The following is a 143,896-nucleotide window of genomic DNA, read 5'->3' on the forward strand; positions in this document are numbered from 1 at the left end:
TTGCATCCATATTTAATCAGAGTGTCATAACAATGATCAATCTCAGCCTCCTCCTGAAAACTGCAGCATTACAGATGCCAGTCTTCAGCCAACCTCATTCGCTCCACAGGATATCATGAAATCTCTGAAGACACAGGTACTGCAAAACTACTGCTTTTGCCTTGATAATGTTTTAACGATAGTCATGAAGATTTGTGCTGCAGAGTTAGCTGCATATCTCAACAAATTGTTTGAGTACAGCTTGCACAATGACATCCATCCAGCAATATGAAAGTCTCCAAGGTATGTTCTGTCAGCAAAAAGGCTGGAAAATCTAATCCAACCAATATTGCCCCATCAGCCTAATCTTGATCTTCAACAAAATCATGGAAGGAGTCGTTGACAGTGCTATTATGCAACTCTTGTTCAGCGTTATTGTGCTTACTGATGCTTAGTTTGGGTTCCACCAGGTTCCATTCAGCTCATCTCATTCCAGCTTTAGTCCAAACATGGAAAAAAAAACCTGAACTTCAGAGGTGAGGTGAGAGTGGACTGCCCTTGATGCCAAGACTTCATTTGACCAAGTGTAGAATCAGGAACCCAAAGAAATCTGGAATTAATGGCAATCAGGGAAAACTCTATGCTGAAGTCATACCTAGGTCAAAAGAAAATGGTTTTGCTTGTTGTAGGTCAATCATCTCAGACATACAGGAGTTCTTCAGGATAGTATGCTATATGCAACTATCATCAATTGCTTCATCAATGACCTTTCTATCATCAGAGGTGAGATTTGGAAAGGTAATTGATGATTGTACAATGTTCAACACCACTCACTACTCCTCAGATATTATTGTTGCGAATGACTATATGTAGAAAGATGTGGACAACACCCAAGTGTGGGCTAAGATTTAGGAAATAATATTTGCATTGCATAAGTACCATCTCCAATAAGAAGGAATTTAACTATCATTCTTGATATTCACTTACATTACCATTGTTGAATCTTCAGTGATCTAAATCCTGTGGTTACCATTGATCAACAACTGAATTGGACCAGCCATAGAATTAATGTGATTGCAAGATCAGATTATAGGCTAGGCTTCCGTTGGTATGTAACTCACCTCCTGACTCCCCAATGACTGTTCACCACTTACATTGTACAAATCAGGAATGCAATGGAATACTCCCTACTTGTCTGGATGGATGTAGTTCCAAGAACACTCAAGAAGATCAACAGCATCCAGGACAAAGTGATCTTCTTGACGGATACCTCATCCACCATCTTAAACCTTCATTCAATTCACAATAGCTGAACGAAAGCATCAGTGTGTATTATCTACAAAATGCACTACAGTAACTTACCCATACACCATGCAAACCCCTGATCTCCACCACTTAAAATGACAAGGTAACAAATACGTGGAATCTCCACCATCTGCAAGTTCTCTACAAACCACATACCATCTTGACAAACTGTATCACCGTTGCTTCAATTGCTGGTCAAAATCCAAGAACTCTTTTCCTAACAGCACTGTGGATGTACATATAACTGAAGGCAACAACAATTCAAGGAGGTAATTCACCAACACCTCTTCAATGACAAGAAGAGAAGGAGAATAAATCAGGCCTAGCTAGCGATGTCCATATCCCACAAATGTTTAAACATTGCAAGATGCACTTGCGTTGGCTTGGTCTTACCTGGCTATTGCTTCAATGCCACTTTCAGAATGTCATTAGAAGCTTCTAGTAGCTTAAGATGCATGTGGACTGAAAACAATGCAAGTGCAATCTAATACAAGTGACACATGAATGTGAGGCGATGACATATGAATGTGAGGAGATAGATACCATGCAATATGTAGCAGGTCTCAGTAAGAAATGGAATCAGCACAGGCTTGATGGGCCGAAGGGCATCTTCCTGCACTGTACTGCATTGTATCATAATAGTAACTAACTATAGACTACAATATCTACAGAAGCATAGTAGAACAGGTCTATCCAAAGCCTTTTTCCAGCAATTTTCAGTGCCAAGTGACAAATGTCTTGTTAATCTATTCAACAGGTTATTGGTTGAGGGCTTTTCAGTTGTAGCTTACTTTTCAGCTATAGCTTTACAGCCAACTTAATATCACCTTTCTGGTGTCACACTGGTTTTGTTTGCTGCAAATCTGCAAACATCGCACACCATTTCTTTCATGTTCAGCTGATGGGGTCTTATATCTTCCTAAAGCAGGAGGCTCAGTTGACATGACAATCAAATTACAAAAGAAATTGTTCCATCTCCTCTGTCCCTTACCCTTACCTTTCCAAGTATGTACCTCCGCCCCCTCACCCAATGCTGATACTAATTATCTGCTTCGATATGATCAAGGTTACAGCAAATACCTCAAGTTGCATGCTGTCAACACTGACTCAGTCAAAATAATATGGATTAACTTTTAAAATTTTGATAGTCATAAGAGTAGTTCAAATTAGTGTATATTTGTTGTATGACAAAGCACAAAAGATACATACATTTGACAGAGATATTTTCCTGCTCCAATAATAGTGCAGTACACTGAGGTAGTAACAACAGCAGACATATGGATGGCATACTTACATGTTCCATCCTTTCCAGGCACTGAATAGAAAACATTTGAAATGTTTCCAGATGGATAACAAATGCAGTTACTGCAGTTAAAAAAAACAGAATAGTTTGCATTGAGAGAAGGAAAATCAGTGATTAGCCAGGGAACAGAACAAAGAAAAAAATGATTTGTGTGATCACAGGATTATAGGCTCCTTACTATCTACTTCTGCGAATGGTGGTTCAGGATTGTGAATAGGGAACACAGATCAATGTCACACACAAAGAAAAACAGTTCTTCTAATTGTGTACTCCTGAAAAGCAAACATAGAACAGAGAACAGTACAGCACAGTACAGGCCTTTTGGCCCATGATATTGTGCCAAACATTTACCTTTATCTAAGGTCAAACTAACCTACACACCCCTTAATTTACTGCCATCCATGTGCTTGTCCAGCAGTCGCTTAAATGTCCCTAATGACTCTGACACGACTACCACTGCTGGCAGTGCATTCTATGCACCAATCACTCTCTGCATAAAGAACCTACCCCTGACATCTCCCCTACACATTCCTCCAATCACCTAAAATTATGACTCCTCATGACAGCCATTTCTGCCCTAGGGAAAAGTATCTGGCTATCTACTCTATCTATGCCTCTCATTATCTTGTATACCTCTATCAAGTCACCACTCTTCCTTCTTCTCTCCAGTGTGAAAAGCCCGAGCTCAATCAACCTCTCTTCATAAGACAAGCCCTCCAAACCAGGCAGCATTCTGGTAAGTCTCCTCTGCACCCTCTCTAAAGCATCTACATCCTTCCTATAATGAGGCAACCAGAACTGGACACAATATTCCAAGTGTGGTCTAACCAGGGTTTTATAGAGCTGCAGCAAAATCTTACAGCTCTTAAACTCAATCCCCAAGTTAATGAAAGCCAAAACACCATACACCTTATTAACAACCCTATCAATTTGGGTGGCAACTTTCAGCGATCTATGTGCATGGACCCCAAAATTCTGCTGTTCCTGCACACTGTCAGGAATCCTGTCTTTAACCCTATATTCAGCATTCAAATTCGATCTTCCAAAATGAAGATATAACATTTATCCAGGTTGAACTCCAACTACCACTTCTCAGCCTAGCTCTGCAACCTGTCAATGTCAGGCTTTAGCCTGCAACAGCCCTCAACACTATCTACAACAGCACCGACATTTGTGTCATTGGCAAACTTACAAACCCACCCTTCCACTTCTTCATCCAAGTCATTTATAAAATCTACAAAGAGCAGAGGCCTAATAACAGATCCCAGTGGAACACCACTGGCCACAAAACTCCAGGTGGAATACTTTCCATCCACTACCACTCACTGTTTTCTTGCGGCCAACCAATTCTGTATCCAGACAGTCAAATTTCTCTGTATCCCAAACATTCTAACTTTCTGAATGAGTCTACCGTGCCTTACTGATATCCATATATACCATATCCACTGCTCAATCTTCATCAACTTGTCTTGTCACATCCTCAAAGAACTTAATAAGGCTTGTGAGGCATGACCTGCCCTTCACAAAGTCATGCTGACTATGTTTTTCCAAATAGTCCTATCTCTCAGAATCCTTTCCAGTACCTTGCTTACCACAGACGTAAGACTGACTGGACTGTAATTCCCAAGAATTTCCTTATTCCCTTTTTTGAACAAAGGAACAATATTCACCTCCCTCCAATCAGCCAGTACCACTACCGTGGAGAGTGAGGATGCAAAGATCATTGTCAAAGGCGCAGCAACCTCATTCCTCAATTCTGTAGTAACCTAGCATATATCTGGCCCGGCCTTTCAGACCAGAGATTTTTTTTTGAACTTCACTCCATGTCAAAATAATGCACAAAGAAAAAGATCCTTATGGGGCAATGCAGTTTTGAAGCATACTATTGTTGGGTGTGTATCATATTGATGCATTACATAGCATGGAGGATCAAGTCTGGATCCTGAGTCAACAATTGCTCACCTGGGAAAGTCACAAGAACAGATTACAAAAAGGGCATCATATCATAGAACTCCTACAGCCACTCCACCCTAGTAACCCCACATTTCCAATCTACCTAGCCTGCACATCCTGGAGCACTACAGGAAATTTAGCATGGCCAATCCACCTAACCTGCACATCATTGGAAACCCACACAGACATGAGAAGAATGTGCAATCCACACAGGCAGCCGTCCGAGGGCAGAATTGAACCCAGGTCCCTGGCAATGTGAGGTAGTAGTGCTAGACACTGAGCCACCCTATCACCCAGACATAGCACCAGATTTAATGAGATTTTCATGCCCCTTTGTGCAGAAAGATAATAGCTTCATCTACCAATTTGTGAAGTGGAATGAGCACATTTGGTTTCTGTAGCAATGCACTCAGTAATAATTCACATGAATATGTTGCACTCAGGGAAATGCACACATTTAACATGCAAGAATGCTTAATAAGCTGGTATTATATTTCTCTGTGCATCAATTCTGTTTGCAGGCATAAGGAGAGAAAAATAATTGGCAATCAGAATCAGTCATGTTTATGCATTAGGAAAGAAGTTCCCAAGATAAATTTTCTTTGTTATTACAAAACTATTATTCAGAAACTTAAAAAGTTACATGGTAGTTGGAGCAACTTAGTTGAAAAGTCAAAAATGAAGATTGTCATAGATAGAAAAGGAAAATGTACTGAATATACTTTTGGATGCCACCTTGGGGATATGGTGATGTGGTGGCAATATCACTGAATTAGTAATGAGAGGCTCAAGATAATGATCTGGGGACATGAATTAAAATCCCACCTGGTCAACTGGTGGAATTTGAATTCAGTTGATACATCTGGTATATAAAGCTAGTCTCAGTAATGGTGACCAAGACAATTGTCATTAACTGTTGTAAGAACCCATCTAATTATATAACCTTTATGGAAAAAAATCTGCCTTCCCTATCTGGTCTGGGATACATGTCATTCCAAATCCATAAAAATGTGACTGCCTCTTAAGTTGCAGAAAGAGCCCCAAAAGGCTGTCAGTTTTAGTGCATTTTGGGATGGGCAACACATGCTAGCCTTGCTAGCAAGACTCATTTCTTGTGAAAGAATAAATCAACATTGTGTTCACCAGAACAACTTACTTCCACCAATCCTCCTCATTAATTTTAAACTAAGTTACTAATCTAAGTTATTACATAGAGGTGAAGCATGAGACCAACAACTCCAGAGAACCCTGGATGTCAAGAGATGTACAGAATTGGATTAAAAAAAAAGTTTATGGTAGATTCCCAGGGAGTAGAGAAAATGCAGCAGTTGCTTCCAAAACAAATTAGGAATGTAAAGAGGGAACATGAAAAAATACTGGTGGGTCACATTAAGGGAAATTCAAAGGCATTTTATAAGTATAATCATGGGTAAAATAATAGAGTAGGGCCCATCAGGAACAAAAGTGGCAATCTGTATATGCAACTAGAAGGCATAGCTGAGGTTTTAAAATAAGTGGTTTGCATTTGTCTTCACTATAGAAAAGGACAATGTAGGTAAAGAAATCAAGAGAGGAACTGTGAGTATACTTGAATGAATTATGAGAAGGTATTGGAACATGCTTGAAAGAGGATAACTGTCCAGGCTGCTATTGGAGGCAAAGGAGGAGATTTCAGGGGTTCTGACATTAATTTTCAAATCTTCTTCGGCCACAGGAAGGGTGCCAGAGGACATGAAGACAGCAAATAATGTGGTACCATTATTCAAGGATGGTGGGAGGGATAAAACATGTAACTGCATGCCAGTTGGTCTAATATCTGTGATAGGGAAATTATGGGTTAGAATTCTGAGGGACAGATGTAATCTCCATTTGGAAAGACAAGGATTAATCAAGGACTGTCAACCTGGCTTTATAAGAGAGAGGTCACCTCTGACAAATTTGATCAAATTTTTCAAGAAGGTGACTAGATTTACAGATTAATGTAATTCAGTTGATGTATTCTACCTGGACACTAGTAAAGCTTTTGACAAGGTCTTATATGATAGACTTTCAAGAAGTTAAGAGTTCATGGAATGCAGAACAACTTTTAAAAATTGGATTAAAATTGGCTTTGTGGCATTAGGAAAGGGTGATGGTTGAAGGCTGTTTTTGTGACTGGAAGCCTATGTACAGTGATGTTTCACAGGGTTCATTATTGAGTACCTGACTGTTGTTGTGTACATTAATGCTAGACTTCAATGTAAGAGGTACGATCAGTACGTTTGAGGATAACATAAATAGGTGGTGATAAATGGCAAGGTCGAAAGCCTTAGAGTACAGAATGGGCTTGTCAGATAGACAGAACAATGGTTAGTAAAATGGGGGACCCACACAGCAAGGGACCCGAAGAAATACAAAGAATCCGGGTGGTAATCTGAGGATCCAACATTCCAGCATGAAACTGAGGTGCCTTCTCCCTGTCTACCAGGTCACGGTTTTAGTTTCATTATGGAAAAGAGAAACTCCTCCACACTGGTGGTCTGATAGGAGAAGTAATTTCTTTTAAGTTCAAAACTGAATACTGAGGCACCTTAAGAAGGAGCTACCCTTCTGCTCTCTTACTGCAAGCACTCTCTTACCTATAGCCAGAAATTCCCCATTCAGCAACAGTCTAACAGTTTGTCTTGCCTGTCAAAAGCATGTCACTAAAAAAAACAGATGTACAAAACCGAACCATGGCTCCATAAAGCATCAGTAGGATTGCGCTGCAATGTCACAGGTTTTGCTCTTTGTTTTAGCTGTTAGCTTTCTAAATGTTTCCCATTTTGTTTTTCATTGTTTCTTTCTTTCTCTCCATTTTTTTGCTCTTTTTTGAAATGTGTCATGGATTTTTCATACAGCAGAGGCATGTGGAGCTGCCAAAATTGGTATAAGGCTGAGGGATTTGAAACCAAGGTTGAATCACTGCTGGAAAAGTGTGGGCTTTTATGAGGGCAGAATCAGTGGAACCTACTGTGACTGGGATGAGTCTGTTTCAAAGAAGGTCACTGGACTCAACTAATGCTGCTTCTTTCCACAGCTGTTGCCAGATCTGCTAAGTTTCTCCAGCAATTTGTTTTTGTTTCAGATTTTCAGCATCTGCAGTTCATTGTTTTGTTTTACTGTTTACCTCACTGCTGCATTTCATGCCCATTTTAAGGAAGCTCTGCTTTTCTCTCCAATGGATTTCTGTTCCAAACGTTTTTCTTGCTCATCATCATTGCTTTCACTGCTGCTCCTAGTTTATGACAAGGATTTTGCCAAAACTTGCTTCCACAGCTACATCACATTCCTCAAAGATGGCTTCCGGCTCAGACTCAATCCACGTGGATTCCAATTGAAGTTTCATCCTTTGCATTTCAAATCCACCCTGGATCACTGGTTTTTCCATGACGTACAATATTTCTCAAACAGTAGAGTGAAGGTTTCTTTTTTATGTGCTCCTGAGATCTGTCTTTTGGTTGTTTTTTTTGAAAAATATAAAACATAGGTATTAAATTATCCCACAGCCGTGTTTTTAGAGCTGTAAGAAAGCCATTTTCTGGGTCTGTAGATTAAGGTGCAGAAGTGGACTTTGTGATGTGCTCTTTCTGTCAGATGTGGGAGATTAGGCAGAATTTCAATGTTCCTGATGAATATGTCTGCAGGAAGTGAATTTAGTTGTGAATCCTAATGGATCGTTTGGATCGATAGTTAGAGACAATGAGGAATTTACAGGAACCGGGGGTGTGATGGATGGCAGTTTTTGAGAAGATAAAAAAACTGCAGATACAGTCGGGTATGGATCACCTCCAAGAAAGATAGGCAGGTAGTGCAGGAGTCACCTGTGGCTATCCCCATCTCAGACAAGTATGCTGTTTTAGAAAACGTAGGGGATGATGGACTCTCAGGTTTCTGATACCAAAACTGGCTCTAAAGTAATGACGGGGATGTCAGGTTCCAAATGACTGATTGCAATAGGGGACTCTCTCGTCAGGGGCACAGACAGACATTTCTACAGCTGAGAATGAGACATCAGAATAGTGTGATGCTTCCCTGGTGGCAGGATCAAAGATGTCTCAGAGAGGGTGAAGAATATTCTCAAAGGGGAGAGTGACCAGCAGGAGGTCACTATACATGTTGAAACCAAGGAAGTGAAAGGCACATGGTTCTGAAGAGAGAACATAGAAAATTAGGCAGGAGATTTTGAAAAAAGGGTAAAGGTAGTAAAATTAGATTACTCCCAGTGCCAAGTGCTAGCTAGAGTAGGAATAGAAGGATAGAGCAGATGAATGCTGGCAGGGATTTATATTTTTGGATCATTGGAATCTCTTCTGGGATAGAAATAACCTGTATAAGAAAGACTTTTGCACCTGCATTGAAAGAAGATGAATAACCTAGTGGGGTAATTTGCTAATACTACTTGATATGCTTTCAACTAGTAGGGAGTGAGGGGATCCAAAGAGATACTGAGAGAAGAAATAAGTCTGTAGCAGGAAGAGGACCAAGTCAAATAGTCAAGGCAGGCAAGACCAAGTCAGAGAATGAGGTAAAGCTGATGAATTAAAATGCATTTATTTCAATGCAAGAGGCCTGACAAGTAAGGCAGATGAACTCAGGGCATGGTTGGAAACGCAAAACTAGGATATCATAGCTATTACAGAAACATGGCTCAGGGAAGGGTAGGACTGGCAGTTTAAGTTCCATGGTACAGATGCTATACAAAGGATAGAAAGGGGGGCAAGAAAGAAGGTGGAGTGATGTTTTTGATTAGGGATAACGTTATGGCTGTAGTTAGGGAGGATATTCCTAAGAGTATGTCAAACAATGTTATTTTGATGGAACTGAGAAATAAGAAAGGGATATCATTTTATTGGGATGTACTATAGCCCAACCCAGCAATGTACAGGAAATTGATAAGCAAACTTTTAAGGAGATCTCAGATATTTGTAAGAATGATAGGAGTGCAATGGTAGAGATGTTAACTTTCCAGTCATGGATTGGGAATGCCACAGTTTTAAGCATTTAGACGGAGAGGAATTATGTTAAGTGCAGATAAGAACACTTTATTCAGTTTGTGGATGAACCTACTCAAGAGTGAGCAAAACCTGACCTTCTCTTGGGAAATAAGACATTCCTGATGAAGGACTTTTTCCCAAAACGTCAATTTTCCTGGTCCTCGGATGCTGCCTGACCTGCTGTGCTTTTCCAGCAGCACACTCTTGACTCTAATCTCCAGCATCTGCAGAACTCACTTTCAGTGAAAATGAGCACTTTAGACACTGGAGATCAGAGTCAAGATTAGAGTGGTGCTGGAAAAGCACAGCAGGTCAGGCAGCATCCAAGGACCAGGAAAATTGACGTTTCGGGCAAAAGCCCACCTGAAATGTCAATTTTCATGTTCCTCAGATGCATCTGACGTGCTGTGCTTTTCCAGAACCACTCTAATCTGTACTCACTTTCACCTAAGTTTTGCCTAAGTGACTGAAGTGTCATTGAGGGAACATTTTGGATCCAGTGATCATAACACTATTAGTTTTAAAATGCTTCAGGATAGATCTCATCTAAAAATTAAAACTCTGAATTGCAGGAAGGCAAATTTTAATGCTATTAGGCAAGAACTTTCAAAAATTGATTGGGGACAACTATTCGCAGATAAAGGGACGGCTGGAAAGTGGGGAGCATTTAAAAATGAGTTAACAAGAGTCCAGAGGCAGTACGTACCTATCAGTGTGAAGGGCAAGGCTGCTGGATGACTAGAGAAATGGAGGCTCTGGTCAAGGAAAAGAAGAAGGCACACGGCAGGTATAGACAACCTGAAACGAGCAAAGCCCTCAAGGATTATAAGGGCAATAGGAGTATACTCAACAGCAAAATCAGGATGGCAAAAAAGGGGACATGAGATAGTTTTGGCAAAGAGGGTTAAGGAGAATCCAAAGAGGTTCTACAAAAACATTAAGGGCAAAAGAATAACTAGGGACAGAATAGGGCCTCTTAAAGATCACCAAGGTCATCTATGTGTAGAACCACAGGAGATGGGTCAGATACTAAATGATTATTTCACATCAGTATTTACTGTGCAGAAGGATATGGAAACTAGAGAACTTGGGGAAAATGAAGTGATATCTTGAAGAGTGCCTTATGTTACAAAGGAAGAAGTGCTGTATATGTCAAAGGTCGATAAACTCCAGGGGCCTGATCAGGTGTATCATAGAATTTTGTGGGAAGCTAGGCAAGTGATTGTTGTGCCCCTTGCTGAGACATTTGTAAAATCAATCACAATGTGTGAGGTGATGGAAGATTGGAGGGAGGGTAATGTGTGCTATTATTTAAGAAAGGTGATAAAGAAAAGCCAGCAAACTACAGACCACTGAAGTCTGTGGTGGGTAAGTTGTTGGAGGGGATTCTGAGGGATAGTATTTATACATTTGAAAAGGCAAGCACTGATTAGGGATAGTCAATATGGCTTTGTGCGTGGGAAATCATGTCTCACTATCCTGAATGAGTTTTTTGAAGAAGTGCCAGAGGTTTGATAAAGGCAGATTGTCCATATGGACATCAGTAAGGCAATGATAAGGTTCCACATGGTGGACTGATTAGCAAGGTGAGATTACATGAAACTCAGGGAGAGCTAGCCATTTGGATACAAAATTGGCTTGAAGGTAGGAGACAAAAGGTGGTGGTGGACGGTTGTTTTTTGAACTGGAGGCTTGTAACCTGCAGTGTAGTGTAAGGATTGCTGCTGGGTTGACAGCTTTCTGTCGTTTATATAAATGATTTGGATGTAAAATTAAAGGGAATGGCTAGTATGTTTACAGATGACACCAAAATTGGTGTAGTGGACATTGAAGAATGTTATCTTATTACCATAGTGAGACCTTGATCACATGGGCCAATAGGCTAAGGAGTGGCAGATGAAGTTTAATTTAGATAAATATGAGGTGTTGCATTTTGGTAAGGCAAATCAGGGAAGGACAATACACTTAATGGAAGGGTCCTGGGGAGTGTTGCCAAACAAAGACACTTTGGGGTGCAGGTTCATAGTTCCTTGAAGGTGGAGTCACAGGTAGACAGGGTAGTGAAGAATGCATTTGACACACTTGCCTTAATTGGCTAGTGCATTAAGTATTGGAGTTCGGATGTCATGTTGCAATTGTACAGGACATTGGGTGGGTCACTTTTGGAATACTGTGTTCAATTCTGGTCTCCCTGCTATAGGAAACATATTGTTAAATTTGAAAGAGTGCAGAAAAGTTTTACAAGGATGTTGCTGGGGTTGAAGGCTTGAGCTAAAGGGACAGGATGAATAGCCTGGAGCTGTTTTCCTGGAATGTTGGAGGCTGAGGGTTGATCTTATAGACGTTTATAAAATCATGAGTGGCATGGATAAGGTGAATTACCAAAGTCTCTTTCCTCGAGTAGGGCAATCCAAAACTAAAGGGCACAGAGTTAAGATGAGAGGGGAAAGATATACAAGTGGGCTAAGGGTAACTTTTTCATGCAGAAGGTGATATGCGTATGGAATGAATTCATAGAGGAAGTGGTGAAGGCTGGTACAATTCCAACATTTAAAAGGCACCTGAATGTGTAAATGAATAGGAAGGGTTTCGAGGGATATGCACCAAGTGCTGGCAAATGGGACAAGGTTAGAACATCTGGTCAGCATGGATGAGTTGGACTGAAGGGTCTGTTTCCATGCTGTATAACTCTTTGACTCTGTAAACAATTCTGTTCACATCCTGGAATTCACACTTAATGCTACACATTGCATATATATATGCTCTCATTCTCTTTCTCCATCAGCACTGCCTTGCACTATCTGAGAGATGACCAGTCCCAGATGCCTTAATTTATCAATCCCTCTCACCCATTCAAACCTACTCCCCTCGAACTGACTTCAATCCATACTCTCAGATCCAACCCTGACATTGTAATTTAGCCTGTTGACAAGGGTGGTGTTATTGTTGCCTGGCATACTGACCTCTACATTGCAGAGGCTACTGCCAAGTCTTGGACACCTCCTCCTATCTCCCCCTGGATCATGACTCTACCACCAAATGTCAGGCTATATTGTCCACAACAGTCACTAATTGCATTTTATTTGGGGACCACTCCTCTCAACACCTCCAAGCTCATTGTCCTGCAACTTAATAATGTCTACTTCTACCTTCTTCCCAGTCCGAATGGTCACTGGACTCCAAATGTTAACTTCGTTTTCTCTCCACAGACGCTGCCAGACTTGCGAAGTCTCTCCAGCAATTTTTGGTTTAGAGTTCCAGCATCTAGTTCTTTCTTTTATTATAAAAAAGAGTGGCTCCAATGGGTCAGGTGACAGTGAAGCTCCAGTGGGCAGGATGATAGTAGAATCTTAGAATCCCTACAATATGGAAGTAGGCCATTCGACCCGTCAAGTCCATACTGACTGTCCAAAGAGGATCCCACCCAGACCCAATCTTATCCCTTATGGCCAATCAACCTAATCTACATATTTTTGGATTGTGGGAGGAAACAAGAGCATCCGGAGGAAACCCACACAGGCACAGGGAGAATATGCAAATTCCACACAGACAGTTGCCTGAGAGTGGATTCTAACCCCAGGTCCCTGGCACTATGAGGCAAGCAGTGCTAATCACTGAGCTACTGTGCTTCCCAATGGGTGAGGTTTTTCTTGAGCCATTTGCAGCGATGCTTTAATGGAGCAGGGGATGTGAAGCTACACTGGGGCTAGGATAAGTGAGGCTTGATCAGGGATATTGGGAGTGGGATTACGAGACCAGGCTAGATTGAGGCATAGCACAGCTGCTGGGGCTAAGCAGGACTTGAAGCAAGCAAAGTTGACCGATCATGAGAATGAATGTGGGTATCTACCAATATTACATGTAGGACCACAGACCACAGATTACAGGAACCCCACCATTGTGAATTACACTCATAATGTTGTCCATTTGGATGTCAACATGAAGTGACTGAGATTTCTGGCTTAAATTCAAAAAGAGAAATGACTTAATATTGTCTGCAGATAATCCTCATGACATTGTGAATGAATGTTTTTCAGTGCTTTGTAAACACTGCATTTGAGGAACATGCAATCTTTCAACAGGTTTCACTTTGTGATTGAGAAGAACCTCATGTGACTGTCAACAAATGCAAAGTAGAAAATATGTGGCCTCAATCAGATCAGTTGAAAAACGATGAAAGAATGTACTGATCAGTTGGTGGCCCCTTTCTCTCTGGTCTATCAGAAGTTATTTGATTTGCATGCTGTCTTTTATTGTTGGTACCTGGAGCATTTCAGTCAACTTTCACTCCTTTCTTCCAGAAGCAGTAGCTTTGCCACAGCTACTTCTGTCATGTCCATCTCTGGTTCAGAGGACTCAACAATGTTTGACGTAGGGGGTGAATCAACATTTCCCTAAGTCTTTCTGAAGGGTCCAAGGGGCAGGATAAGTTTTGCTCCCACACTGCGCGTGAATATGCAGCTTTCAAATGGTCCACGTGCTTATTTAGCACTATTGCACCAACCCAAACTTACTAAACTTAGTGATCTTGGACTAAGCCCCACTCTCTGCAACTGGATCCTCTGTTTCCTGACCCACAAGCCACAATCAGTGAAGACTGGGGACAATATTTCATCCTCAATAACACTCAACACTGGAGCCCCTCCAGGGTGCGTACTCAGCTCTCTAGTGTACTCACTGTATACCCATGACTGCGTCGCCAAATGCCAGACTAATGCCATTTACAAGTTCATTGATGACACCGCCATAGTCAGTCAAATCTCAAATGGTGACAAAACAAACTACAGATGGGAGGTGGAAGACATGAAAAAATGGTGCACTGAGAACAACCTAGCTCTCAATGTCAGCACATCCAAGGAACTCATCGTTAATTTTGGTGGGATTTAACTCATGTGAGGCTTTTCTTGAGCCAGTTACACATTAACAGCACACAGGTAAAATGAGTGGAGAGTGTCAAACTCCTGGGAGTGGTCATCAAAAATAAGCTTTCTTGGACTCTTCGTGTGGATGCACTGGTTACAAAGGCCCAACAATGTCTCTTCTTCCTCAGGCAGCTGAGGAAATTTGGCATGATGGCAAATACCCTTGCCAATTGTTATAGGTGCGCCATCAAGAGCATTCTGTCTGGATGCATCACTACCTGGCATGGCAACTGTAGCATTCAAGATTGGAAATGGTTACAGAGAGGGGCGAACTCGGCCCAGACAATTATAAAGGCCAACCTGCCATCTATAGAATCCATCTACCAGGCCCGCTGTCAAGGAAAGGCCGCCTGCATTCTCAAAGCTCCATCCCGCCCTGGCAATGTTTTTCTACAACCTCTACCATCAGAGAGAAGGTACAGAAGCCTGAACACATGCACCAACCAGTTTCAAAACAGTTTCTACCCTACTGTTGTTAGAATACTGAAAGGACTCACAAACTCTTAACACTCGCCTGTACATGTGTTTTTGTTTTAGCCGCAATTTACCTGTTATTTACTTATCTATGCTATTCAACTATGTGATCTGTCTGTATTGCTCATAAGACAAAGCTTTTCACTATGCCTCGGTACACGTGACAATAAATTCAATTCAATTCAAATCCTGGTCTTGTGACAATCATGCCTCTCACCCATGTGGAAGCATTTCCATGATTCTTGAACCAAACTTTGTTCCTTATAAAACTGTCTCTCCCACTTGGCAGTATCTTGGGTTTGGCATTTGAGTTCTTGACGCTGTTTTATACTCTCCTCTGAATCAGGGAAGATCAGGTTTAATCTGGAGCCAGGTTTTCTATCCATTAGCAATTCTGCTGGTACTATCCCTGTAGTTGCATGTGCAGTGAACTTATAATTAACCAATAACCCATGACAACTTGTTATCTGGTGATGCTATAGGCCGTTTCTTTAGTTCAACCTTCCAAGTTTGGACTGCTTTTTCTGCCAGGTCATTGGATGATGCATGATATGTATGGCATGGATCCAAAAGGTTTTAATTCTAGCTGTGACAGCCCTGTCACTTTCCAATTAATACCAATTGTTTCAGTTCAAATTAAATCAAGATAGTGGCAGAGTAGCAGGGCTGCATGTGGGCTCTTCAGCCTACAGCTCTGCTTCCTTTTTTTTGCTTCTGCTTTCTTTTTTCTTTCATTTTTCATTTCATTGGGGCCTTTTGGCAGCATTGGCACAGCAGCAAATGTGGGCCATGCGCAGAATGACATCACCCTCCCGATGGTCAGAGGCAGCTAACATGGCTTCTACCAGCAATTGAAGGTGGCAGCAACAAGAATGTCCTCCTAGCGATTGGGGCTGGCGGCAGCAGCAAAACTCCCCCAATGCTCGGAGGTGACAGCAGTGAACTTTTCATGACAGCAGTGCCTATATGGCAACGTCTCAGAGGAGGGAGGCTAGAGCGAGACTTTTGGTGAGTTGGCAGCAGTGACCTGACTTGGTAGTGGAGCCAGGGATTCATATTCCAGTAGGCCCAGAGTGGGACTCCTAGTGTTGAGGCAGTAGCAGAGCCAGAGACTCCTGGTTGCAGGCCCAGTGTAGCTTTAGCATGGGAACCAGCATTGGCGGTAGCATCAGCGAGATGGACCCAGAGTGAAGCGATGGTGCCTAAAGAGTGGTGACCTCTACTTTAGGCAGTCCAACATTGGCGGCAAGGCGCCAGAGGAGGTATGGAGGTCAAACAAAGTGAGACTTTCTTTCAACTGTATCATTTTATTTTTAACTAGTCAAAATGGCACCGGGTTGTGGAAGCAGTTGAAGCTTTTCACCGTATTGTACTGTATTATTCACTATAAATGCATATGACAATAAATCATTCAAGTTTGGAAAGGACTGATCTTTCTGTGACCAAGTCTGATGTTGTTAGCTGAGACCAGGAGTGTGTCCAGAAAATATTGGAGCTCACTGCCAAATGTACCCTGACGTTATGGGCAGCACTGCCTTGCCCTCTTGACGCAGACCAAGAAAGTTTATAGTGTGCAAATTATCACAAATTTCCACCCACAAAAGTATTGGTGGAACTTTCTGACTCCAAATATGACCACGAATTCTTCTATTTAAGTTAAAGGCTCAAACTAACTACATGGACACCTGTTGTCTGTGGCAAGTCCTACAAGACATAATGGGCTACAAAATAAAGAACAAAAAAAAATATCCTCCCTGATGCGCTTGATGCATGTAATACTTGGTTTAAACAGAAAGTCAGTGAAGCGGTGTCACCTGCCCTAGCAGCCTTGGATGCACCCATTCTCTTAGTCACTGCTGCAAACATCAGATCAGCCTCCTTGAGAGGAAACCCATGGAAAGCAATTGGCCCAGATGGAGACTCCAACCATGCACTCAGATGCTGTGCGGACCAGCCTAAGGAGTATTTGCTGACATTTTTAAACTTGCCTTGCAACAATCTGAAGTTCCCACCTGCTTCAAAAAGATCACCATCATCCCAGTACCAAAGAAAACATATGCAATGTGCCTCAATAACTACCACCTGGTGGCTCTGACTTACATAATTATGAAGTGCTTCAAGAGGTTAGTCATGGCTCATATCAACTCTCACCTCCCGCCTGCCTCAATCTCTTGCAATTTCCCAAACAGAGCAACAGATCCATGGCAGACGTCATATCCCTAACCCTATATTCTGGATAACAAGGATACCTATATGAGGCTTCTACTTATTGACTATCACTCTGCCTTCAATATCATAATCCCAACCAAACTAATCTCCAAACTTTAAGACATAGGTCTTTGCTCTGCCCTCTGCAACTGAACCGTTGTCTTCCCAATCCACAGATCACAATTCATGAAGATAGACAACAACTCCTCATGACAATATTCAATATCAGCACCCACACAAGGATGCATACTCAGGCACCTACTGTACTCTCTGTGCACTCATGACTGCGTGGCCAAATTTCATCCAAACTCCATCCATAAGTTCACTGATGACATCACTGTTGTAGGCCAGATATCAAACAATTATGAGACAGAATACAGGAAAGAGATAGGATGTTTGGTGCCTCTCTTCCTCAAAATCAGCAAAACTAAAGAGCTGATCAACTTCAAAAACAAGGAGGAGGGAACACCCCTAACTACAACCATAGAGCTGAGGTAGAGATGATCAAGAATGTCAAGTTCCGAAGAGAGACAGTCAACAACAAACTGTCCTGCAACATCCACGTTGATGCAATGGTCAAGAAGGCACAACAATGCCTCTCCTTCCTCACGAGGCTAAGGAAATTTGACACATTTATAAGGACACTCATCATTTTTTATAGATGCACCACAGAAAGAATTCTATTGGACCCATCATAATTTGATACAGCAACTGCTCTGCCCAGGATCATGAGAATCTCAGAGTCTTAGAAATGTACAGCATTGAAACAACTTCAGGCCAACTCATCCATGCCAACCAGATATCCTAACTTAATCTAGTCCCATTTGCCAGCACTTGGCCTATATTCCTCTAAACCCTTCCTATTCATATACCCATCCAGATGCCTTTTAAATGCTGTAATTGGACCAGCGTCCACCACATTCTCTTGCAGCTCATTCCATACATGGCCAAATTCTGTGTGAAAACATTGCCCCTGAGATCCCTTTTATCTCTTTCCCCTCTCACCGTAAATCTATGCCCTCTAGTTCTGAATTCCCCACTGTGGGGAAAAGACTTTGTCTATTTATACTATCCATGCCCCTCATGGTTTTACACACCTCTATAAGGTCATCCCTCAGCCTCTGACACTCCAGGGAAAACAGCCCCAGCTTGTTCAGCCTCTCAGAGTCTGAATAGGCTGGGACTGTTTTTCCTGGAGCTCAAATCCTCCAACTCTGGAGCTCAGATCCTCCAACCTGGCAACATCCTTGTAATTTTTTTCTGAACCCTTTCAAGTTTCACAACATCTTTCTGACAAGAAGGCAATCAGAATTGTATGGATTATTCCAAAAATGGTTGAACCAATGTCCTGTACAGCTGCAACATGACCTCCCAAATCCTATAAACACTCTGGCCAATAAAGGAAACCATACCAAATGCCTTCTTCACTATCCCATCTACCTGCAATGCTACTTCCGAGGAATTATGAATTGACACTCCAAGGTCTCTTTGTTCAGCAACACTCCCCAGGATCTTACCATTAAGTGTATAAGTCCTGCTCTGATTTGCTCTTCCAAAATGCTGAATCTCACATTTATCAAACTAAACTCCATCTGCCCCTCCTCAGCCCATTGGGCCATCTGATCGAGATCCCTTACTCTGAGGTAACCTTCTTCGCTGTCGACTACACCTCCAATTTTGCAAATTTACTAACTATAACTCCTATGTTCACATCCAAATCATTTATATAAGTGATGAAAAGCGGTGGACCCAGCACCAATCCTTCTTGCACACCACTGGTCACAGGCCTCTAGTCTGAAAAGCAACTCTCCACCACCACCCTCTGTCTTCTACCTTCGAGCCAGTTTGGTATCCAAACAGTTGTTTCTCCCTGTATTCCATCAGATCTAATCAGTCTCCCATGAGGAACCTTGTCAAACATCTTACTGATGTCCATATAGATTATGTCTACCACTCTGCCCTCATCAATCCTCTTTGTTATTTCTTCAAAAAACTCATTCAAGTATGTGAGACACAATTTCCCACTCACAAAGCCATGCTGACTTTCCCTAATCAGTCCTTGCCTTTCCAAATGCATGTAAATCCTGTCCGTCAGGATAACCTCCAACAACTTCTCCACCACTGATGTTAGGTTCACCGGTCTCTGGTTCCCTGGCTTTTCTTTACCACCTTTCTTAAATACTGGCACCACGTTAGCCAACCAGCAGTCCTCCGACACCTCACCTGTGACTATTGATGATACAAATAGCTCAGCAAGGGGCCTAGCAATCACTTCCCTAACTTTGCACAGAGTTTCAGGGTACACCTGGTCAGGTCCTGGGGTTTTATTCACTTCTATGCATTTCAATGCATCCAGCACCTCCTCCTCTGTAATATGTACATTTTTCAAGATATCTCCATCTATTTCCCCAAATTCCATATTTCCATGTCCTTCTCCACAGTAAACACTAATGCAAAATACTCGTTTAGTATCTCCCCCATCTCCTGCAGCTCCACACATAGGTTGACTTGCTGATTTTGACGGGTATTATTCTCTCTCTAGTTACCCTTTTGTTCTTATTATATTTATAAAAAAACTCTTTGGATTCTACTTAACCATATTTGTCAAAGCTATCTCATGTCCACTTTTTTGCCCTTCTGATTTGTCTCTTAAGTATACTCCTTCTGCCTTTATACTCTTCGAAGGATTCACTTGATCTCTCCTGTCTATACTTGACATATGCTCCTTTCTTTTTCTTAACCAAAACCTCAATTTCTCGAGAGATCCAGCATTCCTTTCACCTTAACAGGAATATACTGTCTCTGGATTCCTGTTATCTCACTTCTGAAGCCTTACCATTTTCCATCCGGCCCTATACCTGGGAACATCTGTCCCCAATCAGCTTTTGAAAGTTCTTGCCTCATACCATCAAATTTAGCCTTCCTCCAATTTAGAACTTCAATTTTTTAGATGCAGTCTATCCTTTTCCATCACTATTTTAAAACTAATAGAATTATTGTCGCTGGTCTCATACTGCTTCCCCACTGATATCTCAGTCACTTGCCCTGCCTTATTTCCCAACAGTAGGTCAGGTTTTGCAACTTTTCTAGTAGGTACATCCACATACTGAATGATAAAGTTTTCTTGTACACACTTAACAAATTCCTCTCCATCTAAACCCTTAACACTATTCAGTCATGGTCTATGTTTAGAAAGTTAAAATCCCCTACCATAACCCCCCATTATTCTTTCAGATAACTGAAATTTCCTTACAAGTTTCTTTCTCAATTTTCTACCGACTATTAGGCAGTCTATAATACAATCCCAATAAGGTAATCATCCCTTTCTTATTTCTCATTTCCACCCAAATACTTCCCTTCATGCATTTCCAGGAATATCTTCCCTAAGTACAGCAGTAATGCTATTCCTTATCAAAAATGCCACACCCCCCTCCTCTCTTGTCCCCCCTTCTATCCTTCCTGTAGCATTTGTATCCTGGAACATTAAGTTGCCAGTCCTGTCCATTCCTGAGCCACATTTCTATAATTGAATGACATCCCAGTCCCATGTTTCTAACCATGCCATGACTTCATCTGCCTTTCCTGTTAGACCTCTTGCCTTGAAGTAAATGCAGATTAATTTATCAGTCTTACTTTGTTCTCTGCTTTGTTCCTGCCTGCCCTGTCTGACTCACTCCTTTTTCTAACGGCACCGGTCTCAGATTTAGCTCTTTCCTCACTATTTCCCTGGGACCCCCCAGTCCACCGCGCCCCCCCCCCCCCACCTTACTCATTTAAATCCTCCTGTGCAGCTCTAGAAAATCTCCCTATAAGTATATTACTCCCCTTCCAATTCAGGTGCAATCCATCCTTCTTGTACAGTTCACCTCTACCCCAGAAGAGATTCCAATGATCCAAAAACATGAACACTTCTCCCTGCACCAGCTCCTCAGCCACACATTCATCTGCTCTATCCTGCTATTCCTCCCCTCACTAGTTTGTAGCCATAAGAGTAATCCAGATGCTACTACCCTCGAGGATCTCCTTTTTAAATTCCTGCCTAACTTTCTTTATTCTCCCTTCAGAATCTCACCCTTTTCCCTTTCTATGTCATTAGCTCCAATTTGTACAATGACCTCCTGCTGGTCCCTTTCCCCTTTGCAAACATTCTGCACCCTCTCTGAGATATCTTTGATCCTGGCACCAGGGAGGCAACACACCATTCTGATTTTTCACTACTGGCCACAGAAACGTCTCTCTGTGCCTCTGACTATGGAGTCCCCTACCATAATCGATCACTTGGAACCCAAAGTGCCCCTTATTACATTACAGCCAAACTTGATACCAGAAGCTTGGTTGTTCATGCTACATTCCTCTGAAAGTCCATCATCCCCTACATTTTCCAAAACAGCATACCTGTTTGAAATGTAGATAGCCACAGAAGACTCCTGCACTACCTTCCTACCCCTCATACCTTTCCTGGAGTTAACCCATCTACCTGACTGTATCTGCAGCTTTTCTCCCTTCCTCTCACCACCATTCATCACACACCATAGCTCTTGTAAATTCCTTATTGCCTCTAACTGCTGCTCCAACCAATCCATGCGATCTGTTAGGATTTGCAACCAAAGACACTTCCTGCAGACATAATCATCAGTAACACGGAAACTCTCCCTGAACTCCCATATTGGATAAGAAGAGTACATCACTCTACTAAAAGCCATCTTTGCTCCTTAACAATCCACAGACCCAGAAAATAGCACTGTCTTTTTGCTCTAAAAACAGTACTCAAGGCTAACTTAGTACTTAAGGTTTTTATTTTTAAAATTAAATCAAGAGACAGATCTCAATAAAACACATAAACAAGAAAGAATCTGCTCTACTCTCAGTACTGTAGACTTTAAGCAAGATTACACGCTAAAAACTATGCAGTTATCTGTTTCTGTGCTGTGCGATCTCCCACACAGGTTCCTCCAAGGTCAGCTGTGAACTTCACTGTTTGTTAATGTTCCCTAGACATACTCTGATGTCCAGAGATACACCTGTGTAAGGAAGTTTTGAACACAGCCCAGTCTATCATGCAAGCCAACCTTCCCTCCATTGATTCCATTGACACTTCTTGATGCCTTGGAAAGGCATCCAACATCATTAAAGACCACTTGAATCCCAGATACAATTTCTTCTAATGTCTTCCATCAGGCAGCAGACACAAAAGCTTAAGCATACACTGCAACTGGTTCAAGAACAGCATTTTCTCTGCTGTGATTGGACTCCTGAGTTGATCTCTCAAATTTCAAATCTAATGTTGATTTTGCTTGTGCACCTGCTTTACGGCCATAACTTTGTATTCCTCACTTTGTTCAATCACCCATGATCTTTGCATGTTATGATCGGTCTGTACTGCATACAAATGTTCCACTGTGCTTAGGGAAAAGTGACAATAATAAATCAAATCAAATCAAAGTATTTTTGCTCTGCATTAGCTAAAATCCTGGATGCATAAACTATTGGGCGTTCCTCTCCAGTGGGCCACCAATAAGCTAATACCACCTCAGTGCCAAACAGGGAGGCATTGCAAGTCAATACCAGATCTTTCTTTGCATTACAATTTTCCATTACATGAGAGGATCATTGTTGTTCATTTGTTTCAATGAAAGCTAGGGCCTGTCTATGAGACCATTTCCAAGGCTGACCCTTTTTAGGAGTTGATGCAATGGTGTCAGGATGGATCCCAGGTTGTGTGTAAGCTTTCCATAATAATTTACTGGATCCAGAAATAACAAAAGCTCCTGGACAGTTGTAGGGGCCAAGATAGCTTTGATTGCCCTCACCTTTTCTTCCAATAGGTATAACCAGATCTTGTTGAACCGTAGCTCAAGTAGGTCACTTATGGGGGACCTGGAATACATTTTTCCTTTCTTAGGCAAATGCTGCCTCAAAGTTCTTTGAATATTTCTTATTAGTTTTCCCTGTTATCAAGGGAGGTGAAGGACTACTGGTATTATCACTGGACAGTTAATCCAGAGACCCATCTAATGTTCCAGGGATGTGAGTTTGAATCCACCACAGCAGATGATGGAATTTGAATTCAATAGAACTCTGGAATTAAGAGTCAACAATGAAAATGAATTAGTTGCTGTGAAAACCCATCTGGTTAACAATGCCTTTGAGGGAAGGAAACTGCCATCCTTACCTGGTCTGACCTACCTGTGATTCCAGATTGACAGCACTGTGGCTGATTCATAACTGCCCTCTGGGGAATTAGAGATGGGCAATAAATGCTGTCCTAGACAGTGATGACCTCGAACCATTAATGATGTTTTTTTTAAATCAGGGCATCATCAGGAAAATGGAAACGTGAGGTGGACCTTGCAGAATATTCTCCATTGTCCACTGGAAAATTGAGCAGGCTGACGACACCCTGAACAGCAGTCTCTTATCTTTTTTTTCCCTTTTGTTTTAGTTCCTCACACTACTGACAAACAGTAGCACTTATTTCTCCCCAGCACCCATGTTGTGTGTGTAGAAACAAGTACAGAAAACTCTACTCAAATTCCACCACAAGGAAGAAAAAACATCCGAGTAGCCAGTGACAAGCATTACCCTTCTGTTAAAGGGCAATGCCTTCTTGATCGAAAAAGTGAAGGGGAGGGTAGGCACTAAATCAAATAGAATTGGAGGGGGAAATAAAACACTCTACGCACCGTGGTGCCCACCTCTCTCTGAAAACCTGAAATTGGTGGGCACTGCATGCTCTTTCTCCAGAGACACCCAAGCCCGAAAACAGGCAGTCTCGTATATTGGTTTAAGCCCTCTCCATGGATTGCCACTTTGTCATGATGGAGAAGCTTCTGTGTCCCTGAGACCTTGTGAGCAATGCTGTCTGGAGCTATGCTCCTGGTAGGGTCATCCATGGCGGTAAGGTTGAGAGTGAAGTTATTTCAAACTCCATGGCTGTGAAGGTTGATCAATGCTGCAACAAATCCATCTGCTCCAATTGTGGTCTCTATGCCATTGGAATCAGTTGATTGATTTGTGAAGTATCGTGTGCTTCTTGGAGTGCAACATCAAGTACACGTTAAACAAATATACGCACAGACATATTCACTCTGTGAGCTACTTCTTCAAGTCTTTTTGCAATCGGGGAGGGGCAATGGGAGCAGGTAATATGATGGCTGGAAGCTCCTAGTTAAGAACCAGCATGAAAGCAGTGAATACTTGTTTGTCGCTCAATGTTTGGACAGAAGCAGGTAAGATGTTTGGTAGCAGTATTCACGTCTGAGCAGCCCTATTTAGAATCCACTCTGCTTACCCTGAACTGGGGGAAAGCTAGAAAAGTTGCCCTAGAAATAGTCTGTTTCATTCTATCCTGTCTGAAAAGCCACATCCAGACGGATCACCATTATGAGGTCGAAAAACATCGAGAATTGAGACTATGAAATTTGGTACCTGGAATATATGAACTCTGATGGATAACCCAAACTCAGACCAGCCAGAGAGGAGAACTGCCTTTGTTGTTTGGGAACTCCGAAAACTCAACTTCAACATCGTTGCTCTGAGTGAGACCAGCAGAGCTGGAGAAGGGCAATTAAAGGAAGAACAAGGTCAACACACCTTTTTTCTGGAAAGGACTTGATCCTAAACAACCGAGGATCCATGGAACATTTTTACCATCTGAAACAGCCTACTTCAGAAGCTGACATAGCAACCACTGGGAATCAATAAACGTTTCATGACTCTAAAAATGCAGCTCGTCAAGAACCAACATGCCACCATCACCAGCACCTACGCTCCAACTCTGGACACTGAAGATGAAGTAAAGGAGAATTTCTACGCCCAACTTGATGACATCCTTTCCTCTATTCCTAATAATGGCAAGATCATTCTCTTGGGAGACTTCAATGCCAGAGTAGAGAAATATCATAGGCTTTGCCATGGCGTAATAGGCAAGGAAGGTGTGGGCAAGTTAAATGTCAATGGAACATTCCACCTCACCAAATGTACTGAACACAATATGGTGTTTGCCAACACCCTATTTCACCAGAAAAACAGGCAAAAAGTCTCCTGGCAGCATTCACGCTCCAAACACTGGCACCTCATCAACTACATCATGGGACGATCTCAGAACCAATGAGATGTATTGATAACAAGGGCTATTACTGGTGTTGATGGTGAAGACAGACCATCGACTCACCTCATCCACCATGAGAGTGAAGATTCGGACCAAAGGGAAACACCAAAATCAGAACACTATCAAGAAACTGAATGTTGACATCCTCCAAGACATCAATCATGTACAGAAGTTCCAACAAAATCTTCAAGAATAACTGCCTCAACAAATCTCACTATCTGCCAAAGAATATTGGAATCAATTGAAAAACGCTATCATCCCCTCCTGCAAAGAAATAATTGGGTTCAAGATGAAAAAACATCACAACTGGTTCGATGATAACGACAAACTACTCCATCAACTTATCGATGAAAAGAGAAAAGCTTTCATCACCTTACAAAATGACCAACGATTGGTTACCGAAGGGAAACACTATCAGGAATGCAAGGCTGTAGTGCAGAAGAGCACCCAAAACCTGAAAAACCAATGGTGGAGGAAGAAAACTCAGGAAATTCAACAATTAATGGACGCCAATGACACTTGAAGCTTCTTCAACACAACTAAAGCTATTTTTGGCCCATCCACTCACGGTCAAGCTCCTCTCAAAAGCAAAGATGGTTCAACCATCCTGAAGAGCAATGCTGACATTAATTCTAGATGGAGGAAACACTTCAAAGATCTTTTAAATCAAACTGCCTCATTTGACAGGAATGTGATCAACAACATTCCAAAACAGCCCATTGACAACTCCCTAAGCAAAATACCTTGGAGAAGTCAAGGAAGCCATCAAAAGCTTGAAAAACAACACGGCCGCTGGATTCGATGGAATATCAGCCAAGTTCTACAAAATTGGAGGTAAGCTACTTCATTACCAACTGCATCAACCTGTCATCAAGATATGGATAAATGAAGATGTATCAGCAGACTTCAGAAACTCAGCAATCGTTATCATCTACAAAAGGAAAGGCAATCAATCAGACTGTGGAAACTACTGTAGAATTTCCCTGTTAGCAACAGTAAGGAAGTTCCTCATCTGCGTCATGAACAACCAGCTCAAGCCTTTAGCCGAGAAGATCCTTCCGGAGAAACAAGCTGGTTTTAGATAATCACGTGGAACAATCAACATGATCTTTACTATGCAACAACTCCAAGAAAAATGTTGTGAACAACTTCAATACTGGTGTATGGCATTCATCAACCTCACCAAAGCCTTTGACTCAGTATGAAAGGAATTCCTACGGGATGTCCTATCCACCTATGGATGCCCTGAAAAGTATGTTTGAATCCTGAGACTCCTCCATAATGACATCTTGCCACAGTTATGGTCAGCAACAGTAACTGTGAGCCTTTTCAAGTCAAATCAGGAGTAAAACAGGGATGTGTGATTGCTCCAACTTTGTTCACCATCTTTACTGCGACAATCATCTCTATCATCAAGGACAACCTATCCCCAGAATCAAAATTTTCTACAGAGGGCAGACTTTTCAATCTTGCCTGTCTTAAATCCAAAAACAAGACATCTATGAGTTCATTGACAACAGTGTCTCAAAAAACAGCTGCAATAGATTCTGACTGCCTTCAACTGTGCATAAACAAAACTTGGGCTTATCACCAGAACTCAGATCATCTATCAACCATCACCAACTGAGACAAATCAGATACAACCATCAATTCAACTTGGCAAAACAACCTTGGAAAACATGGACCACTTTCCGTATCTTGGAAGTCACCTATCCTCCAATGTCAACCTTAATGACAAGATCCAACATCATCTTAAATGCCCTAGAACAACAGTCTTTCATGATCATGACATCTGGACAGACACCAAAATGTTAGGGTACAAAGCAGTGGTGATCCCAACACTCCTGTGTGCATTAGAAACTTTTACAACATCCAAACATCTGAAAGCACTTGAAAAGCTCCATCAACGCTGTCTTCAAAACATATTGAATATCAGCTGGGAAGATGGACGCATCAATGTCAGAATGTTAAATAAAGCAAAAGTAGCAAGCATTGAAGCCTACGTCATAAAGAACCAACTAAGATGCCGTGACCATGTTGTTTGGATGCGAAACGAACATCTGCCAAAACAAATCTTCTACTTTCAGCTTAAAGAAGGCAAATGTAAAAGAGGTAGACAACAGAAGAAATTAAAAGATATTTTAAAAGCCAACATGAGGAAATATAATATCAACATCAACAATTGGAAAACCAACACCAAGAACAGGAAACTCTAGCAAACCATTATCTGTGAGGGAACAGCAACATTCAAAGCCAACAGATGTGCAGTTACTTTGGCTCCTCTGATAGTCCCTAGACTTTCCTAGAAAACTTGCAGACATTTAATTAAGACCTCACACATGCAGCCATTTTCTAAGTGAAAAACATTGAGCCAATATAGGTGAATCTCTTGCTACCAATTTCACTCTATCAAGCTTGGACTGAAGCCTTCCACTACAATCGCAGCTAACGGAACCTCTCATGAGACCAAGCTTGACAGTTAATTTGCAAAGGTTCCACGGTAAAGTACTCAGCCATGCAGAAGTCTTGCATAAATTTAAGACTGGAGTTCAGAGCCTTTTGTTTAATAAAACTTGTTCTGCAATCACTGATACAGCAGGACCAATGTCAATCGCTAATTGATCAGATAGCCTCTTAACAGGATGTTTATCTTGATTAGTTCTGATTTGGATGTTGCTAAGCAAATTAACTGTTCCAAACTGGATGAAGGTAAACTATCCAGGATATGAACTCTCCTGGACACCTCCTGGATACCAGCCTACAAGTTTAATTGACCGAGCATATTGCAGCACTGACGAAAGAACTCGAAGACCTTAGGCTCATCCGAGAGAACGAGATCTTTCTGGACAAGACCTTCAGTGATGTTATTACACCAATCATGCCAGAAGAGAGCAGAAGAGTGCAGACGATGAGGAAGGCAGAGAGGAGACAGGTGCAAGAGACGCCGGGAGAATGACCTGTCAGGAACAAGTTGAAGCTTTTGGAAACAGTAGAGTCTGATGACACTGCCAGTTCGCAAGGCGGCCATGTTTGTCAATCAAAAGTTGCCGCAGAAGCAGAGCGGAAGAGTCGGACATCGCACAGAGCCGTGGTAATAGGGGACTCCATCGTGAGAGGAACTGACCGGGGTTTTTGTGGCAGCAGACGGGATTTAAGGATGGTGTGTTGCCTTCCTGGTGCTAGAGTGAAAGACATCGCGGACAGAGTGCAGGACATCCTCAAGGACGAGGGTGAAGAGCCCGAGGTGGTGGTACACGTCAGCACAAATGATGTCGGGAAGAAGAGGAGGAACATACTACAGCGAGATTTCGGAGAACTAGGAAGAAGGCTAAAAAGCAGGACGTCCAAGGTGGTTATCTCCAGTTTGCTTCCAGTTCCTCGGGCTAGTGTGGCCAGAAACCGGGAGATAATGGACTTGAACGTGTGGTTGGGGAACTGGTGCAGGAAGCAAGGTTTCAAGTTCTTGGATCACTGGGGTATATTTTATGGTAACCATAAATTCTACAAGAGAGACGGCTTGCACCTTAATAGATCAGGGATCAGCATTCTGGCAGGCAGGTTTTCTGCTGCAACACCGCTACATTTAAACTAAGTAGCGGGGGGGAGGGGACAAGCTGGATGTTTAAAAAGGAAATTGAAGGGGTAGTTAGAACAAGAGAAGTCAAGAAAGACAACTGTATCAAGGAGGCAGAAAACTGGAAAAGGCATCATGCTGTAAAGTTGAGTGAAATAAGGGTTGAGGGGAAGGGTGAGAGCAGTAACAAATTAAAAATTCTATATATGAATGCACGAAGCATTAGACACAAGGTGGATGAGCTTGAGGCTCTTTTGGAAATTGGCAGATACGATATTGTGGGGATAACTGAGACGTGGCTTCATGGGGACAGGGCCTGGGAAATGAATATTCAAGCCTACACGTGCTATCGTAAGGACAGACTGACGGGCAGAGGGGGTGGGGTGGCCTTGTTGGTAAGGGAGGATATTCAGTCCCTTGCGCGGGGGGACCTAGAGTCAGGGGATGTAGAGTCAGTGTGGATAGAGCTTCGAAACACTAAGGGTAAAAAGACCCTCATGGGAGTCATCTACAGGCCCCCAAACAGTAGTCTGGATGTCGGATGTAAGTTGAATCAGGAGCTGAAATTGGCTTGTCGCAAAGATGTTACTACAGTTGTTATGGGGGATTTTAACATGCAGGTAGACTGGGAGAATCAGGATGGTATCGGGCCTCAAGAAAGAGACTTTGTGGAGTGCCTCAGAGATAGATTTTTAGAGCAGCTGGTGCTGGAGCCGACCAGGGATAAGGCAATTCTGGATCTAGTATTGTGTAACGAACCAGAATTGGTCAGTGACCTCGAAGTGAAGGAGCCATTGGGAAGTAGTGACCATAATACAATAAGCTTCAATCTGCAATTTGAGAGGGAGTGGGTACAATTGGAAGTGACAATATTTCAGTTGAATAAAGGGAAATATGGAGCTATGAGGGAGCAACTGGCCAAAGTTCAATGGTGCAATACCTTAACAGGGAAGACCGTGGAGGAACAATGGCGGATATTTCTGTGTATAATGCAGAAGTTGCAGGGTCAGTTCATTCCTAAAAGGAAGAAAGATCCCAGGAGGAGACATGGGCGGCCGTGGCTGACGAGGGAAGTAAAGAAACATATAAAGTTAAAAGAGAAAAAGTATAACTTAGCGAAGGTAAGTGGGAAAACTGAGGACTGGGAAGCTTTTAAAGAACAACAGAGGATTAGTAAGAAGGAAATACGCAGAGAAAAAATGAGGTACGAAGGTAAACTAGCCAAGAATATAAAGGAGGATAGTAAAAGCTTTTTTAGGTATGTCCAAGGCAAAAAAATGGTTAGGACAAAAATTGGGCCCTTGAAGACAGAAACAGGGGAATATATTACTGGGAACAAAGAAATGGCAGAGGAATTAAATGGGTACTTCAGATCTGTGTTCACTGGGGAAGACACAAGCAATCTCCCTGAGGTAACAGTGGCTGAAGGACCTGAACTTAAGGGAATTTATATTTGCCAGGATTTGGTGTTGGAGAGACTGTTAGGTCTGAAGGTTGATAAGTCTCCGGGACCTGATGGCCTGCATCCCAGGGTACTGAAGGAGGTGGCTCAGGAAATCGTGGATGCGCTGGTGATTATTTTCCAGAGTTCAATAGAATCGGGGTTGGTTCCTGAGGATTGGAGGGCGGCTAATGTTGTGCCACTTTTTAAGAAGGGAGGGCGGGAGAAAGCAGGAAATTATAGACCAGTTAGTCTGACCTCAGTGGTGGGAAAGATACTGGAGTCTATTATAAAGGATGAAATTACGGCACATCTGGATAATAGTAACAGGATAGGACAGAGTCAGCATGGATTTATGAAGGGGAAATCATGCTTGACTAATCTTCTTGAATTTTTTGAGGATGTAACTCGGAAGATGGATGAGGGAGATCCAGTGGATGTAGTGTACCTGGACTTTCAGAAAGCTTTTGATAAAGTCCCACACAAGATGTTAGTGAGTAAAATTAGGGCGCACGGTATTGGGGGCAAAGTACTAGATTGGATAGAGAATTGGTTGGCTAATAGGAAACAAAGGGTAGTGATTAACGCCTCCATTTCGGAATGGCAGGCAGTGACCAGTGGGGTACCGCAGGGATCCGTGCTGGGACCGCAGCTTTTTACAATATATGTAAATGATATAGAAGATGGTATCAGCAATAACATTAGCAAATTTGCTGATGATACAAAGCTGGGTGGTAGGGTGAAATGTGATGAGGATGTTGGGAGATTACAGGGTGACCTGGACAAGTTAGGTGAGTGGGCAGATGCATGGCAGAAGCAGTTTAATGTGGATAAATGTCTGGTTATCCACTTTGGTGGCAAGAACAGGAAGGCAGATTACTACCTCAATGGTATCAAATTAGGTAAAGTGGCTGTTCAGAGAGATCTGGGTGTTCTTGTCCACCAATCAATGAAGGCAAGCATGCAGGTACAGCAGGTCGTGAAGAAGGCTAATAGCATGCTGGCCTTCATAACAAGAGGGATTGAGTATAGAAGCAAAGAGGTGATTCTGCAGCTGTACAGGGCCCTGGTGAGACCATACCTGGAGTTCTGTGTGCAGTTCTGGTCTCCAAATTTGAGGAAAGACATTCTGGCTATTGAGGGAATGCAGCGTAGGTTCACGAGGTCAATTCCTGGAATGGCAGGATTGCCTTACACGGAAAGACTGGAGCGACTGGGCTTGTATACCCTTGAGTTTAGAAGACTGAGAGGGGATCTGATTGAAACGTATCGGATTATGAAAGGATTGGACACGCTGGCAGGAGGAAACATATTTCCGCTGATGGGGGAGTGCCGAACCAGAGGACACAACTTAAAAATACAGGGTAGACCATTTAGGACAGAGATGAGGAGAAACTACTTCACCCAGAGAGTGGTGGCTGTGTGGAACGCTCTGCCCCAGAGGGCAGTGGAGGCCCAGTCTCTGGATTCATTTAAGAAAGAATTGGATAGAGCTCTTAAAGATAGTGGAGTCAAGGGTTATGGAGATAAGGCTGGAACAGGATACTGATTGGGAATGATCAGCCATGATCATATTGAATGGTGGTGCAGGCTCGAAGGGCTGAATGGCCTACTCCTGCATCTATTGTCTATTGTCTATTAATTACTCGTCTAGCAGGTCTACTACTGTCCTGAATCCATATATTGGCAATTACAATGTCTTCCTGGGCAGGATCCTGATGAATATTGTAACTGTTTGTCTGAGACTTAGCTTTGTTTTGGAGTTTTGTTGTGGCCCGACCTTTCGTTACTCTTTTCAGGGATATTTCTAGAGTGAAGTTATACAGTTGTCTACACTCAAGTGGTGTTCCTCTAGCTCAAGCAGACTGGCTAAAGTGTCCACTTCCATTGGAATACCTTGCAAGTCCACTTGCTGCATTCTCCAACGATAAAGCCAGTTGTACCACCTGTTTGAAGTCCAGTCGAGCTTCAGCCAGTCGGCATTTTTGCACAGTCGTATTATTAATCCCTCATACTAGATGGTCTCAAGCATCTCATTAAGGGTTAAAACAAATTCACAGTCTTCTGTTAGTTATCTTAACATAGTATAAAAATCCAATACAGGTTCCAATTTGTTCTTAAATTGCCAAGTAGAAGTGATAGCATCTAAAATTTCAGGAGGCTTGAGGTCCTAATAGTCCTTAAGTATGTCAATCAATAATTGAATGATTTTAGTATCTGGTGCCTCAGGTAAGGTTAGGCCCCACATGACAGAAAAGCTGCAGATCCAAAGATTGTTAGGAGAATTATTTGTTTTTCATCAGCCACATCATTTTCCTGGAAAAATAATGCATTTTTTCCACATACTGGACCCAGTTCTCGATGGCAGGTTCGAGTTAGTCAAGATTCGCAAACAGGCATGATGTAAGAAAATGTTTACCACTCCAACTTCAAAACAACCGTGAGTGAATTTCTTCTTGATCGTGCTTTACTCTTGTCACCATTAAAATAACTCTCCAGAGGCCAGCATCCTATTACCGATCATCTTTTGGTAATAGCATTGCATCTCAATAAGTCAGCCATTCAAGGGTGCAACATCCCTGATATTTACCCTTTTATGTCATTCAAGTTTCCCTGATTGGGGTTATTAATTTGGTCCAAAATTGGTCCTGTGTCTATGAGGTCCACCAGGCTGACTTCATTACAATCACTACTTTGAGCTGAATAATTTTCAACGGGTTGCTTTTGGATCATTACATTTGTTGATTTCTGTACAGCTGCTTAATACTATGCAACTATTTATGTTTAATTTTAAAAAATGATGTTAATCCTATTCTCCTATTTTGGATCAGTGATTACCTTCACAATGGGTGTTGGTTCCCAGGATTTACTCAAAACCCTTGCTAGTGATCACTGGATCTCCTCATAGCAGTGTGCCTTGCCACATTTACTGTATATTTTCGACATGAATGATTGTCAATCAGAGCATGATGACATAACAATCTCAAAGTGTGCTGAAGGTACAGCACTTGTAACTCTCATCGGGAATAATTAAGTAAACTATAGGAACTCCACGAAGTTCATAAAATAGTGCAACAACAATTTTTTTGAACTGAAATAAAAACAAGTTGAACTAGTTATACACTAGCAAAAAAAAAGCCAATTAATGGGGTTGCTTATGTGGAATATCATGGTGTGCATTAAGAAATAGTTACTAATTGAAGTTTTAAGTGTGAAGGCTCTTGTGACACAGTAGTGAAGTTTCCACCTCTGAGCCAGAAAGCCTGGGTTTAATTCCCATTTACCCCAGAGGTGAGTGCTAATACTACTGAACAGGTTGATTAAAAACAAAACAAGTCAAAGCTGACTATTTAAATTAGAGGGAACAGAGCTAAAAATTACAAAACTCTTCGTGTAGCAGCGATTGAGTGCTGTCCTTTTTTGAAAGCTTTTCCTCATGTCTCAGAAAATGAGTCATTTTAAAAGAGATTATTGAAGTAGGCAGGAAGGATATGTGATAATAAATCTACTACATGAAGAATTTTGGCAAAATGGAAGTATATGGAAAAATCAGAATCACCACTAATCGGCCCACAACAGTTATACTGTTACATACATTCAGGGAAAAAGCTGCAATCCCTCAAATGCAAGACAAATTGGTTCCTAAATTTGTTTCTGCCCATCTCCATTATTTTTAATAGGAGTTTGAAGTATGATGGGATTACGCACCCAGAATACGATTCACTTATTATTTCAACACATTGGAATGGATATCAATAAAAAAATGATTTATCATTAAATCTCTCAGATAGGGTAATTTTCATTTTTTATTGTTATTTAGTGACTTCTATCTTTCAGTGAAAGAAACTCTAAACAACTTTGAAGGACAGCTACAAGCAGCTCTGCGATAAAAGTCTAACTGCGCAGGGAATCATTACGACCTGCACAGCAGAATCCAAGCACTCTTGCTGATTGACAATAACAAATATAGTGGTGGATTAGTGATTGGTGTACGAATGTTGTCTTCCGGAGGGAGGCCAGCATGCTCACTTTCTGTGGGTCCATCTCCACTCATTGAATTGGCACTGCAACAACCAAAGTCATTTACTGGAGGTCAAATTGCTGGAGTGCTGTGATACAAACCACAATGAACATGGGACTGCAGCCATGATTACAGCACTGAGACTTTGTGGCATTAAGCTAGCCTTCTGTGACTTCAGATTTGTGACTGGGTGGGCGGTGCTTGTGCTACAATCAAACCTGAGATATTACCCATTAGACATATTTTGGTTGTACTCAGAAATGTGCTAATGCCCTTGCCTACACTTCAATGCTGTCAAATTTGGGTTGGTTCTAAACTCTCTGCATAACCCTGTTGGTGCAAAAATCTTTCATCTACCATTCACTGGCTGCAGGCTTTCTGGCAGGTGTCCAAATACACCAAGCTCTTGGATTAGATGATTGTGAGAAGATTGGGGCTAGAAGTCCTGCATCTTGTAATTCAGAACAGACTGCAGGATGTGAGGGAAGTGTGACATGAGAAGGATTAGGTAGGTGGATACAGTAATATTTGATTATTTCAGCCTTATAACTGACCACTGCCCCAATGGGAATCTGAACTTTTTTTCCCTAATGGTCAGGACTTCCAAATCTGCTTGTGCTTTTCCGATTAGCTCCTGTTGCCTCTGGTAATGCTCCTCCTCCAGCACGATAAAAGAATGTGTCTCGTTGAGAATCCTGAAGTCTTTTTGAGTGATGTAGCTGTTGTGGTAATGCAACAGACCACACCTGCATGTCAGAATATGTGGGCTCTAAGCTGTGCACAAATCCTTATACTGGTAGTGTTTGCAAGTTGTGAGATGGGGGTGTGAGACTTATAGCAGTTATATATGTGTTTATGGGTGCAGTGTATCAAATGAATTACAAGTATGGGTACTGATGATAGAGACTACTGGTTCTCATGACCTGGCTCTTAGCACTTACTTCCATAGTAATCTGTTCCCATGGTCTTTTTGTCTGCAACAGAGTGTCTAAATGATGTAGAAATTCAAGTATTATTCCATAATTTAGTCTTGCATCTGAGGTCAGGATTTCCTGGAATGCATTATGTCCATATTGTATTTCCATACTGTATTTTGTCCATCTTCTACATCGGCATCGAGCACTTCCTGTAATCAGGGCTGCCCTGTGGTTGACCAGGAGCATTCTAAGGCATAGGCAGTAGTATTTAAACAAGTGCAGCTACCAGCCCTCTGTCTCTATTGTAATGAGTGTGGCAACCTTCTTACAATTCTGACAGAAGCTCTTCCTACTCTTATAAGTTAGGCAGCAGGCTCTCACCTACTACAATTTCATCCCCATGTTCATGTCCCTTACGTTTTCACCAGGGAGTTGGTTGAAGTAACTCCATAGGAATCCTGTAACCATGCAACCCTCTATTCACGCACGGAGAGCCCTTGACATTGCTATAGCTACTTCAGAGTCAGCTCTCAGAGTGAACAGGATGTCTGACACATCTGTTTTTCTTTTCTTCAAAGTGCACGAATCTTTATTCAATTTCCACCACCAGGAAGATAGGAAAACACCCGAGTGGCCAGTGACAAGCACTGCCCTTCAAACCAAAGGGCAATGCTGTGTGATCAAAAAGGTGAAGGGGAGGTTAGGGATTAAATCAAAATAGAGTTGGACGGGGAAATAATACACTCCACTCCCTGCAGCGCCCACCTCTCCCTGAACGACTCCAGGGTGTTGGTGGACACCGCGTGCTCCTTCTCCAAGGACACCCGGGCTCTAACGTAAACACATCTGTTTTTATCTGTCAGCCAGGGTGCCTGATTGGACTAGATTAACAGCCCCTGTCAGGGAACTCATTCTGTGATGGCCACCTGGCTGACCATGCTACAATCACTATATCCCTCCCCCTTGGAGTCCAAGGACATAGGCCAGTTTTTTTTTGTAGCTCCTCCCAGGGTGTTCTTCTAAATCTGCCTTTAATACAGGCAACGTAACATTCAGTAGCTCATCTCTTGTGCCCAGAGCATGTCAGAAGTTCATTCTCTTCATCAGGTGGCAAAGGCATTGAGGTAGCAGCATGTGCCGTTACCATCTCAGATTGCAAGGTATCTTCATCACTTGATGGACAGGGAGAACTCATGGGTTCCAGAACAGTCGAACAGGCATGTTTTGCACCCATACCATTTCTGAGTTTGCAGCTTTCATATGTCCACATGCTTGTTCAGGACCGTCACACCGATGCAAACATTATACACCACTGGACCTGACATCGCGTTGACCTTGCCTCTTTCCCATACAGTGACATTCCCATTGTTCCTATACTGAACTTGGTGCCATGAATTAAACTATCTCTCTTGCTCAGTGGAGTCTTGTATTCAGCATTTCTGATTCTGTTTCATCCTCCCCACCAAGTCCAGGAAGATTTAAGTTGGCCTGGTGTAGAATCTTCTCCCCATTAGCAACTCTGCTGGAGCTACTCCTGAAGTTGCATGAAGGTTGGTTCCATAATCAAACAGGAACCAGATCAGATTAGTATCGAGTGAAGCTGCAGGCTGTTTCTTTACACCTGCCTTCAAAGCTTGGACTGCTTTTTCTGCCAGACAATTGCATGATGGATGATATAGAGCTGTTGCGATATATCAAATACTGTTCAACTTTAGGAAATACTCAAATTCCATGCTGATAAACAATAGTCCATTATGTGTGATCAACACATCTGGGAGACCATGCATTGCAAAAGACACATGGAGATTTTCTATCATCAACCCCATGTTTGCCAAATGAATTCTATGAACATCTAGTCACTTTGATGTCCACAATGACAAAGAACATTGAGCCCATGAAGGGATCTGCATAATTGACATGGAGTCCAGGGTTTACTCGGCCTGTCCGACAAAAGTCAGGAAGTTGTTGGCAGTACTTTCTGTCCTGGTTGGCACACTGGGCATTGCCAACAGCTTCATTTTGGAAACCCCTCGATAACCCTGGTGGAATTCAACCAGTATCTGATGGCAACCTTTGCTTGGCTCAATCTCTCATGCTCCCCATAATAATATGCCTTCCTCTATTGTGATCTGGTCTCACGGGCTCCAGAAAGGTTTCAATTCTGGTTGTATCAGTCCTTTTCTTTTGCCCATCAGGACCAGCTGTTGGCTTAGCCAGGACCTGACCTTTCTGTGTCAGAAGTCTGGTATTATCAGCTGGTGGCTGGATGTGTGCCCAGAAAATTTAATTCCATGATAGACTTTTCCAGTGGTAGTTATACTGGTGATATATGACTCAATGCATTCATACTGGCTATTTAGTCTCCGGGACAGTATTCCAACTTGTAACTAAAGTCACTTTGTATTAAAGTCTACTGCTGAATTGGCCTGATGCTATGGGTGCCTTGTCCTCATTAAGTAGACCTAGCAGAGATGTGTGGTCCATTTTTATGACAAATTTATGTCTGTAAGGTATTGGTGAATCATTCTGACTCCAAATATGACTGCCAAACCTTCCTTCTCTATCTGGGCATATTTAGGCTCTGCATTAGTCAACATCTGGCTGGTGGCATGTCCCTTAAGCCTTGTCCCCTGAATTGTCTCCTTTAAACATCCTTCCCTTCCCTTCCTTGAGTTGTACTTGGCAATTTTGAGGAATTTGGCCCATTTGCTTACACCTGCAGCACAGGGCTTCTTGAGTTCAGCTTGACTCCTTGTGGCCACTTTTGCCACATCCATAGCATTCTACAGTTGGTACTATACTCTGCTGAGCTTCTGATATATGATGCACCTGGGCATCGTCACTGAACTGGGCTGCTTTGCTAATGGCTAATTCCATTGATCTTGTTATTTTGAAAGCTGTGTTGATATCCAGATCTCTCCATGTTAGTATCTTCCATTGCATGGCTTGTGTTGGAGGCCACAAACCAAACGGTGCTGTAAGGCACCTTGGAGGAACAGTCTGACATTGCAATGTCCCACTAACCTCCTTTCTTCTGTAACTGATCATAAAACCAGAAGCATTCTGCAATCTTCTGTGGCTTTGGTGCAAAATAACTGCTCAGTTCTTGGTATGTCTTCTCAGTGGGTTTCATTTGTTACTCCAGATGCTTCATAATTTTGAACGTCTTGTTCCCAATGGCATTCAAGTAATCCCAGCACCGGTATGCCTTCAGCTACTTTATTCACCTTTAAAAATGCATCAAAACATTCAGTGTACAGTGTTCAACATTCTGTCTCTTCATAATACATCTCATCCCCTCTTTTGTGGGCAGCACGGTGGCACAGTGGTTAGCACTGCTGCCTCACTGCGCCAGAGACCCGGGTTCAATTCCCGCCTCAGGCGACTGACTGTGTGGAGCTTGCACGTTCTCCCCGTGTCTGCGTGGGTTTCCTCCGGGTTCTCTGGTTTCCTCCCACAGTCCAAAGATGTGCAGGTCAGGTGAGTTGGCCATGCTAAATTGCCTGTAGTGTTAGGTAAGGGGTAAATGTAGGGGCATGGTTGGGTTGCGCTTTGGCGGGTCGGTGTGGACTTGTTGGGCCGAAGGGCCTGTTTCCACGCTGTAATGTAATCTAATCTAATCTAATCTAATATTGCCTGCCATTTTTCATTCCGGCCACTTGAATCTAGTAGCTGATCACAGCTCTAGTCCCCTCAGTGAATGCCTTCTCCACTGACTGCAAACTCACTAACTGTATTAGTGTTTCACTCTTCACTAGTGATATCCACTGCCCGAGACCCAACAACTCTGGCAAGCCCCTGGGTGAGTACTCCCCTCTTCAACTAATGGCTACAGCCCGAGATCACCCATGACAACTGCACACAGCCTGCTCCTTGGTGCATATCGTTCTTCCCTGGCAACAACATCAGCCCAAGATCCCTCGTGACAACTTCCCTCAATGTTATCTCCACAATTCCACACTGTCTCCGGACTCCCGGCAACATCCTTCCTTCCAAAAAAGAAGTATTCAATCACAGTTTGATATGAATCCTATCCTCATCATCAGTTATTGTATTTGTATTTCATTTGAAACAGAAATTGAACAATATACTGACGGAGTGTAAACTTGAACAGGGAATACTTAATTGTGTGTCCACTCAGCTCCACAGTCGGTTCTAGTCAATACCTCTATTGCCCACTTCTGGGTCACATGACCCATTCTCATAAAGGGGCAACACATCTACATACATAGTGTACCTCATTTCTAATTTCCATAATCCCCTTATATATTAATTATATTATGCAAGCACTGTAGCTGACAATATATACACAATCAAGAACATATACAAAACGAAACTAGAACATGATCGGTCTCTCAGGAGTATAGTGATTCCTTGAACACCATCTCCTCATCTCAGCTGTCTTGCTAGTTACATTTGGCGCTGCTCCTCAGTCACGAAGTGCATGTTACTATCTTAAAATGGTTTGACAAATGCAAATTTTATTGCCACTGAGGGCACATCATTATATTTTTGGATTAATATGATTCTTTTATAATGTACTTGCTCAGGCTTCCAAACTCTCATGTTATTCTGCAGGTATGCCTCTCTATGGTCTTTGTTGCCTCAGCTGTGATATGGATATGTTCTCACATGTCTGATTCCATTATTTTCCAGATACTCCTCAAATTCATGCATGACAAACAGTTGTCAATCATGTTCAGGGTTTCTGAACCTGGTAAAATTTTCATCTAGTCAGTATAGCATTGCTTCCATTGGTACTGACATCATGATCGCCACCAGGTGCCACTTGTCATCAGCATTCTTGACCAATAGTAACATCTGTCCCTTGCTGATCCTGAAAAATCAACATGATTCCGCTGCCATGGTGACTGATGCTGCTCCCATGGGAGAGGAAGCAGCAACAGACGCCCCTTCCTTACTAATGCACAGGATTCACTTAATCCAACTTCTCGTTAATGTGGGAGTCCACATGCGACCACCAAAAGTAGTTCCTGGCTATTTCGTTCACACCACGCCAGGTGTCCCAGAACCTTTCCTCTTAACAGGAGAGGGTAACAACTCTCATTCCCCACATTAAACACCCATCTGATACGGACAACTACCACCTTCTGGACAGGTGGGGTCATCATTCTGGGTGGTCTCTATAAAAGCTCCTTCCTCTCAGGATCAAGTTCACCAGTAGGCTCAAGACCAGGTCATTATGGGTCGCTTTCCCCACCTTACTTGCTGACACCAGTACCTTGTCCTTCTGGAAAAAGTACATAATTTTCAGGTTTAGGTTTGGAACATCCTTACTTCCTGGTAGTTCTAACCTCAACAAAGCATCTGTATTGCCGCGCTTCTCTGACTGTCAGTATCTGATCTCACATGAGTAGGCTAACAGAGCCAGATGCCATCTCTTATAGGTGTACTGCCGCCATTGATAATATTCCCCGCATGAGCCATAATAAAAGGGGTTTGTGGTTTGTGGTCTGCTAGCAGCACCAAGTGCCTGCCGTAAATGGGTGAACTTCTTAACACCAAACACAATGCCTTTTCATAGAATTCTTACAGTTGGGAAACAGGCCATTTAGCCCAACAAGTTCACACTGACCCTCCAAAATGCATCCCAACTAGGCCTATCCCCTTACAGCACTCCTGTTTTCCATGGCTAAACCATTCCTACGGTAGGGACACTTTCCTGGACACTATGGGTAATTTAGCATGGCCAATCCACCTAACTTGCACATCTTCAAACTGTTGGAGAAAACCAGAGTACCTGGAGGAAACCCACACAGACACAGGGAGAATATGCAAACTCCACACAGTCGCCCGAGGGTGGAAGCGAACCTGGGTCACTGATGTCGTGAGGCAGCAGTGCTAACTACTGAGTCACAGTGCCACTCCATTCTATAAAATATGTAACAGTATGGCACCAACCCCATAAGATGGCACTTCGGATCAAAATGAGTCAACACTTCCATCCTTTTTAGGGCTTGCTAAGCATCCTTTCATTCTGGAGTTCATTTCCACCCTTTGACCTTTTTCCAGCAACCAAGACAGGAGTTTTAGCACGATTCCCATATCTGACATAAACTTCCCATAATAATTTACAATTCCCAAGAACCATCTCAGTAGAGATACATTCTCTGGTCTAGGGGACTTTATGATAGTCTCCATCTTCTTGGGTACATTGCATAGACCCTTACCATCAATTACATGGCACAGGAATTCTATGGAGTCTTAAAATAAAACTCGTATTTCTCCCTTCTTATTTATAGGGTGGGTACCTGCAACCTTTTTAGGATTTCCTCTTCCTTTGCAGAAGATCCAGTAACCAAAATATCATCCAATGATACTGGACACCTGGCAATGCTTTCAAATTTTGGTCCATGGCGCTCTGAAACAGAACCAGTGCTGACATGATGCCAATAGGCAACCGCTTCTAGAGAAACAATTGCCTGTGTGTCACTATCGTGAGCAGCAGCTGGGACTTATTGGCATATTTCATCTGTAAGTAGGCTTGCGACAGGTCCATTTTTGAGAATTTCTTTCCGCCACACAGTCCACTGAACAGGTCCTAAAAACATGCAAGTGGATATTAATCCACACATTGGGCTGGGTTGACACTGGGCTTCACTGCACCATCTGGTCTTAGGACTGAGACAACTGGAATGGCCCATTCACTGGTGGTTACTAGTTCCAACAATCTCAAGTTCACCAGCCATTCCAGTTCCATCTTCCCTTTAGGCCAGATGGCATATGGCAGTGGACGTGCCTTCAGATTCCTTCTATTAGCCTCCTGCTAAAGTCGAAGTTTAATTTCTACTTTTTTCATTTTCCCCAGAATTCCCTTGAAGACATCTTTTACCTATTCAAAATCTCTTCCAAACTTGGTTTTGAGTCTGCCTGCCTATTAACCATGTCCCAATTTAACTTTAATTTCTATAACCAGGAATGTCCAAATAATGCAGGGTAGTCACCTTTACATTACATACACAGGCAGTTCGGCACACTGGTCCCTCAAGTTTTCTTTTAGCAGAGCACAGCCAGTCAGTGGTGCCACTTGCTTCATGTATGTCTGCTGTATATTCTTGGCATGTTTCAATAGCAATGCCATTAACTTTGCCCTTTACATGGATTTGAGAATAGGAAACACTGCTACACCCATGTTGATTTTCAACTTTACTGTCTTACCCTCTAATCTGTGAAGAAAGCAGAACGATCAGCTTCACCCCACACTGACAGGATAGTTAGACTTTCTGCTTCTTGTGCTGACCCAACTGACTCCCAGTCTATTCCCTGGCTGGTGGCATGTGCCTTTATGACTTGTTTCCTGAATTGTTTAATTTAAACACTCTTGTCTTCCTTAAGTTGTATGTCACAATTCTGGGGAATATAGCCCATTTCCTTAAAACTGCAGCATAGTGCTTCTCTGGTCAGACACGATTCCTTCTGGCCACTCTTGCCACATCAACAGCACTTCACAGTTAGTATTGTACTCTGCTTAGTTTCCCATATGCTGTCAATCCTGGCATCATCACTGAACAGGGGCTGCTTTGCTAGTGGGCAATTCCATTGAGGCAGTAATTTCAAAACCTGGCTTGAAATCCAAGTCTCCCTTGTTAGTAGCTTTAGTTGCATGGGTATGTATCAGAGGCCACAAACCAAATGGGCATGCAAGGCACCTTAAAGGAACCCTCCGATTTTGCAATATTCTGCCAATCTCTTAAAGGGAGTGACAAATTGGTGGAAGACCCTTCTTCTTGCTCTACCTGTTTATAAAAACAGACATAGTCTATGATCATCAAGGCTTATGCAAAATAACTCCCCAGTTCTTGGTATGTCTAGTCTGTGGGTTTCTCTGGTTGCACCAGCCCCCTCAGAATCGCGAAGGTCTTGTTCACAAAGGTACTCAAGAAAACCCAGTCCGCTTATGCCTTTAGCCAGCTTATTCACCTTTGAATACACATCAAAACACATGGTGTAACACTGTTTAACATTGTATCTGTTCATTAAATATCCCATCATTCTTTTTTCCCGCTACTTGAATCTAGTAGCCATTCTCAATTCTACTACCCATGATGAACGCCCTCAGCACTGACCACAATGTCACTTATTAACATGCCAAAACCCAAGGTCTCTTGTAACCACTCTCCACAACCGCTCCCAGATGAGTACTCCCCTCTTCAGCCAACGGTTGCGGTCGGAGACCTCTCACAATCATCATACACAGCCTGCTCCTTAGTAGGTATCATTCTTCCCTGGCATCAACATCAGTACAAGTGCCTCGTGACTGACTCCCTCGATGTTACCTCCACAATTCCACAATGTTTACAAACTCTGGGTGACATTCTCCCTCCTGACAAAAAGGACAGGTGTTTGCTCCAAGTTTGTTGCTTGGTTCCCAAGCTTGTCACTAGTTCTTGTGTTTGTGGTTCACTAAAAACAGAAATAGATAGATGGAGGGTAAATGTGAACAGGGAATACTTTACTGTGTGTCCACTCAGCTCCAGTCGGTTCTAGACTGCCTCTCTATCTCCTGCCTTCGAGTCACTTGACCCATTCCCTTACAGGGGCAACACAGACCCAACTACTATAATATCCCTAACCCTTCATTTTCACAATCCCTTTGTCTATATATGGATATATATATATGCAATAATAATCACTATAATTGCAAGCATTATAGCTAACACATACATATCGCCAGGAATATCTACAAAAAACATAGGAAAATGACTCTTCCGCACTTCACACTGACACATTTAGTGTAACAGGGGATGTTGAATCCGAGAGACCAGCTATCTCCCCATTTCAGGAACCTTTTCTAATATAGTCTCCTAAATCTTATGTTATTCCACCCGTATGCCTCTCTCTAATTAGCTCTTGTGGTTCTAGCTATTTGCCACAGGGTTATACAGAGCCGATTTCACGTGTCTGATTTCATAATTTGCCATGTACCCCTTGCAGGCATGTGCACACACAGTGGACCATTGTCACTCATGACTTGTTCAGGGTTCTTGAACCTAGCAAATATTTCTTTCAGTCGGTCTATCGTTGCTTCTGCTGATATCCCACCTCAGACCACTTAGAAAGGATGTCCTTATCCACTACTAACATCCATCCCCTACTGGTTCTGCAAAATCGGCATAATCTACCGCAACAGTGTTTGAATGGATGGAGGGGGTGACAACTAATAAGTGGGATTCATATGATCCTGTCTTCACATCAATCTGGGAGTTCATATTCGACTACCAAAAGTAGATCCTAGTTATTTCTTTCATTCATATAACACCGGGGAGCATTTGTCCCAGCACCTTTCCTCTTAAGAGTACTCTCATTCCCCACAATAAACATCAGTCTGATACAGACAATTCCCACCTATTGAACAGGTCAGGTGATAATTCTGAGCGGTTTCCATGAAACATCCTTCCTCTCAGTAGTAAGTTCACCACTGGGTTCAAGACCAGGTCACTGGGTTGCTTTCCTCAGCTAACTTGCTGACACTGGTACCTTGTCTTCCTGGGAAACCTACATAATTTTCAGGCACCACTTGGGAACATTCTTACTTCCTGGCAGTGCTAACAAAGGCAAAACATCTGCATTACCATGACTCTCTGACTGTCAGTATCTGATCTCGTATAAGTAGGCTGACAGAGCCAGAGCTCACCTCTACAAGCATGATGCCACCATTGGTGGTATTCCCATATAAGGAACTAAAATGGAGTTTTGCAGCTTGTGGTCTGTCAGCAGCACAGAAATGCCTGCCATAAAAGAAATGGGTGAACTTCTTCTCACTAAACTCAATCCCTCTCCATTCAGCAAGATGTGACAGAAAAGCATCAACCCCATAGGTTTAACTGCTTTGGCAACTTTGGATCAAAATGAGTCAACATTCTTTTTTAGGACTTGCCAGGCTTCCTTACATTCTTGAGTCCATTTCCATGCCTGTCCTTTTCCCTGCAACTGACGTATGGGTTTTAGTATGATTGCCACATCTGGCACAAACTTGCCATAGTAATTTACAAGTCCCAATCTCAGTTGAGACACACTCTCTGATCTGAGGGCCTTTATGATAGCCTCCATCTTCTTACATGATCCACTGACCAAAATATCATCCAATAACAGCTGACATCTGGCAATCCATTCAAAATTTGGTCCTTGGCCCTCTAAAATACAGCCACAACTGATGTGATGACAAAGGAAGGTTACTTATAGTGGAACAATCACTTGTCTGTCACTATCTCACAATAGTGGCTGGGTTTCCCTTGCATGCCCCATTCATAAGTAGGCTGCAACAGATCCATTTTTGACAATTTCTTTCCCCCAGCCAGGTCACTGAACAAAGATCCTAAACGTGTTGTAGTAGGTATTCATCCACCCATTGGGTTGGGTGAACTGCAACTTTAAAGTCACTGCAAATCTTCACCACACCTTTTGTTTTTAAGACCAGGACAACTGGAGTGGCCAATTCATTGGAGATGACTGCTTCCAACACTCGAAGGCTCCAGTTCCAGTTGCACCTTCACTTTAGGCCAGATGGAGTGCAGAAGTGGATATGCTTCAATGACACCACTTGTTCCGTACATCTCTGTAGTGTAAACTTGGCAAAATTCAATGGCCATGTGTTTATGTTTATCCTATACATTGAATTCAGAATTGGACACACCGTTACACCCATATCGACATCCATCTTTACTGTCTTACTCTCTAATTTGGGAAGTACCCAGAGCAATCAGCTTCACCCTATAACAACAAAGTGTTCAACCAAAACCTTACTGAATCTGGGCCTTCTGCATCTCATGCCAACCCAGCTGATTTCTAGCATACTCCCTAGGTGGCGGAATGTCCCTTATCATTTGTCCCCCAAATTGTCTCATTTCAAAACCCTTCTTTTCCTTGAGTTGCAATTGGCAATTTTGTGATATGTGGCCCATATGCTTACACCTGCAGCACAGGGCTTCTTGGGTCTGACACGTTTACTCCATCTGGCCGCTCTTGCTATATCAACAGCTCTCCACAGTTGGTACCACACTCTGTTGAGCTTCAGACATGGTACACACCCAGCATTGTCACAAGAAGGGTTGTTCTGAGGATGGGCCACTCAACCCAAAACATTAATTCTGATTTTCTCCACAGATGCTGCCAGACCTGCTGAGCTTTTCCAGCAATGTATATTTTTTGTTTCTAATTCACAACATCAGCAATTCTTCTGGATTTTTTCACCAATTTCAAAAGCTACCTTGAAATCCAGATCTCTTTGTTAGTAGCTTCCACTGGACTGTTGTGTGTCAGAGGCCACAAACTAAACAGTCCTGCAAGGCACCTTGGAGGAACCTTCCAACTTTGCAATGTTCCACTAACTTCTTTAAGGCAATGACAAATTGGGTAACTGACCCTCTTTCATGCTGCGCAGGTTCATAAAAACAGAAATACTCTGTGATTATCAGTAGCTTTGGCGCAAAATAGCTCTAGAGTTCTTGGTATGTCTTCGCCATGGCTTTCTCTAGTTGCACCAGACTCCTTAGGATCGGGAAGGTTTTGTTCCCAATGGTACTCAAGAAAACCTAGTCCAATTATGTTTTAGCCACTTTATTCCCCGAAAATCAAGCATCAAAACTTTCAGTGCAGTGTCCAACGTTCTGTCTCTTCATCCCTCCAATATTATCCACCATGTTGTATTTCTGCCATTTGAGTCTAGAAGCCATTCACAGCCCTAGTCCCCTTGCTGAACCCCCTTCACACCGAACACATCCTCACTGACAGTATTAGTGTGCAATTCTTCCCAAGCAACATCTCCAGCTCGAGACCCATCATGACCAATCTCCGCAACAACTTCGGTCAGCTCCTGCGTAAGTATCCCGATCTTCAGCCACCATCTGCAGCCCGAGATCCCTCTTGACCACCACATATGGTGTGCTGCATAGTGTGTACTGTTCTTCCCTGGCATCAACAACTGTCCAAGTGCCCTCGTGACCACCTTCCTCGATGTTAACTCCACAATTCCGTGCTGTGCTCATTCTCCAGGCAACATGCTTCCTCCCAACCGAAAAAAAATGGTGTTTGCTCACAGCTTGAGGCCTGAATCTTATCCTCATCACTAATTCTTGTGTTTGTGCTTTACTAGAAAAAGAAATAGAACATGACGCAGACAGATGGTAAACTTCAAGAAGGAATACTTAATTGTGTGCACACTCAGCTCTATATTCCATTCTAGACAGCCCCTTTATCTCCCACCTCTAGGTCATCTGTGGCACCTGAGATTCTTAGTGGGCAACACACACAACTACATATGTAACATCTCTCATCCTTTATTTCCCTAATCCCTTTTTTTTAGGCAAAGATAGATTTTTGAAAATGTAAGGGAATTAAGGGTTACAGTGAATGGGCAGTAAGTGGAGCTGAATCCACAAAAAGATTAGCCATGATCTTATTGAATGGCAGAGCAGGCTCGATGGCCTATTTCTGCTCTTATGTTCTTACATAATATATATGGTTCCAATAAATAACAAATATACATAATCAGGAATACGTACAAAATAATGGAAAAAGAAAACAACCTTTTCGTAGTTTACACTGACACCATCAGTCTCTTGGGGAAATGTTGATTCCAAGAAGACCATCTCCTCCTCTCAAGAACCTTTTCGAATGTGGTCTCCTGGGCTACCAAAATCTCCAGTCGTTCGGCAAGTATGCCTCTCTCTGATTGGCTCTGGTTACCCTGGCTTTTCGTTGCAGGGTGACAAGGAGCCCACCTCATATGTCTAATTCCATGATTTTCCAGGTATTCCTTGAACTCATGCACCACAAACAGCAGAGCACTGTCACTCAGTACTTGTTCAGGGTTCCTGAACCTGGCAACTTTTTCATCCAGTTGGTTTTCCATTGCTTCCACTGACACTGACTTCATGGTTGCCACCTCAGGCCATATGAAGTGGGCACCCATGACTACTAATAAAACCCATCCCTTTACTGGTCCTGCAAAGTTGACATGAATCCATTATCACGATGATTGAAGCCACTCCCATGGGAGATGGAGCGACAATGGAGGACCCTTCCTGACTAATGCGTAAGATTCACATGATCCTGCTTTCTTGTCAATCTGGGATCCTACATTTGACCATAAGCAGCAGCTTCTGGGTATTTCCTTCATTCGCACCACGCTGTGGTACACTTCTTCTAGCATCTTGTCTCTTAACAGGACAGGGATAATAATTTTCATTCCCCCCATTAAGTACACATCTTTATGACCCCTCCTGGACAGGTGGGGTCATAACACTGGGCAGTCTCCATGAAAGGTCCTTCTTCTCAGAATTAATTTCACCACGGGGGTCACTCTGGGTAGCTTTCCGCATCTGACTCATTAATACCTTGCCTTCCTGGGAAAAGTACTTAATTTTCAGGTTCCAGTCAAGAACATATTTCCCAGTAGTGCTAAGGCCATGTTCTTCCAACCATTTTATGCTTTCTTCTTGGCTTTTTGAGTACTCTTTTTCAGAGGATCCAGTAGCCAAAATATCAGCCAGTAACACTGGACACCTCACAATCGATTCAAAATTTGGTCCATAGCCCTCTGAAATAGAGCCAGTGCTGACATGATGCTAAAAGGAAGCCAATTGTGGCCAAACAATCACCTGTGTGTCACTGGCATCAGCAGCGGCTAGGACTCATTCACATGTCCCATTTTTAAGTAGGCCTGTGACTGATCAATTTTTGAGAATTTCTTTCTGCAGCCAGTCCACTGTGCAGGTCCTAATTCCGTGGAAGTGGGTACTGATCCACACATCAGGGTGGGATGACTGTAACCTTAAAGTCACTATAGGTCTTCACCACACCATCTGCTTTTAAGACTAGGACAATTGGATTAGCGCACTCACTGCTACTTACTGGTTCCAACACTCTCAGGTTCACCAGCCATTCCACTTCTATCCTCATTCTCAGCTGGACAGCTTATCATAGTGAATGTGCCTTCACACTCCTTGGACAAGCCTCCTGCTTCAATTAAAGTTTAATTCCAACTCCTCTCATTTCCCCCAGAATTCCCTCTGAAAATATCCTTTTACCTGTCCAAAATCTCTTGCAAACTCATTTTTGAGTCCGCCAAACTATTAACCATGTTTCGATTTAACTGTAATTTCTATTACCAGAAACATCCAAATAATGCAGGGAAGTCGCATTTCATACACAGGCTGTTTGCCACATTGGTTACCTCTGTTGTAATTTTACCAGCACACAGCCCTTCAGTGACATTTGTTCCATATATGTCTGTAGTATAATCCAGGCAAGCTTTCATGGCAGTGCCTTTAAATTTACCCTATATATTGGTTTGGAAATCAGAGCCACTGCTACACCCCAATTTCAATTTCCATCTTTAATGTCTTATCTTTTCATTTGGCAGAACCCAGAACGATCAGCTTCACTCCACATCAACAGGTTGTTAACCAAAACCCTGCTGATTCTGGGCCTTCTGCCTCTCTCATCAACCGAACTGACTCCCAATCTGCTCCTTGTCTGGTGGCACGTATCTTATGCCTTGTCCAAGAATTGTCTCCTTTAACCAGCCTTTTCTTCCTTGATTTGTACTCAACAATTTTGGGGAATATGGCACAATTGCTTACATCAGCAGCACAGCACTTCTTGAGTCCAACACGTTGACTCCTTGTGGCACCCTTGCCACATTGAAGGCATTTTATGATTGTTACTGCTCTCTGCTGAGTTTCCACTAGTCGGTGCATCTGAATACCATCACCCACATGGGCTGCTTCACTAGTGGCAAATTCCATCGAGTAGCAACTTCAACTCTGAAATCCAGTTCTCTTCTTGTTAATAACTTCCATTGGATGGCCTTGTGTCAGAGGCCACAAGCCAAATTGTCCTGCAAGGTAGTTTGGAGAAACTCTGTGATCTTGCAATGTTTCACTAACCACTTTTAGACTTGTACAAATTGGGCGATAGACTGTCCATTTTGTTATACCCATTTTGAATATTAGAAATATTCTGCAAAGATCAGTGACTTTGGTGCAAAATAACTCCCCAGTTCATGGTATGTCTTCTCCATGGATTTCTCTGGTTGTACCAGACTCCTTGAAATCTTGAAAATCCTGCTCCCGATGGTACTCAAGAAAAGTCAGTGCCATTATGCTTTCAGCTTATTCTCCTTGAAATATACATCAAAACATTCGGTGTAGTGTTCAACATTCTGTCCTTCATCAAATATCACATCCCTCCAATATTGCCCATCATTCTGTATTTCAGTCACTCAAATCAAGTAGCCGTTCGCAGTCCCAATCCCCTTGGTGATTGCCTACCATAACAACAGCAACCTCATCAACTGTATTAGTGTGCTGCTCTTTCCTAGCGATGTCCACAGTCCAAAAACTCTTGTGACCGCTGTCTGCAACAACTTCGGTAAGCTCCCGGGTGAGTACTCCCCTCATCAACCATCGGCTGCGGTCTGAGACTCCTCACAACCACAGCATTCAGCCAGATCCAAAGTGCATACTGTTCTTCCCTGGCATCAAGATCAGTCCGGGTGCCCTTGTGACCGATGCCCTCAACATTACCTCCATGATTCAACGCTCTTTTCGGACTCTGGGTGACATCTTTCTTCCCGACAAAAAAAAGGCATTCACAAAGTTTGTGGCCTGCATCTCTAGAAACAGAAATAGAACACAAGATAGACAGACAGTAAACTTGAACAAGGAGCACATAATTGTATGTCCACTCAGCTCCACTGTGTCTATCTCCTCCACCTCTGGCCTCCAGGTCACATGACATATTCACTTAAAGGGGCTACACACACCCGACTACATGTATAAAATCCCTCAGCCTTCATTTCCGAAGTCCTCATTTCATTACATATATCTTCAACACTTATGATGATGATGCAAGCATTGTAGCTAAAATATACACATCATCAGGAACATGTGCAAAAAATTAGAAAAAGAAAACAGCCCTTGCATAGTTTACACTGACACGCTCAGTCTCTCAGGGGATGGTGACTCCTAGAAGACCATCTCCCCATCTCAGGAACATTTTCTAATGTAGCCTCCTGTGCTTCCACAATCTCTGGTTGTTCCGCAGCTATGCCTCTGATTGGCTCTTGTTGCCCAGACTGTTTGTCACAGGTTGATATGGAGCTGATCTCATATGCCTAATTTCATGATTTTCCAGATACTCTTTGAACTCATGCACCACAAATGGTGGACCATTGTCACTCACAGGTTGTTCAGGGTTTCCAAACCTGACAAATCTTTCATACCATCAGTCTATCATTTCTCCCGCTGATACTGACTTTATGATTGTCACTTATGGCCACTTTGAGCAAGTATTCACAACCATCAGTAACATTCATCCCTCTACTGGTCCTGCAAAATTGACATGAAACTGCAACCACGTTGAATGATCCCACTCGCATGGTTTAAAAGATGATAACAAAGGCCCTTCCTTATTAATGCACAGGATTCACATGATCCAGCTTCGTGTAACCTGCAAATCCACATTTGATCACCAGACACAGCTTCTGGCTATTTCTTGCATGCACACCACACTGGGATGCATTTTTCCCAACATCTTTCCTCTTAACAGGACAGCAATAACAACTCTCATTTCCAACACTAAATACCCATTTGATACAGACAACTCCCAACTCCTGGATAGGTGGAGTCATAAGGCAAAAGCGAGGACTGCAGATGTTGGAAATCAGAGTCTAGATTAGAGTGGTGCTGGAAAAGCACAGCAGGTCAGGCAGCATCCGAGGAGCAGGAAAATCGATGTTTCGGGCAAATACCCTTCATCAGGAATAATTCTGGGCGATCTCTATGACAAGTCTGTCCTCTCAGGACTAAGTGCACCACTAGGCTAAAGGCTGGTCATTCTGGGTAGTTTTCTATACCTGACATGCTGACACCATAACCTTGAATTCCTGGGAAAAGTACATAATTCTCAGGTTCCAGTCTGGAACATCCTTATTTCTTAGTATTTTGAACCTAGACAAAGCATCTGCATTTCTGTGCTTCTCTGGCATAAACTTGACATCTGAATTTACAAGTCCCAAGAATGATCTCAGTTGAGATACATTCTCTGGTCTAAGGACCTTTATGACAGCCTCTATCTTCTTTGGCACCTTGTGCAGCCCCTTAACATCAATTAAATAGTTCAGAAACTCAAAGGAAGCTTCAAAACAAAAAACTCACATTTCCCTCTTTTTATCTCTAAGCTTTTCAAATGCACCTCTTTGGTTGATCCACTGATCAAAATATCATCCAATAACACCGGACACCTGGCAATCCATTCAAAATTTGGTCCATGGCCCTCTGAAATAGAGCCAGTGCTAATATGATGACAAAGGGGAGCTAACAATTGCCTGTGTGTCACTATCTAATGATAGTGGCTGGGATTCCCTTGCTTCCCTCATCTGTAAGTAGGCTGCGACAGATCCACTTTTGAGAATGTCTTTCTTCCAGCCAGTCCACTGACCATATTAGGTGCTGTAGTGGGTATTGATCCATCCATTGGACTGGGTGAACTGCAACCTTAAAGTCACAACAAATCTTCACCATGTCATCTGTTTTCAAGATCAGAATAACTGGAATAGCCCATTCACTGGTGATTACTGGTTCCAACACTCTCAGGTTTCAGTTCCAGTTGCACCTTCACATTAGGCCAGATGGAATGTAATACTGGGCATTCCATCTTCTGCGGCACATTGCATCTTCCCTTATCATTGACCACATGGCCCTGGAACTCTATGAATGTCTCTAAGAAAAAACTTGCATTTCTCCCTTTTTACTTTTAGGCCATGTTTTGCTAACCTTTTAGAGTTTCTTCTTGGCTTTTCAATTGCTCCTTTTTGTACAATCCAGTAATCAAAATGTCATCCAATAACACTGGACCCCTTGCAATCCATTAAAAGTTTGGTCCATGGCCCTCTGAAATAGAGCCGGTGCTGACATGATCCAAAAGACAGCCAGTCATAGCAAAACAGTCACCTGTGTGTCAGTCATCAGCAGTGGCTGGGACTCCTTTGTATGGTCCATCTGTAAGTAATCCTGCAACTGATCTATTTCTGAAAATTTCTTCCCCCAGCCTGTTCAGTGAAGAGTCTGAAATTCATGGAAGTGGATATTGATCTGCACATTGGGCTGGGTTGACTGTGACCTTAAAGTCACCACAAATCTTTGCTGCACCATCTGTTTTTAGGACTGGGGTGACTGGAGTGGCCCATTCACAGGTGGTTACTGATTCCAACACTCTCAGGTTCACCAGCCATTCCGGTTCCTTTTTCACTTTAGGCTGGATAATATACAGTAGTGGATGTGCCTTCAGACTACTTGGTTAAGCCTCCTGCTTCAACTGAAGTTAAATTTCTACCCCTTTCATTTCCCCCCAAGATTCTATTCAATGCATTTTCACCTGTCCAACATCTCTTGCAAACTTGTTTTTGAGTCTACCAGCCTGTTAACCATAACCCAATTAACTTTAACTTCTCTAACCAGGATTGCCCAAATAATGTACGGTGGTCACCTATACATTCTATACACAGGCAGTTCGGCACATTGGTCCCTCAGCTGTACTTTTACCAGTGCACAACCCTTCAGTGGCACCACTTGGTCTGAGTATGTCTATAGTGTAATCTTGGCAAGCTTCAATGGTACTGACTTTAACTTTATCCTATAAAGTGATTTGGGAATTGGAGGCACCATTACACCCATAATGACTTCCATCTTTACTGTCATGCCCTCTAATTTGGGAATAACATAAAGCAATCAGCTTCACCCCATTTCGACAGGATGTTTAACCAAAACCCTGCTGAATCTGGGACTTTACTTCTTGCGCTGACCCAGGTGACTCCAAGTCTACTCCCTAGCTGGCAGCATGTACCTTATGCCTTATACCCTGAATTGTCTCCTTTAAACAATCTTCCTTTGCTAGAGTTGTACTCGGCAATTTTGTAGTAAGTGGCCCATTTGCTTACACCTGCAGCACAGGGCTTCTCGAGTCCCGACACGTTGACTCTTTGCGGTCACTCTTGCCTCATCGACGGCATTCTACTGTTGGTACTACACTTTGCTGAGTTTCTGACATGCCATGCACCTGGGCTTAGTCACTCAACCGTGCTGCTTCATTGGTGGCCAATTCCATCGAGGTAGCAATTTTGAAAGCTGACTTCAAATCCAGGTCTCTCCTTGTTTGTAGGTTCTATTTGATGATTTTGTGTCAGACACCACAAACCAAATAATTTTGCGAGGCACCTTGGGGATGCCCGACAACTTCTTTAAGGGGGCTACAAATTTGGTGGTACACTCTCGTTCATGCTGGGAGAAAGTGAGGACTGCAGATGCTGGAGATCAGAGTTAAGAGTTTGGTGCTGGAGATCAGAGTTAAGAGTGTGGTGCTGGAAAACCATAGCCGGTCAGGCAGCATCTAAGGAGCAAGGGGGTTGACATTTCGGGCATAAGCCCTTCATCAGGAACGAGCTCATTCCTGACGAAGGGCTTATGTGCGAAACGTCTACTCTCCTGCTCCTCAGATGTTGCCTGACTGGCGGTGCTTTTGCAGCACCTCTCCTTCATGCTGTACCCATTTATAAAACCAGAAACATTCCATGATCATTAGTGACACTGGTTCAAAATAACTCCCCAGCTCTTGGTATGTCTTCTCCATGGGTTTCTCCAGTTGCACCACAACCCTCAGAATCATGAAGGTCTTACTCTTAATGGTACTCAAACAGTACCATTATTCCCTCAGCCACCCAATTCATCTTGAAACATGCGTTAAAACGTTCAGTGTGCAGAGTCCAACAATCTTTCTCTTTTAAATATCCCATCCCTCCAATATTTCCCACCATTTTGTTTCTCAACATCAGGAACTTTTCCTGCCACTTGTGTCTAGCAGCCATTCAGTACGCGAATCACCTAGGTGAATGCCCTCTGCACCTACCATTCCCTCACCAACTGGTTAATGTACCTCTTTTCCCTAAAATCCCTCACAGCCTGACAGTCCTCATGACACAAAACAACATCATTAAGCTCCTGGATGAGTACTGCCCTCTTTGCCTTCAGCTGTGGCCCAAGTCCCCTCATGACCACCACTCTCAGCCTGCTCCCCAGTGGATACCGTTGTTCCCTAGCATCGACTTCATCCCTGTGACGTTTCTCCTGATGTTCCCTCCACAATTTTGCACTGTTTACGAAATCTGGGCAATGTCTTTCTTTCCGATAAAGAAACAAAGTTCACACACAGTTTGTGGCCCAACTCCCATCCTTGTCACCAGTTATTGTGTTTGTTGTTATGTTGAACGAATGGGCAACAACTTGGTATAATGAAAATCATGTTGGAAAATGTGAGGTTATGCAATTTTGCTGGAAGAATAAAGGAGCTAAATATTATTTAAATGGCAAAGATGGAAGAAAGCTGCACCATAGAGCGATTTGAAGTTTCTTGAGCATAAATCACAGAAAGCTAGTATGCAAATTTAGCATATAACAGGGAAGGCAAATGGAATGTTGACTTTTATTGCAAAGGGAGTTGAGTATAAATACGGGGAGGACTTTCTAAAACTATAAGGCACTAGTTAGATCACAATTGGAATACTGTGAAGTGTTTGTTCCCTTTAAAAAAGGAAAGCTTTGTGGCACTGTAGGCAATCCAGAGAAGCGTCACTAGCTGATCCTAGGCATGAAGTTGTTTTCTTATGATGAGAGATTGAGTAAGGTTGGGCTTATATTCATTGAAGACAGAATTGAAGAATGAGGCAACTCATTGGAATATGTACAATTCTTTGGAGGATTGACAAGATAAATGCAGTGTGGTGCTTTCCACTCATGGGAGTCTACAGTCAGAATGTGCAATAACACTAAGACTCAGCTGGATCAGAGATGAGGTGGAATTTCTTCTTCCAGAGGGTATTTAATTTCTGGCGCTTTTTATTGCAGACAGCTCTAGAAACAAGATCTTTACTTACTACTAGGACTAAAATGGGTGATTTTAAAGAAGGGAATCAAGGGCTATGCGGATAAGGCATAAAAACAGAATTGGGGGTTATCTGATCAGCCATAATCTCATTGAATGTTAAGCAGATTCAGATCTTTTTGTCTTTTACTGTTATTGAAAAAAGCAGTCAGTCAAGCAAATTGGATGCTGCTGGCCTCATTCTGAGTTTTATATGTTTACACATCTTGTGATGATGTGTGGAACAGTGGTGCATGATTATTGGCGCAACATTCCCAAGTAAGTTCTGACAGAAGGAAAAATTGTTCTGTTCTGATTAGGTGGTGGCAAAACACACTGTGGACATAAAGTGTAGTTTAGCCAGCAGTAATAAGCTGTAAAATGTTGACCATTTGTGTGAGACAATTGAGGATTTGAACAGAAAACTGGCCAAACATTGGGGATTAAGTGAAGGAAAAAGATTGACTGGATTGCCATATGGAAAGCTGACAGTTAAAAAGATAAAAATTAAACTTAAATTCGTTTCTACAAAGCTGACATGGGACACTGAGAGGCCAAATGGTCTCCATCAGTGCCTGAAGTAATGGGAAAACTGCAGCAGGTAGTCAGATTGTCCAAAAATCAATACCATTCATTGTCCTATTGTCCCTCTTCCTTTTTTTTTCTACAGTACCAAAACCCAACCATTTGTGCTGTGGTGGTGTAGTGTTAGTGGTTCTAATTCAGATCCAGGGTTCAAGCCCCACCTGCTCTCGAGGTGTATCATGACATAAAATATACGAAATAAAAACTCATCAGTTCTAAACCGTCTTCTTTCAAATTTCGGAGGCAGTTTCACGTTGCGGCTATCGGCGGTCATTTTCACCCCTTCCCTTCTCACGCTCTGCACAGACGACGCTGGATCCTTCTCGCACTTTCTACCTCTGCCACCGCGCTCGATGTTATTGTTGCCGCCGTCACCAGCTGGACCCGCCCACCTGACGTCAGCGTGAGGCCCGGAAGGGGCGTGGACAAGCACGGGCTGGCCGGAAGTGGCGGCGGGAAGGTGAGGAGGAGTGAGGCAAGTGAAGGGGGGGAGGGGGAAAGCTTGCAGTTGTTGCGCAGCGTCGCTGATGTGAGGCGGAGTGAGAGAGGAGAGTCTGCATCGCTGGAATCGTTCAGTCAGGGTGGGTTGCCCCCTCCCCCACTTTCTCCGGCCCGTGGCTGCGATCGCTGACACCCCGGGGGAGGGGAAGAATCCGGGCCTCTCCGTTTCGTTGCCTCCGCCGTCCGATTGTCGGGGGGGTCCCGGGTCCGTTGTCATTTTGATCGTCACTTTGACACCGGGGCCTGGCGAGCCCGCCCCCTCTGTCCACCTCTCCAACCACCACCTTCCCCTCGGATGGTGGGCCCCCGGGGGCTCTGCGGATGGCTGATTTCCCCGGGGATGAGGGGGGGGGTGGGGAGCTGTGGTGTACTGCGGTGTACTGCTGCTGCTGCTGCTGGTGTTATTTCCTCGAGCCCTCCCATCCTTTTCGGGCCTTGTTTTGGGGGAAAAGGCTGTTGTTTCGGGCGTCCTCTATGGCGATGGTTATTGTGGAGCGGGGCGGGGAGAGAGGGAGGTGTTTCCTTTGCAATGTCCGCGCTGCCTCCCTCCCTCCCTCCCTCCCTCGTTCCCAGCCTCTGTTTGCAGCCATTGACAATTGACTGCTTCCTGACTTGTCACGCACAGCGTCGGCCTCGCAAATGGTTCAGACCGGCTGGTGGATTTGTTTGGGGTGGGGAGGAATTGAGATTTACCGATGTTGCATAGAAGAGGGATTTTCTGTTCATACTTCAATGCCACCACTTCTCTTCTCTCTCTTCCCCAACCCCCCCCCCCCCGCCGTTTTTTTTTATTTGCTCCCACTTTGCTTTGTTGTTGTCGACAGCTCTTGTTTTGACATCTTGAGCCTCACGTCCCCAGTCGAAACACACAACGTTGTTTTGATCGTCTGCGGTTTTTGAAGGATCACCACTTACAGCGGTCAGAAAAGAAATACACTGCATTTGCTATTGAGCAAATGGGCGGCACGGTGCCTCAGTGACTAGCACTGATGCCTAGCAGTGGGTTCGATTCCACTTTCGGGTGATTGTGTGCAATTTGGACATTCTGTCCGTGTCTGCGTGGGTTTGCTCCGGTTTCGAAGGGCTTATGCCCGAAACGTCGATTCTCCTGTTCCTTGGATGCTGCCAGACTTGCTGCGCTTTTCCAGCAACCTATTTTCAGCTCTTCCTCCCATAGCCCAAAGATGGGCCATGGTGAGGGAATGGTAGGTGCAGAGGGCATTCACCTAGGATTGGCCATGCTAAATTGCCCATAGTGTCCAAAGATATGTCGGGGAGGCCGAATAGCCGTGGGAAATGCAGGCTTGTGGGGACAGGTTGGGGAATGGGTCTGGGTTAGGATGCTGTTCAGAGGGGCGATGTAGACTCGATGGGCCGAATGGCCTGCTTCTGCTCTGTAGGGATTCTATGAAGATGGAAATCAGTTAATTGCAGACCCTGGCATTAATTTAGAATGAGAGTGAAAATTACTGGAAATAGTAAGTTTGACAGCTTTGATAGAGAAAAACAAAGTGGTCATTTCAGGTCAATTACGTTTTGTCAATCTATTTGCAGTTTGTGTCAATAATAAAATCTCCACCAGAATTATAAATGCCATTTTGCTTTTTATTTTCCATTTTTGCTTCCAGTAAAGGGATAAACACATTGTTTTACAGTAATTTGCAAAGCACTTTTAAAAAAAAATTTGTGTGGTACTGATCAGTTGTATTTGGAGTTTTTGACGTGTATAGTGTCATAGGGTTCAGTTGGAGTTTTGATATTTTATCTCAATGAATAGGAAGGTGAATGAATTGAATCGATGGTAGCTAGATTTGCTGATAAACTTAAGGATACTAATCAAAGTGCGATGTGAAAAACACTAATCTGCAACAGGGTCTAGATAAGCAAATGGGCAAAAATTTGGCAGGTGGCATATAATTTGGGTAAATGTGAGTTGTCCATTTGGCAGGAAGGAGAGAAATGCATCGTTATATAGCTGGACTGAGATTGCAGATACGAAGTACAAAGAGATCTGGGAGTCTTGGTATGTGAACCTCAAACTTAGTATGCGGGTACATCAAGCAATTCAGGTGGTAAATGGAATGTGAGGGCAGTGGGTTGTGAAAGTAGGCACTTTTGCTGCAATTGCACAGTACTTTAGTGAGGCAGCATCTGAGCTACTGCATACAGTTTTGAGTTTTTTTAGGAAAGGATATAAATGAGTTAACAGTTCAGCAAAGGTTCACTCAACTGATAACTGGAATGCAAGGGCTAACTTAAGGAAAGACTGGACTGAACTGGGGTTGTTTCTGTTCGAGTTGAGAAGATTGAGTGGTGCTGTAATTGAAACTTTTATAAGAAACGTATAACGGAGGGGGCTCAACAGGGTGGATGCTGAAAGAATGTTCCTTACCTGTGGGAGAGACTAGAATTAGGTGATACAGTTTATAAATAATGGATCTGCCATTGGAGGTGGAAATGAGACATTTTTATGGTCAGTCGATTGAATTTGTGGAACTCTTTCCAAAGAATGGTGCATGAGATCCTGGAATATTTTCAAGGCAAATATAGATTGACTCCCTTGTTAATCCAAAAATATCTAAGATTCATAGGGGTTGGTTATAAAATGGAGTTGAGGCCAAAATCAAATTAGCTCTGATCTTATTGAACAATAGAGCGGGCTAGAGGGACCAAACAGTTGTCTATTCCTAAGACAAATCTTTGTGTCTAAAAGGTAAAAATTGCTGACGGTGTAGAAAATAAATTTGGAATATGCTGTTCCAGAAAACAACAAAGAAGGATCCTGTTCATGTTCAAAATCTAAGTTGAAAATTGATGTCGCCCTCAATTCTGTTTGGGGGACTTTGGCTTGTTAGCTTATTGTACAGTTTCCACTATTCAATTTGGTCATAGCTGTACTTTACCTCAATTTAGTTCTATAGCCTTATTTAACAGTATCTTTTAATTTGAAATGGGGAAATTCGAATGGTCCATTGTTCACAGCCTGGAGAATTCTTGATTTTAGCTTACCATTAGGTTAGTATCGCTCTTGTTCACTGCGTATTTTTCCAAAACAGGATATAAAAATTATCAATACTTTGATTTTTGCACAGATCACGTTGCGGTTGTCAAATAAGTTCTTTGGTTTGTTTTGCAGTCGTGCTGCCACTCACCATTGTGCACCACTGAAATTCTAGTGGTAGTATCTATAAATCTTTGTCAATTTGAGGTTCAGATTTCTCTTCTTCCTCATAATTAGCATGTTTATGTGGTAAGAAAATGAGAGCTTTCATGTTTGTACATCTGTCATTTGACTGTCGAGACTCTTCTTTGAAGTAGTGTGGTCAGCAAAGTGAGGGGTAGGTTGACTTTCGTACAACTTTGTTTTTGTTTTGTGTTCTTTGGTCCCTTGTCTCTCTTCCCCAGAAGAGCTAGATGTAGTGTCTCCTGATATTGTATTTTTAGGTGATGCTTTGAATAACTTTCTCTCTCGAACATTTCTCTCTCTGTCTTAAATGCACTCCATGACTTGGCCATAAAGCCTCAGCAGCAGTGGGTTCCACAGACTCACCACCCTCTGGCTGAAGACGTACCTCCTCACCTTATTTCTGAAAGGTCATCCTGATATTCTGAGGTCATGTTCTTGGGTTCCAGTCTGTCCTACTGGTGGAAACATCTTCTCCATGTCCACTCAATCCAAATATCTCAGTATTCTGTAAGTTTCAATGAGATTCCTCCCCCCTCTCTCATTTCTAAATTCAGGGTACAGCTCCCTCATGTCAAGCCCCTCGTCCTTGGGATCATTGTTGTAAATCTCCCTTGGAGCCCCTCCAATGCCAGCATATCCCCTTTTCGATACTGGGTCTGAAATAATTCGCAATATTCTCAGTGTGGTGTGAACAGAGCTTTATACAGCTTCCACAGTGCAGTTCCACTCTTGTATTCTAGCTCTCTTGAAATGAATGCTGACATTTCATTTGCTGCATTAACTGTCAACTTAATCTGCATGTTAACCTAAAGAGAATCCTAAGTCCCTTGGTGCTTCACATTTCTATAGCCTGTCCCCATTTATAAAATAGTCTCTTTTTTTCCCCTACCAAAGTACATAATCTTACACTTTCCCACATTGTGTCCCCTCTGCCACATCTTTGCCCATTCTTCTGGCATGTCCAAATCCTTCTGCAGGTTCTCCATTCCTTAGTATAACATGTCCCTCCACTTAGTGTCATAGACATGTATGGCACGGAAACATACCTTTCGGTCCAACTTGTCCATGCCAACTAGCTATCCTAACCTAATCGAGTCCCACCTGGCCCATATCCCTCCAAACCCTTCCTATTAATATACCCATCCAGATGCCTTTTAAACATTGAAATTGTACTAGCCTCCACCACTTCCTCTGGCAGCTCATTCCATACAGGTACCACCCTCTGCATGAAAAAGTTGCCCCTTAGATCCCTTTCATATCTTTCCCCTCACACCCTAAACCTATGCCCACCCCAGGGAAAAGACTTTGTCTGTATATCCTATCCATGTCCCTCATGATTTCATAAACCTCTATAACGTCATCCCTCAGCCTCCGACGCTCCAGGGAATACAGCCCCAGCCTATTTCCCCCTCTCCCTATAGCTCAAATCCTCCAACCCTGGCAACATTCTTGTAAATCTTTTCTGAACCCTTTCAAGTTTCACAACATCTTTCTGATAGGAAAGAGACCAGAATTGCATCGAATATTCCAAGTGTGGCCTAACCTATGTCCGACATGACGTCCCAACTACTGTACTCAATACTCTGACCAATAAAGGAAAGCATACCAAACCTCTTCTTCACTATCCTATCTACCTGCGACTCTACTTTCCAGGAGCTATGAACCTGCACTCCAAGGTCTCTTTGTTCAGCAACACCCCCTAGGACCTTACCATTAAGTGTGTTCATCCTGCTAAGATTTGCTTTCCCAAAATGCAACACCTCAAATTAAACTCCATCTGCCACTTCTCAGCCCATTGGCCCATCTGATCAAGGTCCTGTTGTAATCTGAGGTAACATTCTTTGCTATCCACAACACCTCCAATTTTTGTGTCATCAGCAAACGTAATAACGATACCTCTTATCCTCACATCCAAATCATTTATATAAATGATAAAAAGTAGTGGACCCAGCACCGATTCTTGTGGCACTCCACTGGTCACAGACGTCCAGTCTGAAAAACAACCCTCCACCACTAGCCTCTGACTTCTACCTTTGAGCCAGTTCTGTATGCAAATGGCTAGTTCTCCCTGTAATCCATGAGACCTAACCTTGCTAATCAGTCTCTCATGGGGAACCTTGTCGAACAACTTACTGAAGTCCATATAGATCACATCTACCGCTCTGCCCTCATCAATCCTCTTTGTTACTTCAAGAAACTCAGTCAAGTTTGTGAGACACAATTTCCCACGCACACGCACACAGCCAAAGCTATCTCATGTCCCCTTTTTGTCCTCCTGATTTCTCTCTTAAGTACACTTCTACTGCCTTTAAACTCTTCAAAGGCTTCACTCGGTCTATCCTATCTATACCTGACATGTGTTTTCTTCTTTTTCTTAACCAAACCCTCAATTTCCTTAGTCATCCAGCATTCCCTACACCTACCAGCCTTTCCTTTCACCCTAACAAGAATATACTTTCTCTGGGCTCTCGTTATCTTATTTCTGAAGCTTCCCATCTTCCAACCGTCCCTTTACCTGCGAACATCTACCCCCAGTCAGCTTTTGAAAGATCTTGCCTAATCCGTCAAAATTGGCGTTTCTCCAATTTAGACATTCAACATTTAGATCTGGTCTATCTTTTTCCATTATTATTTTAAGACTAATAGAATTATGATCGTTGGCCCCAAAGTGCTCCCCCACTGACACCTCAGTCACCCAGGAGTAGGTCAAGTTTGCCCCTTCTGTAATGGGTACATCCACATACTGAATCAGAACATTTTCTTGCACACACTCAACAAATTCCTCTCCATCTAAACCCTTAACATTATGGCAGTCCCCGTATGTTTGGAAAGACTTATCTTTGTGTTATTTGCAAACTTTGCAACAATGCCCTCAGCTCCTTCATTCAGATTATTAATGTATAATATGAACGGTTGCTGTCCCAACACTGACCTCTGTGAACTGTTACTGGCTACCATCCTGAAAAAAAACCCTGTATATCCACTGCCTGCCTTTTGCCAGTCAGCCAATCCTCTATCCCTGCCTCTACCTTTGCCCCTACTGCCATGGGCTCTTGTTTTATTTTACAACCTCTTGTGGGCACCTTGTCAAAGGCCTTCCGGCAATCCAAATAGATCATGTCCACTGGCTGTTCTTTGTCTAACTTGCTCAGTACTTCCCCAGAAGAATTCTAACAGATTTGTCAGACATGAATCTCCTTGACAAAGTCGTCCTGATTGAGCCCTATTGTATCTTGCACTTCTAAGTACTCCATAATTTCATCCTTAATAATGGACTGTAAAATGTTGCCAACAGCCAAAGTCGGGCTAACTGACCCATAATTTCCTGTCGTATGCCTCCCTACCTTCTTAAACAGGGGTGTTACATAAGCCACTTTCCAGTTTTCTGTGACCTTCCCTAACTCCAGTGATTCTTGAAAGGTCAACAGCAATACATGAGGAATCTGCTGTGCTATTTACTCCAGAAATCTGGCTGTAGACCATCTGGTCTGGGTGATTTATCTTTCGGATCTTAAAACTTCCCCAACACCTTCTCCCTGGTGATTGTCATGACACTCACCTCTGCCGCTGACTGTCTTGAAGGTCTGGTATGCTACTGATGTCTTCCACCACAAAGACTGCAAAGTAACTGTTCAATTCCTCTGCAGGATTTGTTCCCCAAACTATTCCATTTGTGTTGATTGTATTGTCATTGGAATTGGTTTTCTGTTGACTACAAAAGTGCAGTAAACTAACGTTCAGTATAAATGTATAGAAATATTTATTTAAAAATTTACTCAAGGCAATGTTTAAACTATGATTGACAATTGCAATGTGACGTTTTGTATGGCATTAATACTAAATGTGTAGTGGACCATAGGTTTTCTGTCATGATTGAAGTGATATCACTTCTGCAAGTGGCTGACATTAAATTTTGAAATTTGCTGCAAAAAAAGAAAATGGCGGTTGCTTTAGTCAAGTCTTTTACTATCGTAGGAATTTCTACTTGCTACAGCTTATGTACATGTGCCTTGAGTTCTGATTAATCTCAGCAGTAACGTAACACTGAATAACTGCACTTACCTGTTAGCATGGATGAAATAACAGGAGAGCATGAACTTTGTGCTTGTATTACAGGTTATCTTTAAGATGCACAATTGCAATATTACATCCTTCTATCCTACTTTCGATTATCTATTTGATTGTAGGTATTGCAGAAGGACCAATGTTTGAGATTGCAGAGTTTTAGATTATGACTCAATGTAATCAATAGCTGAGATTTGGATTCGATATGGATTTGCATAGCTGAATGGTACAGACTCATAAAGCGTTGCTGACATCACTGTAGTGTTTATATTGCAGTTGGAAGGGTTAGCTACTGTTTTGAAGTGTCTGCAAGGCTTCACTTGTCCAGTCTTTGGCTCCTCCCTAATTACTGCTGTCTGTATTCCTCAAGTCATTGGTATAACATGAATCTAGCATGCACCTTGCATTTGATTAAATACAACATGGCATTGAGTGTTGCCTTGCCTTAGCACTGACTTCATATTGATGAAGATATAGCCATCTTAATTGTTTTGCTTTTGACACCTTGTTACAGAAAAGAAATGAACAGTTTTGCAGTATACTTATGATGAAACAAGATGTGACATGGGTTATGCGGCAGTGATTTGTCTTGCAAACTTGCTTAAAGTGACCAGGCTCTTGAAACTACAAGCTGCAGCAATTCTTCCTTTGTGTTGTCCTGTTGTATCAATACCGGTTGTGTTGAGCCTGCATTTCGTCTGTTCTGCCAACTTTAATTGGCAGAAGCTGAAAATGTCTTAGTGAGGAAGGGGAGTGGAAGCTCCATTATTACAGTGGACAAAAATGTGTGAATGCCTTCCATTTGTTGACTGACCCATATCAGTGTATATTGGACAGTAATATCAGGAATGCTATTTTCTTTGTATTCTTTGTTCAGAACTGTTATAAAACTTGAAAATTACACAGTTGTGTTTTTAGTATCTTTTGTACTTGATATAATTTAACCAGTCATGACCTGACAATCATGTGGACAAGTTTCAGTTGCTGTTTCATTGAAATAGTGATGTGAGTGTAGTACTAGTAACCAGCATTTGATGTGTGTTGGATTCTGAAAGACTAAGCAGTACTTGTAGGTCATTTAATGGGCAAGCATAAAAAGCAAAGTTTATGATTATACTTCGAGCCCTTCCCCACCATTATGCGAATCCTTGGTCAATGTCAAGAAGCAAACTTTGGAACATTATAAAAATTCCATTCTGGAGCGTGTATACTGGTCTAGTGTGAAAATAGGTCACTGAAAGCAGCTAGTCACACAGAGTTTAAAATGTATGATCCAATAAATATCAAGAATCAATAGGTTTATTAAACATTTTCTTGGATTTTTTTTTGTATGGATGTGGGTCATCAAATTAACTGGTTCTATTGGCTAATCGCTAAGGAGCAGTGATAGTACATAGATGTTGCAATTTTAGTTTGGATTTGTTAAAATCCCTGTGAATGCTAGCACGAGCATTGTAAATTATTAAAAGTAACATAGGAAACACATGCTTGTGAGAGAAATTTGCGTACTTAATTTCTGATGAAAAAAATTTAAAAATCATTGGATTCAACAACATGAAAAGTCTCTAAAGAGGAAAAGTTGGATAGGCTGGCTTTATTTTCCTTAGAGCAGAGGAGGCTGAGGGGTGATCTGATTTGAGGTAAATAAAATTATAGAGGCACAAGCAGGGTAGATCATGAGAATCTCTTCCCCATGGCAGATATGTCTAAGACCAAAAAGCATAAGCTTAAGGTGAGGAGCAAATGGCTTAGGGGAGATCGGCGATAAATGTTTTTTTTCACCCAGAGGGTGGTAGATGTATGGAATGTGCTGCCCCAGAGGATGGTAGAGTCCAGTACACTCGGAACATTCAAGAAGCATCTGGATGAGCACTTAAAATGCCAGGTTGGAGTAGCCTATGGATCTAGTGCAAGTAAATAGATTAGCGTAGTTTGATGTTTGATGGACGGCCAAAGATCCTGTTTCAATGTTGTATATACTGTATGATTCTAGATAGCAAAACCCGCCAGAACAAGAGTGGAAGGGTAACCAAAGAAATCATCTTTATAATTTGAAAAAAAAAGCAATATATCTTGTCCCACCTTCCAACATTTAGCTGCTATATTGCTATTATAAATGCAGTATAAATGAAATAACGCAGTATATTGGCTTCTGGCCAGATTGTTTAGAGCAGTGATCTAAACAAGCAGTGCCTACCACCCACCACTGCCAAACCTCAAAACCTCCATTGCTCCATAATACAAGTAACTGAAGTTGCTTTAGTCCTAGAATATCACAGGGTTGCACTCTCATTAGATGTAGATGACTGGTGGCAGTTTAATTTGAGAGTCACCACCCCGCAGCAAGAGGATAAGTTGAGAAGGTGGGACCTTTGCGGTAACTAGTTCCAAAAGCAGGTAATTCCTTAAATGACTTTGAGAACATTTCATGGAAAATTATGTCCTTGAACCAGCAGGACCGTGTTAGGTTTAGTGATGACAAGTCTTAATTAATGACCAATCTAATGGTAGGGGACTCCTAAATCACAGTGACCATAACGTGATTGGATGTGATAATAGACTTATGAGAGATTTAAAGGTGAGTCACAAATTACAGTTTTCTATTTTGATATTCCAGCTCTCCAATCTTAATTACAAAAGAAATCCACCTTGAACTGCAAGATCCCCATTCTTTAGAAGACCACACTGATTTCTCAATAACTTAATTTAGCTAGACAATTTAGTAGTTATAACACTGGAGTAATAACTCGGAGTATGAGTATAAGGCAGATTGTGAAATTGAATTCGGTCAATGAACTGTCACTGAATTCTTAAAATGTACCTGGGAATACTTCAGGACAGGAAACCAGTATCCCATTAATCCATTTTATTATTTTCTCTACCTGTTAATAACATTTTCCTAAGAATGTATTTGAGTACCTAAGTCACTCTGGATCTTGTCTGTTTCAAGTGTTACATCTTTTCAAAAGTGTCCTATCTATTTTCAGGTCCAAAGTGGGTGACTTATCTGCTGACATTGAAATCCATTTGCCATGGTTTGCTCATTTCTCTAACCTATTCGCATATGTTTATAATGTTACACTGTCATCTACATTGCTTAAAATTCTGTCTAATGTTGTCAATGGCAAAGTTGGGTATGTGGTTATTTCATCACAGTTATTAATAAATGCTGTAAATAGAGGTCCCAGCATGTTTTGGGTCACATCCTGCCATTGAGACTACCTGCCAATTGTGTGTACGTGCCATCAATAGTTTGCCTTCAAATCCATGGATTTAAATTTTGACTAACAGACTTTATCAAATGCCTTCTGGGAGTTCATGTAACTCATAATGTAGACTGTTAATACTTCAGTTACCTCTACAAGATGACGTATCAGGTTCATCAGGTATGAAATACCCTTTGCGCATGTTAGTTTTGTGATTAGCTGAATTATTTCATTGCATTCGTTCACTGTCACCTGAATTATTGACCAATGATTTCTCAAAAACAAATGTTAAACTAGCATGTTTATGATTTCTTTCTTCCACCCTGTCATCTCTCTCAAATAGTAAAGTGTTATGCACAATTTTCCTATTTAAGGAATGTTTCTAAAATCAAAACCTTAGAATATAGTAGATGGAGTGTTTGCAGTCTTTAAATTTACTTTAAAACCCTGTGATAGAAACAATCTGATTCTGGGAATTTGACATTCTTCAGTGATGTTTTATTTTGTTAGTTTTACTGAGGGCTGTCTTTGATTTTATTGTAATTGTTCCCTTCGATCTTCTTGCATACTGACTGCATTGTCTACCAAAATATTGATGCTGCATAGCTTTTTAGCATGTTATTAATTCTCATTAATAATATTACTGATGATAATTTCAGGTCTGAGGTTGTTCCTGAATATCCACTTCCAAACATAGTAGTTAAATTGGGGTGTTTCAATATTGTTTACACATTTCTTTTAATGCTCCCTTTTTGTAGCTCTTATGATCTGTTTTGTTACCCTTTGCTGTGGTTAATGGTTTTCCCATTAGTCAGTTTTCAAACTTTTACATTTGTATTTGTTTTGTTCAGGTACTAGCTCTCCCTTTGTTGTCTGGCTGACCCTTTTGGCAAATAGAGCTGTTCTGCTGTTTTTGAAGGCAAGGGAGAAAATTATTTACCTCATCTCAAATCTGTTTCATGTGTACTGACATGGACAGTATTGTAACAGTGTCTTCCTGAGATAAGGCCATAACACAAGAAATAGGCGCAGGTATTGGCCATTCAGCCCAACTTAAGCTAGTTCAGTCATTCAATAAGATCATGGCTGATCTGTCCCAGACCTCAACTTTTTTTTTGTGCCAGCTCAGGATGTCCCTCAACTTCCTGATGGTTCAAACGTTATCTACGTTCTCTTTACTTCAGTAATCTAACCTCTGCAACCAGTTTGGGTAGAGAATTCCATTCCATTCCATTCCATTCTCTCCGGAGAAGAAATTCCTTGCATCTCAGTTTTAACTGCGTATCTCCTTATTCTGTAACTATGTCACCTTTTTTGAGATTTCCCAGTAGTGGAAATCACTCTTCTTTCCCTCTCTCTCTCTCTCTCTCTCTCTCTCTCTCTCTCCACCCCCCCCCCCCCCCCCCAAATCAACATTGTGAAGCATCTCAGAATCTAGCATGTTTTGTGGAGATCATCCTCATTCTTGTAAATTCTAACATATCAACACCTAACCCATTTTACCATTCTTGATCTTTCAATCCATTCATTACAGGAATCAGCCAAGAATCTCTTCAACTGACTCCAATGCTAGTACATATTTTAATATAGGGGAACCAAAACTGTACAGCATTCTAGATACAGCCTCTCAGACACTCTATATAGTGAGAAGAAGAATTTTCTATTTTAGAATTCTAACTCTGCAAGTAAAGGCCAGAATTCCATTTGCCTTCCTGATTTCTTATGGCAATTTACTCAATGCACATACTGCATCTGCATGCTAACTTGATCTCTCATGAACATGAGTTTAGAATAAAAGAAGTATTTTGGCAAGATTTGTAGCTCAGGTTGAGGTTGTGGATGTAAGTTTGCTTGCTGAGCTGGAAGGTTGGTTTTCAGATGTTTCGTCACCATACTAGGCAACATCATCAGTCGAGAATGTGGTGCTGGAAAAGCACAGCAGGTCAGGCAGCATCTGAGGAGCAGGAAAATCAACATTTTGAGCATTAGCCTTGATGAAGGGCTCATGCCTGAAATGTTGATTCTCCACCTTAGATGCAGCCTGACCTGTTGTGCTTTTCCAGCACCACACTGTCAACTCTGATCTCTAGCATCTGCAGTCCTCACTTTCTCCTAGGTAACATTTACTGTGGAAAAGGGTATGGAAGATATAGACTGTAGGGAAATAGATGGTGACATCTTGCAAAATGTCCAAGTTACAGAGGAAGAAGTGCTGGATGTCTTGAAACAGGTAAAAGTGGATAAATCCCCTGGACGTGATCAGGTGTACCCAAGAACTCTGTGGGAAGCTAGAGAAGTGACTGATGGGCCTCTTGCTAAGATATTTGTATCATCGATAGTCACAGGAGAGGTGCCGGAAGACTGGAGGTTGGCAAACGTGGTGCCACTGTTTTAAGAAGGGCGGTAAAGACAAGCCAGGGAACTATAGACCAGTGAGCCTGACCTCAGTGGTGGGCAAGTTGTTGGAGGGAATCCTGAGGGACAGGTTGTACATGTATTTGGAAAGACAAGGACTGATTAGAGATAGTCAACATGGCTTTGTGTGTGGGAAATCATGTCTCACAAACTTGATTTGAGTTTTTTGAAGAAGTGTAATAAAGAAGATTGATGAGGGCAGAGCAGTAGATGTAATCTATATAGACTTCAGTAAGGCGTTTCACAAGGTTCCCCATGGGAGACTGATTAGCAAGGTTAGATCTCATGGAATACAGGGAGAACTAGCCATTTGGATACAGAACTGGCTCAAAGGTAGAAGACAAGGTGGTGGTGTTTTTTCAGACTGGAGGCCTGTGACCAGTGGAGTGCCACAAGGATCGGTGCTGGGTCCTCTACTTTTTGTCATTTACATAAATAATTTGGATGAGAGCATAAGAGGTACAGTTAGTAAGTTTGCAGATGACACCAAAATTGGAAGTGTAGTGGACAGCGAAGAGGGTTACCTCAGATTATAACAGGATCTGGATCAGATGGGCCAATGGGCTGAGAAGTGGCAGATGGAGTTTAATTCAGATAAATGCGAGGTGCTGCATTTTGGGAAAGCAAATCTTAGGAGGACTTATACACTTTATAGTAAGGTCCTAGGGAGTGTTGCTGAACAAAGTGACCTTGGAGTGCAGGTTCATAGCTCCTTGCAAGTGGAGTCGCAGGTAGATAGGATAGTGAAAAAGGCATTTGGTATGCTTTCCTTTATTGGTCAGAGTATTGATACAGGAGTTGAGCGGTCATGTTGCGGCTGTACAGGACATTGGTTAGGCCACTGTTGGAATATTGCGTGCAATTCTGGTTTCCTTCCTATCAGAAAGATGTTGTGAAACTTGAAAGGGTTCAGAAAAGATTTACAAGGATGTTGTCAGGGTTGGAGGATTTGAGCTATAGGGAGAGGCTGAACAGGCTGGGGCTGTCTTCCCTGGAGAGTTGGAGGCTGAGTGGTGACCTTATAGAGGTTTACAAAATTATGAGGGGCATGGATAGGATAAATAGACAAAGTTTCTTTCCCTGGGGTGGGGGAGTCCAGAACTAGAGGGCATAGGTTTAGGGTGAGAGGGGAAAGATATGAAAAAGACCTAAGGGACAACTTTTTCATGCAGCAGGTGGTACGTGTATGGAATGAGCTGCCAGAGAAAGTGGTGGAGGCTGGTACAATTGCAACATTTAAGAGGTATTTGGATGGGTATATGAATAGGAAGGGTTTGGAGGGATATAGCCGGGTTCTGGCAGGTGGGACTAGATTGAGTTGGGATATCTGGTCAGCATGGACTGGTTGGACCGAAGGGTCTGTTTCCATGCTGTACATCTCTATGACTCTGAGTCTATAGCATCATCAGGGATTTCCAGTGAAGAACTCGTGTTATGACCTGCTTTCTTTTGTGTTTAGGTTTCCTTGGGTTGGTGATGTCCTTTCCTTTTCTTTTTCTCAGAGGATGTTATATGGGGTCCAAGTCGATGTGTTTGTTGATAGAATTCTGGTTGGAATGCCATGCTTCTAGGTATTCTTGTGCATGAATCTATTTGGCATGTCCTAGGATGGATGTGTGTCCCAGTTGAAGTGGTGATCTTCCTCATCTGTATGTAAGGATACCCGTGATAGTGTGTCATGTCTCTTTGTGGCTAGTTGATGTTCATGTATTCTGGTGGCTAGTTTTCTGCCTGTTTGTCCAATGTTGTGTTTGGTACTTTAGTGTCATTACCCAACCTGCAGGATGCTTGAAAATCATTTTAAACCAAACAGACGACATTGAGAAAGCTTGCAAATACTGACACTTACCAACAGGTGGCGATAGACCCGACCCCACAACGAGAGAACTGAATCAGAGCCCTACTCAAAAAAAACGTCAGAAATCTGGAGAATTAAACCAGACTCACTTCGAAAAAAATGAAACTAGACAGATCCAACACCTGTTTTATGTATTACCTGAAATTCAGAAACCAGGAACTCCCCTCAGACCCATAGTCTCACCATCTGGAACAGTAACATATAGATTAGCCAGGGAACTACACCAAAGATTAAAACACTTAGTAGAAGACTCACGCCCACTCTATTCACTCCACCCAAGAAGTCCTAAACACCATCAAAGACACCAAGGTAGAAGTTGATGAAATAATGGTCTCCTTTGACATAACAGCCCTGTTCACGTGAATGAACATCAATCTGGCCAAAGAAATACTGACTATACTATTAGAAGAACCAAAGGCGCACACACCAACCACCACCAACTTCATCCGCAAAGACAACATCATCAAGCTAGTGAACCGATGCCATACTACCCACTTCACTTTCAATAACAAAACCTGCAGACGAGCCAATGGAACCCAGGGATCTCCGATATCAGGGTTCTTACAGAGGTAGTAATGCAGATATTCAAACAAACCGCTCTGCCAACCATCCAACCCAAACTTTGGGTCTACTACATGGATGACCCCTTTGTCATCACTAAACGAAATAAATTAGAGGAAACCTTCAAGACCATCAATAATATCCTTACTGGCATAAAATTCACAAAAGAGGAGGTAAACAACAACAAACTTGCCATTCCTAGGTGTCACAGAGCGCACAACCAATGGGAAACTTCAAACCAGCGTGTACAGCAAAATAACACATATGGACCAAATACTGAACTACTGAAGCAATCATCTCAATACCAACAAACTCAGCTGCACTAGAACATTATTTCAATGAGCCACCACACGCTGCAGCACAGGGGAATTACGAAGAGTAGAGGAAAAGCACCTATATAGCGTATTCAAAAAGAACAGGTTGCCAATGAACACAGTCTACCGCCGCCTTAACAACAAACCGAAACAAGCAGGCCAAACGCATCCAGAAATCCTAGCCACTCTCTCCTTTTTCACACAGAGGGTAATGTGTGTATGGAATGAGCTGCTAGAGGAAGTGATGGAGGCTGGTACAATTACAGCATTTAAAAGGCATTTGGATGGGTATATGAATAGGAAGGGTTCATAGGGATATGGACCAGGTGCTGGCAAATGTGACTAGATTAGGTTAGAATATCAAGTTGGCATGGACAAGTTGGACTGAAGGGTCTGTTTCGTGCTGTACATCTCTATGACTCCAAGACTGAAATGGTCTGAATCTTGACACCAGGTGGGTGACTGTGTCTTTGCTGCAGAGAGCAATATCTATTTCCCCTATCTATATTATCCCCAATTACTGCTATATTTCTCTTTTCTCATTTGAATGGCACTTTGTACCATAGTGTTGTCGTCACTTACCTCTATTTTCCTCCATTCTATGCCTATGTGGTGCATGACTGCCTTCTGAAACATGGTGGCACAAAGATTGGTGTGAGAAATTTACTACCAGTACAGGGAAAAATAGAGTTCTTACATTGCGATAGGCTTTGTTTGAAACATGCTAAGTTTAGGGTCTTGGAAAAACACACAACTCGGGTTGGGGAGCAGGCTGAAAGGTGTACTCTTGCTATGAAAGCGCCTTGAGGGCTCTCACGTGCTGCAAATGTGGCTGCTATGAAGTGTCCACCAGTGCGCTCATTCTAGAGCTGCAATATTTAGCTAACCTTGCTATCTCTATTCTGTTAGTTAATTTGGATGTAAAACATGTTAAAAGTGAATTTCTTAGTTGTATTCTTCAGCCACTGGTTTAAACCATTGGCCAATAGAAGAAACATAGAAGAAATACCCACCTTTTTCTTCCTGTGACATTGCACTTTGGTTTTGACACAAAGAAACCAGTAGACAGAGCTCCCTGACACTGATTGCTGTCTCCTGCAGCTGTCCTCTTATGCAAGCAGCTCTTCTCTTTATGAAGGTATAGTCCTGCATTCTCTCATGCTGTTTGAGAACCTGCTGATTTCACTTTCTTTCCTGCTCGTTACGAGCCTGCTATCTCACACTCTCCTGCACTGTTTCAGTGGCACGAAGCTCTCTTGCTTTAGGTCCTTCTCTCTTCCAATCTTTTTGTCACACAGAAGAAGTCACACAGGGATGCCTGAGCATCCCTACTGTAAATGATGGCAGTATCTAGTATGTAAATGTAAAAGACAAAGCTTGAAGCATTCACAATTATGTTTAGCCAGAACTGCCAAGTGAATACTGCAATCCATTTTTAGGCCTAGGTTTCCCACTGTTACAAAAGCCAGCCTTTGGCAGATTTAGTTCCCTTTATGTGAAATTTTTTAAAAATGCATTCAATGCACTGCAAGAACTGAGGGTTCCATGCATGTTCCATCTGCAGTGCTGAAGAAATGTGCATGAAACATAGCCTTGCTTGAAACTAGTTAATTCCGCTACAGCTATAGCACTGATACCTAGCTGGCAGTGAGAAGTTAAATAAAAATAAAATGCTGTAAATGTTCCAGATGAGTAACATCGATGAAGAGAAACAAATTGAACATTTCAGATGTAACTGCTTTGAAGTAGAAGCAAGGGAAATGAGAGAGGATGGAATCAAATCAAGGAAAGGCCTGTCATAGGGTGGAATACATTCGGCTTGCCTGGATGAGTGCAGCTCTAACAACATACAAATAGCTCAGTACCAGCCTAGACAAGGTAAAAACAATGACTGCAGATGCTGGAAACCAGATTTTGGATTAGTGGTGCTGGAAGAGCACAGCAGTTCAGGCAGCATCCAACGAGTAGCGAAATCAGCGTTTCATCAGGAATAAAGGCAGTGAGCCTGAAGCGTGGAGAGATAAACTAGAGGAGGGTGGGGGTGGGGAGAGAGTAGCACAGAGTACAATGGGTGAGTGGGGGAGGAGGTGAAGGTGATAGGTCAAGGAGGAGAGGGTGGAGTGGATAGGTGGAAAAGGAGATAGGCATGTCGGACAAGTCCGGACAAGTCAAGGAGACAGTGCTGAGCTGGAAGTTTGAAACTAGGATGAGGTGGGGGAAGGGGAAATGAGGAAGCTGTTGAAGTCCACATTGATGCCCTGGGGTTGAAGTGTTCTGAGGCGGAAGATGAGGCGTTCTTCCTCCAGGTGTCTGGTGGTGAGGGAGCGGCGGTGAAGGAGGCCCAGGACCTCCATGTCCTCGGCAGGGTGGGAGGGGGAGTTGAAATGTTGGGCCACGGGACAGTTTGATTGATTGGTGCGGGTGTCTCGGAGATGTTCCCTAAAGCGCTCTGCTAGGAGGCGCCCAATTTCCCCAATGTAGAGGAGACCACATCGGGAGCAACGGATACAATAAATGATATTAGTGGATGTGCAGGTAAAACTTTGGATCAATCAACCAATCAACCAAACCGCCCTGTGGCCCAACATTTCAACTCCCCCTCCCACTCTGCCGAGGACATGGAGGTCCTGGGCCTCCTTCACCGCCACTCCCTCACCACCAGACGCCTGGAGGAAGAACGCCTCATCTTCCGCCTCGGAACACTTCAACCCCAGGGCATCAATGTGGACTTCAACAGCTTCCTCATTTCCCCTTCCCCCACCTCATCCTAGTTTCAAACTTCCAGTTCAGCACTGTCTCCTTGACTTGTCCGGATTTGTCCGACCTGCCTATCTCCTTTTCCACCTATCCACTCCACCTTCTCCTCCTTGACCTATCACCTTCACCTCCTCCCCCACTCACCCATTGTACTCTGTGCTACTCTCTCCCCACCCCCACCCTCCTCTAGTTTATCTCTCCACGCTTCAGGCTCACTGCCTTTATTCCTGATGAAGGGCTTTTGCCCGAAACGTCAATTTCGCTGCTCGTTGGATGCTGCCTGAACTGCTGTGCTCTTCCAGCACCACTAATCCAGAACCAGCCTAGACAAATCAACCCCTTTGGCTCCATATCCACCACCTTATTTGCTTACTCCGAGATTAGTACGACATGATTGCAGTATGTGACATACAAGGCAGCCTAGAAAGATGAGAGCATTAACTTCATGAAAACACTACCATCTACAAGTTACCTTCTAAGTTTCTCTCAGTGCTGATTTGGAATTTCTTGTTGGAACAACTACTGCTGTTCCTACATTGTAAGCAGGTAAAAATCCTAAAATATCTTGCCTCATGTTGTAGGTGTCTACACACCTCAAAAGATGTGGTAGTTCAAGAAGGCAGCTCCTTGAGCACATTCTTGAGAACAATTAAGTACAGGCATTAAATTCTATGAATGCTTTCATTACCAGCATCCCCTGAATTAATAAAAGAATAGTCTTTTCGACAGAACTTTTAAATTAATGCTTATTTAGATGTTATTCAGTTTATATTTCGGAAAGTTTGATTTAGGATTAAAATGCAAAATATTTGAGCTTAGATTTGACTGTCTCAGGCTAATCACTAAATCTGATTGAAATGTTTATATCATGGGAGGGAGCTGTCGGTTGAATTGATCAAATGATGAGCAGGCATTGAATAATTTAAAAGCAATCTAATTTTCCTTCCTTTGAGTAGATAATACGTGGATATGCTTGGATTGTGAGTTAGTTTCTATTTACATATTAGATCCTGGGGAAACTGGACTATCCTTGGAACTTGGTATTCCTTGCATTGCTATTATAAAAGCGGACTGTGCACTACCTTGTATTTAAAATGCCGATTTCACTAAAGCTTGCATTAACTTTATAAATTCAGTTGCAGTTAACCCTCAGGCTTACCACTAAACTGAAGTAGTCAATCTTTTGATCATACATAGGAAGTTGAGAGATGACTTTGAAGTTTGTAAAAATGATGATCGGTGTAGGTAGAGTTAATGGTAGTAGCTTTTTCCCTAGGATGGGGGATTTCAAGACTAGGGAGCACAGTTTTAAGGTGAGAGGAGAGAGATTTTAAAAAGGATAGTTTTTACACAGGGTGGTTTGCATGTGGATTTAACTTCCTGAGGAAGTGGTGAATCTGAATACAACTGCAACATTTTTTTAAAAATTGGATAAGTATGTGAATGGGAAAGTGATATGGGCCAGGAACAGGCAGGTGGGACGAGTTTATTTTGCGATTATGTTCGGCACGAGTGGCTGGACAGAAGGGTCGGCTTCTGTACTATATGACTCTGATTCATTGATTGCTCCGTGACTGCATCTGAGTGATTTCTCTAATATGATTGGAAATAGCCTGTCAGGACTAGTCAGTCCGTTCGGACATTTATCTCCTAAGAACATGGTTTGGAGTTATGCTGCAGTACAACAATGGGAGTAAATGGCACTTTATAAAAATTCATTGTTATGTATGTCATGGATTAAGTCATGACTTTTGTTTACTTCGTTTACAGGGTTACAGTGTAGTTGACATTTATTGCCCATCCCAGAGGGTAGTTAAGAGTGAACCCCATTGCAGTGGGTCTAGGGTCACATGTAGTGAAAAAGCACAGCATGTCAGGCAGCATCCGAGGAGCAGGAAAAGGGCTTTTGCCCGAAATGTCAATTTTCCTGCTCCTCAGATGCTGCCTGACATTCTGTGCTTTTCCAGCACCACTCTAATTTAGACTGTGGTTTCTAGCATGTGCAGCCCTTGTTTTTACCTAGGGTCACATGTAGTCCAGACCAAATAAGCAAGGCACTTTCCTTCATTGAAGGGCATTAGTGAATCGGGTGGTTTTTTCAAAAATTGAGGATGGATTCATGATCATCGTTAGACTCTTAATTCCAGATTTTTATTGAATTCAAATTCCACCACCTTCCAACAATGGTAATATTGATGAATGTCAAGACTAGATGGTTAGATTGTTGTTGAGCTAGCAATTGCCTGGCACTTGTATAAATGTTATTTGTCACTTTGTGACCCATGCTTGAAAGTTGTCCAGTACTTGCATGTGAGCTTGTCTGCTTCAATATCTTAGGAGTTGCAAATAAATGGAACATGTGCACAGATCAGTTCTAACTTTATCTTTGAATGCCTTTGAAGCAGCTAAAGATTGTTGGGCCTAGAACTAAATGTTGAACAGCTGCAGTAATGATTATCCTCCAATAACCACAATTACCTTTTTGTGGTAGGCATGAGACCATCCAATGGAGAGTTTTAAAATAAGTAGTGCTGAACAAACTGAGCAGGTCTTGTACCATCAGTAGAGAGAGAAACAAGAATTTGTTTTAAGTTCATTCTGATTCATTCAGAACTTATGGAAAACTTTTTTATACTGTAGACAGAGTGGGAGGAGGAGGAATAAGTAGAACAGATTAAAAGATGCTCAGAGCCAAAGACAAAGAGGCCGCTACTGATGGTGATCGGAGGATGTAAAATGGTGAAAAGGTGTGAAAATGAGAAAACGGAGAGTTCAGAGTTTGTTCTGGTTAATTTGATTTGAGTTTTGCATCGGCTCCTTGCTGGAATACACAATCACATGCTGTCTTGATGTCAAGAGTGGTCTCCTTCATTTAGGAAATTCAATGTCTTTATCCATGTTTCAATCTAAGCAATTATATGATGCCAGTTTGGAATTTACTGAGTAAATTCCCTTCACAAATGGCAACATTTTTTCAATGAGTCATTATGTAAGCACATTATGCTTTTGTACTGTACAACACAGAGGTCTAGAAGGACCCAGATGCAATCCATTTTTTAGAACTTTTGAATTTACTTGCAAAAGGACTTTAATTGATCTCCAACTATAGGCTAGTGAAGGGGGAACATAAGTCGTTGTCTGTGTTCCTGATGTTCCAGAAATTTTGAGAGAATGCATCTCTGAGATTGTCAGGTAACAATCAGATCATATTTTGCTGAAGGTGTGCTAACTCGAAGAATGGTTTACACAGGAAATATTAGAAGCATCCAGAAGTTGAGTCAGTTTCTAAGGGTGAATCAGTGGAGGAAAAAATTGGTTTTATGTTTAGAACCAGCGTTAAGTCAGTAGTTGGAACATGCAGTTAAATACTGAAGCTGGAGTCCCACCAAACTGGACTTTGCACACTGATAGAACGTCTTGATGCTACTGATGATAATCTACTTCAAGTGCCTATATTTCCTTATAAATCTTAATTTCTCTACTGATTAAAAATCTATCTCAATCTTGAATATACCTGATGATCCAGCCTACATAGCCCTTTGTGGTAAAGAATTCCACAAATTCACTCCCCTCAAAACAAATTCTTCCTTTCCTCCTCGTCTCTATCTTAAATGGATGACCCCTTATTCTGAAATTATGCCCTCTGGTCCTAGACTCTCAAGGGAGAAGAACCTTTCCATATCTAACCTGTCAAGTCCTTTGATGTTTCAAAAAGTTGTCCTCTCACTTGTCCTGTACTCACTGAAATGAAGACCAGCTCACTCAACCTTTCCTTTTTCAGATTGTCCCTCCATACCTGAGATCAGCATAGGGAACCTTCTGTTGTTTCTACCTATATTGCCGGTGTGTCTTTCCTTAGGTGCACAGAATTATTCAGTTTTACAGCAGTGGTCTTGATTAGTGCCTTGTATAGTTGCAGCAAGACTGCCCTATTTTTGAACTGCCTTTCTTATCACCAGCTAAATATGTATACTAGATTTTTGAGATTTATACACAAGGATTCCTAAATCCTTTGTGCTGTAGCTTTCTGTAGTCTTTTTCCCATTTACATAATATCAGCTTCTCTTCTTCCTGCTAATGTACATAACCTCACAGTTTCCCATTTTATAATTCCATCTGTCAAATTCTTGTCTACTTGCTCAACTTGTAGATGTCCCTCAGCAGACTGTCATCCTCACCATTTGTTTTCCCTTCCTATTTTTGTTATTTGCAAACCCCACTATATTGCATTCACTTTCCTCATTCAACTTGTAGTGTATTCTTTGTCAACAATTATGGCCCCAGCATTGATCCCTATGGTACTGCAGAGGTGTGGCTTTGGGTGACTGTATGAACAGTGACAGTCAGTACTGTTCTAGGGAATGATTATGCACAAATTTGTCATCCTCAGTGTAAGTTACGCACCAGTGATCGATCTGCCACCTCTTCCTTGCTACCCCTATCCCTTTCAAAAATGAGAGAAAATAAAAACAATTGAATCATACTTGCTGCAAAATGAAAATTCACTGGTATTATTTATCTATAATTGTGAAAAATAAAAGTGATATGAACAGAATAGAGACTATAAATTTTCCCCCTGGCAGAATTATGTTACCTTGGAGAAGGAAGTGTCACAAACTCCCTTGTTTGTAATAAAAAAAATCTAGTTGGACAAGTTTATCTCCAGAAACGTGACATACAACATGTTTAATTTTTAATGCCTCCTCCCTTAAATCTGTTGCTGGAAGTGTCATTTTGTTTGGGGCTGTCAATCTAGCCTTAAACAAATATAACATAACATGCTTTTCCAAGTGTTAACTATAGACCTCTTTATATTATCCATCTTCTGCCTAAAAGAAAAATTTCCAGTACAACCTTGGTTAGATGAACTTATAGATTTTTGAGTTTACTGATCTGTGCAGTAATTTACATAGGTTTAGAAATAACTTTAGAACTAACCATTCATCTGAAAATATTGCTTACTACAGCAATGAAATTTACTTTAGTTTTATCTGAACTTGACTTGCAAAAAACCAAGTTTCTGTCAAATTTGATGTATCTTTTGGTCATTAAAGGTGCTTTGTTAACTAATGACAATTTATCTTGTCAGATATATTTAGGAAATCACAATCTTCTGTCAACACAAGTTTCATATATACATTTTAATTCTTGTACAGATAGAGTTATAAAGCATGGAACAGATCCTTCAGTCCAGTTTGTCCATACCATTTGGTGGCATTTGCCAGCATGTACCCATCCAGATGCCTTTAACTGTTGTAATTGTACTCTCCTCCACCACTTCCTCTGGCAGCTTGTTCCATAAATGCAGTGCCCTCTTCATGAAAATGTTGCCATTCAGGTCCCTTTTAAATCTTTCCCCTTTCCCCTTAAGCCTACCCCCTCCAGTTTTGGACACCCCACCTTGGGGGGAAAAGACCTTGACTATTATAGAGTCATAGAGATGAACAGCACGAAAACCAACCCTTCAGTCCAACTCGTTCATGCCAACCAGATATCCTAAATTAATTTTGTCCTGTTTGCCAGCATTTGGCCCATATCCCTCTAAACCCTTCCTATTCATGTGTCGAAGGGCTTATTGAAACCCTGATGAAGGGCTTATGCCCGAAACATTGACTGTCCTGTTCCTCGGAAGCTGCCTGCCCTGTTCCTCGGAAGCTGCCTGCCCTGCTGTGCTTTTCCAGTGCCACATCTTTGGACTTTGATCTCCAGCATCTGCAGTCATCACTTTCTCTCCTTCCTATTCATATACTCATCCGCATACCTTTTAAATGTTGTAATTATACTAGCCTCCACTACATCCTCCGGCAGCTCGTTTTATATATGCACCACACTCTGCATGAAAACGTGGCCCCTTGGGTCCCTTTTAAATTTTTCCCCTCTCACCCTAAATCTATGCCCTCTAGTTCTGGACTCTCCCACCCCTGGGAAAAGACCTTTTTTTATTTGTCCTATCCATGCCCCTCATGATTTTATAAACCTGTATAAGGTCACCCCTCAGTCTCTGACAGTTCAGGAAAAACAGCCCCAGTCTATCCAGCCTCTCCCTATAGCTCAAACCCTCCAACCCTGGCAACATCCTTGTTAATCTTTTCTGTACCCTTTTAACTTCAGTAAGGCATGCAACAAGGTTCTTCGATGTCGACTGTTTAGCAAGGTTAGATCACATGGAATACAGGGACAACTAACAATTTGGAAACAGAACTGGCTCAAAGGTAGAACTAAGCGTGTGGTGATGGAGGGTTGCCTTTCAGATTGGAGACCTGTGACCATTGATGTGCCACAAGGATCGGTCCAGGGTCCACTGCTTTTTGTCATTTATATAAATGATTTGGATGTGAACATAGAAGGTATAGTTGGTAAGTTTACAGGTGACATCAAAATTGGAGGTGTAGTGGACAGCAAAGAAGGTTACCTCAGAGTACAATGGGATCTTAATCAGATGGGCCAATGGGCTCTGCAGTGGCAGATGAAGTTTAATTTAGATAAATGAGAGATGCTGCGTTTTGGAAAGGGAAATCCGAGCAAGACTCGAACACTTAATGGTAAGATCCTGGGGAGTGTTGCTGAACAAAGACCTTGGAGTGCAGGTTCACAGTTCCTTGAAAGTGGCATCGCAGGTGGATAAGATACTGAAGAAGGCATTTGGTATGCTTTCTTTTATCGGACAGAGCATTGAGTACAAGAGTTGGGAAGTCATGTTGCGGCTGTATAGGACATTGGTCAGGCCACTATTGGAATATTGTATGCAATTCTGATCTCCCTCCTATAGGAAGGATATTTGGCTATTCAGCCTAACCATGCCCCTCATGATTTTACAAACCTATATAAGGTCAACCCTCATCCTCTGCTCTAGGGACAAAAGCCCCAGCCTATTCAGCCTTTCCTTATAGCTCAAACTCTCTAATGCCAGCAACATCCTTCAATCTTTCCTGAACCCATTCAGATTTAACAACATTTTTCGTAAAGCAGGGAGACCAGAATTGAATACTGTATTCTAAAAGTGGCTTCACCAATGTCTGCAACATGATGCCCCGAGTCCTAAACCCAGTTCCATGACCAATGAAGACAAGTGTGCCAAATGTTGCCTTCACCACTCACTCCCTGCAACTCCATTTTCAAGGAATTATGCACTTGCACCCCAAGTCCCTTTATTCGGCAACACTCCCCAGGACCTCACTATTAACTGTATGTCCTCTGATTTGCCTTTCCAAAATGCAACACCTCACATTTATCTAAATTAAACTCCATCTGTCACTCCTTGGTCCATTAGCCCACCTACTCAAGGTTCCATTGCGCTCTGAGATTGCTTTTACTGTCCACTACACAACCAATTTTGGTGTCATCTGCAAACGTACTAACCAGATTTCCTGTATTCATGTCCAAATCATTTATATAAATGACAAAAAGCAGTGGACCCAGCACCAATCCTTGCGGCATACCACTTGACATAGACCTCCAGTCCAACAAACAGCACTTTGTCTCCTACTTTCCAGCCAATTTACTATCCAATAGTCTATTCCCCATGGGTCCTAAGTGATCTCACCTTGTTAACCAGTCTACGATACAGAACCTTGTGGAATGCTTTTCTGAAGTCTATACAGACAATGTCTGCCATTCTACCTTCATCAGTCTTCCTTGTCACTTTTGCAAAAAAAAATGTCAATCAAGTCAGTGAGATGTGAAATTTCCCACACAGCCATGCTGACTTTCCCTAATTCACCTTTTGCCTTTCCAAATGCATGTAAATCCTGTCCTTCAAAATCCCCTCAAATGACTTAGCCACTATTGATGTCAGGCTAGCCAATCTTTAGTTCCCTGGCTTTTCCTTCCTACCTTTCTTAAATAATGGCACCACATTAGCCGCCCTTCAGTCTTCCGGCACTTTACCTGTGGCTATCGATAATGCAAATACCTCGGCAAGGGCTCAACAATCTCAGTTGAACCAATATATTTCTGGTGAAATTGTTTACTTAGTTTTTACCCAGTGCAGCTTCTTATGGAATTTAAACTCCGTTTTCAAGCCATTCCTGGATGAGAGATTCCCTGGAAATGTTTGTGTATTGCTCAGTTCTTTTCCTTTTCTCTTTTAACTTTGCTGGTGTTATGTAGATTCACCACAAAGCTCTTACAAAGGTGCATAACAAACAATCATTTTTAGATTTGGCAGTTGGTTTTACAGTCAGATATCCTTCCTGCCACTGGCCCTCCTTATTTTCCTGGACTAGGAATTGGCACTGATGGTGCAGGCAGACCAGTGCCTATTAGCTGGGTCTTTTATTGCTATCAAGCATGACAGAAAATAATATTTTGGCATATTGTAGAATCCCTACAGTGTGCAAAAGGTCATTCAGCCCGTCAAATCTGCATCGACAATCCAAAGAGCACCCCATTTTCCATTGCCAGTCCACCTAACCTGCCCATCTTTGGGCTGTGGAAGGAAACTGGAGCAGCCGGAGCAAACCCATGCAGATACGGGGAGAGCATACAAATTGCATGCAGACATTTGGCTGAGGCTGGAATTGAACCCAGGTTCCTGATGCTGTGAAGCAGCAGTACTAACCACTGAGCCACTGTGACCAGACAGCAACAAAAGTAACTTTTGGTAAAACAGAAATCTGAAGACCATGCACATTCTCAGGGAAAGTTTTTGGAACTCCACCCTCCCCTTCCCCTACAACACCCCAAAACAAACACATGATTTGAAATTGTATTGTAAGTAAGGCATATATGCTGAAGTGGAAAATTAAGCGTGCATCTCTTTCTTTATGTTTGGAAGTCCTTATGTCTTTTTTTTAAAGCTGCGTGCCAGTGTGTTCATTGTGTGGGTCTAATCCAGTCATTTCTATGGATAGTAAAGAAATGAGTTAGCTAAAGCCCCTTCATCGTGCAACTCCAGCTAATGGAATGGAATGTACTTATTCCAAAACTTATGGTGAAAGATTTTGTTTTACCACTGCTGCTCATTTGAAATTTTCAAATTGTTCTCTCGTATACCATTATAGGACGATGAATGCTATCAGGAGAAAGGAGAAATAAAATATTTTTTCAAACTTTGGTTTAGTTTTGACTGAAAATTGATAATTTAATCAATACAGTATTAAATAATTTGCCAGTAAAAACAGTAAGATGCTGAATGTTTTTTTTTTGCACAGCTCCTTAGAAACATCATGAACCCAGTATACAGTTCAGCTGCTTCAGGGGTTCCATATGCAAATCCAAAAGGAATTGGATACCCAGGCAAGTTGATAAATTAATGCTATGTCAGTTAAGAAATATAGTTAATTATTGCTCGGAAATGTGGGAGTTTAATGGTAAAAGATTAGATGAAGTATTAAATACTTGTGACTTTAACTCCAAAAATACATTGAACTAGTTTAGGCACCTTGACTGAAGAACACCACATTATTGCATTCTGTTGGAAGATTGGACCAGTGTGGCTACCATCCTTTCTGGGACTGGATTTGAAAGGCTGTTTGAGAAGTTTTGTTGCTGTGACTTTAATGATGTTCCATCATCATGTTTAAGACTAATTCTAGTCCATTTTCGACTGTCAACTTTAGTGATTTCCTCCAATTTCACTTCACTCTCATTCACCCTGTCATTAGAATTTGGAATTTGAAGAATTGTGCTTGTAAGTGGCATGTTAGTCAGTGTTCTTTGTAATGTTTGTAAAGAGGAACTGGTAACATTACTTTTTAAACCATTGTTTCTTCTGTCTTTAGATAATGATTCTGAAACATAGCAAATGGTATCGTCTGGATTTATATTGGACAATATTTAATGTTTGTTTTCTGTGAGGATTAGTTTATGTGTTATGGGCTTGTGATTATATTGTATTCTTTATGCTAATTTTAAATTCACATTTTTTTAAACTATGCAGGTTTTCCAGTGGGTTATGCAGCAGCTGCTCCTGCCTTTTCTCCTACTATGTATGCTGGTACAAACCCAGCCTTCCAGACAGGTATCACACTTGTTAATGATTACATTCATATCAGTGGTCACGCATAGTAAAAATATCTTTTTAACCTTAAAGCACTGATTTATGAGCCACAATTATATTCTTAGCATCTTAGTTTGGGATGAAGCTGAGCAATTTAAAATATTCTGTGAATATGCAGATTTAATCTTAAAAGGGTCAAAGTAATAAGTGACTAGTCATGTGTCTCTAAATCATTAAAGGCATTGTTTGGGAATTTATGTACTCATTTAGTTGAGCGATACCAGCTCAGTTTGTTCTGATTTGACATGAAGCTTAGCCCCAAATTCAGGGGACCCCGACCTCGAGTGAAATCAAAAGCTTGCATCCCAAACATTCCAAAACAAGAATTATTTTGAAGCTTACTGTTATGGAAAAAGCAAAAGCTGTTTCATAAGCATATCCTACAAATATTAGTGTTACGTGATAATTGGCCTAACCTTAATGCATTTATGTTAGCCACGTTTTTTTTCGGGGGTGGGCAGGTGGGGAGGGAGGGAGGGAGGGAAGGGGAAGATATCTCAGCTATTCAAATGGACGTGTCACTTCTATACTACTTTGCTGAAATCTAAGTCTTGATGATGTGCTGAAGTTGCAGCGTGAACTGATAGCCAACTGACTCAGACCAGAGGGCAACTAGTGAGCCACATTCGGGCTCTCCAGAGTCTTCCTTTCTTGTGTTCTTGAGACTTCTTGCAAAATAAATAGCACTGGGTCAGTAGTACTCCCAGTAAGTTTACTGAGGAAATTTGCAGCAGGCAGAGATGATGTTTTAAACTGAATTCAGTTTTCACTTTGGCAAATATTAACCTACAGCTCTGCTTTAAGTTCAAATCCCATATGTATTAGAGAATAGAGATTTGTTTTTCCAGTTTTACATATGAAAAGCTGTCTACTCTAACAGGAGACATATGCAGTGTTCTGAAAATAAGAGCAGATCATATTCATAATTCCGATAACTTAAATTTGTTTAACTCTCTTTTTAAATTGCTACACACACTGAGGTAGTAGAGATGCCAAGCAGTAGATTAGAATTAGGAATTGTAGATACTTACAATTGGGGAGATGTTAAAATAACTGATATAATGAGTGTAAAACATCTGTGGATTTTGGAAAGTAAAATGTAAGATTCATTAGAGATGTTGCATTTTTCTTCAGCCTCTTATTTATTTGAATAGATGAAGGCAATTACATATGGTTGCTTATTAGTTGGCTGATTTATGATCTACAGCTGTGTAATTTTGATTGGAAGAGGACAATTGGAGAATCACTATCCTATTATTGTCCTAATTAAATGGGGAATGATGGAGACATTGTGGTTGAGTATGCAATATTGGTTGATATGACCATAGTGTGAAAAGAAATACTAAGGGGTTTAGCATCTTTAGAAAAGGATTAATCACTAAGCCTGAATAACCTGCTAGGAGAGGCAAGGGAAGAAACAGCAGAAGCTCTCAGCATCATTTTGCAGTTCTGTTTGGGTATTTACCTAATACTAGAGGCCTGTCAACCTTATGCAATTGCTTAAAAAGGGACATGAATGGATCAAGTAATTACAGAATGGCCATCCTAACCTTAGATATGGCAAAATGTTCTATAGAAAGTCTTGAGGATCCATGTCATCCATTAGAAAGACAATTAATAAATATTTATGGATTTGTCAAGCGACGTTATATTTTCCTCATTTGTGTAAATATTTCAAACTCCCAAAGTGTGTTAATGGAAGTTGCACACTGGATTTTAGCAAGGAATTTGATGTCTCTTTGGTACATGATGTAAATGTAAGTGGTGTGATTAATTTGTTAGCAGATTAAACAAAAATTGTTTGAGAGATTAATAGTGAGGAGGAAAGCTATAAAATGTAGGATGTTATCAATGAATGGGTCAGGTTGGCTGAAATTGGCAAACGGAATTTGTTCTAGACAAATGCCGGTCGAGTAAATTAGAGATCACGCAATGCAAAATAATACAAGTAAGGGTAGGTTATGGAAATGTAGAGCAACAAAGGGATATCAAAATGAGTATCATAGAACGTATCTATCTACAGATTGTTGAAGATAGCAATAAGCATAGTGCATTTCTTCCTTGTCTTGGTCTTCCAAAAGTAAGGCGATCGCTTTTGGAAGCCCCAAGACGAGGAAGACAGCACTATGCTTATTGCTATGGGGGAAGTGTATCACACTGAGTAGATTTATGACCAAGTTTCTTGAAATGAATGTTGTTTATAAAGAAAGGTTTAATTAGCTGAGTTTGTTTTCTCTGAATCAGTAGAGGCTGAGATTAGTTTTAATTCTGTAAAATTAAGTGGACCTAGATTTACTCCAGGGCTGTTTTTTATCTTTGAAGATTATTTTAGTTTTCCAGGCCTCATTTTTTAACTCTGTGCACTCACTCATTTACTAAATGATTTAGTCACATCATAAAAATAGCCATGTCTGCAGAAGACATGTTCACGGTAATGGCCTATTGTGTGTTCACAGTTAGTGAGTTTTCATTGCAAACATCAATCTGGGATGTTTTAATTAGGAAGCTACTACCTATTTTACTGCATCTCCAATCTCAATCTCTCATAAATTTACTAATTAATGCACAATGTTCATTGTAACAACATCGATTTAATATTTTTCCCTATATAGCAATTCAAGAATCGCTGCAGTCCTTCTCTCATTTGTTTGGCTTCCAGTTTGCTGAGCATTTTATTTGTTGACAGGCTCACAATCATTGTTTCCTTTGCAGCCACCCTCTCTTCGTCCCCCCTTTCAACCTCTTTGTTCCATGATGGCACCACTCACCTCCCCCTCACCCTTTTGCACCACCCATTCATCATAACCCTTCTTGCAGGATAGTCCTTCTGCCCCACTCATCTTGTAACTGCCTTCTCCCCCTATTAGTCACCACTCACGTCCATATGGACCTGGCAGATACCCTGCTGGATAAGTTGTCCAGCCCTGAGCAGAAGCTATGGCCTCAGGCCCAGGGACTCTCTCACTTCTACTGTTTTACTTATTGCTTGCTGTTCCTCCAATTACAAGCTGTTTTCCTCCTGTCTTTGTTGTTAGAATCTCTCATTTACTTATCAGCAGCAAGTGCCTGAGAGAGGGAACCTGTAATTGGAGGAGCAGGTCTGAACTAATTCTGTCCATTTCAGTTTTGGGGTGACTTTTTAAACAATGGTTGCCATTGTGATTGTGTTTCTCAGATACCTTTGGTGTGTTTTAGGGGTAGATTCACCAACCACCCATATGTATTTTGAACGACCATTTCCCTACAATTAGTGGCCAGTAACAAGGGGCATTAAAAGTAATTTTAAGAATAAAAGAAGTCTTTTTTCCCCCCAGAGGCTGGGGTCTGGAACACACCACCTGCATGGATGGTAAACCCTCATTAGTATCTACTAATTTTTATATATATTTAATAATTTACTCAACGTTTCAAGGTGGTGCACCAAGGACTAATAAGGCTAGATATCTTTCTTTTTATTGATTAGCACAGATTGATTAGACTAAATGGCAGCCCTTTTTCCTGGAACCCTTCTGTACAGCTAATCTCTGTAAACCTTGCTTCTTAGAGTGACTTTAATCTCTGGTTTAGTATTGTTCTAAAATTACTGGTTTTTTTTGTTTCAGGTTACACACCAGGCACACCTTATAAAGTCTCATGTTCTCCAACCAGTGGAGCGGTGCCACCTTACTCCTCCTCTCCCAACCCATACCAGACAGCTGTATACCCGGTTCGAAGTGCCTACCCACAGCAGAACCCTTACGCGCAGGTCAGGCATGGGTCCTTTGCTGAAAAATCTATTAGATATGACATCACTTTCAAAGCCAACAGCTTCGGCTGTTAAAGATTGAACTAATTTTCTTGCTGTGAAACTCTGGGGGTTTTTGAAAAAATGGGTTTGTGTAGGCTGATGTCTGTTATTGTATAAGAAATATCCTTGACTTGTTCATAATGAAATGCGAATACTTGCCAATATAAACTCACCTGTACACATTTCCAATAAATTATTGGCACCTCCTTAGGTACAATTTTTAAGCACATTTTTAACCTTTAGTTTATGCAATTTTGAAACACACTAGAAATCCTGAATACTTCATTTCTGAATTGTGGACCAATACATTTCCCAACTTTACATTAGGTGAGTCTGAAATATTAATCACTAAAATATGTCCTAATTATGCATTATTAATGTCTGAAGGAATTAATCATAGGTCTTCAGGCAGGGATATTACTGAATGAATTGATCAGAAGTGATATTCATTCATCATGCAGATTGTTTTGAGTCCCTGGCTTGTTCAACGTTAGGCGATTAACCCACATTTTATTTAAAACTTCTTCAAGGTGGACCCCGGAATAGCCCACATGGTTTTAGCTATTGGGTAATGAAGAATATATTTAATTTCTAAATAGCTTTATTGTTGTGAGGTGGCTGATTGTGTACTTTGACATCATCCTTGCAGTTCATTGTTGGGTATAGGAATGTAAGCAGTTTCATACCCTCCGTTCTAATAACAGCCCTTGCTTATTGAAATTTTTAATTCCTAAAATCAGCATTGCAGAAATATCCTTTTTTAAATACAGAAGAAACAGGCCTGTATTCCAACAAATGATTTAAAGTAAACATTTTAACAGTTCTTTGAAAGATTTATTGAGGTTTCTGCCTAGTTAGCGTAATTCCTGCACAGATTGAAATTCACCAGCATTGAAAAACTCAACTCCTGATTTTCTTTTTCCATGAAGTTGGATGGAATAAAGACATGCAGTTTATTGAAGTTACTGTACAGGATCATAATTGACAATATTGGCTGTAGCTGTTATGTTTGGGAATTGGCAGAGTTTCTGCATTGATTCATAAATTCTCTACTGTTCAATGGTGGGGTGCAACAGAGTTGTGTAAATTATTTCTGCGTGTGGTTGTTCAGTTAGCTACCTCTAAGGTGCTAAACTCAAATGTTTCATCAAGGAACGTATTTTGGTCAGAAATTGTTGTTGGTCATGAATCTAAAAGGATGATGAACATTAAATGACAAAACTAGCGAGTTAAATTGCGGACAGTAAGTTAGCCTACTAAAACTAAGCACAGTTATCTGCCTGAAGTAAAAGATTGTAATAATCCCTTCATTTGAAAAGCACCCAAAATGGCCAAACCTTCAAAGCATGGAGCAATTTTTAGGTCCTGAAATTCTACAGTTTGCACAGATCAACTTTGGAATGTATGATTCAAAAACTGTGTACTTGCTGATTGTTCTATAAGAATGGGCCATACTGGGAAATAACTTCTCATTTTCTTACTGTTACTGAAGAGGAACTGAAATAATGTCATCTGATCTATATACATTCAGATTAAAGCTCAAAGTATCCCACAGAATTTGTAAAATCTGAAGTGTTTGCTAAATAGGAACAGCAGTCACTGAATCAAGAAAACAAAACCTATCCAATTATAGTTCACTATATACTTTCCAGCGGCTAAAATACCAAAATTAGGTTTGTCACTCACTATTTCATCATTCTCATTTCTCAAATCAAATGAGTGCAAGTTTCTGAGGAGTTTACGTGTAACTTGGTAGTACCTGTTAATACAATAATTCCTACCTGCAAAAGCATCCATATCTTCCAGAGCATAGAATTTGCCTTTTCTGATTGCAGTAACGACAGTAGTGTCAGAGATAACATGTGACTAGGAAGCAGGTTGTGGTTAAACTTTGTATTTCTGCAGTAAAATATTTCAGGGCTATTTTTGTGGTAGCAAAACATTTGGAAGAGAATTACATAGTTTTGATGCAATTTAAAGTTGTTAAAATATCATGATCTTGAGTAATTGTGCTAATTTTTTTCCTTCTTGCAATAGCAAGGCACTTACTACACACAGCCTCTATATGCTGCACCGCCTCATGTAATTCATCACACCACAGTTGTTCAACCTAATGGAATGCCTGCTGCCATGTACCCACAACCAATTCCATCACCCAGAGCAAATGGTGTTGCCATGGGAATGGTAGCTGGGACCACTATGGCAATGTCAGCAGGTGTGTATCAGCATAAACTAGACTCTTGTACATTTCTTGCAATGTATTTTTAAGATTTAGCAGGCAAGTGTTAAATGTAATGTGCTTCAACTGGAGCAACTTGAAAATATATATATTGGAAGATTAAGAGTTATGCATAAAAATGTTAAATATTTTAAACTATCCAACTAAAGGATACATTTTCTCAAGAAACAAAATCACTATCTTGGTATCAGTTATGGAAGGTTTAATTCTCAGAACATTACATTTCTCACGTTAGTTTCCAACTTCAAAAATTGGATTTTAATTATAAGTTTAGTTCTTTGCCCCTTTCTCTCAACTCCATGAGTAAATCCCTCCAGTACTGAAATGACTGTTGTAAGTCACAAATGATAGCCTATGCGACTGTAATCCTGGCAGAGGCAATGGCCTTCTCAGTTGCCTCAGACTGGGTGAGACCATATCATCTTCCTTCAGTATTGCACCTTCATTGTCCAGCTAGGTAGGATTACTGTTACCACATTTATTCTAATGTATCTAATTGTAATGAGTGAATCATCTGCAATAACTTCTGCACTTACTCATTGACAGTTATCACTGGGGTTTCCCCGAAGATCTATGCTTGGCCTGTTCCTCATCTCCTATGTTGTCCATCTGCAATATCATCCTCATAACAAACTTTTCTGATCTTTCCATTGTCTCTGATTCATGCCACTGTTTGGCTGGAATTTAGTACTGAATGAGCAGAAGTTTCCTTCAGGGAATCTTGAGAAAATTGTAGCCATTGTCTCAGGTCCCTACTACACTCCATTTGCTGGCCATCCACACCATCCCTATGCCTGGCAGCTGTCTTGAGATTTAATCATACCATTCAGAATTATAGTATCATACTTGACACAGTTGAGTTTCTGACTATATTCTGAACCATCACCAAGATGGTCTACTTCCACCTTCATAACAGGACTGATCTCACCACTTTCACCTCATCTGTTGAAGCTTTCATACATTCTTTTGATAGCTCTAAACTTGGCAATTCTAATGCTCTGTTGGGCCAAGCTTCCACTGTATCTAATCAAATGCTGTGCCTTGTTCTAACTTGTTCCATTATACTTAGGTCAACAAATACAATCATGCTGACTATGTCGGCTGTTGGTCTGATGTGCCTCAGTTTTAAAATTCTCACTTTAAAATTCTCTTTGTTGTTGAATCCCTACAAGGCCTATCCCCTCCGCATCTCTTGGGTGGAGGCAGTGGCCTATTAATATTATTGCTGGAGTTTTAATCCAAAGACCCAGATAATGTTCTTGGGATCCGGGTTTGATCTGGCAGATAATGGAATTTAAGTTCAATTTTTTAAAAATCTGAATTAAGTGTCTAATGACCATGAATCCATTGCTGATTGTCGGAAAAACCCGTTTAGCTCACTAATAACCCTTAAAGAAGGATGTTGCCATCCTTACCTGGTCTGGCTGACATATGACTCCAGATACACAGCAATGTAGTTGACTCTTAACTGTCCTCTGGGCAATTAGGGATGGGCAGAGATGCCTAGCCAACAATGCTCTCATCCCATGAATAAGGGTAACCTTGTCCAGCTTTAAGGGCTTGAGATGCTCTGATTCTGGCACTTTGAGTGATAGTGTTGCTCAACCATTTTTGGATATGTTTTCAGCTACCTTGATCCTAAGTTTTAGTTTTTCCTCCCTGAGCTCTTCTACCTCTTACTCCTCCTTTTAAAATTAAGCTTAAATCTTGCATCTTTGACCTCCAGTGTTGGTCTTCTAATCTGATGGCTCTCATTGTGGCTCAGTGAAAACTTTTATTTGAACCCTCTTGTAAAAAGCACCTTGAAATATTTAACTAGGTTGTCTACCTTATGTATTGAGTTGTTAATTTGTTGATGTAATGGGAATCCTTTATAAGTATGTATGAAGCTTCTGGCTGCTTTTAGGAGTGTTTATAATCTGGTTTGTCTGACTTCACATGTATATGCCAACTTGATTCTGGAAGCTGAACCAACCCAATTTCCTGTCTACAGAAAATTGTGGTCAAACACCAGTGAGAAAATGCTTAAATTTGTGTGGCTTGTTTTTGAGGAATAAATACAGTTGACTTCCATCAAACCAGTAACTTTCTTAAAGCAGAAGCAGTGCTGGAGAAACGTGGGGTCTGGCAACATCTGTAGAGAGAAAATAGTCAACATTTTGAATCCAGTAACACTTCAAAGGATTACTGGACTTAAAACATTAACTCTGTTCTCTTTTTTCACAGGTGCTGCCAGACCTGCTATGTTGCTCCAGCACTCTTGTTTTTGTTTCAGATTTCCAGCATCCACAGTTCTGTGTTAATTTTCCTAAAGACTTTGTGGCTTGAGCTCATCGTCGTTTGGAAAAGGAGAATTGACTTAAACATAAGCCTAGTTTCTTTTCTACATTCAATAGCATGTCATTAAGATATTTATTAAAGAGTTTGTGGATGGAAGAATATGTGTAGCAGTTAGAATTCATATTGTCTGATCTTTAGTTAAAAGTTTATCTGTCACTCCAGTTTTTTCTGAAGGTATGGATGCTTTTTGTAACTCTTGTCTTTTGAGCGTGATTGGTGCTTCAACTGAATCTGGCATTGAGATTGCATTTCATTTAAAAATAAATTATTTTCTTGCAGGCACTTTGTTGACGACTCATTCCCCAACACCAGTAGCTCCTCATCCAGTTTCCTTGCCTGCTTATAGGACTCCGGGAACGCCTACCTACAACTACGTACCCTCACAGTGGTGATCAGCTAGTAACTGAAAATGCAAGTCTGCCTTCTTTCATTGTGGAGCAGTCCCTTTAAAGTTTGGCCAATCATAGCTGATTTAAGAAATTAATATTTTTAGTCATGATAACATATCACATTTTGGCTTAATTTCAGCTGAAATTCAAATTCAAGAGCAATTCAGTCAGCCAGATTTGTGTTGTGCTGCTAATTGTATCATTTCTGGAATATTACATTGTCAGAACTGCTGTTAGCGTGGGACATTGAATTTGCAAGAGTTTCAGTTCAGTTAATGATACAGCCTCTTTAAATAAACTTTAAGTTCATTTTATTAAAATGGGAACAAGCATTTCATATCTATGCATGTGGATGGTAGACTCCATTTTTTTCGGTGCAGTAGTTGATGACTGTTGCACAAAGAATCTCAACCAGTTATAGTCATCAAGTAACTCTTGCTGGATTAATGTATGCCTTAGTTTACAGCAGAGCTGTGATGTCATTTTCCCACAATATTGGGGCATGAGTGATTTACATTACTTAAAATCGATGATATCCAATTTGCTAGATAACCATTTTGATCACGGCTAACCCTTTAATTGAAGCAGACTGTGTTATTGACCTTGTAGATGCAGATTGATTGCTTTACCTTAAACGTAGTTGTTTCTTTATCAAGCTTTGCTATCTATTTAATGAATACAAAAGACTTAATTTCATACATACTGACTGGAATGTGTTCTGTTAAATCAAATTTAATTTTCAATACTTCTTGAATACTTAGATCCAATCACTCATCTTTGGTTCCTTAATATAGATGATCATAAATGTAGAATATAAATCTATAGGGCGATAAGATAAATGAGAGATCATGCAGCTGTTCTGAAGTGAAGGGTAGCAATACCTGAGAAATGTGCTATGAAATAATTACTCCCTTCAGAGGTTGTATTGAGACTTTAATATATTTCTCTGTAAAAGATAGGGCATGCATTTTGAAATGAATGTATCACTAACATCTGAAAACAGTTACAAATGAGAAACCTTCAGTTACCTCAGGGCACATGTACCTGAATTTGCAATCCATATTACAGCCATGATTCGATTTACACAACTTTGAAAAAACAACATAAATAACATTAGATTTGTGGGAAATACATAAATCAGAATTCAAGTCGAATGCATATTTTTACCAAAATAAAAATGAGCAGTTGCTCACGTGATCAAAATTGCAGCTGATGGGAAATATCTACTCAATTATACCATTTCCAATGACTGCTATCCTCACTTTGACATACCTTTATACATTCTAGGCAAATTCTGCCATAGGTTCGCCAGTAGAATATCAGGGAGCTCCACGATCCAACAGCGGTAGGGCCAAGTTTACCATTTAGGCAAATTCTCTGCATCTATCTTTATTTTAATGCTTGAATTTTATTAGTTCACCAATAGTTTTTCACATTCTGTGCAATGGAGCATTAGTTTTCTCCATGGCACATTCTGAAGAGTTAAGAGGTACAAACAGCACGATCGCTGGTGGAGGGATTAAGTTACAAGATAGGTTCACGTTTCATTTTTCATTATAACTGTGGGCATAGGAACTTACACTGGAAAAATTTGATACCAAAGTGTGTCATGTGTGTGACAGCAGAAAGGATGAGTTTGAGAAACAGGAAATCTTGCGTATACATATGCTCTTATTTGAGAATTTTTTTCATCTTTGTGATTGGCTCAAGCGTGGGATGTTCTATTTTTTCCTATTCTTCACTGTTTAGAGGGATGTTTGAAGTAAATTCAATTCACATCCCTCATGGAGTCAGAATACTTAATTACTTTTCACCTTCCAATCCATTCATAAGCACTGGTCTGCAATTTGATGTTTGCAAATCTGCAAAAAACCTGAAATATGTCTAAGTAAATTATGCAATTCTTAATTTTCTACATGTTACACTTTACTGAACTATATAGCTCAGTTGTTCATTTTGTCAATTAAACTATTTGAATTTCCCCCAAAAAACTTCCTTTTGGAACACAGATCAATTGAGGTACAGGAAAAATAATTGTTTGCCAGTGAAACAACAGTGTTTACACAGAAAATCTATTTTGTTGGTATCTCTATTTGTATTTACTGACACAGTCTTACAACTAAAATGTAATCTTGATATTTTCATTACTTAAGATACTTATGATGTTTACTGATTTAGTTAACTCTTGACTCTCTATGGTTTGGACTATTGACCAGATTTGTTCACTGGGAAGTTAAAGTTTCTGTTTATACCAGTGTGCCCTGCTTTTACTGTTAGAGCACACATATGATTAATGAGGAAAGATAAATCCATGTTTTCTCAAAGTCTTGCACATACTAGTTAAATGAGAGTCACCCATACTCGGAATTAGTAGGATTTCAAATAAATCAAGCTCTGAACATTTTTCAGTAAGCACTTAATGTATAATTTGTTGTAAGGCAGCTTCTGTGTTCAGTGGTTGTGATTCAGTTTGACTTGGGCACTGAAATAGAATTATTCGCAATTAAGTTCTTTCTTAAAAACATCTCTTTCACAGGTTGAAAGGTGGGAGATATGCAATCAAACAAGTCTTAACACTTGGTGCTGAATCCCACATGTCTCCAACCAGGATCCTTCCTTCCAGCACATCAATGCTCTCAACACTTGCCAAACACTACCAAAAAAAGTCTTGGAAGATTATCATGGCTGCATATCTTGCATCTTGGAACTCAGCAGTACTCAAGTCTTAACAGCAAAACCTGTTTTGTGGACTGTCTTGCAATTTTATAGATTACACGAAAGGGAGTATAAGCATATTTGGATTCATATCTAGTTCAATGCATGTTACAAAATGCTTGCTCAAATCTACCTGCAATGACTAATGCAAACCATCATATGCAAAATCCAAAGGAACTGAGGTTCAAAAATATTTTGCAACTTAATTTCAATAATGCAGAGTTTTATTGTATGTAATGTTTTAAACAAAAAGAGTTGTGCAAGTGAATTTATGGAGCTCACCAGAATGCAAAGCTTCTGGCTGATCTGTTGGACTGGAATTTTTTTAATGGGAGCAGTTAAAATTTCTTTAGCCAGATTATTAATTTGCATTTACAGCACAGCACCTGGAGGTGGTGTTCAGGTAGGCACGAAATGGAACCTACAGGTGTTGTCTTGGCAGTCATTTTTTTTCCATTTTTAAACGATATTAGATTCAGTGTGACATTAGAGAAAAAGGCAGCATTAGAGATTAAAATGAGATAAATGGAGCAAATGTGCAGGCATATTTTAAACACATCTGGAACAGCTGGTAGGGGAAATAGAAGTATTTTTCTATTCTTTGATTTAATATTGCAGTATCATTATAAATGCCTCTGATTTAAAATCATGACATTTGATGGTTTTTAGCCTTTTAATTTGGTAACTATTTTTTTCCGTGTGACAAGTTTTCCTATTAGTTATTGTCAAATGCAAATCACTGATTATCATCTTGGTCAATAGATAATATAAAATACAACTTTTTTTCATATTTGGCTCCTCAAATTATAGGCCTCATTTCTTTTAAGTGTTGGCACAATATTGGCGACTGTTTATCAAGTTCACATAATTTTTGTCACAGTCTCATTTGATTTGTTCCAGGCTGTGTATCACATAGGATGACTTCATTAGTCAAGCAGAGTTGAATAACATTTTGAAGGCATTTATGACTAATGCTTCTGAATATATAAACTGTAGTATGAAACCAAAGGAGGTAAATTTCTTAATGTTGGTTTGGAAATCTGTCCGTTACATGATCCCATAATTTTCATTGGATTTTCATAGGAGTTGTTGGTTTTGCAACAGTCATGTTTGAATTGAACAACAGACTGCAACTGTCAGATAACATCTGCTTACTAACTGAAGAAAAGGCAGATCCCCTTTATACTGCATATATTAGCTTTCTCCCCAATCTCTACATGCAATTCAATGAGCAATAACTCTTCTTAGTCCCAATGACCTGGGTAATGCCATTCTTGAGCTTATTGTCAGAAGATAAAAGTGAATAGTGTAGGCTGACTTATCTTTCAGTTTTACCTATTGGGCTTATTGCCTTACCCAATCAGCTTGACTAAGAGCCAGACCTCACTGCATTGGATGAGGAATTACAGGGAAAATGAAACTTGAAAATCTTGAATTATGATATCCAATGTAAAAATACTGAGTTCCACTTGCATACTTTTTTCAATTGTTATTTCCTGTTCAAAACAAATCAATAATGCAAGTCTGAAAGGTCAAATGGATGAACTAACCACACCTTGTGTTTATAATGGCCAGGAATCTCTTTAGTTCTTTGATGTTTCAAAGCCCCTAAGCACTGCATAATAATTTCAATGCAAAATTTTTTGTGACAGTAAGAAACTAATTGTTAATATTGAGTAAGATCTCGTCCGTGTCAATTTCCAGTCCCTCTTGGAGATTGATAATACACAAAGCTTTCAATTACCATGGAAGTTAATTACAGAAATGACAGCTAATCTGTGATGAAACCTAATTGTGTCTGTGCACTAGGATTGTCTAGCAGTGTGGCTGAGAGCATTCAGCTGTCCTCCTGGTTGTGCTTGTGATATAAGTAATGCAGGGGAGTATTTTGGATTGCTTCTGGCACCATACATGATGCAAGAGGATCCAACTTCTTGAGTTAGTTTTTATTTCTAGACTTGTCAAATTTTACCTGAATTAGCACAAATTGAGGAAAGTAGTTGTGGACACCATTGAACAACTTATTTTAATGTAGAGGAATTAGTCAGTTTAATGAATTGAAATTGTTTTTGATAGTAGCTAGCAAAGAAATAGTCAAGGGGAACAAGCACATAACTTTTAGAACTCGTATCTTTCCTATTCCATTTTTCTATATTGAACTTTTATAATGGATTTAGCATGTATGTTAACTTCATTTTAAAATACTTCCACGACCAATTTCTTAACCTGTTTTTGGATAGCCAGCAGCATTGCTACTGGGAATGTAATGAAAAAGACATTTAACTTTAAAAAATGGAGCAGTATGAAATTACTGGGTTGTTTATTGAACATGAATTCAAGTTTTAATATATCTGATTGCACTCACTGCCGTTTGTGTGCCAAGTGCAGTAGTTTTGCAAGAGGTTTCACTGATAGTGGTGTCCTGCAGGCCTACAGAGTAACTCGGTTTCAGAAAAGCAATGCGTGTTTGAACAGGTATTTCTAAGGTTACCTTTTATAAATCCTGCATTAAAATTACATGATCAAGGAGGGAGTTTAAAATTGTGTTCATATACATTTCATTCCTTTTAGAGATTGAAGTGAGTTAGGTAATGAATTCTTCACTTGTGTTCTAAGTAAAATTGTGTGATGTTACATCGGTCAGGGTTTGTTTTTTGATCTAGTATTGACAGGGTTTGGAAACTTTTGAGATACTTCGCACTATAATATGGTTTTTCATTCTATAAACATGCATCATGACAGACTACATCATCCTTCTAAAAGATTCTCAAAAAGTACAAAGATTCCAATTTTGACTAATAAAAATTTATTACACTATGTAAATTTTAAAGGAAAAGTGTAATTGATAGTTCCTTTAAAGATTTATAAGTTGCCAGTAAGGGCTTAGAATGAAACAAAAATTGAACATAAATAGCTAACCTATAATTAACACTGTACACTGGATTAATATGATTTCCTTTAATTTCCTTATTTTAACCTTTTCTTTCTTTTTACATCCTTCTCAGTGCTTCACCTCACCTGCTATGGTGTAATGTATGCTGAAATATTTTCTATCGTGGCATCAGTGTGGACTTTGTAACTGAGTGCAGCATGGAAATTTTCTTGTTCAGTGTGGTTCTTCAAATATGCAGCCCTTGCATCTTGATCACTTGGCATCAATTGTGCTTCTGTAGTACTGCTGCATTACAGAAGTTAGTGGCTAATCAAATAATGAAGGCTAAATCCACAGTGCACAGCTGCTGAGACAGCATTTAGCTTATACAATTCCTTTTCTTTCAATGTCTGTTTCAAGGAGAAAATAATGGGTAGTGAGAAGAAGAAAAATCAACCATGGAAGCCTGCCATGGACAATGTTTAATATAGAGCACTGTTTAAATCTGGGAGTTTCTTCATGTTACACTGCTGTACATGCACTCATTTGAAATAATGCAGTTTATGTTAAGTTTTAAATTTAGTTGCTTTTTGTATTTAAAAAAAAAACTTGGTAGACCAAATTATGCTTTGTTGCACAAATTTTTGACAAAACACTCATTTGGTGCTTTGGCCATTCTTTAGTGTTCATACTGGTTACTTTTGGCATTTCAAGTCGTTCCTTGGGATGATTTTAGTGTTGTTTCATAAAGTGGGTGGAAGAGAATCCAAAATTTCAGTCTCTTAACATCCAGAAATTTGTGGGTGCCCAAGTTTGAAATTTGCGAATGGCCATCCAACTTTCTGCACTTTGGGTTGGGAGACATTCAAGTTAATTCTGAGCTGTTGTTGCATTGTTGAAGGAACATGCCTGCTTGGCATACTAATTCTATTTGTTCTCTCAAACATTCTGGTTTGAAGAAGGTATTGAACTGATTTATAGAATTACATAAGGGATAAAATATACTGCAAGATCTGTAGCCTCATGCAATTTTGAGACTTGGAAATATTCTAAAGCATTTGTCAAAGCTGTTTGGGGTAACACATATGCTCAGGGACAGATTGAGAATGACCACCTTGTGTTGAGCTAAAGATTGTGTATTTCACCATGGTTCATGAATACTGTATGTCATTGAAGTGTAATTTCTATTTAACCTAACGCCTCAACAATTTTCACACTCAAATTGGGTGTGTTCCTTCAATGCAATTCAGTGTTCAACTGAAGTACTTTGCAGTTAAATACTCGTTTTAAATATTGGGTTGGGGCAAAAGAAGAGCCGTATAATAAACATTAGTAATCAGTACGGATCTTTGGGGAAAATGTCTCTTCATACGTTGTATATGTTTGCATGGTCTTTTAAAGCAGTTAATAACTGGATCGACTAACCCTTCAAATATTGAATCCTAGCCAAGCAATGAAATGCTGTTTTTTCTAACCATTCTTTTTATTGGATGTAGAGGTTCTGCTATCCCCCCTCCTTTTGCATTAAAAGCATTTATTGGGAAGCAAACACCAATTAGAATTTAAAGACCATTTAAAAAGACAAAATATAAAGGAGCTACCATCTGTTCTCAGAGTCTTCAACCTAATCCTGACCCCCTCCCCAGCTTGCATTCTTATCAGACTTGGTGTGATTCAGTGTACACAGCTGCTCAGCAGTAGTCTAGGTGGATGTAATCTGAACTATTTCCCCGTTCTAATTTTTTAAAAAGTTGGGAATTTGAATAGCAGCATCTTACAGAATGAGTAGATTGTGTTTGGTGTGCAGTGTAGTGCTGTATGACAGCTTTTCTGTTCAAAATAAAATGAGCATATGCAACACATAGGCACAGCAGAATCACCCCAGTGAGAGTTACGTACATTTTTGTTAGAGGCACACTTTTTTAAAAAATTGACTTTCAAACACTATGCTTAATAAAAAGAATATTATTTTGGTACTTATTTAGTCTCAGTCAGTGTCGTCTTCCGGAAATTAGTTATAAAGCACCGTTTTACATTGGATAACATAAACCAGAAATTCTGACAATTCCTTTCTGAGCCAGTTCAATTATGTGTAAATTCATACATTGTTATTTTTTTAAAAGCAATCTGACAAGTAGATGAGCTCAGATTTAAAAAGAAACTTCAAGGCATGTTTATTGTAACAAGAATTGTTATGTATTAATACTTAAGTTTTCAATAAAGATTGACTTGTGTTGCTTACCTTGTGTTGTGAAGTTACTTGTGCTTTAATCCAGAGAACTGATTTACCTTCTAACATATGGTATTTAAAGTTTGATTCAAGATAAATTTATGCCTGCATTAGGCGAAGTGTTTTTTTTAATGCACAGGATTTGAACGTCAAAGCCTGGGCCAGCATTTGTTACCTATTCCTAATTGCCCTTTAAAAGGTTAATGGTGAGCTGCCTCCTTAAGAGTATCCAAACGTGAAACATTAGCTTACTCTCTCTATGGATGGTGCCTGACCCACTGTGATTTCCAGCATTTGTTATTTTCAGTACAGATTCCAGCATCTGCAGTAATTTGCTCCTACTTGTTGCTACAGTCTCTGGTATTCATACACTTACAGTGCTGTTAGCCTGGAAATAGTAAGAGTTTGACGCAGTAATGTTGATGGAACAGAGCTAGTCTACTAACTCAGGGTGGTATGTGATTTGTTGGGGACTTGCAGGTGGCATTTAGTGCAGTTTCAATCTTGAGGCTTAATTACTGATTCGTCTTTGCTGTAAATACAGTTGACTGGAAATTTTGCTCCACCATCAGCTCATTGGCTGAAACACTCAGGCCAACAGACTACTGAGTTCTTCACTCCTGGGGAACAGCAACAGATCATTTTATTCTGAACTTATCAATTCTGAGGCAGTGCTTATGTGAATGTGTCTATACTGTTAAACCAATTCAGAAGATGGTAATGTACCATAGGCTTTATTCTCATTGCAATATATGTAATTTTGTGGAAGACAACTTTCCACAATTGCAACCATCATTTATAATGGAATAATAACTGAAGTATATGCATGTGGCTGAAAAGCAGCTAGAATTCTTAGAAATATTTTGTTGTTTAAATTGTTAGCCTGACACCAACTGCTGCTTTACGTTTCCCTGAGTAATTTGAACAAGCCTAACTACACCATGTATTGGCCCATCACACACAATATTCTCAATGTTAAAAACTACTGGAGTATGAAGCTATTTTTTCTTCTCTACCCTGCAACAATTAGCTCAATCAATGTACAGCCATCAAACCTCAAGTGAAATAAAAGCTGACTGGGCAGAATTTATATAACAGCAAAGATAACAAAATATTAATGGACAGAAAAAGCTCGCCAGAAATATAACATCAAAAGTTTTTAATAACTAGTTAAATAAGCATAATCAAAATAGTGGTTGATCCTACGTACCATAAAGTCCATCTAGGGAATTAATAGTTGTGATTAACAAGAAATATTGGATGAAGTGAAAAGGTATTTTCCTTACTTCACTACAGAGAATACAAAATATCCCAGAAGTAGGATAAGAATTAAGCAGGAAATGGAAAGAAGGAATTGAAGAAAATCACAATCACCAGAGAAGATAGTCTCAACTGGGGACTTTTTCAATGACAGTTTCGATCTGTTTACTTTGTGATCTGTTATATTGCTAACAAGAGGATTGATATTATTAACAAAGGACAATTTAAGACATTACAACAGTGTTGCCGGAAAAGCTCCATCAGGTAATGTAATTTTGAAATAATTTAGATAAATGTGAGGTGCTGCATTTTGGAAAGGCAAATTAGGGCCGAGACCCTGGAGTGTAGGTTCATAGAGTCCCTTGAAAATGGACTTGCAGGTAGACAAGTTAGTGAAGAAAGCATTTGGTATGCTTGCCTTTATTGGTCAGAGCACTGAGTATATAAAAGAGGACGTCATGTTGTGGCCGTACAGGACATTGGTTAGGCCACTTTTGGAATATTGCGTGCAATTCTGTTCTCCATGCTATAGGAAGGATGTTGTGAAACTTGAAAGGGTTCAGAAAAAAAATTTACAAGGATGTTGCCAGCGTTTGAAGGTTTCAGTTCTAGGGAGAGGCTGAATAGGCTGGGGCTGTTTTCCGTGGAGCATTGGAGACAGGGGTGGCCTTATAGATGTTTATTAAATCATGAGGAGCATGGATAGGCTAAATAGATAAGGTATTTTCCCTGGGGTGGGGGAGTCCACAACTAGCGGACATTGATTTAGGGTGAGAAGGGAAAGATTAGATTAGATTAGATTAGATTACTTACGATGTGGAAACAGGCCCTTCGGCCCAACAAGTCCACACAGACCCTCCGAAGAGCAACCCACCCAGACCCATTCCCCTACATTTACCCCTTCACCTAACACTACGAGCAATTTAGCACGGCCAATTCACCTAACCTGCACACCTTTAGACTGTGGGAGGAAACCAAAGCACCCGGAGAAAACCCACGCAGACACGGGGAGAATGTGCAAGCGCCACACAGACAATTGCCAGAGGTGGGATATATAAAAAGGATGGTGCATGTATGGAATAAGCTTTTAGAGGAAGTGATGGCAGGTACAATTACAAGATTTAAAAGGCATCTGAATGAGCATATGAATAGGAATGGCATAGAGGGATAGTGCCAAATGCTGGCAAATGGGACTAGGTTAATTTAGGATATCTGGTCGGCATGGACGAGTTGGACAGAAGGGTCTGTTTCCGTGTTGTACATCTCTCTGACTCTAAGTGGTGCAGAGTAAACTGTTGGAGCAATGGCTAACAAGCATCTAAATCCTGCTGGACTTTATCCCAAAGTCTTATGGGCTAGTGAGATAGTTGATGCAATGATTTCAATTTTCTAAATCTCCCTTGATTCAGGGATTGTCTGTGAATCATGAGCTTATGCTCGAAATGTTGACTCTGTTGCTACTCGGATGCTGCCTGACTGGCTGTGCTTTCCAGCACCACACGTTTTGGCCCTATTTTGTTGGAGGATAGTAAATTTAACTCCCATCGTTCAAAAGAAGGAAAGCCTGAAAGCAAGGAACTATACACCAGTTAGCTTAATGTCAGTCACCGGGAGAATTTTAGAAACATTAAAGATGTTATAGCAGGGCATCTAGATAAGTTCAAGGTAATTGGGCAGAGTCAGAATGGTTTTGTGAAGGGGGAATAATGTTTTTTTTGTATAGGAGTTCTTTGAGCAAAAAATATATGCCATGGATAAAGGGGAAAGTGTAGGTAGACTATACTTTGATTCCTAGAAGGTATTTGTTCAGGTCCCACTTAAAACATCATTAAAGGAAATAATAGCTCATGTTGTAAGAGGTAGTATATTGAACGGATAAAAGATTAGCTGGTGAACAGTGCAAAATAAATGAGTATTTTACAGGTTGGCAACATATAACAAGTAATGTGTCACAAATCAGTGGTGTTACCTCAACTGTTTCCAATTTGAGTAAATGACTTGAATGAAGGGATTAAAGATGTAGTTGCCAAATTTGCTGTGAACGGTAAGTAGGAAAGAGGATGTGGGGTTACAAAAAGAAAATTGGCAGGTTAAGTATGCAAAAGGATTGTGCAAATGGAATTTGTTGGAAAATGTGAAATTGTCCATTTTTGGAACCCTCAAAAGGTAGTGGAAGCATAATATTGAATATTTTTTCAAGGACAATTTTCCAGGGAGAATAAAGACGTATAAGTTATGTAAGTGATGAGAGATTACAGAGCTTGTGATGTGGAGAGAAGGTGTACTCATGCATGATTTTCAAAATGTTAGTGTGCAGGTACTACAAGCAATTAGGAAAACCGATAGAACATTATGCATCAGTTATACAGAGCACTGGTCAGATCACATCTGGAGTACTGTACAGTATTGGTCACCTTATTGACGAAAGAAAATGGATCTGTTGGAGGCATTTCAGTGGAGGTTTACTGGACTAATGCTTGGAATGCAGGGGGCTAGGTGTGCATTGTCAAATGTACCCCAAAGGTCAGACAGGCTAGACTTGTATTGGCTAGAGTTTGGGAAGAGTAAGAGATCACTTATTTGAAGCACACAGCAGCCTAAAGGGTCTTGACAGGGTAGATGTGGAGAGGATGTTTCCTTTTATGCAATAAAGATAACATTTTTTTTCTCTGAGGATCGTGAGTCTTTGGAACTCTTCCTCAAAAGGTTGTGGAAGCAGAATGTTGAATTTTTTTTAAGGCAGATTAATTCTTCTAGGCAAGGGATTGATAAATGATCAGGGCCAAACTTCTGTGATAGCTACGACGTCCCAGTACTACGTTCCCATACATTCCATGAGTTCATCAGCCTTACCTATAAAACCCTTACACAGAATTAACTGCATTTATTTCATCAATGTTACTTTATACTCTCACTTGCTGTTGTCTATCTTTTCTAAATATCTTGCTTTTTTTCTGGTTTAGAACTATCCTCATCTTTCTTTGTATTTTCTCTGTTAGTTAGAAGGCCCCCAGCCCCCTCTCTCAAGTTTTCAGTCTCCCAAAACAGAATTAACAAATATTCCCATCAGGATCTTGGTTCCTTCTCAGGTCAGATAGAACCCATCCATTTTGAACAGGTATTTTTTTTTCCTAGAAGAGATCACAATTATTCAAGAAACTGAATCCATGCACCATCACCTCTCTCCTATTCTTTTATTCCTTCCCTCGTTTGAACTTGGCACCAGAAGTAAACCAGAGGTGATGACTTTTGATGTTCTGCTTTTTAACCTTCTACCTAACCTCTTGTATTCACTCTTCAAAACCTTAACCCCTTCCCTAACTATATAATTCCCACCAATGTGTACAACAACCTCTGGCTTTTCACTATAACTTTTGACAATATGCTTCAAATATTTTGAGATGTCCTTAACCCTGGCACTAGGAAAGCAACATACTATCATGCTCCTTGGCACGATGTTCTGTCTGTGCTCCTGACAAGAGAGTCCCCTGAAACACACATTCTTGTAAATCTTGACAAACCCAGTTTAACGTAAGATTCAGTCTTTATATCCAATGTCTGACTACCACTTCTATTTTCCTCTGAGACACTATCTCTTTCAACAGTATCCAAGACAGAATATCTGAGAGGGGAATAGCTGCAGGCGAATTCTCAACTACCTTCTTACCTTTCCCAGCAACGAACCGTCTATCTGACTGATCCTGCCGTGTAATCCCTTCTCTAAATCTACCAGTCATCAAACAGTGTCTTTTGTCTGCCTTCAGTGACATTAAGCCTAGAAATAAGCGCTCAATAGCACCTTATATGTAAAATAAACTATGTCCTTACCCCACAGATTCAATATTAAGCATGCCAAAAAATTTAAAAAGTTAAAACCTATAAAATAATATCAAAAAGAAATCGAATACTTAGCTTAAACAAAATGACAATTCCTCTGCAAATAATCCAACATTCAGCTTTCAATCTAGGGATTAAAAAAAACACTTTCCAAAGCTGTCCACATGTTGGCCTCTCCATAAGCTCCATCCAAAAGCAATTTCCTTCACATTGGTTACGTAAATCTTTTTCATCAAAGAAGTTTAAAAGTTACTTTGCCTGCCGAAACACAATCAACACAAACTCCATTTGGAAAAGAAACAACTCAGTTCAAAACAAAAAAAACTTTCCTTGGTTTTTTAAATTTTTTAAAAAATATTTTTCGAAAAATATACGTCCGGGAAGTTTAAAACCGGCAAAGAGAAATCAAAAACCTCTCTGCAGATCAATACTTGACAAACACGTGGAGGTCCCTCCTGCACAAACACCGTTTAAAACAAAAATATTACTACTTTGCATTTTTTTTGTAATTATTTGGGCCACTAAAGTTTCAAATGATTAAAATAAACAATCGTATGATTCCGAAATGTAAGAATCATAAGATTAATACAAAGTCTAAAACTCGAGCAGCTGCAAAATTAACACTTCATCTAGACTCAAAATGTTAGCTTGCTTTCTATCCATGGATACTGCCTAACATTCTTTGATCTCCATTTTCTTGTTTTCATCCATATGACCATTCAGGTGTTGCATTTGTCTTATGTCAATTTGAATCTTTACACCTTATTCTGTTCTACACATGGATATCTTTCTCAGTTTACTATATTTAATACATGTGTTCTGAATTAATACAAAAAAGGTTAAGATTTTCCTTTTGGATTTTAGATACTAAGGTGTGACAAAAACTGACTTCAGTACTCATGGTGTGGTCCAATGAGAGCGCTGCACTGTTTCAATATGAAATTCTATGTCTTGTACTCAGATTTGGGTAAGTGTGCTCCTTTGCAATAACTGGATATATTGATTGTCGAGCAAAATGCTCAATCTTAAATTCACTCTTTTTTTGCACTGTGCACATAAAACAAAAGTCAAATGAAAATGCCAATTTAATTATTTATTGTAACTACTGTCAGGGTTTAATTTATTTGTTATGAAGGAGTAAAATATCAACTGAATAATAAATAACACTAAGACTTTTTCAGTGTGTTACAACTCGAGATATACAGATAAGAGTTAGCACTGCAGCCTCACAGTGCCAGCAACCTGGCTTCAATTACCACCTCGGACATCTGTCTGTGTGGAGTTGGAACATTCTCCCCATGTCTGCGTGGGTTTCCTCCGGGTGCTCCGGTTTCCTCCCACAGTCCAAAGATGTGCAGGTTAGGTGAATTGGCCATGCTAAATTGCCCATAGTGTCAGATGTAGGGGAATGGGTCTGGGTGGGTTGATCCTCGGAGGGTCGGTGTGGACTAGTTGGGCTGAAGGTCCTGTTCCCACACTGTAAATCATCTAATCTAATCTAATAAATTAACTTTGTGAAATAAAATGGCAGTCCAAAATAAGCGGCTGATTGCTGAGTGACCAGTGTGTCTTATTGAAGCCTTAGCTTATTAATTGCTTACAAATCGCTTAAGTGGAAATACAGCATGGCATCTCAACCCACAGGAGTGGTGCCCATCTTATTCCATATGGGAGCTCCAAGATGCCCCTTGTATCTTAGTAAGCAAACATGCAGGCAATGTCACCAGGCATAGTAGCTCGAACTCCATACTTTGGAACTTGAACAGATGACATCACAGTGATTCAGTCACAAGGTTGACAGTTTCTTGGATTTCTGATGGTGGGCATATCATAACTGTAAGCAGTTAGGGAATGGGAGAAACAGCCAACTAGTGAAGGAGGCCCAGAGGAAAGGCAGTTTAAAGAAAGCCAGAGTACCCTGGACATTGTTGCTTCACTGTTGTGGTTCTGGAGGAGCTGGGAATTTGTCTTGCAAACGTTTCGTCCCCTGTCTAGGTGACATCCTCAGTGCTTGGGAGCCTCCTGTGAAGCGCTTCTGTGCTGTTTCTTCCGGCATTTATAGTGGCCTGTCTCTGCCGCTTCCGGTTGTCAGTTTGAGCTGTCCGCTGTAGTGGCCGGTATATTGGGTCCAGGTCGATGTGTTTGTTGATAGAGTCTGTGGATGAGTGCCATGCCTCTAGGAATTCCCTGGCTGTTCTCTGTTTGGCTTGCCCTATAATGGTAGTGTTGTCCCAGTCGAATTCATGTTGCTTGTCGTCTGTGTGTGTGTGGCTACTAAGGATAGCTGGTCGTGTCGTTTTGTGGCTAGTTGGTGTTCGTGATGCGAGGGTATCCGTTTTTGGCGAATACTTTGTATAGGTGTTCCTCTTCCTCTTTTTGTAGTTCTGGTGTGCTGCAGTGTGTTGTGGCCCTTTTGAATAGTGTCCTGATGCAACTTCGTTTGTGTGTGTTGGGGTGGTTGCTTTCATAGTTTAGGACTTGGTCCGTGTGTGTGGCTTTCCTGTAAACCTTTGTGGTGAATTCTCCGTTCGGTGTTCAGGATACCCTCGCAATTTCATCAACAGATGCCTAAGGGAGAGACAACGGAACGAGGATATGGCGCAACCCAAAGGACTAGCCACACTACCATACATCAGGAGCATTTCTGAACTGACAGCCAGACTACTGCGACCACTAGGACTCATAACAGCACACAAACCAACAGCCACGCTCAGACAACAACTCACCAGAACAAAGGACCCGATACCCAACATGAGCAAAACTAATGTAGTGTACAAAATCCCATGCAAGGACTGCACAAAACACTATATCGGACAAACAGGAAGACAGCTAACGATCCGTATACATGAACACCAACTAGCCACGAAACGACACAACCAGCTATCCTTAGTAGCCACACACACAGACGACAAGCAACATGAATTCGACTGGGACAACACTACCATTATAGGGCAAGCCAAACAGAGAACAGCCAGGGAATTCCTAGAGGCATGGCACTCATCCACAGACTCTATCAACAAACACATCGACCTGGACCCAATATACCGGCCACTACAGCGGACAGCTCGAACTGACAACCGGAAGCGGCAGAGACAGGCCACTATAAATGCTGGAGGAAACAACACAGAAGCGCTTCACAGGAGGCTCCCAAGCACTGAGGATGTCACCTAGACAGGGGACGAAACGTTTGCAAGACAAATTCCCAGCTCGGCGAACAGAACCACAACAATGAGCACCCGAGCTACAAATCTTCTACCAAACTTTGAATTGTTGCTTCACCTCATTCTCTATCTTTCTCAGTCATTGCTTATGATAGAGTTCATTTTGATGGTTACAGGTAAGAACCAGACTGAAAGTAAAGTTCAGAGGGGAAGTGAAGAAAGTAATGTGAAACTAACAACAAGTATGAGAAAAGACTGGCAGCTAATGTAAAAATAAATCCTAAAAGTTTTCTATTAACATATAAACAGTAAAAGGAGGAATAGGACAGATTAAGGATCAGAAAGGGGATTGCAGGGAAGGGAATTGCATGTGTAATAAATTTTTAGTATTTTGATATGGATGATGCCAGACAAATAAAGAGTTGTGCAGGCTGACCTTTGTGCAAGAAAGGGTTTAGGGATAAGTTCACCAATGACAAGGCAACCAGCTTAACCTTGGTGTTGAGACAGCTCAGAAACATTAAAATGGGACAAAATGAATAGTCTTGTGGACAGTTGGGGGGTGTTAATTAAGGCGATCCACTGTGGCTTTATTAACGGCAATCATGGCTAACATGCTAGAGTATTTTTTAATGTGCCATGAGGCTTCATGAAGGTAATGCAATTGATATGGTGTATATAGACTCCCAAAAAGCTTATGTTAAAGTGTCACCTAACAGATTTGATAGCAAAATTAAAAGGGATAAAAGGACAGTGACAGGAAACAAAGTGATAATAAATTACTTTTCTAATTGGATTTCTTATATAGTGGGGTTCCCAAGTGTTGGTATTAGGCCTCTTGTATTTCTTGATCTACTTTAACTAACCTAGACTTGGAGTGTGCAATGCACAATTTCAGGATGTGTGGAGGTCATAAAACATGGAAGTATTGTGAAATGATAGGATTTGTGATTGACTTCATGAGAACATAGTTGAGCTGATGGAATGGGCAGACACTCATGAAAGTTAACACAAACAAGTCGGTGATGAATTTTGATAGAAAGGCTGAATAAAGGCAAAGTTAATTAGAAGTGTAATACTAAACATGATGCAAGAGCAAAGAAACCTTGAGGTGTTTGAACTTAAATTGTTGAAGGTGAGAGGACAGGTTGAGAATGCGTTTATTAAGAATGGTAACCTGGGTTTTATAAATGAAGCATCAAGTACAAAAGTGAAGAAATTATCATGAAACTATGATTGATCTCATCTGGAGGATCATGCCCAAATCTGGGCACCATACTTTAGGAAGGATATAAAGACATTGGAGAAGGTGTGGAAAAGATTTATGAGAATAGTTCAAGGCAAGAGAGACTTCAAATCACAAAAGCTGGGCCTGTTCTCAAAATGGGAAGATTTACTAGAGATGCTCAGAGACATGAGGGATCTGGACAGAGAAGATGGAGGGAAACTGCTCCTATTGGTGGAAGAGTCAAAATTAAAGGGACATGTTTTAGATGAATGGTAAGAAAGAAAAGCAAGTGTGAGCTGAGGAAAAGCTTTTATAAACAGTGAACCACTCAGGATATTGAATGCACTATCTTCTAGTGGTGAAGGCAACAAAGAATTGGAAAATTATCTGAACAGAAAATATTTGTAAGGCTCAAGGTAAAGGACAGGGGAGTAGGACAAGTTGAGTTGTTGTTTCAGAGAGCTGGCACATCACAAAGGATTGAATGATCTCAGCTTGGGACCAGAATAGAATGCTAGATTTTATGTAGTACATCTAACCCTACTATTTTTCATCTGCCATCACTTTAAGGGCTGATGTGATATAAGCTCTTCGTGTCGGTTCCAGTTCAATTCTTTCCCATTGGTGTGTTGTGTCTTCTGCAAATTCAGCCAGCTTTCAATGAATTGATTTTAAAAGTTTGGTTTGTTAATGCAGTTTAGTGACTCTTGGATGTATCCATCTAATCATATTATTACCATGTGGGAGAAAGTATGAGGTGTTGTACTGGGACCAAATTTCCCATTATCTCATGGAACAGTCAGATGTGGAAAGTAAGATTCTATGTTTTGAAGTTATTACATATTTCTAAGATGAATTGCATCTATAGCAGTTTGTTTTTTTTACTCCTGGTCTGGTTGTCTTGATGAAATACCAGTGGGAATTTCTTTTCTGCGCTGTAGAACTCTATTTTCTTCCTTGGTGCAATGTATTGAATCTATTTCCAGATTTTACTCCCATCTCCAGTAACATCTGAAGCACTGAACTGAAAGCTGCCATCTGGAACTGAATATTAACCAGCAGTGTTGTGGAAGAATATAATTAATCTCATGGGATTCTTGTGAATGATACCAGATGCCTGGTAATACTAATGATTACTGCAGCTTTGAAATATTTTACTACATTAAAGCTGCTATATAAATACAAGTTGTTGCTCCTCTAGGTTTAAGCATTAAGTCAGAAGGCTAAAGGTCAATGAACATGGCTCTATTTTATATGGGCCTATTTGCATACCTGTTATAGCTACCACAAGAAGTCTGAGGACTTTAATCCCAACCTTCCTGTCCCACAGTCCAACTCTCACTACCTCTGGACCCTCAGCAGACAAATGGTCACCGTTCCTCCCCCAAAACAAATCCCATGCACTCAGAAAAGTTTTGTGATCTATAAGCTTATTATGGATGACTGCATTGGTATTCTAATTTTGGCAAACTTGAGTTGCAAATGGCAACTACCTGACTCTTTCTAAAGTATCTAAATCTGGCTACACTATTCCCCAAATCATTGTAGCCCAGTATAGCCATTTTGCCATATCAGACCATCATTACTTTCTTATTCGATGATAAACTGCTCCTTTGATCACCGCTTTGTGACTACTTCTCCCTTCAGAGAACACCCTTTCCAGTTTCTCACTGATTGATCTAACTTCGCCCTTAGCTTTGTGGTTTCTCCATGACTTTAATCTTCATACTTTCTTCTCCAATCCTGGCTGTTGGACACATTGTCACCATCCAATCAACAGAGAGAACAGCATTCATCCATTCCACCTCACCTCATCCCACTGCATTCCACTGACTCCTTCAAATTAATTATTTATTGTGCAGTGTCTCATCTCAGAACCAAGCAATATAATTGTCAGTGGCGACATTGTTTTTTAAGCTTTTCAAGTTTGTCCAGTGGGTACTCTTCAACATTGCGACTCATTGTTTGCTTTGCCTCAGCTGTTATGTATGTTCCTGGCAACTCACTGCTGTTGGGAGACTGCACAGATGCATTAGCCAGTCTAGAAATGGTTTAAAAAGACACTCGGGCACTGTGGGAGATCAAAGTTGATTTGGAATGAGAAAGTGATGGATGTGTCATCCTGATAATCCTCCTTACCAAAGGACCTCAGCCATGAATCTTCCTTGATGTTGAATCCTTCGTGAAATAAGTTCAAACATACAGGGTGATGTGGGAGAATGGAGCACAGCTGGTGAGCTGAGAAGTTCATTCAATAAGGGCAAGGTTCAGGCTGGAGTAGATTTTCTTTGCAACAGCCTACCTGTTGCAATGACCCTTCTGATGTGAAGGGAAGCAGGACAGTGCTGCTAATGACTGGGAACCAGAAGAGGTGAGATTTGTGAACAGTGAGTGTGATGATGTGCAATATTGAGTTGAGTATTGATACATTTGGTGTGAACAGGCTGGAGTGCACTTTTCTGCAGCTGAGCTCACAGTTGTAATGCTAGAGATCTTCAGGATCTTGGCCCGTGAGCCCCATAAGGTACTGATCAGTTTACTGAGGAAGCTGTTGTGGGTTTGAAGGTTTTCTTCAGTCTCGATGAGGTGTTACCTGTACTCGAGTGTTTGATTGAGGACGACATCCTGTTAAACTGGATGTGGCCTAAAGAAGTGGTGTAAATCAAGCTTGGTGTTGTGATCTTACATGAGAAGCTAACCCCAAGCTTTTGGATGATATCACTCAGTGGGTAAGAGAAAGTGAGGACGACAGATGCTGGAGATCAGAGTCGAGTGTGTGGTGCTGAAAAAAGCACAGCTAGTCAGGCAGCATCCGAGGAAGCAGGAGAATCTATATTTCGAGCAAAAACTCTTCATCAGGATGCTCAAAACATTGATTCTCCTGCTCCTCAGACGCTACCTGACCGGCTGTGCTTTTCCAGTACCACGCTCTCGACTCACTCAGTAGTTGCTTGATGATAAGTGTTAAAAAGGACCAAGGGTTGATCCTTATAGAATTCTGGAGGTATCCTTGCTATGGTAGGAGTTGTGGTTAGATAGGGCAGCCACAGCGAGGTGGACAAAAGAGGAGAGACGTTAGAGGAAATTAGGTGGAGCATTAAGTCGTGCTGCACAGATTGTGCTGATTGTGTATTCGCAGAAGTTTCACTTTTTCTGATTTGTACACAGCTTCAGCTGCAATACTGCTGATGTGCTGCAGGTGGTGGCAGATAATAGGCTAACTAGCTGTGTTCTGGATTAGTGGTGCTTTAAGAGCACAGCAGCTCAGGCAGCATCCAAGGAGCTTCGAAATCGACGTTTCGGGCAAAAGCCGAGTTACCGAGTGCAGAAACTGAGATAAGAGTAATAGATACCTTGAATCAATCATTATCAACATCTCTTAGTTTTTGTTGCAAGAGGTTTTGACTGCAGGAGCAAAATCTGTATTTGATTCTATGGTGTACTGGTGAGACCACAGCTAGTTTATTTACTTCATGGAAGGAGTGTGACAGAGGTTCACCAGACTGATTCCTGGGATGATGGAACTGTCAAATAAGGAGAGCTTGACAATTCTGGAAGTATATTCTCTGTAGGTTAGAAGAATAAGAGGTTACCTTATGGAAGCTTAGAGGTATACCGTGTATATGCAGAGAGGATGATTACATGCATGATAAAAGCTAAACCATTTAGGGCTGAGATGAGGAGGAACTCTCTTCTCAGAAGATGGTGAATCCTTTGTATTCTCTATCCCAGAAAGGAGTGGAAGCTCAGTCATTGAGTAATGTCAAGAGACAGATTGATAGACTTCTAGCTAATGTAGATGTCAAGGGATATGGGGACAGTATAAGGATATGGCTTTGGGCAGCACGGTGACTCCGTGATTAGCACTGCTGCCTCATAGCGTCAGGGAACCAGGTTCGATTCACACCTCAGGCGACTCCCTGTGTGGAGCTTACACATTCTCCCCATGTCTGTGTGGGTTTCCTTGGGTGCTCCGGTTTCCTTCCACAGTCCAAAGATGTGCAGATTAGGTGAATTGGCTATACTAAATTGCCTATAATGTTCAGGCATGTATAGGTTAGGTGCATTAGTCAGGGGTAAATGTAGAGTAACAGGGCAGGGGAATGGGCCTGGGTGGGTTATTCTTCGGAGGGTGTGTGTGGACTTGTTGAGCCCAATGGCCTGTTTCCACATTGAATCCATACAATGATGAAAAAAGATATGAGAGACACCTAGACTTCCATGAATATAAAAAAAATTACCTGATCATCGTGTGTATATAATGTGCACCAAGAGTAATTTTTTTCCTCAGGATGAGACTGGCTCTAATGCAATGAGGTACACTGGGTTCCAAGAGATCAATTGTGTTAGGGGACTCTCTAGTCTGAGGCACAGACAGACATTTCTGTGGATTGCAGCAAAAAATCAGAATGGTGTGTTGCCTCCCTGGTGCCCTGATCAAGGATATCTCAGAGAGGGTATAGAATGTTCTCAAGGGGAAGAGAGCTCAGCAAGAGGTCATTGTACACATTGGAACCAACAACATAGGAGGGAAAAGGGATGACATTCTGAAGGGAGAATATAGGGAGTTAGGCAGGAATTTAAAAAGGAGGCCCTTGAGAGTAGTAATATCTGGATTACTTCCAGTGCTACAAGCTAGTGAGGGCAGGAATAGGAGAATAGAGCAGATGAATGCATGGCTGAGGGGCTGGTGTATGGGAGAAGGATTCACATTTTTGGATCATTGGAATCTCCTCTGGTGTAGATGTGATCTGTACAAGAAGGACAGATTGCACTTGGATTGGAAGGGGACTAATATACTGGCAGGATGATTTAAACTATTAAGATCTCGTTAGCGGGGGACACGATGGGTTTAGCTAGGACCCAGAGAGATACGGAGGAAAGAGATCAATCTGAGATTGGTACAGTTAAGAAAAGAAGTGAGTCAAATAGTCAGGGCAGGCAGGGACAAAGCAGAGAACAAGGTAGACTGATAAACTAAACTGCATTTATTTCAATACTAGGGGCCTAACAGGGAAGGCAGGCATGGATAGGATAAATAGACAAAGTGGGGGAGTCCAGAACTAGAAGGCATAGGTTTAGGGTGAGAGGGGAAACATATAAAAGAGACCTAAGGGGCAACTTTTTCACACAGAGGGCGGTATGAGTATGGAATGAGCTGCCAGAGGAATTGGTGGAGGCTGGTACAATTGCAACATTTAAAAGGCATCTGAATGAGTATATGAATAGAAAGGGTTTGGAGGGATATGGGCCAGGTGCTGGCAGGTGGGACTAGATTGGGTTGGGATATCTGGTCGGCATGGACGAGTTGGACTGAAGGGTCTGTTTCCGTGCTGTACATTTCTATGATTCTATGACATGACAAACCAGATGCAAGGTTTGGATGTCAGTCTGCAGCAGAGAAATTGAGACTAACCTGAAATCCACTGTGGGTCCAAAGAAAGGATGCAAACTTTTGCACGTAAAGATAGTTGATCCAAACAGAGCTGACTGCATTCCTCATGAGACCCTCTTATCAGCTTCGAAAAAGAGACTTTTTTTTGACATGCACTCCAAATTCTTAATGGAGTTTTAGGGAAAAATGTGTTATGTTTGGAAAATTCGGGTATTATTGCAGTATAGCTATCTCACTCTACATTCAGTTTTTATTAAAGCTGTGTTTATTTGAGTTGCATAATCTGGGGGAGCACTTCCTGCATGTTTAGATGCAGTGTCAGTGCTGGTAACATCACTGGCAGTGATGTACAGTCAGTTTCCTGCATTAAGACAAAAGCAAACCTAATAATGTTCTAGTTCTCCCCTACCTACACCATGGCCCATGACCATCTCCATGTTATGACCCTCAACCACTCCTCACCTCCATTTGCATTTTGACATGCAAACCAACCACCAGGAGAGCAATGCCGATGGCCCACAGATGTGTTCAATACCTGCACCCACAAAGAAGGATTTTCTTTCTTAACCTCTCTCCTTTTTTGAGGCATGATGACCCTCAAATTAAATCACCACCAGTTTGGTCGCTCTCTAATAAGAGTGTGGGATTATGGTGACTGTACCTTTACCATACTTCCTACAGCCCTTGATATGATTTCACATTCCTCATCTCTTGGTTCCCCAATGTCCATTACCACTCCCCTTGTCGCAACCCCAATACAATAGAGTTTTTAATGATTAATTGAAAAGTTTGAAAGATTTCATTTTCACAACTCGATTTTTAAGGAATTTTGCCGCAACAGATTGATTTTAGTTGCACTATCCTCTATCTGGCTTACATATCTCAATGTTTGTTTTTCAAATATTCATGCTCATGCGTGGTGATATCACAAAAGTAGTCTTGGTTACCGTTCTCAGTTTCTATCAATGGTCTTTGTTTCTGTATATTGTTTTGTACAAAATAGACTCGTTGCTTTTAATACATTCTTATTTATTTTAACTAAGACCACTTTCTTTAGCAGTAACTTTGACAAAAAGGTAAGATGGCAAAATTGTATCTGCACTGCTTGTTGCAATGTTAAGTTGCTAAAGTCGTCAAATGCTGGGAACGTTCTTATAGGACAGTTTGGCATTTTGCTTCAATTCAAAATTACTACCCGATCAAAATTAATGATAAAGTGAAGAGGGAGTGCATGAGCTCTAGCTAAGTTGCAAACACATTAATGAGGAACATCTTTACAATTTTAACACAATTGGATCACAGATTTCAGCACCAGAGCACCCATCTTGACTTTGCCTACCCTTGTGCTCTTACACAGTGCAACCCAGTGGCTACGGCATGGCTGGTAGAGCTAAAGGTAGAAGGCTGCTGACATTTATTGGAGATGACTAAAGATAGCTTTGCAGATACCATCTTGCATCTCCACCTTGACAGCAGCAGTAACACTCTTGGCTGGCTGGCCAACAAACAACAGCAAAGGGCACTGGCAAGGTAAACCAGATTCTTGACTCCGTAAAAGTATTATAACGTGAGTTGCCAGCACTGCCAACATTTTATAGGCAGCTTCTCTGCCACCAGTCTTTCTTACTGGCATTAATCGTGCTGATGATACTGAGTGGAGGATTACAATTGAATATATTTGGCACAAGATAAGTTTAAACATGATAAACAGTAAATATTTATTATATTGTACTTACTAGTTAGTTACATTACAACTCAGATACACAATTGTATTTTGTGTAGCATCAGGTTTATTTTAAGAGTACATATTACTACTTCAGCCACATGCTGTTAACACTAAGAAAAAGCATTGAAGAACGTTATTAAGAGATATTAAGACATAGTTTACGTCCTCCCCAAGATAATTCAGTATATCATGATGATTGCAACTTGTGATGTCAGCTAACCCTGTCAGGTACTAACTTTCATATATAACATTTCCTCTCAAGCCATTGCTGATTATGAAGTGAATAAAGTAGGTTTATCACTATTTTGGGGGAGGCAATGTCCTAATGGTGTTATCGCTGGATGCTTAATCCAGAAACCCAGATAATGTTTTAGGGACTTGGGTTTGAATCCTGCCAGGGTAGATGGTAGAATTTGAATTTAATAAGTATCTGGAATCAAGTGTTAAATGATGACCATGAATCCATTGTCAATTGTTGGAAAAATCCATCTGCTTCACTAAATTCCTTCAGGGAAGGAAACTGCCATCCTTACCTGGTCTGCCTTAGATGTGACTCCAGATCCACAGCAATGTGATTGATTCATAACGTGAGTTGCCAGCACTGCCAACATTTTATAGGCAGCTTCTCTGCCACCAGTCTTTCTTACTGGCATTAATCGTGCTGATGATACTGAGTGGAGGATTACAATTGAATATATTTGGCACAAGATAAGTTTAAACATGATAAACAGTAAATATTTATTATATTGTACTTACTAGTTAGTTACATTACAACTCAGATACACAATTGTATTTTGTGTAGCATCAGGTTTATTTTAAGAGTACATATTACTACTTCAGCCACATGCTGTTAACACTAAGAAAAAGCATTGAAGAACGTTATTAAGAGATATTAAGACATAGTTTACGTCCTCCCCAAGATAATTCAGTATATCATGATGATTGCAACTTGTGATGTCAGCTAACCCTGTCAGGTACTAACTTTCATATATAACATTTCCTCTCAAGCCATTGCTGATTATGAAGTGAATAAAGTAGGTTTATCACTATTTTGGGGGAGGCAATGTCCTAATGGTGTTATCGCTGGATGCTTAATCCAGAAACCCAGATAATGTTTTAGGGACTTGGGTTTGAATCCTGCCAGGGTAGATGGTAGAATTTGAATTTAATAAGTATCTGGAATCAAGTGTTAAATGATGACCATGAATCCATTGTCAATTGTTGGAAAAATCCATCTGCTTCACTAAATTCCTTCAGGGAAGGAAACTGCCATCCTTACCTGGTCTGCCTTAGATGTGACTCCAGATCCACAGCAATGTGATTGATTCATAACAATTAGGGGTAGGCAATAAATGCTGGCCTAGCCCTGATACCTACATCCTGTGAGTGAATTTAAAAAAAGAATTAATTAAAAACCAGCGTTGTTGGTAACCAAACTAATTAATCTCAAGTGGAGTATATTTTCTCACAGGTCCAGAGAACAAGATACTGAGACCTATAAAGTCTTTCCCTTGTTGACTAAAGTTATGTTGATCATTGCTTTTTTTAGCTTCTGAGCTGGTTGACTTTCTTCAATATGCTGTAGAATTTTGAAGCTCAGTTGGCTGGATGACTGGTTTGCAATGGAGAGTGACACCAACAGCATGGATTCAATTCCCACACCAGCTGAGGTTACCATAAAGTTCTCTCCTTCTCAACCTCTTTTCTCACCTAAGATGGGGTGACCGTCAGCTTAAACCACCATCAGATTTGTCTCTCAAATGTTAGAGCAGCTCTGTGATCCTGTAAGACTATAGCGACTTTACCTTTTCAAATTATAACAACAAATTTTGCATTTCTTCTTAGAAGTGAGGCGTGTCATTTTTAACTTATCTTTACCTTTTCCACTTTATGCTTTAAGAGAACACTCAACACTACTTTGGTCTTGATTGGTGTTTGTCTGAACTCAGCATTTCCTTGTCAGAAGTTTGCAGTTTCATTCTCCTCAAACAAGAATTTATTTCAGATAACGTAGTGACACTTACCCTAGGGACAAGTTTAAAATTAACAGAATAACAGTAAACCTGTATGTCCTGTGTCATATCCGATTCAGATACTGTGTAAGAATGATCAATTCATATGTTTGAAAGATGGGATGTAATATCAGCATTCTAATTAAGATATATTTTGGCATGTTAGGTCTCCTTCCAAAGATACTTACTATGAGATGATAACCTCATTGTGCACATTAGCATTCTTAATTCTGTGGTTTAATATTTGTCTTTGACTTCTGCCTATTCTCCTAAAATGTTGCACTTTCTTCGAAAAGTTGCATTGGTGTGATAAAGCTGAACATTGCTTTAGTTTATATGTGTGTATTTTGTTTTAATTCCAAACCTGGAACAGTAACTTCTCACGTTAATCTGTTTGAAGATGTTTTGAGTATGCCTAAGATATATGTTTTGCTGTTTTTGTATCTTCGAAAATCAACAAAATGTCATGAGCTTCTTGAACTAGATTGGCTTTCTACTGCCATCATGCTCTTATACTCTTTCTGAATTTAAGCTTCTTCCACTATCTGGACTACTCTTTCCAATGTGAAATCCTTCTTTGATTGAAACATCTCTGAAAAAGTGATCTGATGCAGATTTCTATTCCATCACTTTTTTTTAACAAAAGGAGAGAGCTCTACATTTCTGAATGGAGATTCATAGAATCTCTACAACGTGGAAGCAGGGCATTCAGCCCATACCAATATTCCAAAGTGTGTCCCACCCAGACCATCCCTCCACCCTTCCCTGTCATTCCCATGGCTAACCCACCTAGCCTGCACATCTCTGGATAATTTAGTATGGCCAGCCGACCCACCTAACCTGCATGTCTTTGGACTGTGGGAGGAAACTGAAGCATCTGGAGGAAATCCACACAGACATGGAGAGTTTCTGCAATCTCCACACAGCTAGCCACCTGAGGTTGGAATCAAACCTGGGTCCCTGGTGCTGTGAGGCAGCAGTGCTAACCACTGAGCCACTGCGCCATCCCAAATCTGATCACGGCTCCTTCAGAAATGTGGAGCCATACTTCTTTTGTTGCAGTTACCTCATGGTACAGCAATGACAGGAAGGCAAACCACACAGACTTTTCACAACAGTCAGCTACTGTATTCAGAATCTTAAAGTTTGAGAATCACAGACAGCCACTTGGATGTCTGCTGTCAAATAGTAGATATATAAGGTTAGGGTGCCAGATGCGTGGAGGAATGGAGTGCCATGTAAGTAAGGTGCTAGGTTGGAGAGGGTGTTAGGTAGGTATATGATATAATACCAGGTGAGTAGGATGCCAAGTGAAGAGCAGCAATAGAATGCCAGGGTATAAGCTGCCAGTTGAGTGCCAAATGGATAGGAGGTACAATACCAGAGGTAAAGGAACCAAATATGTAGAATGCTGACTGGCCATATGTAAGGTGCCAGGTAGATGGGAAAAAGGTGGCAAGGACACCAAATAAGTGATGCAGTGTTCAGAGTAGGTTGAGGTGGGCAGGAGCTATCAGGGCCAGCATGAGGGTTGGAGGCCATATACTGGAGATATTGGATCCAGTGGTAGGAGAAGGGGTTGTGTTTGGTCCTGGGGAGGGGGAAAAGGTCTGTGGAGGCACATTGGGTCTGGTATGTGGAAAGGAGAGAGTGGGTACCAGGATGAGGTAGTTACGATCCTGAGCAAGCATCGCTGAATTGGCAGATCCAGAGAGGGTGAAGGGGGGAGTTGGTGTAGAGCTGGTGAATGGAAGGAGAGTATCTAAAGCTGAGAAAGGAGGTTGTGGGACCAGGGTAGAGGGAAAGGATGAATGGTCTGGAGTGGAGTGGTGGTGTTGAATCCTAGGGGTATCAGAGGGCATGCCAGCTCATGCTCTGGCTTGTGTAGGTGATGTGCTGTAATTGGGGGATGTGTGAGGTAGGTAAGGGGTCACTTAGAGTCATAGAGATGTACAGCATGGAAACAGACCTTTCGGTCCAACCTGTCCATGGCAACCAGATATACCAACCCAATTTGGTCCCACCTGCTAGCACCCAGCCCATATCCCTCCAAACCCTTCCTATTCATATACCCACCCAAATGCCTCTTAAATGTTGCAATTATCTTTCCCCTCTCACCCTAAACCTATGCCCTCTAGTTCTGGACTCCCCCACCTCAGGGAAAAGACTTTGTCTATTTATCCTATCCATGCCCCTCATAATTTTGTACACCTCTATAAGATCTCCCCCCAACCTCCGACGCTCCAAGGAAAACAACCCTAGCCTGTTCAGCCTCTCCCTGCAGCTCAGATCCTCCAACCCTGGCAACATCCTTGTAAATCTTTTCTGAACCCTTTCAAGTTTCACAACATCTTCCCGATAGGAAAGAGACCAGAATTGCACGCAATATCCCAACAGTGGCCTAACCAATGTCCTGTACAGCCGTAACATGACCTCCCAACTCCTGTACTCAATACTCTGACCAATAAAGGAAAGCATACCAAATGTCTCCTTCACTATCCTATCTACCTGCGACTCCACTTTCAAGGAGCTATGAACCTGCACTCCAAGGTCACTTTGTTCAGCAACACTCCCTAGGACCTTACCATTAAGTGTATAAATCCTGCAAAGATTTGCTTTCCCAAAATGCAGCACCTCACATTTATCTGAATTAATAGTTACTCAGGGTTAATCCAATATTTCCATAGTCTAACTTTTCATGAGTACTTCTATCTATAATTTCAGTGGAATACTGCCAATTCAGCAATTTAATTAAAATCATAGAATTCCTACAGTGCAGAAAGATACCATCCGGCACGTCAAGTCCATACCAACCCTTCAGAAGGGCATTCACCCAGCCCCAGTTCCCCATGCTACCCCTCTAACCCTGTATTTCCCATGGTTAACCCACCTAGCCTGAACATCCCTAGACACTACAGGCAATTTAGCATTCCCAACCCACCTAACCTGCATAATTAGATGCACTTATGGGGTTTTCCCAGTAAATTATTTAATTTCCCAAAATCTTTAATCAATAACAGAATTGAAGCTTATGGATTAAAAGGCAAGAAAATAGAGTTGAGGGTTATCAGAACGTCAGTGACCTCATTGAATACCAGAGCAGACTCGATGGGCTGAATGGCTTATTTTTGCTCCTATATCTTGTGCTGTAGTTTGGTGCACCGATCTTTACACCGCTGAGGCTAAACGCCAGCTGGCGGACACCTCCTCCTACTGCCCCCTTGACCATGACCCCACCTCCCACCACCAAACCATCATCTCCCAGACCATCCATAACCTCATCTCCTCAGGGGATTTCCCATCCACCGCCTCCAACCTCATAGTCCCACAACCCCCCACCGCCCGTTTCTACCTCCTGCCCAAAATCCACAAACCTGACTGCCCCGGCCGACTCATTGTCTCAGCCTGCTCCTGCCCGACAGAACTCATCTCTGCATACCTAAACATGGTCCTGTCCCCCTTAGTCCAAGAACTCCCCACTTATGTTCGGGACACCACTCACGCCCTCCACCTCCTCCATGATTTTCGCTTCCCCGGTCCCCAACGCCTTATCTTCACCATGGACATCCAGTCCCTTTACACCTCCATCCCCCATCACGAAGGACTCAAAGCCCTCCACTTCTTCCTTTCCCGCCATACCAACCAGTACCCTTCCACTGACACCCTCCTTCGCCTGACTAAACCGGTCCTCACTCTGAACAACTTCTCTTTCCAATCCTCCCACTTCCTCCAAACCAAAGGAGTAGCCATGGGGACCCGCATGGGCCCCAGCTATGCCTGCCTCTTCGTAGGATATGTGGAACAGTCCATCTTCCGCAGCTACACTGGAACCACCCCCCCCACCTTTTTCCTCCACTACATCGATGACTGTATCGGTGCTGCCTTGTGTTCCCATGAGGAGGTTGAACAGTTCATCCACTTTACTAACACCTTCCACCCTGACCTCAAATTTACCTGGACCGTCTCAGACTCCTCCCTCCCCTTCCTAGACACCTCCATTTCTATCTCGGACGACCGAATCAACACGGACGTTTACTATAGACCGACCGACTCCTACAGACTATCTAGACTACACCTCCTCCCACCCTGCCCCCTGTAAAAACGCCATCCCATATTCCCAATTCTTTCGCCTCCGCCGCATCTGCTCCCAGGAAGACCAGTTCCAATACCGAACAACCCAGATGGCCGCCTCCTTCAAAGACCGCAATTTCCCCCCAGACGTGATCGATGATGCTCTCCACCGCATCTCCTCCACTTCCCGCTCCTCTGCCCTTGAGCCCCGCCCCTCCAATCGCCACCAGGACAGAACCCCACTGGTCCTCACCTACCACCCCACCAACCTCCATATACATAGTATCATCCGTCGTCATTTCCACCACCTCCAAACAGACCCAACCACCAGGGATCTATTTCCCTCCCCTCCCCTATCAGCATTCTGAAAAGACCACTCCCTCCGTGACTCCCTCGTCAGGTCCACACCCCCCACCAACCCAACCTCCACTCCTGGCACCTTCCTCTGCAACCGCAAGAAATGCAAAACTTGTGCCCACACCTCCCCCCTTACTTCCCTCCAAGGCCCCAAGGAATCCTTCCATATCCGCCACAAATTCACCTGCACCTCCACACACATCATTTACTGCATCCGCTGCACCCAATGTGCCCTCCTCTATATTGGGGAGACAGGCCGCCTACTTGCGGAACATTTCAGAGAACACCTCTGGGACACCCGGACCAACCAACCCAACCACCCCATGGCTCAACACTTCAACTCCCCCTCCCACTCCACCAAGGACATGCAGGCCCTTGGACTCCTCCATTGCCAGACCATAGCAACACGATGGCTGGAGGAAGAGCGCCTCATCTTCCACCTAGGAACCCTCCAACCACAAGGGATGAACTCAGATTTCTCCAGTTTTCTCATTTCCCCTCCCCCCACCTTGTCTCAGTCCCAACCCTCGAACACAGCACCACCTTCCTAACCTGCAATCTTCTTCCTGCCCTCTCCGCCCCCACTACCACTCCGGCCTATCACCCTCACCTTATCACCCTCACCTTATCACCCTCACCTTAACCTCCTTCCACCTCCCCCAAGTCCATCCTCCCTACCTTTTATCTTAGCCTGCTTGGCACACTTTCCTCATTCCTGAAGATGGGTTCATGCCCGAAACGTCGATTCTCCTGCTCCTTGGATACTGCCTGACCTGCTGCACTTTTCCAGCAACACATTTTCAGCTCTAATCTCCAGCATCTGCAGTCCTCACTTTCTCCCTCTTATGGCAATGCCTTTGGTGTGTGATACGATGGGAAATTACACATTCCCTTTGAGTAACTCCCATCTACACTGGGAAAATGACCGTTGGTCATCAGAAAATCTGGGCTTCTGTTGATTTAAAAACTGCAACCAGACATACAGAACAAAGAAACAAAAACAGAAATTGCTGGAAAAGCTCAACAGGCCTGGCAGCATCTGTGGAGGGAAATCAGAGTTAACGTTTCAGGTCCAATGACCCTTCTGAGGAACCTAGCTCTGATTTCTCTCCACAGGTGCTGCAAGACTTGCTGAGCTTTTCCAGCAATTTCTGTTTTTGTGTCTGATTTCCAGTGCCACAGTTCATTTTGTTTCTCTACAGAACAAAGAAGTGTATTGAACTGTTCCTCTGTGTTTCTGATACAATTCTACATCACATGAATTGTCTCTTCCACGTAGTCCAGTTCAATTACGTGGGAAGGATTTGTGCTTCTAAATATGCTTGAAGGTGTAATGTCTTCCTCCATTATCATTAATGACTGTTCTTAAAGTCATGCAGCATGGAAACGACCCTTCACTCCAATTTGTTCATGTCAACTATAAAGCCAAACTAAGCAATCCCACCTGCCTGCGCTTGGCTCATACCCTCCAAACATTTCTTATTCATATGCTTATCCAAATGTCTTTCATATGTTGTAACTGTACCCACATCACCACTTTCTCTGGAAGTTCATTCCACACACAACCCACTCTCTGTAAAAAAAGTTGCCCCCGCTCTTTTTTTTAGATGTTTCTCTTCTCCCCTTAAAAATATGCACTCCAGCCTTGAATTTCCCTGTCCTAGAGCAAAGATATCTGCCTTATAACTTTATAAACCTCAAAAAGGTCAACCTTTAACCTCCTATGCACCAGTGAAAACAGTCCCAACCTTTCCTTCATTGCAACATCATGGTAATTTTTTTTCTGAACCCTCTCTAGCTTAATAATATAACCAGAATTGAATAATATAACCAGAACCGTACAGTATGACCAGAACTGGACAAGTAATACTCTAGAAGAAGCCTCATCAACGTCCTGTACAACCTCAACATGGCATCCCAGCTGCCACACTCACATGTCTGAGTAATGAAGGCAAGCATGCTAAATGCCTTCTTAACCACCCTGTTTACATTTGATGCAACTTCAAAGAATTATGTACGTGGTGTCTCTCTTCCACAGTACTACTCAAGGCCCTACTTTTAATTGTAAGAGTCCTGCCCTTTTGTTTTACCAAAATGTGATCTAACATCAGCATGACATCACTCCATTGCACATGTTCAGTAGCTACACTTAAAGTAAAGGTTTAATTCCCTTCACACATTACAGTCATACTCATTTATAATATTAATGTGTGCCCTAGGAGGACTGGATAAACACATCTTGAGGGCCAAAATTGATATCAGGTTGAATGTCAATATCCTTTCTCAAAAGTTTACAGAAGATCTGATCTTTAATGTAGAAGAGTAGTGGTATACTCAACCACAACTTAGTTTGTACAATTTGTACATTTCATTTGTACAATAACAGTGAAATATAGCTACAATCAGTGTGGCTATCACATTTTTTTTTAACCTTGCTAATACATAATGCCCAGCTATAACAAGCCTACCAACATGAAAGATCCGAAGCTTATCATTATTCATGGCATTATTCATTGAGGATTGTCTGTCTGACAGAAGGCAGAGAGTTGGGATAAAAGCTTCTTTTTCGGAATGACAGCCGGTGACAAGCGGTGTCCCGCAGGGTTCAGTGTTCACTGTTCACGTTATATATTAATGATTTGCATGAAGGGACTGGGGGCATTCTAGCGAAGTTTGCCGATGATATGAAGTTAGGTGGACAGGCAGGTAGTACTGAGGAAGTGGGGAGGCTGCAGAAGGATCTAGACAGTTTGGGAGAGTGGTCCAGGAAATGACTGATGGAATTCAATGTGAGCAAATGCGAGGTCTTGCACTTTGGAAAAAAGTATACAAGCATGGACTACTTTCTAAACGGTGAGAAAATTCATAAAGCCAAAATACAAAGGGATCTGGGAGTGCTAGTCGAGGATTCTCTAAAGGTAAGCATGCAGGTTGAGTCTGTGATTAAGAAAGCGAATGCAATGTTGTCATTTATCTCAAGAGGGTTGGAATATAAAAGCACCGTTGTGCTACTGAGACTTTATAAAGCTCTGGTTAGGGCCCATTTGGTGTACTGTGTCCAGTTTTGGTCCCCACACCTCAGGAAGGACATACTGGCACTGGAACATGTCCAGCGGAGATTTACACGGATGATCCCTGGAATGGTAGGTCTAACATACGAGGAACAGCTGAGGATCCTGGGATTGCATTCATTGGAGTTTAGAAGATTAAGGGGAGATCTAATAGAAACTTACAAGATAATACATGGCTTGGAAAGGGTGGACGCTAGGAAATTGTTTCCGTTAGGTGAGGAGACTAGGACCCATGGACACAGCCTTAGAATTAGAGGGGGTAAATTCAGAACAGAAATGCGGAGATATTTCTTCAGCCAGAGAGTGGTGGGCCTGTGGAATTCATTGCCGCAGAGTGCAGTGGAGGCCGGGACTTTACATGTCTTCAAGGCAGAGATTGATAAATTCTTGATGTCACAAGGAATTAAGGGCTACGAGGAGAATGCGGGTAAGTGGAGTTGAAATGCCCATCAGCCATGATTGAATGGCGGAGTGGACTCGATGGGCCGAATGGCCTTACTTCCACTCCTATGTCTTATGGTCTTATGGTCTAACTGGGTACCAGTGGAGATGCCCGATATTAAGAAAAACTCGGTTGAGTTGGTCCTCAAATGTGAAATCCAAATACTATTGCAACTCACTTGGGAAAGTGCACTGATTCTCAAGCCCCACCAACTCGGGATCTCACAAATTTTAATGATCTAATCAAAGCACACAAAGTACCCCAATTTTCCTGCTACTATTGTTTAGTCACAAATTACTATTTTTTTTAAAAATGTGTTCATGGGATGCGGTTGGATCAGCCTGTATGTCCTTCAGAATTGCCTTAAGAATCAACCATATTGCTACTGAGCTGTCACATGTAGGCCAGACCACATAAGGCATTAGAATCTGCAGTAGACAATTTAGCCCCTTGAATCTGCTCATTCAATCAGGACATGGTTAATTTATAACCTAACCCCAGATACCCACCTTTGACGCCCTTTGACTAACAAATTATTAATGCTTAAAAATTAAAATTTAAAGAAGACAGTTTCAAACATATGCCACACCATGTGTGAAAAACGTCTCTCCTGCAAGCTCTGACTGTAGTGTTTTCACAATACCCTGATTTGGATTCCCGAGCCAGTGACGACAGTTTCTCCATATCTACCTTAACTGTTCCCCTTCATGTAAGTCGATCTTCCCTTATCCAGCTTGCTCTCAACTGGCAAACCCAGTGGTCAAGCACTCTCGTACATCCATTTGAAGATGATCTCACCCTCCTCACCCTGTCTCATTCCCCACAGTGTAATTGATCGGTCATTTGTGAATCAGATGGGTGTTTTTACAACCAATGACAATGGTCACATGGCCATTGGACAGCTGTTTGTTCGATAATTTTATTGAATTCAAATTTCACCATCGACCGTGGTGGGATTTGAACACACTTCCTCAGAACATTAGCCTGGGGTTCTGGCTTACTAGTTCAATGACTTAAACTATGGCCTCCTTAAGTTTGTACAATTACACAGTTAATCACAAGGAAAAAAAACAATGAACTATCAACATATTTTATATATCAGTTAAATTGCCAATTCTCTTTTAAAGCCTCCACAAATGCATATAGTCAAAGACAAACAAATGTATTATTTTTATAGAGGGAGGGGAAAGAACCACAGTTTGATAGCACCAGTTTACAGAATTCAGTGAGATGATACTTTTGGCTTGCCACGGCTTTCATAGAATCATAGAATCCCTACCCAACTGGTCCACACTGATTCTCCAAAGAGCATCCCACCCAGTCCATCCCCCACTCTAATTTCCAACCTAGCCTGCACATACTTGAATACTATGGGCAATTTTAGCACGGCCAAACCACCTAACCTGCACATCTTTGGATTGTGGAAGTAAACTGGAGCACCCAGACGAAACCCGTGCAGGCAAGAGGAGAAACGTGCAAACTCTTCACGGACAGTCGCCCAAGGGTGGAATTGAATGCAGATTCCTGGCGCTGTGGGGCAGCAGTGCTAACCACTGAGCCACCCTTTATGTTCTTTAATCTCTTTTCTCAATTTTCTGTTACTTTGTAGGAGGCATAGGTGGAATAGTATATAAACTACAAAGTCAACAATTTACACTAACTACTTGGAGAAAATCACTGGCTTTTACCAGATTTCAGGTATTTTTACTGAATCAAGTGAGACATGTCACCTACCCTTTCGCACTCTGAAGGCTTCTCTCTGTATTGTTCATACTCTCAAGCCATTCAGCTAACTAGAAACCTCTTAAAGGGATGTCGTCTGGCTGATGACCTTTGGCATCTATGACTGGTCTCAATTGCAAAGATCAATTAGTTGTTTGTTGCAGACTAAATCTCAATCACATTCTATGTACACCCACTGGTGCTGGGTCACCTATAAACAATTCCCATCCCCATCCCTCACTCCAACTAATTGAACAAAACAATAATGTAAGCATTACACATAACGAGTTATAGGAATTCATTTTTGAAAGTGCAGCAGTTTCTTCCACAATCTTTGGTTTTAAAATAGTCCTCTTTCCATTTCACTTCACAATCAAAATTTTGGTAGCTATATTGAATTTACAACACCTGTTTAATATAGTTTTAAAAGAGATTCAGTCTTACGTCGTATTGAGGATGCAATTCTGCTCTCTAGGAAAACATGCAATGTTCATTTTCAAGCCAATTATAAGTCAGACTAAACAAAACAATAGGATTTGCAGGTCACAACACAACATCTAGGACAACAGTTTGTTGAACTGAATGCAAACTTACCCATACCACTTGAGCTTATGTTGTTTGGGAAAGTCTGAAAACTGTTTTAAGCTATCAGCTATCCAAGGTTCCAATTTTACTAGGCAGGCTACTGAAAAAAACATAAGAAAATATGTCTCACGTACAAGTAATTACTTATGAAGTTTGAGCATAAGCTGTCCCAGATGAGTGAGGGTGCAGAGGCCATGCAGCATTAGTGGGATGGGCAAATGGGATGATGAGAGCAATTGGGGTAGATCTAGTATGCAATAAGAATATCAGAGCATAGGCTTTGGTGGGAGGTAGGTGCAGAAGTAGACATAGGCTGAGTGTCAGTTAGCAGAGTGAAGATGGCAGCACTCAGGCAGTGTGGAAGTCATTCACTTTCAATGGCTTCGCTGCATTTCCTCTAGACAATTAAGTCTGCACTGGCCTAGGTGGCAACTTTGGACCAGGCTGGCAGATTCTGGTATTGTGGCCTCCTCTTGTTGTTATGAAGGAAGAAGACCGCCCTTTGTTGTGTCACCCCATCCACCAGGACCTGTAGGTCTCTGTCCTCAAAGTGATGGGTCCATTTCTCCTTCTCTGACCCACCTGGAGCCAACGTCCCAAATGGTGCAAGGCAGCTCTGGGCTGACAATGCTTGACAGGATGCTCAATGACCCTTTAAAGATGACAACAGTGCTGGAATCATGGATATCACAGCAGTAGTGAGAACTTCCAAACACAGTGAATGGTGGAAAAGGGCTAGCACTGGACAAGACAAATGCCATGAGGGTCTGGTAGGTAGTGAATGGGGCGATAGCTTGAGAAAACTTGTTCAACTTCATTGAGAGAAGCCCTCTATGAAATTGGAAGAAAATAATACTTAGCCAAAATATGGGAAGCTTCGGCAAATAGGGTGCAGCAAGATCATGCGAAATGGGATTCAAATCTCTTGGCAGCATTATTGCCTATTCACTCTTTCTGTCCAACTAATGGTTGCTTGATGAGGCTGCCACCAATCCACATATCTCCATAAAAATTATAGTATTCTTCTTCACACAATCAGAGAGTATCCTATCTCCATCAGGCAATTAAAACCCGTTGTCTTGTCTGACAGGCAGGGATCCTATACATTATACAAATATATAGGAGGAGCTTTCTAATAGATACTTCTCGTCTTCTTGATCATGTTAGACCAAATTACCTTACACAGCCAACTGTGTAGGTATTTCAGATATGTTTGAACATACCTCTGGAACAGATGGGACTTGAACCCAGACATTCTGACTCAGAAGCAGGTACATTACCACACCATCAAAATATTCTGCCATAATTGTATGACACATTCCAAAATGAATATCATACCCCTAGACCAACCAGCCAATTCTTAAGTATTATTAATCAACCTGTTCAGACATGTTTTGACATGCTTCTGTGGAAAATAGGAATTGAGCCTGGAACTCTTAGCCCAAAGGCATTATCACTGTACTGCAAGAATCTAGTCCTTTTTTTAAAAAGGAAAAAATGAATTCAAATCAAGCTATTCAGAGATATTGTGACACACCTCTGGAATGGATGAGATTGAAACTGAGGTCACCTGGATCATTGGAGCCATCCAACCCTCCTTTCTACTCTTTATGTAATTGATTTGTAGTGATGGAATATAAACCATTAGTGAGTCTTAACAGGAAGTGGCACTTGACTTACCAAGAGGCAGCTTATTGCACGATAGCAATAAGTACACATTACTTTGGCTACTTAAATATAACGAATGGGGTTATCAGGAGATAATGATGAACTAGGCTCTTTTCCATACTAAATACTCATAAGATATCATCAGATATATATTTGGTCTAAATCTCTAATGTTCAGTTTGCTTCTTTTATCTTTGTTTTTTGTTGCAGCTATCTTGGGTTGGCAGTAGTTGAATCAATAAAACAGCTTAACAGTTAGAAACAAACTATTTTAACTATAAATCCGATTTGATTTTTATTGGTGGTAACAGATGGAGAATTGCATTCATAAGACTTTAACACGAGCTTAAAATAGAAACATACTGTATTGAATTACCTCATTTGATAAGGATATTTTGAGAAAGATTATGCTAAATTCATGAATGTGGACTCATTGGGAGCAGCACTTCCCTTTCGTGATGTATCTGCTCCTGGGCTGTTTCTAAACAAAGTAATTGTACAGGTAACTCTCCAAAGCAATTCTTATGGGTGATTCAGTAGAGTACATTTCCTTTTTAATATTTCCAAACAGAAAACAGACAAATGTGAGCACGGTAAAGTGGAAACCAGAATTGGAGATAGAAAAGAATGCCCCTAAACAATAAATAAGGTGTCTGCATCAAGATGGATTCAGATGGTGCAACTTTGGGAAGTATTATTCATAAGGAGCAACAAGAAAGAAGGTCATTGGCAATATATTTGAGAAGGGCAAAGATGTAAAGATGGTCAAATATGCTTATCAGAAGGCAAAGCAGATGATCTACTCCAACTGATCAGCCAGGAGGAGCATTCATCCATGCAGTTTTGCCATGCTTTCAGATGTTTTTTAACCTATCATGCCATTCATGGTATTGAACATGCTAGTTCCAATATACCGTTTTCATTACCCTTTTTATCTGCATTCAGTCAAGCTTCATAGGCAGACATTCAATACAAAGTATCTTGGTGTCAATTTTCTTTTTAAGCAAAGCAACTTTCCTTGTTATTGAGTGCTGCGGTTTGAAATTGCATCTGATTCTGTTTCCAGGTCTAGCGATGATGATGAATCTGTGGTGCTTGTACTTGAAGAGGAGCTGGAGGAAGAAGAAATCGCTTCTATCATTGGACGATTGTGTTGATGAGGGCATGTTGCAGCATTTATTGGCAACTGCTCACATTCAGAATCTGCTCTGCACAAAGTTTTCCGTTTGGGTCTCCCTACTTTGGGAAGATATAGAAAAAAACATTAATCATAGAGGTCAAAAGATTATTCCTCACTATGTTTGCTACCCTCCAACCTTCTATATAATATTCTAAACATATAAATCTTGAGATAGAAGATCAGGAGTATGCCAAACATCTCACCATAATCCTTCAATTTCTTCTCTACAAATTGATTAATTTGCATTCCAAAGATATTTATAATTATTTGGAATCATTTGGCTGGGGACATTTTTCACAATTATTTTATCCAATGTGAAAAATAAATGTTCTTCCTGATTTTCTTTCTCATTCCTACCTTAAATGTTTGTAAATCCTATGTGTCTGTTCATCATGGCAAAGACTTGAATTTGGCCCGAAAAGCTCCTTCAAAATGTCGAAAACTTCAATTAGGTCACTTGCAATTCTCCAAATTTCCAAAAACAATAGGCTCAACTTTATCTTTCATCCAAACAAATTCCTTGTAACTGAGATCACCTTTGTTATTTGCCTCTGAATGCTCTTGGTAGGAATGATAACGGTCCTATATATGGAGAACAGAATGATATATTGTACCCTAAAATGGGATTTGACTGGTACATTGTATGGCAGTAATATAATGTTGTTTTGATTATGATATTGTGTCACTCACTAATGTAACCAAGTCACCTATGCATCATTTTAAAAAACAAATTGCAACCAATTGCACTGTGACTTGTTCCTTGTGTAAGTAAATATTTTTAAAATGTCTAACACAAAAAGATGTTTTAGAAAACAATGGAACACATAGTTTTTTTTAAGAAAACATACTGTTAATTCAATAATTCAGCAATATAGGCAAGTGCACTTTAAAGCAGATACTTTGATGCAGTCATATATCACACTAATATTACACATGACTTGGTTTTAAAGGGAACTTGAATATTATTTATACTGGAAATGTATATTCTTTGTGTAGCTATTATAAACTAAGGTTCTGAATAGATATGTGTAAAGACCACTTGTTTCCAATACTGGCTTTATTGGTATGAGAAGCTATACAACTTGTAGGCAGACAATAGCAGGTAACCAGATACTGATGAAAGTAAGAATTTTATACGATGGGCAGCGTAGCTGTACTGAATTCAATCATCACAGGTTTGCTTATTTCCCCAACCCTACTTCTATTTGAAGAATGCTTTTTTGTACTGTCTTGCAGTTAAAATATCTTGCAGAATGAGTTAACTTGTAGGATATGATTTTCACTAAGAACAGCAAATTATGCCCTAGTAACTCGAAGTGAACATGGTTAATAGTTTAATGTCAGAAAAGTTTTCTTGTTCTTTCAAATTGAATTGCTCTGTGATAAGCTGGTGAACCACTAAGACTTAAAAGACTGAAGATGAAGAAGGATTCTGGCTTAGTAACTCTAATGGATAAACAGTCAGGTGAATTGATAGTAAATATGGTGAACAAAGCAGTAGCTTTGCAAAGAATGCACTTGAATCTTTAGGGCCAGTTTGGTAAATGGAAACTAGTCATAACTAATTTAGTCTAATACAATTCAACAGTTCTAAGATCTGGTAGAATGTTGGAGCACACTCGATGAGCTGAATGGTATACCTCTCCTCCCATGTCTAATGCTTAACAGTCTTAATTATATTAACACAGGATCAGGAGCCAGGCAATTGTTCTTTGCATTATGCACAATATACAAATATTATGATAAGTGCATAGTATATCAGTCCGGTATTTTGTTGGAGAAAAGGAAATGCTGAGCTACAGGAGTAGCTGGTTAAAGTTAGTATCACATTAGAACAGCAAAAATATTCTGGAATAAAATCAGAGAATCCCGACGGTATGGAAGCAGGCATTTGGCCAATCAAGTCCACAACAACCCTCCAAAGAGCAGCCCATCCTGACCCACCTCCCATCCCTGTGACCCTGCAATTCCCAATAGCCTGCACATCCCTGGACACTACGGGCAATTTAGCCTGGCCAATCCACCTAACCTTCACATCTTTGGACTGTGGAGGAAACCAGAACATACAAGCTTGAGCGTAACTTACTGGTTATCCATTTCAAGAAAAGGCCTGGCCTGTGTTGCCTTAACTCCTTGATTTGTGAGAAAAAGATGATACATTAGTTTGAATAGTCTTTTTGTTAGTGTGGGTTTACTTGGAAACAAAAATGAATTTATTGTTAGTCAGAATCATAACCAAATCTGAAGCTTTGATAGTTAAGTATGGGTAGGATTTACTTATCCAGTTTTACCAACAGTATTTAGATTAGGACAGTGCAACATGATGAAGACATTTAAGTGGCTCAGAAGCATAAAAACTTGTATGTGTACTTTAAAAATTTGGTTTAGCATTTGCTTACAATATTATTAAATTATTTCCCATAGAATAGTTAAACAGAACTCGAATAAAACTAACTCACGCTAATGTGAATAGCAAGTGAAATAATATTATTCAAAGAATTGTAACTTTACATGAAACTGCATAGACTTAGGACCAGAGGGTTCTGTTTGAGAAGCAGATCAAATTCCCTTAAGCATTACAAAGTAAGCAAGTGATGGAGCCTTCTGTGTTTTATTTACATTCACAACGTTGCAATTCAATTAAGTTTTCAGGAAAAACGTTTGGGAGCTGGAGTCAAGACAAGAGAGTATATCAGGGCCCAATAACTATTGCCCAGGGACCTCGGAGGGATTCTATTCTTGGATCAGAGGCTGAGGGGTCAAACCGGGAACAGTACTGGGGGCTTGAGACTTTTGTTGCAGCCCCATGGTTAAAATAACCAAAGAAATTAATATCGACAGGTTAGTGGGAGTGGCATTGATTTATGTATCCAGGAAATACTCAGACTTGTTTTGCATTTAATCTACGTAAATAACCATTATCAAAATGACGGTAAGCATAGCAGATTTACAGAAGCAGGAATCTGGAGAAAGTATATTCCTGTCAGGGTGAAAGGGAAGGCTGGATGACTAAAGAAATTGAGGATTTGATTAAGAAAAAGAAGGAAGCATATGTCAGGTACAGACAGGACAGATCAAGTGAATCCTTAGAGTATAAAGAAAGTAGGAATATATTTAAGAGGGAAATCAGGAGGGCAAAACGGGGACATGAGATAGCTTTGGCAAATAGAATTAAGGAGAATCCAAAGGGTTTTTACAAATACATTAAGGTCAAAAAGGTAACTAGGGAGAGAATAGGGCCCCTCAAAGATCACCTCTGTGTGGAGCCACAAAAAATGGGGGAGATACTAAATGAATATTTTGCATCGGATTCACTGTGGAAAAGGATATGGAAGATATAGACTGTAGGGAAATAGATGGTGACTTCTTGCAAAATGTCCAGATTACAGAGGAGGAAATGCTGGATGTCTTGAAACAGTTAAAGGTGGATAAATCCCCAGGACCTGATCAGGTGTACCCTAGAACTCTGTGGGAAGCTAGAGAAGTGATTGCTGAGCCTCTTGCTGAGATATTTGTATCATCGATAGTCACAGGTGAGGTGCTGGAAGACTGGAGGTTGGCAAATGTGGTGCCACTGTTTAAGAAGGGTGGTAAGGACAAGCCAGGAAACTATAGACCAGTGAGCCTGACCTCGGTGGTGGGCAAGTCATTGGAGGGAATCCTGAGGGGCAAGATGTACATGTATTTGGAAAGGCAAGGACTGATTAGGGATAGTCAACATGGCTTTGTGCGTGGGAAATCATGTCTCACAAACTTGATTGAGTTTTTTGAAGAAGTAACAAAGAAGATTGATGAGGGCAGAGCAGTAGATGTGATCTATATGGACTTCAGTAAGGCGTTCAACAAGGTTCCCCATGGGAGACTGATTAGCAAGGTTAGATCTCATGGAATACAGGGAGAACTAGCCATTTGGATACAGAACTGGCTCAAAGGTAGAAGCCAGAGGGTGGTAGTGAAGGGTTGTTTTTCAGACTGGAGGCCTGTGACCAGTGGAGTGCCACAAGGATTGGTGCTGGGCCCTCTACTTTTTGTCATTTGTATAAATGATTTGGATGCGAGCATAAGAGGTATAGTTAGTAAGTTTGCAGATGACACCAAAATTGGAGGTGTAGTGGACAGCAAAGAGGGTTACCTCAGATTACAACAGGATCTGGACCAGATGGACCAATAGACTGAGAAGTGGCAGATGGAGTTTAATTCAGATAAATGTGAGGTGCTGCATTTTGGGAAAACAAATCTCAACAGGACTTATACACTTAATGGTAAGGTCCTAGGGAGTGTTGCTGAACAAAGAGACCTTGGAGCGCAGGTTCATAGCTCCTTGAAAGTGGAGTCGCAGGTAGATAGGATAGTGAAGAGGGCGTTTGGTATGCTTTCCTTTATTGGTTAGAATACTGAGTACAGGAGTTGGGAGGTCATGTTGCGGCTGTTCAGGACATTGGTTAGGCTGCTGTTGGAATATTGCGTGCAATTCTGGTCTGCTTCCTATCGGAAAGATGTTGTGAAACTTGAAAAGGTTCAGAAAAGATTTACAATGATTTTGCCAGGGTTGGAGGATCTGAACTACAGGGAGATGCTAAACAGGCTGGGGCTGTTTTCCCTGGAGCGTCAGAGGCTGAGGGGTGACCTTATAGACGGTTACAAAATTATGAGCTGCATGGATAGGGTAAATAGACAAAGTCTTTTCCCTGTGATCAGGGAATCCAGAACTAGAGGGCATAGGTTTAGGGTGAGAGGGGAAAGATATAAAAGAGACTTAAGGGAGCAACCTTTTCACACAGAGGGTGATACGTGTATTGAATGAGCTGTCAGAGGATGTGGTGGAAGCTGGTACAATTGCAATATTTAAGAATCATTTGGATGGGTATATGAATAGGAAGGGTTTGGAGGGATATGGGCTGGGTGCTGGCAGGTGGGACTAGATTGGGTTAGGATATCTGGTCGGCATGGACGGGTTGGACCGAAGGGTCTGCTTCCATTATGCTATGACTCTATGTTGAAATTGATCACGCATTTCATGACCTGAGAGAAGAATTTAGATCAGCTACACTGTTGGACAAACTAATAATGAGTTGTTCTTCCTATTAGCAAATATAAGGTATGTTAAAATGTGAAATATTTCTATAAAATAATTGATAACTAATTCATGGAAACTGGCAACGTGCTTATTAATAAATGATTTAATAGTATTATTGGCTTGATTATATGTTCCCAAACTGGGGGGTGTTCCCATTCGAGAATATGGAAAAATCAGCTTGATGTGAATAGCTTAACAGTGGTCAGTGTATTCTTCCAAGCTGCTCTCACTCTATTGACACTATCCTTCCCATAAGGAAGGTGGTAACATACTAGTAATGTCAATGGATCAGTATGAGAGGCTGATGCTTCGCAGACATATGCTCAAGGTTCAACATTCTACCGAATAGAATTTAAATTAACAACCACAAACAAAAACAGAAGTTGCTGGAAAGGCTCAGCAACGGCACTTCGGAGGAAGAGCTGAAGCGTTAACTCTGATTCCTCTTCACAGATGCTGCCAGACCTGCTGAGCTTTTTGAGCAACTTCTGTTTTTGTTTCTGATTTACAGCATTCGCAGATCTTTTGGTTTTTATTTCGAATTTAAAGTTAGTTAATCCGGAATTGAAAGCTGATTGCAGTAGTTGTGACTATAAAATTATTGATAACTGTTGTCAAAAATAATACATCTGATGCAATATTATCCTTTAGGGAAGGAAATCTGTCATCCTAAGTCCGGCCTACATGTGATTCAAGACTGAGAATAAAGAGGTTGGCTTTAAAATGGCCTAAAAGCTGCTCACTTCAAGGATTATTAGGGAAACAAATACAAACCCTGCTAGTGATGCTCACATCCTATGACAGAATAACAAAGATACAATAGAAAACCCATTTATACTGCAGCTTCAAATATCAGTTTGTATCTGGTAAGTGTGCAACATGGGGCTTACCGATGGCCTCTTTGTTCAACTTATTAATGAAAGAGCTCCACATGGTGCTCACATACATTCGAGAAATGGTAGGCATTCAATGTTGCACTCTTCTGTGAACTTAAGCAGTTTATTGTGTTCAACTCCCATGTTGTTCAAATAGGCACTTTTCTCACTCATTTGTGGGAGGTTGTCAGGCCTCTGCCTTTGATCTCCAAAGAGGAAATCAGTAAATTAGAAAACTTAGGAACCCAAGGTCCAGATCACACAGTGAAGCATTTAAATTGCTGTCTTGTACAACCTGGGATCCTGGACTACAAATTAATGCTAAGGCTTTTTGTCCATTGGTCAGGCTACACCTGGATAATTGTGATCAATTTTAATCACATCACGATATAAAATAATTTGCAAACATTGGAAATTCTGCAGAGAAGAACAGGAATTCTGCCAAATGTAAATGGGATGAGCTATGAGGAAATAAGGGAAACTCGGAAAATTACTTAGGTCAGTGATAGGAGGAAGAGAGTGGTGATAGATGACTGTGTGACTGGAGCTTAGTGTGCAGTGACACGCCACAGGGATCAGTGCTGGTCCCCATATTGTTTGTGATATTCATAAATGTTGTTGATGAGAATGAGGAGAGAATGATAAGTCTTACGCAAAGCTTGGCTGTGTGGTTGACAGTGAGGAGAAAGGTGGTAGGTTACAGGAGGATATAAGAGTTGGGTCAGGTGGGTAGATCAGTGCCAGATGGAATTCAACCCTAATAATTGTAGCATCATGCACTTGGAAAGAAAGAACAAGAGAGTGCAAAATGAATGGCAGACACTAGGGGGCTCAGAGGAACAGAGAGTTCTTCTGGTTTTTGTCCATTGAACTCGGAAGGTGTCAGGACAAGTTAACAGGTGGTTAAGAAGGCACACAGGATGCTTGCCTCTATCAGTCATTGCATAGATTATCAGAGCAAGGAGGTTATGTCGGAGCTGTGCAGAGTGGTCAGTCAGCCACAGCTGAAGTACTGTGTGCAGTTCTGATCACCTCACTATAGGAAGGATGTGATTGCACTGGATGGAATGGAAAGGAGATTCACCAGGATGTTGCCAGCTACGAAGAGTGTCTGGCTAAGCTTGGGTTGTTTTCTTTGGAGCGGATAAAACTGATGGGCTCATGGCAGAGGTACATAAGATGACGAACAGCATTGACATAGTGATTGGGTCACCAAAGGGTCAATAACAAGGGAGCATAATTTTAAAAGTGAGAGGCACAAGGTTTAGAAGGAACCTCCCAACCTTTAAAAAGTACTTGGATGGGCACTTGAAGTAGCATAACATTTAAGGCTATGGGCCTCATGTGTGAAAGTGGGACTAGTGTAGGTAGTTGTGTATTTTGTGTGGCACAGGTTCGATGTACCACTTCTCTACAGTATGATTCTATGATCCTATGACAGATTTGCAAGTAGTACAGAGAGAGAAGAAAAGGTTAGAATTGACTTTGTCAAGATATCAATAAAGATAATGGAAGTGATATTGGCCTAGTCTAAGAGGATGAAACCATTTTGGCAGTGAATCGGCAGTTGATTTTTCACCATGCCTAATCTTCATTCTGCTGAAGTTTACCAAATGATAATGCAAACTCTTTTTGGAGGTTGTTTTCCTAATCTCACCATTATTTATTTGTCTTAGAATTAAAAAATCTTAGCAATACTTTCCAAGTCAATGGAAACAAAAATTGTTTAACATCCTGCCAATTTGCTATGACTCAATATTGAGCTGCTATGCTAGACCAATTTTAATACCTTAGATTGTTTAGATAAGCCAAGCCTTTGAAAGGCTGAGTAGGTCAAATGTTGGTCAACTCCTCTTGGCCAGAGTAAAAGGTTAACACTGTTTTAAAAAGTGTTTTTGTCTTCTTTCTCAACATGATTGTCCATTTCAATGGAACAGTAAATGTTGAGAACTTAAATTGTAATTCTTAATGTCAACTTTTAAAATTCACCTGTATCCTCATAGTATTCACCCATATACTGACAGAGACTATTAACTGTGGTTTATCTCCCCATAATGATTTAAGCTACCTTAACAATGGAGCATCGCGTGCAGGTAATGAAAATAATCTATGCCATCCAAATCTGATAAGATTGCTTTTATATTTGTTATACTTTTATATACCGTTAAGTAATATAGTATTGCCAAGTAGTGAAGAACAGGTTCAACTGGTGAATTTGACCAAAGTCTGTCTTCAGCAGAACAAAATCCTTCTGCCTTGTCTTCATTTTCTGTATTCATTTGTTTGTATATTGTAACATATCCTACCAACGTGATTACATTTTACTTAGTGCGATTTTCTCTGGTTTAGTTTCAACTGTTGTTTGACTCAATAATGTCTATTCCTCCTTATACTTATTTCTGTTTAGGCATGGATTTCTGAAGCAATTGTATATCTCTGTTCTGATTATAACTGGACAGTATGCAGTGTGAGGCTGGGTCTGCCAGGCAGACAGCACAAAGTGGTGGCTCTGCAATAGAAAGCATCAGACTCACCAGCCAAGTCCAACAGGTGTTGATTTTGAGCCGCCATTATAATTTAAATGGGACCAAGTGGTGGGACTGTTACAGAATGTAGTTTGTAGATAACGCAAGAAATTGCAATGGTCAGTCACATTAACCAAAGTTCTGAAATGGGCCAGATCTATAAGCAGAGGGAGTGAATGGAAATCAAAGATAAATTCAAAGTATTGGATTAGAGAGAAAAGGTGCAAATGAAAAGTGCACTTTAAAATTAGAGTTAAAATGAAAGTCAGAGGTTTAGGAGTTTTGATTCTTTTTTATTAGCTGGACTATTACCTATCAGTTCAGTGCTCATAGACAGTGATAAAAAAGCAACTACAATGTTGGAATGTACAATGAAGGATTTATATGTCAAAAGCAGTGATCCTGAGTTTGATGTGGCTTTGATGAGAACATGTCTGAGGTATTGTATTTTGTTTTGATTTCCATTGTGCAGAATGGCTGCAGTACTGTTGCGGAGGTGAGAGATAAGAAATGAGCCTGATTACTAAAGTCAGAATGCTGAGCTATAAGGGAAGATTGTCCATTTCAGCTGTCAAGAAGAACAGGATGAGCTGACAGGGAATCCAACTCATCAAACCTCAAGATTTTTAAAGGTATCAGGAAACTCGATCCCAGGCGGTTTCATATCACAAAATTTCACTGTTGAAATTTTTAACTTTTCTTCATTGATGTCAAATAAAGATACACTAAAGTAGAGTTGCTGACCAGGTACATGGAATTGACAAATTTAAGAGGGAGTACATCTAATAAATTTGATTAAATTTTTGAGAATGTGATTTATGAGTAGGTGAGGATAGTGCAGTTGATGTAGTCTACATGAACTTCAGTCAAGGTTTTGAAAAGGTGTCACAAATAGACTGATCTAGAGGTACGAGCCCATGGGATCCAGGGCAATTTAGCAAATTGGATAAAAAAACTTTGCTTAGTAGCAAAAGGCAGATGATCATTGTTGAATGTTGCTTTTATCGCTTAAAGCCTGTGTCCAATGAGGTTCCTTGCTTTCCTTGCAGGAGTGTATATTAATGATCCAGATATGAATGTAAAAAGCATGATCAAAAATTTTTCAGATTGTGCTAAATAACAATTAGGAAAGCTGCAGTCTACAGGGTAATATAGATGGGCTGTAGACCATAGGCGCTTGGTATGATTTGGAAAGTGAATATGCTTGGACTCACAATGAGATATCTTCCAAAAAATCTGACACAACTCAGACTTAGCCAAAAAATGTGAAGTTCAGCCCATTGAGTTTTGAAGTGCAAAAAGAAGCCCTTCATCCCATTGTGTTTGCACTGGTCATCAATATCTTCGTAGTCTAATGGACAGGCAGTGGCAAATGGAATTTAATCTGCAAAAGTGTGAGGTGATGCATTTTGAAAGGATGAAGAAGCCAAGGGAATATATGATGAATGGTAGAACCTTAGAAACTACAGAGAATTAAAGAGATCTTGGTGAGTAAGTCCATAGAATCTGAGAGACAGCAGGACAG

General features: G+C 41.2%; 1 protein-coding gene across 1 annotated transcript; it reads left to right on the forward strand.

Annotated features, from left to right (window-relative positions):
- The first annotated feature begins 57,218 nt into the window (after nt 1-57,218).
- fam168b (family with sequence similarity 168 member B) lies at nt 57,219-102,191 on the forward strand. The gene is made up of 7 exons (XM_072572905.1): nt 57,219-57,325; nt 84,761-84,845; nt 85,489-85,569; nt 89,211-89,353; nt 91,433-91,610; nt 94,254-94,385; nt 96,900-102,191. Exons 2-6 carry the CDS (start codon nt 84,776-84,778, stop codon nt 94,364-94,366), a joined length of 585 nt encoding a protein of 194 aa, XP_072429006.1. The 5' UTR covers nt 57,219-57,325; nt 84,761-84,775; the 3' UTR covers nt 94,367-94,385; nt 96,900-102,191.
- The last annotated feature ends 41,705 nt before the right edge of the window (nt 102,192-143,896 follow it).

Source organism: Chiloscyllium punctatum, chromosome 6 (assembly GCF_047496795.1).
Source record: "Chiloscyllium punctatum isolate Juve2018m chromosome 6, sChiPun1.3, whole genome shotgun sequence".
In the NCBI taxonomy this organism is placed as follows: Eukaryota; Metazoa; Chordata; class Chondrichthyes; order Orectolobiformes; family Hemiscylliidae; genus Chiloscyllium; species Chiloscyllium punctatum.

Excerpts from the sequence above, each read along its gene's own strand:
- fam168b (XM_072572905.1), top strand. The coding sequence starts at position 84,776 with ATGAACCCAGTATACAGTTCAGCTGCTTCAGGGGTTCCATATGCAAAT. Across the intron at positions 85,570-89,210 it reads AAACCCAGCCTTCCAGACAG|GTTACACACCAGGCACACCT; the intron begins GTATCACACTTG and ends TTTTTGTTTCAG. Across the intron at positions 89,354-91,432 it reads AGCAGAACCCTTACGCGCAG|CAAGGCACTTACTACACACA; the intron begins GTCAGGCATGGG and ends TTCTTGCAATAG.